The sequence below is a fragment of the Carettochelys insculpta genome, chromosome 2 (assembly GCF_033958435.1).
Source record: "Carettochelys insculpta isolate YL-2023 chromosome 2, ASM3395843v1, whole genome shotgun sequence".
In the NCBI taxonomy this organism is placed as follows: Eukaryota; Metazoa; Chordata; order Testudines; family Carettochelyidae; genus Carettochelys; species Carettochelys insculpta.
Genome location: NC_134138.1, coordinates 251,657,002 through 251,801,180, shown reverse-complemented (window position 1 = coordinate 251,801,180; position 144,179 = coordinate 251,657,002). Strand labels below are relative to the sequence as shown.

General features: G+C 44.1%; 1 protein-coding gene across 2 annotated transcripts; it reads left to right on the top strand.

Moving 5' to 3' along the window:
* The first annotated feature begins 32,013 nt into the window (after window positions 1-32,013).
* Window positions 32,014-105,349, top strand: ITGB1 (integrin subunit beta 1). 2 transcript variants are annotated; one of them, XM_074984972.1, is made up of 17 exons: window positions 32,014-32,197; window positions 60,002-60,071; window positions 60,376-60,461; window positions 61,955-62,177; window positions 68,689-68,859; window positions 69,148-69,386; window positions 70,154-70,309; window positions 75,745-75,840; window positions 83,360-83,449; window positions 84,175-84,315; window positions 84,491-84,693; window positions 89,377-89,615; window positions 90,968-91,190; window positions 93,078-93,310; window positions 95,899-96,065; window positions 98,003-98,083; window positions 104,096-105,349. In XM_074984972.1, exons 1-16 carry the CDS (start codon window positions 32,189-32,191, stop codon window positions 98,075-98,077), a joined length of 2,421 nt encoding a protein of 806 aa, XP_074841073.1. In that variant the 5' UTR covers window positions 32,014-32,188; the 3' UTR covers window positions 98,078-98,083; window positions 104,096-105,349. The 2 variants fall into 2 exon arrangements, with proteins under 2 accessions (XP_074841073.1, XP_074841074.1); XM_074984973.1 differs by lacking the exon at window positions 98,003-98,083 and having other exon boundaries at window positions 32,015-32,197.
* The last annotated feature ends 38,830 nt before the right edge of the window (window positions 105,350-144,179 follow it).

Here is a 144,179-nt window from a genome sequence, read left to right as displayed (position 1 = left end):
ATTTTACTTTGCTGCGTGATCTGCCTTTTTGGCTGTTTCTACCCCTTTTCCCACTTACATATACTTCTTCTCTAGCACCCATGCTACTTCAATGGTTGTTTTTATTTTCCTTTTCTCAACTTTTTAGTTCTGCATAACTATCAAGGAGCATGTACATTTGATAACAAATAAGTATGAAAATAATTGTTTTGTCTATAGCCATCACAATAAAACCAGAGTGGCAGCATCAGAGAGAGAAGTTAATCCAATGATAGGGTGTTGACCTAGGAGACTTGGACTCAATTCTGTATTCTACCACACACTACCTGTGTGATTGCGAACACATTTCAGGATAGTTGTATGATATCCAATAAGCTCCTCATCTCCCAAACATCTATTTAATATTTTTCAGATGCTGACATCTATACTCAGACCGTCTAGAATCATAGAATCATAGAACAATAGGACTGGAAGGGACCTCAAGAGGCCATCGAGTCCAGCCCCCTGCCCCAATGGCAGGACCGAGTACTGTCTAAACCATCCCTGATAGACATCTATCTAACCCGTTCTTAAATATCTCCAGTGATGGAGATTCCACAACCTCCCTTGGCAATTTATTCCACTGTTTGACCACCCTGACAGTTAGGAACGTTTTCCTAATGTCCAACCTAAACCTCCCTTGCTGCAAGTCCACTGCCTCTTGTTCTATCCTCAGAGGCCAAGAAGAACGAGTTTCCTCCCTCCTCCTTATGACAGCCTTTTATGACATCCTAGAAAAGAGTAATAGTCTCACACCTCAGAGTACTGGCATTTTGAGTTAATTTTATGGACAAGTTAAAAATAAATGTTGACTGCAGGTCATTTTCCTACATGAACTCTATGAAAGAAGGTTTACCAGACAAGAAAACAGCACAGTTGAGCCAGGTAAGTTATGGTGTACATTAAATAAATCCGGAGTTTCTCTCTTCCTGCTGGAAGAGCCACGGCTTGGGTATGAGTTGCATTGCTAGCTTCAGGTCCTGACCTGTGGTGAAGAAGTATGAAACACCATTAATATGAAACACCTGTGTGCTCTCCAAATCCAGGGGCCTGACTTGGAGCCCATTACAATGCAGAGCTTCCCATAGGTATTTTGAAATGAGGGCATTAGACGGATGGAACAAAGGACTGTTCTGGAGGCCACGGCGTAGGTGCTAAGGCTGGCCCTACACCATATAGCATCCTAGTTGAGGACTGTCTTGGCACCTTTCCCACCCCCAACTTCCATTTATTAAATTTTGAATACCTCATTTTTTATTCCATTTATAGCCCATTTCTGACTTTGACGTATGATTTGCATGAATAATTTATTCCTATCATATAAGACAATAACACTAGGGCCATGGCTACACTAGCCACTGCCTTTTGAAAGGGGTATGCTAATGAGCCACTTTGGTAAATGCTAATGAGGCGCTCCCATGAATATGCAACACCTCATTAGCATCATGGCAGCCATGTGCATTTTGAAAGTGCCGCTTTCAAAACGCAGGCTGCTCATGTAGACAGGGGCCTTTTGAAAGGACCCCCCCAGACTTCAAAAGCCCTTTCTTCCCAAAACCAAAAGGGAAGATGGGTATTTCGAACTCCAGGTGTCTTTTCAAAAGGCCCCTGTCTACACGAGCACCATGCATTTCTCAAGTGGCACTTTCAAAACACATGTGGCTTCCATTATGCTAATGAGACACTGCATATTCATGGAAGCCCTTCATTAGCATCTGCCAAAGTGGCTCATTAGCATACCCCTTTCGAAAGGCAGAGGCTGGTGTAGCCACAGCCTAAGAGCTATAAATCTGGTTTTATTCATGCCATATGTAAGCCAATAAATAATATGTTTCTTCTAAGATTAGAGAAACTTTTTAATTTTAGCAATAACTTGTACTAACATCACTGCCTGAAACATTTGACTTTGAACATTCCACATTCCATTTTGTTGCTGATAATGAAATCCATACTCCGAGCCCCGGGCTCCTGAAGCCTGGCACCCTAGGCTGTCACCTGGCTTGTTCGCCCTTAAACCCAGCTCTGACAGAAACCCTGACTATACTCATTGCACTGGCAGTCAACAGTGAAGTGGCAGGGGAGCCTCTGTAGTAATGCCATACCATACAAAGAATTCCTGTGCATGGGGGGAACAGAGGAAAGCTGGTTTTGTACATAGCAGGATCTGAAACAATAATCCCTGTGCCAGCCAAAATGAGCACACTATAGACAATTTTCCCTTTGCAAACTATATTTCCTAGGCAGAACACTAGATGGCACACAATAACCACTGTATTTTTTAACTTGGCTCAGAAACTGAGGCACTAAACACCATCCAGAATATGGATAAAGTACAGAGTGTAGAGAGTGGCACATACAAGAAATGCTATAGAAACTCAGTGGAAATAATGTCTTCTATAAAACCTCAGTCTCCTCTGTAGCTATTAATACAGGTTGAACCTCTCTCATCTGACACCCTCCGGACATGACCAGTGCCGGACAAGAGAATTTGCTGGACAACAGAAGGTCAGTATTTTCTAGCACATTCCCAACACTTCTACTGTTTACTGGGCTCTTAAAAGGCATTTAAGGGTAAATTACTACTAAATAACAGCACAGAACACTGAGAGCCAGGACCGGTGGCTGCAAACAAACTTCATGGGACCACAGGAAACTTGGCCACTCCATGATAAATGGTTATCTGGCTAACGAAAATCATTCAGATTATGGGATTTGCCAGACAAGAGAGTTCCGGATTAGAGAGGTTCAACCTGTATTACTGTTTGTCAAAAATTTTGCTCCTTGGGACAGCCTCATGAAGTGAATGCCTATTTTATTTTTGGGGTGCCTACAGGGGACAGAAATATCAACACAATAAAAACATAATGCAGGACACAATGTAAGGCCCCGTCTATGTGACAACATATTGAGTACAATGGGAAACGTTGGGTGTGTAGATGTCTTTGCCTGGCAGGAGCAGTGATTTGATTATTCCATTTCCTTTTCCATTGACAAGTCTTCCTAAAATAACAAACCCAAAAGCTGAGGAGGACAGATATAGTAGCTATTCCAGCTTTTTGTGGCTGTATCTGTAGTATTTTTATATCTATAAACTCTGATCTAAACAGATGCCTTTAAGTAATGGGCCTCTTTGCAATCTATACCCCATTAAAAAGCTTAAAATCTATAGCTCATAATTTTCTCATAATAATCAATAAAGAGTATTAAGTGTTTGCTCTGAATGGAATTTTCAAAAGACTGGGTAAACTTGTTCCTGGTGCTACTTCACTGTGACCATTGGCAGAGCATCAGAGATAAATTTTGCCCATTCGGTTAAATAAGAACATACAAGTTGAGTGAGTTGCACCTGGATAAGTAACTTATTTATACCTGTGTATAAAAGTGGGTGTAAGAGGGGCTGTGTCAAGCGACCTAGGGGATGACGGAGACTCCTTGCTGTCAACTGAATTTCATCCATTGTCATGGCATATGCATGTACCAATGTAAACTGTTGAGTCATATTGGAGATTCATAAGGGTGTTGGAGACCATATGTCAACAACACTACACCTGGCTCCAGTGCCTTCGTACCTCGCTTGATTTGTGGTTCTTGGGGGCTCTCGGAGGTCTGCAGGGTCAGCTAACTGCAGGTCTACACTACTGTCCAAAGAAAGCACACGCACTCGGCCAAAGTGATTAACATCAAAGGGAGCAGATTGGACAGCCGGGCACAGTTCCAGTAGAAACGCCCAACTAATACAAAGAACAGCGGCAAAAAGGATTAGGGAGGCAGTATGTACAAGCTGGCTAAAAATTAAAGGTAGACTGGTTACAAAGTATCTGAAGAGTGCAGACATCAAGAAGAAAAAAGAATTCTCTACCATGATCAAGGGAATATGCTGAAACTAAGTGTAACAGTATAAGATGGCCAAAATATGCTTTTGCTGTAAGAACCAGAGAAAAGAGCCTGAGATCTACATGACTATAACATAGTCAAGAGATGAGATAAAACTTCATCACTTGAGTCATTTACAATCCCCTTCCCCCACAAGGGCTGAGGGATGGAAGAGATGAGCTAAGACTCATGTTGCATGGTACTTTGGAAATTAATTATTATTGCTATTTTCCATTTATATGATCTGTAACTATGCATGACGTTTTACAGACCAAAAAAGGCACCACTCCTGCCCTGAAGGGATTACAGCTGCAGGCTCTGATCCTGCAATCACACCCATGTGCATGATGCTATATGACTCCACAGAAGTCCACTGAAATGTGTGAAGCAAAAGGTCTGCCCACACAAATCATATTTCAGGCTTAAGGCCTATATTAAGAGTTCAAGAGACCACTAAAATTCATGCAGTGAGTGTTCAGAGGAGCACAGCAATTGATCACACTGAGCCATAAAGTTCTTTTACTGAGATGGAAAATGTTGGCCTGGATATTAGGGCTGAAATCCTAGCCCTGCTGAAATCAAAGGCCCAATCCCAATTACTGCAATGATCCTAGGATTTCACCCCCGATTTTCCTTTCTTCCTCTTTGACAAGTAGCAGAGCTCTTATCTCTTAGCAGCACAGGTAACAGGAATCTTGGTTCACTGTCTCTACCAAGGTGTATCAGTGCCAAAATCTGTGCACAGATTATTAGTGCATGTTCAGACATTCACACTGGTTACTAGAATGGACTTGTTGCCCTGACTAACCTGATCTCTTGAGTGTGTCATTAACCTGAATAGAGGAGAAACGCCATTCCTTTTTACTGAGAAAGAGTTGGGGGGGGGATGGAAAAGCAATGACTTTGGAAGACATAGCTGTCTTGGCCTAACATTGCATTTCTGCAGTGGGGTGAGGATTAATTAAACCTGATCTCAGGGTGCTGAAAAGACACCTTTCATGTTTCCAGCTTTATCTGAAAAAGAAGGAAAAAACAGCCTAGTTGCATAGCAAATGTGATTGTAAAGAAAGCTACTGTGGGGGTGGGGAGCTTAGGGTTAGGGACTTACTTTTATTTTTTACATTAGAAAATTACTACAGATTTGACATACCCAAATAACACATTCCACTAATGCCCGAGCAGTATTGCGATTCAGATCCCATCTAATTTTTTTGTTTCAATGAATTAGTGGGATCATCCCAAATCAACATCTAAAGTAGAGAATATTTTCAAAAGTCATATAGGCTTGAAGTCTGGTACTAAATTGAGGAAGGAAGGCCACATATTCTATAATAAGCTTCCCTGGGTTACTAATGTAGGCAGAGGCTAAAAACTGATGCACAAAAATGAGCCAATAATTAAATACAAATGTTTTTGTATTTACATAACCCTAATGAACTCTGAATAATAAGATATACAAAGCATTTTGCAGCACTTTCCCTCAGTACATTGCAAGGCACTTCACCGAAAGGCTCCTATCATTACTCCCATTTTACAGATGGGGAAGCTAAGTTATGCAGACATGAAAAGACTCACATAAGGTCATTTAGTAGGTCAGTGGCTGAACCAAGAATAGAACACGAGCTTCCTGCACCCCAGTCCAGCACTCTTTCCACTAGGAGCACTGTCTCCCCCCAGCTGTAGATTACTGCACTTAAATTCACATAAGGATGAGTAAGCTATCTCCGTTTCAATGTTTATGTGTTGGTGTTTCCTTCAGCTACAGGACTCAGTCCATGTAGTGATGAACTGAGTTCAGTGGGATTTGTGAGAAGACAAATTCCACAGAATCACCCCCACATTTCAGATTTCTGTGAAGTCTCTTAGCTGAGAGACTACAGCAGAAGTATCTCTCCTCTTACTTTCTTGAAAGAAAGAAGCAGGTCAGCGGAGATATTGCTGCCCCAGAGAGACCCCTCGGCTCTCTAGGAGGTGACTACATGGGCTGTACACTGATTCCAGGCCTCTGAGGGTTCTTTTCACCCAGCTTCTAGCATTTTTATTATCGACTTGTGTGCAAAGGGAACTGACTCATTTTGATGTATTATCATTTAAAAAAAAACTTTGGGAAACATTTAATGAAACAAAACAAAAATCATAGCCTAACTACTTGAGGAGACCATCCCACATTCAGCAATGCTGCCCTGCCTGCTAGAAGTAATAAGCAGAGGAAAGGCAAACCACACCTATCATATGATTTATGGTTTGAAAGCTTGTGCCAGTACCTTCAGGCTACAGTTTTCTTTTATTGCCAATCCAAGGGAGCTCTGCAAATGCTGTTTCCTTATTTCTTTATGTGCCTAGAAAGAAAAGAGAAAACAGAAGCATAACCTCTTCCCCCGCACGCAAAAAAAAAAAAACACAAGAACTATCAGAATCAACAGTAATTCTGTCTTTTGAAATAGTTTCAGAATTGCTATATATTGTTGAGCATTTTTGTTTTCAGTTGTTTAGAACCCTTTTTTACTAAGAGAAAATAAACCCAAACAGGAACAATTTATCCAACCCCTTCCTAATTGAACTTTGGGAGGAGAAGAAATCATTATAAAATGTACTCCAGTTTGGAGCTTTTTTCAAACATTACTGAAATCTGCAAACATCAAACAAACTTCCCTTGGCTTTGATCAATTCAATATTCTGCATTGGTATTAGCAACCCATAGAAGACGTTCAAGATCCTCATTGATAGCTTACCATACTATCACTAAGATTATGTATTCTGCCTTGCATAATACAGGCCACAGAATTTCATTCTGTGATTCTGAAAGTTCTTGATAATAGGTGAAAATCATACAAATGTAAAAGAGCCTAAGAAATTTGCTCTGCATGGTAGATTTGTAGAAGGTGGATATGAAAGTCAGGTCAGGAGGAAGCCACCAGGTTACATTTGCATGGATCCCATGGTCCAAACCCTGCAGGTGACAGGAGCAGCAGAAGATATTCTACCCCACTAGCTGAAATCAGAGATGACATCCCTGCCACATGTTGAGTTCCCCTACACAACCCCTATTATTCTGGAGGTTTTGTTTGTTTTTTGTTTTCGTTTTTCTCTGGAAAGGGGCATGGTTAATTTCATTCTGTGGGCCTGTTTTAAAATCAGTTAGATGAAATGGTATACAAAACAGCATAGCCATTTTAAATAGACTAAAGAGAATGCACAGAAGCTGATTGTTTTAAAATATATCTTGTACGTTCAAATGTTTTGACAGAAATAGCACAGGGTTGACTGAATAACTGCTAAATGATCTCTTTCATGCCTTGAGAAAAGATGCTTGTGCTTCTCCAAATCAAGGGATTTCTCACTGATTAAAATTTACTGATTCCAAGCTACTTAATGTGTTACAAACCAGCGTTACAGCAAAACAAGGACACAGAGAAACGTTCAGAAGTCATGTGGGGAAAATAGCTTTAGAGGTATGACAAAATATCAGAATATCTAGGCCTTAGAGACAGGGTGGAGAGTTTCCTGTTCAGTCTCCAGATTGGATGTTGTCTCAATATCATTAAGACCAATACTAGAACAAAATACTTGTGCCCCCCAGTTATGCTTACTACGCCATTTGCTCTCTTGACTTTTTCTCACTATATAGTGCTCTAGGAGTCTATGTTTCTGCTTCTGTGCATATGTGTTGCACTCTCATACTAAGTGTCTGAACACAGAGTAACGCACTAACTGGAAAATACTGACATTTCTTTGCCTATATTGCCACAGGACCTGTTGCAGTAAGTGCTCAGATCAGGCATGTATAGACAAGCTTACACCAAAATGTCAAGGAAGCGGAGGGGAAGGAGGACCTTAATCATAACCTTTAGCCCCATTGTTACTGTTCTCAGCTAGGATGTGGAGGCCCCATATTTCCTTGGCCCAATGTTGAATCTGTTCCACAAGAAAGACAGAAGACCTGGTTCCTGTTGCCCTGCTTCAATGGTTCTTTATTTATCCACAGTGAAACAGCTTCAACAAGAGTGTCTGTGAGAGCCTCACACCAGAATATGCTATGCCTCAATGGTTATCACAATCACCTAAGACACGCAGACCTGTTTCAAATCTCTCTCCCCATGGTTGTCCCACATCCTAGTGAGCCCTATGGCAACTGGAGTAAAAGTTGAGGGTGATGGACCTCTCTCTTCTCCCCAACCTGTCCCTTGCTTCTTGCTAAATGACAACAGAACTAAACATACATGCTAAAAGCCAAGAGAGCAGCTCAGAATCCCAAGCAGAGGAAGACATCTTCTTGCATCCCAGACTTAGTGCCTATCTCCATAAGAGGAGTGGGACTTAGCACATGTCTCTTGACTTGGCATCTTTCATAGGCTACCTTAGGTGAAGACCTTCCTACTATATTGACCTTTGTGAATGCTATTCCAAAGTACTTGTCTCACCCCATTCATTCTAATGGAAGACTGGGCCACTAAACTCAGGCTTTGTGAATCTCAGCTACTTTCTAGGATAGGAGTCAGCAACCTTCCCAAGACGAAATGCCAAAAAATTGACCTAGTTGACCTCTATATATAGTCAGAGTGCCAGTGATACTTCTTAAAGTCACTAATAGTCCTACCTGCAACAGCTTCATTAATAAATAAATTAAGTGCAGAGCTTTACCATTGAGGTGATGGTTGGTAGCATCACCTGGTCTTTTGCTAATTCACAGGCAGAATGCCTTTGACCAAGCTCCCAGCTGCATCAGAGAGGAGGAGAGGAGCTGAGATGCACCTCACATGCCAATCAAAATTGGCTCACGTACCACTCCTGGCACGCATGCCGGGGGTTGCTGACTCCTGTTCTAGGAGTCTAAAAGCTTGGTGTGGTGACGAAGAGTGTCATCACATTTACATTTCCTTTTTCTTTGTGTATCTTACCTTTTGCTATTTAAAGTCAGTAAATCACTCATGGAAGCAGCTTTTTCCAGTACTCAAAAATTTAAAATGAATCCCAGAGCACAGTACAGGAGTGGACTTTCAGTGAATAATTTTACAGGTGCCAAAACAAAACACATACATTTTTAAATAAACAATAATAAAAGAAGCCTTTGAAAAGCATAAGCTTCTAATAAACTAAAAATAAGACGCCAAAAAATGACTTGTTGAATGGTCACTTAAACTAATGCATTTACTGAATACCAATCCAGAGTATATTTTAAGAAATAATATAACTTGCTTAAAAGAATACATTTGTTACCAAAAAGAAATGCTGCAATGGGTTTATTATGTGTTTATCAGTACTGTATCATTTGTTCTTCCTCTACTAACCATAAAAGATCAAAGAACAAACTGTTATTAACTACACAAAGCTCTCATAATTGTGAGTCTTAATCTCCTCCCTCTGGTGAATCAATTTCCTCTTCTCACTTTGATACAAAAGCCATTCCCAACAATAAGAAGATTGTCATTATTACTAATTTTATCTGGCCACAAAACTGGGTATCTCACAGCCTGTTCTTCTCAACTCAGAGTATAAAACAGGACACCATATATATGGATAACAGTATTTTATTTCCTGAAGAAAATTATATCTAACAATTTTCATTATATCTATAACTAGCAGATTTACCCAGCATAGCTCAGGTCCTTCATTAAGTTGTTTTTCCCCCCAAGAAAAATAAAAGGAAAATATATGCTTTATTTAAATTATTGCATTTTTCTTAAATACATTGTTATTTTATGAATTTCTTTTAGATTTCTTTTTTAAAAACAAATTGTTAAAATTCTTCCATTTTTTAGTAATTTTTTTAAATGGGAATTCTATCAAGAGTATTTTTTATTCATCTCTATAAACTCTTACCATTTGCTATGTTTTAACTAAAAAGGGCTATAGTCAGTTTGGTTTCCAGTAACATTTTCTCTAGTTTTCAAACCTTAAGCATTGATTTAGCTGTGCCAAAGCAGAGCACTACTCCAAATTTCTCCATTTTATTTATTTTTGTAAGGTTTATTGACAAGCAGTCCTATTCCAGGTTCATCTATTTGTCTGGTTTATCTTGGTTCAGTCTCTTTCAACATTTGCTCAGTTATGTCAGTGTTGAGAACTGCACTTGTTTCGGCGATTCCACTTCTCTTCTGTGTGGTTTAGGACAAGCAATCTATTGCAGGCCCATTGTTTTTCTGGCACAGCCAAACCGTTGTGTTGCATTAAGTTATAATAAGAGGAAGCTGTATATCAAATTTGGTGGTCCTAGATCTTACCCTTTAGGAGGAGTTCTTGAATAAACAGACAAACTCTAAAACATATAGTAGATAATTCTACTTCCATTAAAATAACAAGAGGAAAAATGAATGCAATCACTTGGTTACAATGAAACATTTAAGTAGAGGAAGATGAACAAGCCACTTTTAAAGCCTCAGAAATTTTCTTGTATAAGCAACTTGTGAGTCTGTCCAGATCCAGCTGAACTGTAAGCATTATCTGCCATAAATATGAGTCAGCCTGAGTCACTGCAGTGTATTTTTATGGTACATGTATACCTTTGAGCAATGCCGTACTCCTCACTCCACAGGAGGAAATCCCGTGGCTGTCTGGTTTTCGGGTACTCGCCATTAAAAATTTGCAATTGCATTAGTAGAACAAGCAAAAAGCCAGCATTTTAAACAATTCTGGCTACGTCTACACTAACATACTACGTCGAAGTAGCCTATTTCGAAGTAAGAACATCGAAATAGGCTACTTCGACGCATATCGTCTACACATCCTCCAGGGCTGGTGCCATCGACGTTCAACATCAAAGTAGCGACAGTAAACATCGAAAGGAGCCGCCCCGGAAGGAAATGTGGAGCATCCACACACACAAGTGCTCCCTGTCGAAATAAGGGGCCAGGAAAGCCTGCGGACTGGGTCACAGGCTGGACTAGCCCTTCCAGGTGAACAGCAAGCCACTCCTTTAAAGGGCCCCTCCCAGACACACCCAGCCTGCACAGCACAAGGTCTGCAGAATACTCTCCACACTCTTGCAGACCAAGTCACAGCACCTATGGACCCCCAGCAGCAGCAGCAGGAAGAGGAGGTGCTGCCCGGGAAGCTGCCCAGCGTTTCCTACCAGAGGAGCCCTCCCTTCTTCCTCCCCCGCCAGCTGCTCCTCCGCCTGTGGAGCTACCCCACCAGCTCTGAGCGGTGGGATCAGCTGGTAATGTGGGAGTGGGATGATGACCAGTGGCTGCGGAACTTCTGCATGCGCCAGCAGACCTTCCTGGAACTCTGCCAGGGGCTGTCCCCCGCCCTGAGGCAGCAGGACACCTGGATGCGGCGCGCCTCCTCCATCGAGAGGAGGGTCACAATAGCCATCTGGAAGCTGGCCACTCCAGACAGCTACCGCCCTGTGGGACACCAATTTGGAGTGGGAAAGGCCACAGCTGGGGCCGTTGTCATGGAGGTAAGGAGGCCTGGGCATGCACCCACTGGGGAGCGGTGGGGCTGGGTGTGGGGCTGAGGAGTGAGGTATGCCAGGGAAGGAGCGGTTGGGTGCGGGGGTAGCCGGGGAGGTGCCTGGAAGGGGGTCTGGGGGGGAGGGCCCTGGGGCACCCTGCACACCCTCTTGGGCATCTGCGTTCCCTCCCCACAAGTGGTCCGTGCACTCAATGCCATGCTGCTCCAGAGGGTCGTCCGACACGGGGACCTGAACACAGCCATCACTGGATTCGCCGCCATGGGGTTCTTGAACTGCTTCGGGGCCCTGAACAGGACCCACATCCCCATCCACACCCCGGACCACAGCGGAGGAAGATACATCAACGGCAGGGGCTACCACTCCGTGGTCCTGCAGGCCATGGTGGACAGTCTGGGCCACTTCCAGGACGTGTACAAGGGCTGGCCTGGCTGCACACACGACACCCATGTTTTTAGGAACTCAGGCCTGTGCTGCCAGCTGGAGGCGTGGACCTACACCCCTCAGACACCACCATGTCCCTCTGCCTCGTGGCGGATGCAGCCTACCCCCTCCAGTCCTGGCTCATGCGCCCGTACACCAGCCACCTCAATGCCAGCCCGGAGAGGTTCAACGCCCATCTGTACCACACCCACCAGGTGGTGGAGAGGACCTTTGGCCACCTGAAGGGCCGCTGGCTGTGCCTCCTTGCCCTCCTGGACATTGGCCTCCAGAACATCCCCCAGGTTGTAGGCCCATGCTGCATGCTCCACAACATTGTGGAGAGCAAGGGGGAGGCCTTCCTCCGGGGTGGGCGGTCGATGCCAGCACGGGCTTCCCCCAGCCGGTCACCGCATCCCGCTGCCAGGCCCACCATGAGGGGGTAAGGGTCTACAAGGCCCTGAGGGCCCATTTTGATCAGGGAGACCCCTGAGCACCTCCCTGGCCTTCCCCAGAGGACCCCCACACACACCGCCCGTACTGCCCGCACACCGCCCCCAACACCCGCAGGCCATCTGCCCCAACAAGCACACATCTCCGGTTCTTTGGAAAATAAAACTGTGATTTTTTGAAAACTGCTAACTTTCTTATGTTCACAACAAAAAGTACAACCAATATACAAAGGAGGAAAGCTATATACAAGGGGGACAACTATATACAAATGGGGGCCCAGCAGATGGCTCAGCTGTCAGCCCATCAGTCTGGGGTGGGGGTAGAGGGGTGCGACCCCTGGCAGGTATGGCTCGCAACTCCCCCCCTTAACCACGGTCCCTGGCGTGGATGGCTGGGGGCTGGGAGGACCAGCAAGTATGGCCAGGATGCCTCCACCAATCTGCAGCCCCAGTGGGCTCTGGTCCTGGGGGGCTGGCAGGCAGCACAGTGGGTGGGGCGGCAGGTTGGGTGGCAGGTGGGGTGGCAGGCAGCGCAGCAGGGGGGCATCAAGTGGAGCGGCAGGGAGGGCGTCAGGGGGGCAATGGGTGGTGGGAGCCGGGTCACAGCCTCCCGGATCGACCCGGCTATGTCCCAGAAGACCCCTATGAAATCCTCCCACACCGCCCAGCGCCAGGTAGACTCCTCCCTGTCAAAGCGGAGTCTCTCCTCGACCACCTCCGACTGCTGCCGGAGAGCTGCCAGGAGCTGGGGGTCCACAGGGGCCATCCCCAGGGTCCGGTGATGGCAGGACTGTCCCGCTGGCCTTGGGGGTGTCTCCAGGCGCTGGCGGTGGCTGACCTCCAGTGAGCTGTCAGGGACGACAGAGGGTGCCTGGCTGCCTGGGGCGTCAGATGGTGCAGCTGCAGAGAGGGAGAAGGGAAGGGGATGGCTGTTAGTACTGTGCCCTGGCCTGTGGCCCGTTCCCCCCTACTCCTTGGGTGCTGGGTCTCCAACCCTGTCAGTGGGTGTGATGTCCCTGTTGGGTGTCCCCATTGCATGGTCCCCCTGCCCCCAGGGTTAGGGCATGGCGCTGTCCATGGGTGCAAGAGCTGATGGGTGCTGATGGCCATGCCACCATCCTGGGACCGTGCTGTGACTGGGCAGTTGCGGATCGGGGTCTGCTGGGGGTGTGTGAGGCTCCTGGTCATGTCTGATGCCCCCGCCCCATGGCCCGGGGGTGTGTGCCCTGTGGGGTATGTACCTGACCATCCATTGCCACGGTCGGGGGAACCACAGTGGGCAGACGCCCAGCTGGTGCTCTGGGAGGAGAGGTCTATGAGGGGCCCCCCCTCCTCGCTGCTGGACCCCTCCTCCGCCATCCCAGAGGGGGTCTCCTCAGGGTGGGTCCCGGGGTGCAGGCCTGGCTCTGGGCTGGACTCTGGCTCCGAGGCCTCCTGGAGCTCGTCAGCCATGATGTCAAGGGTGGCTGCAGGGAGGAGGTGTCCCGAGGACACCCGAGGAGGTGTCCCGAGGGCCCAGGATGGCCCTGAGCAACCTGTAATAGGGGGCAAGTGGCAGGGGCAGCCCCAGACCAGCTAGCTGAGTCCCGGGCCCAAGCGTACCCCTGCCACAACTCCTTCACCTTGCTCCAGACGTGATCCAGAGTGCGGGCTGGGTGACCCCGGGCAGCCAAGCCCTTGGCCAGTCGGGCGAACGCTTGTGCATTCCACCGCTTGCTCATGTCACGTGGAGCACCTGCTCCTCACCCCAGAGCCCCAGCAGGTCTTGGAGTTTGGCCCGCCACTTGGCTGCCCCCTGCTTGGCCCCCCGCTTGCCCACCCCACTTTTTGTCCCTCCACTTTGCTGCCAGGGGTGCCTGGGTCCCCTCAGAAGGGGAGCCCTGGGGGCATTCTGGGGGCTGGCTAGACGCCATGGCTGGTGGCAGTGCAGATCGGGGCCTTTGGAAAGTGTGCAGGGCTGGCACATGCGTGTTCTGCTGCCTGCACACTCTCAGCTTCCTGTCACAGGAAATCTGGGTCTGTGGTGCTTTAAGGGCTGCTGTGCTTGGGGACCATAGAGCCCCACAGGGGCTGGACAGAGCGTCTCAACCCCTCAGCTGATGGCCACCATGGAGGACCCCGCTATTTCGAAGTAGTAGGACGCTGATCGTCTACACACGCCCTACTTCAACGTTGAACATCGAAGTAGGGCGCTACTCCCATCTTCGGATGGGAATAGCAATTTCGATGTCTCGCCGCCTAACGTCAATTTCAACGTCGAAATAGCACATGGCGCATGTAGACGCAACGTGCTATTTCGACGTTGTGCCGGCTACTTCGAAGTAGCCAGCTAGTGTAGACGCACCCTCTGTGTTCTGAATTTAGACTACAGTATTTTTAGCCCTAATTGTGAATACTAGCTCAATGGAATCTATTAGAAAGACTGTCTCCAAATCACCTGCTGTTGAGACAAATCACTTTGAAACTGTTAGTGAACTCTTCATTCCATTAAATTATATGATCACTTTGAAAGCAGTTCAAAGTAAACCAGAAGTCATAAAAACAAAGCTGCAATATATATGGAATGCTTCCAGCTACTATCTTTCCCCACTCCCACATCTATGCATAACATCCTGGCTGATACAAGTTTTATTTGTACAGAAGCATGATAAGATATTTGCATTGCAGGAAGATTTTTGATTAATCATCCCCACTGACTGGCCAGAACTCTAAGTGCAAATACTTCTGTGAGGGCTTGTCTGCACTTGCCCCCAACTTTGAAGGGGGCATGTTAATCAGGGCGTTGGAATATCAGTAATGAAGTTCTGTGGTGAATACACAGCACTTCATTAGGCTAATGCTCCCCCAAGGCAACTCTGAAGTGTCAAACTTTGAAGTGCTGGCATGTGTGTAGCCGTGGGCACTTTGAAGTGCCTGTGCTACTTCAAAGCCTCTTTACTCCCCAAAATTTTGAGGAGTAAAGGGACTTCAAAGTAGCCTGGGCACTTCAAAGTACCAGTGGGTGAGCCACAGCTACCTGCGAGCTGGCACTTCTAAGTTTAACACTTCAAAGTTGCCACAGGGGGAGAATTAGCTTGATGAAGTGCTGCACATGCACCACAGCACTTCAGTAATAATCTCCCAACACCCTACTTACCATGCTCCCTTTGAAGCTGGGAGCTAGTGTAGACACAGCCTGAGAGTGTTGGCTTAATAAGGGCTAAGTAAGAACTTGGTAGAGGCTTCAGGCCAACAGACTATTCTGTTTAATAAATTATATTATACAGAGCTTCCTCTTACACACTAAATCAAACCTACCCTCATTTCTTGTTACTCAGAAACTTGCTGAATAACACTTTAAACATGTTTAAACATTGGCAATTGCTAATATAAGTGGAGCACAGTCTGAGTGCTCAACAACTGACAAAGCATACAGGAAACATAAGGGGACAGATCCACAGCTGGTGTAAATTGTCATTGCTTCTTTGGCTATTCACTCCAGTGAAGCAATGCCAACTTGTGAACAGCTCAAGAGTTTCCCCTGCGTTCAGCCCAGTTTATATCTGTTGTCCTCACTCTTGCCCATGAACAATCCTGGTAGATCAAAAGTGTTAATTTTATACAGCATGAAAAGTCATAATCTCTGACAGAAAGATGGATTTGTCGTGTAAGCCATTTATATGGATTTTGTTTTAACAGGTAATGAAAGCAATGAGGTTCACGTTTTACTTTAAATTTATAAGTTTTATTTACTCTTTAATACAAATAAGAAAAAATTGAAGGGAACCATCAAGACAAATAATAACAAACTTTTAAAAAATACTTGTTACCAATAGTACCTTAAATACCAAAATAGAAAGAATATTGCAATTTATTTTTAAGATTTTTAGAGCATGTTTTTAATGTGTATTTTACCCAGCTCAAACAGTGAAACTAAACTCATCAGTTCCCACCTTTTGTTTCTCATCAATTAGTATAATATTATGATACTTAGGTGCCTTGTATTGCAGGGGAATAAGTATATTAATTAAAAATTTGTATTTTTAACAGTCATAACCATTTCTGTTAGTAATTTGGAGATGGGGTAAAGTAGTAAAATAATCCACAGTCTACCTATTTAAATCTATTTAAATCTTCCAAAATGGTATTATAGGCTAGTACTGCCTGTAGTTAATGTACCTTAATACTTCTAATTATAAACCCTGGTGTACACTACACAGGTAGGGATAAAGCAGATTTTGTTGACCTAATTATGTCAATGTCTACACTACAGCCTTCCTCTCACTGGTGAAAGTGCCCTACTATATTGACATAACAACTTCACCTCCATGAGAGCCATAAGGCCTGTATTAGTGTTGTCAGAGTGACACAGTGTATATGCAGACCAGGTGCTGGCAAGATACAAGCCCACAGGCCATATCCAGCCCACCAGACTTTTTACTCCAGTCTGTGACCAGCCCCTACAACTATGAGACAAGAAAGCTTCCAGTGCTGCCCCTACCCCCAGCAAAATCTCTCAGCTCCTATGGGCCAGAAAGAGCCCAACGGGAGCTGAGAAATTGTGCTGTCCTGCCTCTCCTCCCAGCAAAACCTCTCAGCTCCCATTGGCTAGTTCCCATGCTGCCCCCACCCCCAACAAATCTCTGAGCTCCTATTTGCCAGAAACCGTCCAATGGGAGCTCAGAGATTTTGCTGAGGGTGGAAGCAGCGCAGCACAATTTTGCTCTCTATAGAAAAGCATGGTCTTTCCCAACTTACCAATGAGGACAATGTAGATGAGGAAGAAGAGGAAGAGAAGAGTGCTCAGCAGGCAAGTGGAACATCTGATCTCACCAAGACCTTTTCTTAACTTTAGAACCAGTCCCCTCCTCCCAGAGTGTATTGCTGCTGAGCCCTAATGGTGGGGAGGGCACATCTGGTGAGGTCATCATGCTGTAATTGAGAACAACAAGAAGTCCTGTGGCACCTTATAGACACTCTGCTAGTCTATAAGGTGCCACAGGACTTCTTGTTGTTCTCGAGGATTACTCAGACTAACACAGCTACCTCTCTGATACATGCTGTAATTGGCTCTGCCAATCAAGGATTGGTTTAGTCCTTCACCAATGGCATCATGAAAGATGAGATCCATCGATCAACAGCTCAGTCGAAGAAGCAGATAACTACAGTGGGGAAATGTAACTGAATTTTATCTGTCTGACCTGCTCTGAGCCGTATGGTGGTGGCCACTCTGCCTACACAGTGGAGCTCCCTAGAACTGTTTATTAACATGTTTGGAGATGGAACAGAAATTCTCCCTGCACATCTGAACAAGGTTTCTGGGAGGTCTTCTTTATTCCATTCTCCAAAGTGAGGACACCTTTCCATGCCAAGCTGGCAGTAAGTGATCTGGCATCATAGCAGCACAAAGTATTGCAGCATAAGCTCCAGGTTTCTGACCACATTTAGTCAGCATCTGTTCCCTACCATTCTGTGTGAGTCCGAGAAGACTGATATTGTACATGGCAACCTGGATTCAGCAAGGGAAGCTGTGTAATTGATGCTACAGAGGCAGCACACCTCTGTTTGCTCAACCTCAACAAAGCCTGATCCTGTATTGGCTGATTGCATGAGCCCCTGCAAGCATGCACAGCCTCCCCCTCATGCTAGCAGGACTCTGTGGGAAGGGAAAGTTGCACTCTCCTAGCAAACAGGGGGTGGCAAATGCGCAGTGACTGCTGAACCCTGCAGGAACACCAGCCCATCTCCCCAACAGAGACCCTTATGACAGCCAGCCCCCCTTTGCAAATTCAGATGCATGCCTAACCTTCACCACTGCAATTTGCAGCCACTGTGTCGCACGTCCCTTCAAAGTGGAAGCAAAAGTGCAGGAGCCTAACCTGTTGCTTGCCATGCTTGCCATCAAACTGAGTCCAGCACTCCATGCAGAGCCATGTGTTGTACCTGCCTAGCAGGCACTTAAAAACAAACCTTTGGCCTTGTACATAACACACGCTTATCGTGAAGGAGAGATGTTCTTTCACAGTAAAAAATTAAATATTTTGTTCTGCAATGTCTCTTCTCTAATGTCTGCTCTTACCTTTTTTCATTACAGTGGGTGCAACAAGTCTGTTGTCCATTCTCCCAGCCAATGCTTCAGCTATCACAGATCAGAAGGCAAAAAAGAAACGCCCTTTGGATGATATGTTTAATGAGCACATGCAATCTGACCCATCAACAAGGTGCAACTAAATGTGTGGAAGAGAATGATATTGCAAGTTATATGAATGGAACACGAAGGAGACCAGGCAGGGAACATGAACACAAGACGCAGGATGAGGTCTTCAGGCACATGGGGTAGCAAACTGAGTGTCAACAGGATCAGCTGCTGCCAGCGTATGCCAATTGCTCCAATCAATGGTTTCATGCACATCTGTATTCATGGCCTCCTCGCATTCTTCCTTACTTTAGTGGCTCCTCGTTAGGTTCCGGACATACCACAGCATAATGCACAAGGTGTTAGCAATACTTGGCAAAGCAGTTTGAAGCTGAACAGGGTCCATACTTGTTCTGTTGCAGTGTCAGCTGGGATAGCTAGAGGAAAAGAGTGTGAAAAGATCATTTGCTGTTGCTTTCAAGGGAGGGAGAGGGGAGAATATAAGTGCATTAGGAGGGACTGACAACATATACCCAGAACCACCCACTGCAATAGTTTTGTTACATCAGGCACTGCATCTCTAACCCAGAATGCAAATGGGGTGGCAAGAACTATGGGATGATTAATTCCATAGTGCATCACTGTCAGAGTTGAAGGTGGTGGGGATGCACTCTGTCGAACTCGTGCCCAGTGAGGACATGCACCTTCGACATCACAAAATCAGGTGCTAAAAAATCTACCATAATAAATTAAACCTAATCTCATAGTGTAGATATGGCCTTAATTTTGTAGTGTACATATCCCTTATTTTCAGATGCTTGTATCTTTGCCAACCTTAACCATTCAGGATGAAATTTTCCACTTGTGTCCATCTGAGATTCTCTTATTAATGAAAGTTTCAGCCTATATCATTTTGACATTTCCAAGAAGATGATTAGGACAAAAATACAGTTTTGCGCTTGTTAAAACATTTTATACAATGGTTTCACTGAGAAGCTGTATGACCTCCATGCTTTGGGGTAGGGCTTGAAATTTAGTGGGAGGCCTGTCTTTGTGACAGGGGTGTGATTTGTGTTGTTCCCACTAAAATGTGCCCATATTTGGCCAAGTGCTAAGATTTTGAAAAAAAATCTCTGTCCTAACACATTTACTAGAGACCTACTAGAATTTGGCAGCAAAATTTTCCAGGTTCCATCAGCACTGAGCTTGCTCCAGATCTGAGTTGCAGGAGCTAAGTAGGATTTTCTCCTTCATATTCTGTTTCCATTTACTGCAGGTTACCATGGAAACAGTCACAGGAACTGAGGCCTGCTCCACACTTAAGTTAGGTTGATACAGTTTTCAGCCAAGTGCATAAAAAAACATATCCTTGACCCAGCTGTACACACCAATGTTGAAAAAATGAATGTGTCTATCAACGTAGTTAACATTTTTTAATATTCCTGCACCAAAGGAAAAGTCTGTCCCATCATTATAGGCTACATCTACAATATAACAGCAAAATTGTATCACCATATCTATGCCAGTACAGTCTCCATAGTGTAAACTTACTGTGAGAAATAGGTACCAGGTTCATAAAAATTCTGAGGCAGCCCAGGTGTTAGGGCATAAATCTCCCATCATAGTGTAGGGTATGGAGTCCCTTAAACTTGAGATTATGAGAGGCAGCCAGGTTTAGAGAAAAATACCTGGAATGCCTCCATCATATTAAGACATGGAGTCACAATACCACTCAAATTTGTGGAGATTGGGCAGGTAATTTAGGCTCTCTTCTCTGGTTGTACCCCAGCCCTAACATTGGTCTTGGCAATCTGTGCAGACTACTGATGGAGCTCCACTCTCATGGACCCATATAACCTAGCACCTATGACCCTGATTTTAAGGAGACTGCATTTCTTGTGCTTTCAGGGCTTCTCCTGCTGGAACTCAAGCAGCACGAAGGAGGACGAACAGCCCAGCTTGGAAGGTGGAGGGCTACAAGAAATAGTATGGTCGAGGAACCAGAGATTAGAAGCCAGGGTAAGGGGAATACTTGGACTAACTGGGTAAGGAGGCTGGAGCCAGGGGAGAAAACCGGGACTGGGGAAGGTCTGGGACTGAGAGGAAATGGGGGTGAAGGAATTGGTATGGAAGAAAAATTGGGACTGGCTGGCCAAGGAGAAACAGAACTTTCATTTACTTCAGTATGCCTTTATGTCAGCACTGACTATGAACTACTACCATACTTTCAGCTAATCCTCAGGTCCGGCATAAAAGCAAAGATACGATAAAGTGTGTGGTTATGCAAAATAGCCATAGACCTTGAAAAAGTTGCAAGCCAAAAGGCTGAAAGTCAAGTGTTTTCCACCGTCTGAGAAATACGGATATCTAGTTTGGTTATCCTACTTAAAGTAAGCTTCTGCTTTTAGAACAAGCATTTTCACTACATTTTGCTAACAAAAGACTATCCCGAATCCCTTCACAGCTGGAACATTTTTGAACAAATCAGCCTCCTGCTTTCCTGGTTACTGGGGAAATTATTTCTGAACATGTTAATTATTAGTTCACCACCAACAATTCTTTTTGTCCTTGTCTATTCATTCAACCTATATGGAATCAAAATGAAGTTTTCAATCTTGATAAATAAAATAAATTGGACAATAAAAGTTGTTTGTGCAAAATGTAAACTAATTTTTTTTAAGATATCAAATATTTATTTTGGGTGGTTCTGTAAGACGTGTAAGCAAAGCTGCCAACTAAAGAGATGCCATTATCAAATGATGCATGTTGGCATGGAGAGGAAAAGATACTAGGGCTAGGTCTAGACTACGGAGAGCTTTCAAAATAAGCACTTTCAAAAGAGTTCATCCACACACAAAAAAGCAGATCAAAGGAGCGATCTACTTTTTCGAAAGATAGTGTCCACACAGCCCCCGCTCTTTTGAAAGAACGAGCCAGGGATCAGAAAATCAAGCCCCATGAGAACTGCTCTTTCAGAGAAAAGGGCCTGTGAAGTGTCTACATTTTCTGTAGAAAGAAGCTTTCGAAAGGGGATGCTCTTCCTGAAACAGGAAAAGAAGAGTGATTTCGAAAGGAGTGTCACATTCTTTCTATTTACTTTTGAAAGAACACCTTTTGTCTGTAGACACTACATGGGATCTTTCGAAAGAGCTCCCTTCTTTTGAAACATCTTTTGAAAGAGCTTGCTTGTGTAGATGCAGCCCAATTGTAAAGTACAGAATTCAGTCAGAGTAACTGTACAGAGAGTTGCCATGGAAGAGCCTCTTATGGAAATGAGATGAAAAGACAATGGAACAAATCCATACTCAGTCAAAACTCCCATTAACTTCACGATTTTGACCCCAGTGAACCAAAAAAAAAAAATTATGAGAACTGTGTTACTAGGTGGAAATTCTGTAACAGACCTTTGAAAGGAGGAGAGAAGTGGCTGTGAATCATTGGAATCCTAGTACAATCTTCTTCCTCAGTTAAGAGCAAAGCTGCCAAAAGTTTTTATGTAATAGTCTAGAAAAAGAAATTCAAACAATGGAATTGATCCTTTTCTAGAAATGGATGATAATGGATGAAATGGGTCTTTGCCTATGAAAGGTTATGCTCCAAAGTATCTGTTAGTCTATAAGGTTCTGCAGCACATCCTTCTATTTGCTTGGGATCAAGCCACGTGATGTGTCTGGGCGCTGGAAAGTTCCAGACTGTGTGGGGACCCCCGAGGGGAGAAGGAGGGGATGTGGGGGTCAGGACAAAATGTGTCTGTAAAGAAATTTCTCATCCAAGCACGACCCAAACCCACAGACTAGCTGCCACACGATGCGGGTGAGGGAAAGTTCCAGAATGCGTGGCGCCTCTTGGGGAAGGAAGGAAGGCAATGCAAGGGGCAGGACAACGTGTAAATGGCTGAAAAGAAGTTTCTTGTGCTATCATACAAGCATGACCCCCACCCACAGCCTAGCTGCCACATGGTGCCTGAAGGGGGCATAGGGGGGTGCAGCAGCTTGTGCCAGGCAGCACAGAAAAAAAAGACAGTTAGCAAAGGTAGACACTGAACCACAGACCTCACAGCAGTGCTAGCAGCAAAGAAAAACCAAGACGATTTTTCAGACTCTCATGACCCTGCAGCCACGGGCTTCCAGGTGCCAAATTGAAATGGTCTTCTTATTGCCTAATTCCTCCACACCTGACAGCAGTGGAGATGGAAGAGGACAGAGCGGAGAAATGTGGGGCGCATACAGGACATCTCTGGAGGCTAATGAATTCAATTTAAAGACATGGTGCTTCTGCACTACCCTTCATTTGGAATTTTGCTCCAAACTGAATGCTACACTTGTCAGGTTACTATGATATTATATCGATATTATGTCCGCATCTGATGAAGTGAATCTTTGCTCACGAAAACTCATGCTCAAAACTTTTCTGTTAGTCTATAAGGTGCCACAGGACCCTTTGATGCTGTTACAGATCCAGACTAACACAGCTACCTCTCCGATACATGTCAATTTTAGTGCACCATAAATCAAGCTAATGGAATTGGCAGTGAAGATAGGCACTTGGTAAAATCGGGCTAAATGACTTAAAATCGATATTATCTCGTAGTGTAGAAATAGCCTTAAAGTGTTGGAGTGTGGAGAGTGGCAATAGGTATGTAAAAAGGGAGGAATCCTGAGTAACACTGGGTAGAGCTATTTCAGCAATATGTCAAAGCAGACAGTATCTCACCCATGACAAAACAAGAATTACTGTATTAAAAGTGATGCACTGTTTTTACCAGTGTAGTCATTTTCATATTTAGGTCAGGTGATTGGGCCCTCTCCAAACGCATCTTCTGATTCCAAATAACTAAGTCCGTTCTTTTGGTGGTGGGGCTTCTTATCCATCACTGACACAAAGTAGTTCAGTAAACTCTACCATATCTGGCAGCTGGGACTGGGAGGTTGCCGGATATTCAAATATTTTGGTTAATAGAGAGGTACACCTAGCAGTGCACAACACTAAAGTAAAACAAGGTTAGATAGTAAGAAACAAACAAAAATGTATGCAGAGCACTTTATTTACCAACAACAGTAGTACTGTCCACTGTAATCTTACACTCTATTTGCTGTGTTTCTCTGTATTTACTTTCACTATACTAATGGAAAGCATAACTAAAATTTACTTATGGTTAAAATGTCAGTTGAGAGATCTGGATTATAGAATGCTGGTTAAGACAGAGTTTACTGCACATATTTCCTTCAGACTCTCCCCTTCCTGTTCTCTTTGACTATGTCTTGATTACAGGGATGTGCTGACACAAGTTAAAACTTCTCTCAACAGATCATGGCCAAACTGCCAAACAGATCTCAAGAGCGATCCACAGTGTCAACAGAGAGCAGCCACACTGCCCAACCACTCTATTGTCAAAACACCCAAACACAGCAGACAGGGCTGCCTCATGTCCTGGAAGCCCTGTGTGTCCAGACCAACTTTCTTTTGACAGATCTCTGTCGACAGAGGCATTATTCCTCATAGGGAGTGGGGTACAGCTGTCAAAAAGTTCTGCATTCTGTTGACTTAATGTCAACGGAACACCTTGGGAATCTGGATGCTCCGTGGGTTTTGCTGGCAAAACAGACATTTTGCTGACAAAATCCTCTGGTGTAGTTATAGGCTTCTTGCCTGTGACCACCTTATCTGTATATACCGCTGGCCCCACCCTAGTGTGCAAAGAACTGGTTAGCATAAAATTGTCCTTTGCCCTGTTTGGTCTGAGATAGTTTCCTATTTCCTTCATATTCTGCAGCAGGTCATATAAAACCCCTTCCCCCTCACAAATCCATGCCCCCCAACCCCCGCACAAAAGAAAAAAACAGTTTAACTTTTTTCTCTACACCGTAATAAATAATCTTAAAGTTTAAGACCTGGAAGCCCTCTCAATGGTAAAAGCCAGAAGAAAAGAATCCGTAGAAGGAAAACTCTGTGGAAAGATGAAATTTACCTGCTATTCACATGACCTTAGGATCCAGTTCCCAAGCCCCATCAATTCCCTAATGTGCAAGGCAGCCTATACATAGGCCTCAGTGTTCTGTGACTTTCAGGGCCCACCCCTCCCAGGGCGTCTGACAGAATTGCTGGGCCCCTGGGCAAGGTGTGGGGGGACCCAGCATCACAGTCCCAGAAGGGGCATGACATCAGGCAGAAGAGGCGGAGCCAGGTGCAGTCAGCTCCCAGTGACACACAAAGCATGTCAGTCCCCTCCCACACTCAGCAGCCCTGAGAGCCACCTGGAGGATATAACAGTGGGCTCCAGCAGCTATTTAAAGGTCCTGGGCCTCCACACACCAGAAGCCCTGGGCCCTTTTGAATTGTTGGGCCAAGGGCAGTTGCCCTCTTTGCCTCCCCCTATTAGCAGGCCTGATCCCTTCTATATAAAGAATCAATGTATCACATGCTAAATGGATTAAAAACTGACCGATAGATCTCAATTGCAAATGCAGAATCATCATCCGTTGGGGATATTTTTTAGTAAAATCCCACAGGGCAATGCTCTTGGCTCAATGTGATTTACTAAGCTTAATGGGAACAATTCACTAAGCAGACAGGCAACTACATTCTGCTTTGCCTGAGGGGACAGAACCTGGCATGCCATAAGCACAGTGTGTTTTGTTCTCACACACTTATGACTGCCATGACTTCACATCTCTACTGGCTGTTCTGGGCACCCAAACCAACCTGCTTGCACTACTGGGAAAAGACACATGACCACTCTTGTGCCTTCCCTTTATTTCCTCATCAGACATTTTTCTGCAGGGAAGCAAAAGAAATCTGCAGCAGCCCATGAATTCTGCACATACACAGTGATGCAGAAAGCCCCCAGAAGTATTTAATATAGGATAAGCAAATATAGTGGCAAGTATTTTGGTACAGAAAATATAGGTCATATAGCTGGGAAGAGATTATCCTGGAAAACAATTACTCTAAAAAAGATCTGGAATATTTTAAACACAAAATGTCAATATGATCATCTGTTTTAGAGAACTAAAGTGAGCCAGGAAAATATTGAGCAGAACTGGGGAGATATGACCTCACTATGCCACATTAGTGAGACCATTACTAGAATACTGTGTGCAGTTTTGGGCCCACACTTTCAAAAGGATATTGGCAAACTGGAAAGGGTTTAGATAAGAATGATTTGAAGGAGAAGATCTCTGATAGTAGAAGGCTCTTTAATTTTGCAGGCAAAGGCATAACAAGAGATAATGACCAGAACCTGAAACTAGACAAGTTCAGGCTAGAAATATCCTGTTTAACAGTGAGAATAATAAACCATTGGCTCTTCTGCTTATGGATGCTATGGATCTCTGTCACTTGAAGTCTCCCAAATCACGATTGGATACCTTCCAAAAACACACTCTATTTCAACCAGAATTTTTTGGCCTTCATGTAGGATGAAATTCTGTGACCTATTTTAAACAGGTCAGACAAAGCTAATCATAGTGCTGTCTTTTAGACTTAAATTCAATGAATATGAATCTTTATGCAGTTCTTTTAGCTTTATAGTCTGAATTTTCTTCTTATATTAAGACAAAGTGGCTAGAAATAGCTAAGCTGTTTGAAACCTCAAAAAAAATTCATTCATACATATTCACTCATTTACTGTGACTGAAAAAATATATAAATAAAACTGAATTCTATATTAAAACTAGCATGCCACTGAAAAAAATCATCACCCTACTCAACAAGAAATGATAAATATAATGAAAAACTGTAAGGAATTAAGTTGTGTTAAGCGTTATAAAACAACACCTTCATCAATGTATGGAATCCTTGTCTTGAAGTTCTAGAGGTTTGTGATTATCAGATGCTACTGTATATTGCAGAGTAGAGCTAAAACCAGTCTGTCTCCACAGACTACCCCTTTTTAATTTCAGACAAAACATTGTTTACAATAATGCTGTAAGCCAGGGATACTGGCTAGTGCCTGAGAATCTGATTTACAGTTGTTCTAATTTATTTGGGAGGAATTCTATGTCATTTTCAATGGAGAAAAAAAGCCAATAAATATTTTCCTCTCTGACCAATAAGATAGGGGAGTTGCAAGTACTTAGGTTTTGGTTAGATGCTGAATGCTGTCTGTCTGTTTGGTTCGATCATTGTTCATCCCACTCCTGCATGACAACAGCAGCTACAGAACTTTGGGATGTGCAAATCAACCTTCCTGGAGTTGTGTGCTGAGTTGCGACCCCCTCCCCCTGCCCCACTCTCCCTCTCCGCTCTGACCTGCAGTGCAAGGACACCAGAATGAGAGCTGGTCTCAATAGAGAATCATATGGCAATTGCTTTTTGGAAGCTGGCAACCCAATTGCTACCATTCAGTTGCAACTCATTTTGGAGTGGGGAAGTCTACCACTAGGGCAGTGTTTCTGCAAGTGTGCAGGGCAATAAATCACATTTTGCTGTGTAGGACTGTAACTTTTGGGAAATGTGGAAGACGTGGTTGGCTTTGCAGAAATGCGCTCTTACCTGTGGAAGGGCAGTTGGTGGCACACGTATTCCAGTTACAGCCCTCCCCACCTTGTCACAGAGTACGTCAGTTGGAAAGAGTACTTCTCGATGGTGCTTCAGGCACCCATGGACCACCATGTGCATTTCACAGATATAATGCAAGGTGGTCTGAAAAATGCACATTGCATGCATCTTCAGGAACAGTGACCTATACAGAAAGCTGCAGGCAGAGACTTTCTTTCCATATCGCAAAATTACAATGGAGCACATGGAACATCTGATCCTGATTCTCGGTGACCCTGTTTACTCCTCACAGCCCTAGCTCATGAAGGCTTATACAAGGCATCTGGATAGCAGTAAGGAAAGGATCACCAACGGAATAAGCCAATGCTGCATGGCTGTTGAATGTGTCTTTGTCAGATAGAAGGGCAGGTGGGGGTGTCTTTGTGGGAGGCTGGACTTTATGGAGGATCACATCACCATGGTTTTGGCTATGCACTGATGCTGCCACAATTTATGTGACAGGAAGGGGGAAGTGTCAGCTCCCCCTTTTTATTGCCAGTTGTTAAACTCCATTTAAAAACCAGCTTAAAAACATTAACCACTTTCCTAAAATTACTCTTCATGTAAGCTATTACTGAAGTTACCATTTGACTGTTGTGTAGTGACACATAGGAGAAAATGTTCTGCACAACCATCTGTGAGAGCATGGGTAGACTATAAAACAGTTCCTGTATTAAAATGGCGTCCATGAATGAAAATTTTCACAACTCCTGGGTTAGATTAGAGTGGATTGTTTGATGGAGTTGTCTCTCTCTAATGACTAACAAAACCAGATGTGCCAACTGAGCAACCCCATACAAAAAGATGCCACAAATATTTTAAAAGGAGTATCTAAGATACTAACCCATGGGTTAGCAAACTTTTTAGGTCATGCCCCCTTTTTGGCCCTGCAATTAGCCAGGGCCCCCCAACCTGTGGGAGGACCACAGGAAGGAATACCAGGGACACTCAGAAAGGGGTTGCTGGGAGGCTCCAGGAGGTGCCCCAAAGGGGGAGGAGTTCTCAGGGACAGGATGCCAGGGGGGTACCTCATCAAGCTTGGAACTCACAGTCTGCCCCTGCTGCTTGTCTCAGGGCCTCAGAACATTCTGATTGGCCCAGTGGCAGTGGGGGAGGGGCATGTTCTTTTAGCAACAGCGGTGGTGGAGGCCACAGGAAAGTAGAGGGCTGGGGAGGCAGCAGAGGGTGCCAGGTGGTGTGGGGAGGAATCGATCACACGGTGTGCCCCTTACAAAATATTGTGTCCCCTCTGGGGAGCATGCCCTCACGTTGCACACCCCTGTACTAACCTATACCTTCTCTTCACATATGGTTATTGACTAAATGGGAACTCTATAGCACCTAATCAAAAAAATTAAATATTACTAAGTGAAAAATTTAGAAGAGATTAGAAATATATCCTGGAATATATTAAAAATATTTTATTGAAGTGAATGTTTCAAAGATAGTTATATAAAGGTACTAGTTAAGAACAAAGGAACTGTAAATCTGGCATCAGGTTTGGGCTGTCAGGGAATACAAGCTTAGCTTAGTTAACAAGACATATAAGACGAGCATAACCTGCATTGTCCTGGACTGAGGTGGGTGGGTGTTTCAAGTCAGTGAATAAGTGTCCCACAACATGTAGAAAGTCACAGTCTGTGGTGGTGAAGCACACAGGGGAAGTGAGTCCTTAGATGAAGTGTATCCCTACGTCTGTCAGTGTCTTCTGGGTCTTCTGTGAAGAACAGAGTCTGTTAGGAAAAGAAGCAGATGATGTCCATGATTGTGTCCTTCCTCAGTGGGGATTCTTTTATGTTTCTTGTTGGAAAGTACATAATCTGCTGGGGAAGGAAGCATGTAGTTCTTCAGTCTCATCTCGTCAGCAGTCTTGCACATCTCCTGTGAAAGGACATGTAGGCTGTTAAGCAGACGAAGTGAGTGGTTCTTTGGTCATACTTTTCATCGGCAGTCTCAGTCGTGCATCCTGGTACTATCAATGGCCTGTGATATGCTCTGTTCAGAAGTCCTGGAACCATCAATTGGCATCAGACATATTTGCCTCGTAGGGCAGCTGAGGGTAGCACCGACGAATGCTGCACACTTCCAGAACTGGCTTCTTGTGAGAGTCCCATGCGCTCAGAACCCTCACCAGCAGGGTGTGGATCTCAACTTTGTAGCCACAAGCCCGCAGGATGTCCACTAGCGGGGTTCATTTCTCAATCTTTCCTGCTGGGGCCTTGTGGAAGGCCAGGGTCCAATTCTCAAAAGGCACCATGTTGCCCACCATGATGACATTCCTCATCTGCTTCTTGGTTACCACAATGTCAGGATACAGCAGGCTGTCCAGACAAGTTAAGAACTGTTTAGAAAAGCTTGACACACATAAATGTATTAAATGCAACAGAGGGCACTGGAGGAGATGGTTGATATGCTCACAGAGCCAGTGGCAATTATCTCTGAAAACCTCTTGTAATTGGGAGAGATCCCGGGTGATGGAAAAAGGCAAATGTAGTGCCCATCTTTAAAAAAGGGAAGAAGGAGGAGTCGAAGAACTACAGATCTGTCAGCCCCACCTTAGTCCCTGGAAAAATCATGGAGGGGATCCTCAAGGAATCCATTTCCACTGGGAGAAGAGGAAAGTGATCAGGACCAGTCTACACGGACGCACCAAGGGCATGGCATGCCTGAACATCCTGATTGCCTTCCATGATGAAGTAACTGACTCTGTGGATATGGGAAAGACAATGGATGTAATATATGTTGACTTTAACTACACTTTTGATACAGTCTCCCACAATATTTTTGCTAGCAAGAACACTGGATTGGATAAACGGACTGCAAGGTATAGAATCACAGAACACTAGAACTGGAAGGGACCTCAAGAGGTCATAGAGTCCAGTTCCCTGCCCTCTTGGCAGGACCAGACACCATCTATATCATCCCCGGTAGGTGTCCCTCTAACCTGCTCTTACATATCTCCAGCAATGGAGATTCCACAGCCTCCTTAGGTAACTTATTCCAGTGTTTAACCTCTGACAGTTAGGAAGTTTTTCCTAATGTCTAATCTAAACTTCCCATTGCTCCGTGTCCTATCCTCAGAGGCTAAGGAGAAAAATTTTCTCCCTCCTCCTTATAACCCTCTTTGAGGTACTTGAAAACTACTATCACGTCCCCTCTAAGTTTTCTCTTTTCTAAACTAAACAAGCCCAGGAGTAAAGGAGTTGCCCCAGCACTTCGAAGTACCGGCAGGTGAGCTGTGGCTAGACACATGCCAGTACTTCGAAGTTTAAAACTTCGAAGTTGCCGTCGGAGGGGTGGGGGGAATTTGCTTAATGAAGTGCTGCGCATGCACTGCAGCACTTCATTAGTAAACTCCCAACACCCTAATTACCATCCTTCCTTTGAAGGAAGGTGATAGTGTAGACAAGCCCTGTAAGTGTGCTGTTGAGAATGATGGAGTTGACAGCAATGCTGCTCAGGTTTGGATGGAGAGCTCTGACTTGCCAGTCCTGGTTAGTGTTTTGGCAGAGCTCCAGACTGCTCTGGCAACCTCAAAGGATTTGGGGCAAAGTCTTGTCACAGCTGCATGTCCTGAAGTGCTTGTCAAAATCTGCGTGTCTGACAGCCAACATTGAGGGGGACAAAGTTGAGCCAGGCCCATACACAAACCACCAGTCTGGGAAGTGGCTGAAACTTCCCTAGGGAGAAAGTGGTTGCTGCCATCCCATTTGCTGGTCATCTCAAATACTTTGGCCTTGTCCATCTTCCATTTGATGTTCTCCATTTAGGGACAGCAGATAGCTCCTTTCAGGACCCTCTCTAAGCACAGTTCCGGACGGCAGGTGATAATGGTCTGTCCTGAAGTCTTGATGATTGGTAACAGGAACCCCAGCTCCTGGTTCTCCTCACGCCACGTCCAGCAGCAGCCACTCCTTTTTCCCAAGCATCTCAAGGTGTTGCAAGTACAGGACTACAGCCAGGACACATGATCTCCATCTCTCCAGAACCTGGCCACCCAATGAGTCACTGAGGTAGGAGGAAACATCCATCGCAGACAGGGTCTTAACGAAACACATCCCACGTGGTGCTTTCAGTAATGTTCCTTACTGGCAGATCTGGGCATGTCAGGAGCCAGCAGGCATGGGTGATTACTGCCAGGTTGCCCATCCAGGATACAGTGGTGCAGCCTGCCTGTAGCAGATATAAATTATGACCATGCTGCCCTCTGGGGGAGGTAAAGCCATTTCTTTACTAGCTGCCAGATAGTGCCATCCACCCTGGTAAAGAGCACCTGAGCCACGGCCAAGCCCCTGAGAAAGAAGAAGATATAGGAGATCAGGAACATGTTCCGCACATTGATCTTTGGCCAGGGCGTGAGCACAGAGTTATCGATGTGATCCACATCCCACAGGATCTCCGTGATAAAGTCCTCAGGGGTCTGCTGGATATGGACTCCTGTGGGGGTCCCCTAGTGCTGGTTAAATTAACCTTCCACAAGGGAGATCATGTGCTCTCCCTAGATGAGGAACCGCATCAGTCTCACGTGTCACTGACATGGAGCGAAAGGCACTTCTAGCATTGAAGTGGAGATGCGACCACTCAGTGGCACAGCTGACAATGTAGAGCATCTGCTAGAGGTCCTCAAAACTGCTGGCTGAGGCGATCAGGTCATCTGCATAGTCCAGGACTCATCAAGCACTACACTCACACAAGCTCCTCCAAGCTGCTGCTCAGGAAATCCAGCCTATGGAGTTGCCTGGTGGGGTGTGTTGGGAGCTAGAGCATGGGCCTGGTAAACCCAGGGTTGTGAACTCCGCTCTGGAGGGGCCTTTCAAGGTTCTGGGGCAGGCTAAGAAAAACCCGTGAGGGATGGAGCTCGATCCTGCTGTGAGCACAGGAGACCCACTCCATGACCTCTCACGGTCCCTTCCAGCTCTACGTGACACGTACGTATCTGTCACCACCCCGCCTCTCTCCCTACGGCGGCAGCTGCCTCAGCGGGCCCCTGTCCCAGCTCCCTTATAGCCTGCAGCCGGCGGCAAAGAAACAGCGCGCCGCTTGCTCCCGCGGGGCAGGCGAGGCCCCGGCCTTGCCCAGCCCAGCCGAGCCGAGCCGCTCCCGCCCAGGGGCCGGGCTGACAGCAGCGCGGAGGAATGCGCTTCCGGAGGCGGAGCGGAGGCGGCCGGGCCCAGACCCAAGTCCCACCCCTTGCGGCCCGCACACGGGGCTCCCAGCGAGCGGCGCCGGGCACGGAGACACCCAGGGAACGGTGCCCGGGCTCCCGCCGCGGCCAGAGCCGCTCCCCGGGGCACACGCCGGAGGTAGCCCGGCTCCGAGCGCGCTTCTGCTGCCGCCTTCTCACGCCGAGCCGCGGCTATGGCCAAGGTACGGGGTGGGGGCCGCGCTCGCTGCCTGCGTGGGGCGGGTTTCCGCCCGTGTCAGCCGCCGGCGGGGGTCGGGGGGTGCGGTAGCCGCTGCCTGGGACCCCGCTGTGCGCGGAGCTGGGCCTGGGCCCAGGGCCAGCGGCCGGTGTTTCGCGGGCACGGGCTCAGCCGGAGGGCTACAATACGCGGGGCAGCGGGGAGCCAGGCCGGGCCGGCTCGGGGCTCGCTGCAGGGCGGGGCTGCCCCCACCGTCCGCCTGGTGTCAACCCGGCCCAGGCCTCCCGGCCCTCGAGCCAGACAGGGCCATGCCTCGGCCCTTTGTCCGCCTACCGCCCAGCCCGTCAACGCCCGGGGGCCCTGTCGGCCAGCCGCGGCCTGCCCCGTGGCGCTAACCCGAGCGCACGGCTAGATGCTGGTGCCTCGCTAAGGGGGCGGGGCCCTCAGCTCCCGGCTCCGTCCTGGCGGGGGGTGGGTTGTACGCGCCCACTGGGGCTGCTTGTCTGTGGGATGCAGGGGGAGTCGTGAGGCTGGAGGGAGATGCTTTGTGGGGGTGCAGTGATAATTCGTGTTCAGGCCCCTCGTAACTTCTAGGAACATGGAGTCTAGTACCCAAGTGTGCTAAGAGAGAGACAGCTAAAAACACCAGCTCTTTCCCCCAGCCCCGCAAAGGGTTCAGACGGGAAGGGGAGAGGCGACAGGAAGGGAAGGAGTGAGCAAGGACAGCGCTACAGTCACCCAGTGACTCAGTTGAGGAATGGGCAGAACCAGGAGGGTCCCCATCAGGTTTTTAAAAATTGTAAAGTAAATCAATGAAAACAAGTTCGTGTAATGTTTACGTTTTAATTCATTGTGCTTGATGATGTGACGGTGAGTACTTGATAGTTCAGGGCTTGTGGCTTCTCCCCTAATAGTGTGTGTTTCAGGATTTGTAACTGCCATATAAACTTGCTTCAGGCTGAAAGAGAGCAGGGATCTTATGGTAGGTCTATAATCTGTTGAATACAGACTTTTGTGAAAAATACTCTTGCTACAGTAGCATGGAAGTAATATAGCCTTTGTGCTATGAATTCCTTTGTCTCTATAGTCTGATTCTGGAGAAAAAAAGGGGAGCCAGGGGAGTTCTCTCTGTCCCTGTAAAGCTACTTTATGTCAGACTTTGGACCAACTTACTTGATGGGAAATGTCCAACAAAAAAATCCACAAAGTGCTCATTGAAAAATCTGAATGGCTTCTTTTATCTGCTGTATCCATCATTAGTATGCCAGTAAAGCCTTACTCCTGTCACTAAAGTGCATGAGTAATTCATTATGTTGACTGGACTGCTCATATGCTCAAAATTAAGCAACAATTTGGCCGCGTCTACACGTGCACGCTACTTCGAAGTAGCGGCACCAACTTCGAAATAGCGCCCGTCACGGCTACACGTGTTGGGCGCTATTTCGAAGTTGAAATCGACGTTAGGCGGCAAGACATCGAAGTCACTAACCCCATGAGGGGATGGGAATAGCACCCTACTTCGAAGTTGAACATCGCAGTAGGGCACGTGTCGACGATCCGCGTCCCGCAACATCAAAATAGCGGGGTACGCCATGGCGGCCATCAGCTGAGGGTTGAGAGACGCTCTCTCTCCAGCCCCTGCGGGGCTCTATGGTCACCGTGTGCAGCAGCCCTTAGCCCAGGGCTTCTGGCTGCTGCTGCGGCAGCTGGAGATCCATGCTGCATGCACAGGGTCTGCAACCAGTTGTCAGCTTTGTGGATCTTGTGTTGTTTAGTGCAACTGTGTCTGGGAGGGGCCCTTTAAGGGAGCGGCTTGCTGTTGAATCCGCCCTGTGACCCTGTCTGCAGCTGTTCCTGGCACCCTTATTTCGATGTGTGCTACTTTGGCGTGTAGATGTTCCCTCGCAGCGCCTATTTCGATGTGGTGCTGCCCAAAGTCGAAGTTGAACGTTGACGTTGCCAGCCCTGGAGGACGTGTAGACGTTATTCATTGAAATAGACTATTTCGATGTAGCGTGCACGTGTAGATGTAGCCTTTATGTGTTGGTGTGAGTAGTGATTTACTGGTATACAAATAGGCCCAGGCCATCTCTGATTTTGGTGCATTCAAAAGTAAAAAGGAGATGTAGTCACATGGGAGAGGAAATTATTCCATTATATTTTAAAAAAAAAGAAACTTGAGGGATTCAGACTTGGGTTTTTTTGATTTTCTTTAAGTAACTTGAATAATAACACTGCCCAGTAAATTGAGAAATACCTGACTTGAAATAAGCCTCTTAAAATCATGAAGACATAGTAACAAAGACAGTTTATATATCTACCCTGTGGATGATAAAGCTGATGATTCACTCTTCTGTCACACACACAAAAATTACTTACTTCAGGCAAGTGGTTAAGTAGCATTATGAAACATTGCCTAAAGCTGTGTGTATAAAGCCTTTGCAATCAGTGAGTAGGCAAGGCCAGGTGAGTTAAGGATGAGACATTGTTAACTTGTCCTTTTTAAATTATGGCTGTCAAGCAATTAAAAAGTTGTGATTGACTGCATTTTTAAACAATAGAATGCAATTTATTTAAATATTTTGGATCTTTTCTGTATGTTCATATTGGCTTCATTTAGAACAAAATGTACAGTGCACAGTTCTCACTTTATATACATTTTTGATTACAAATACTTGCATTGTAAAATAAACAGTATTCTTTAATTCACTAAATACAAGTATTGTAGTGCGGTCTCTTTATCAAGGAAATTACAAATGTAGACTTATTTCCAAATATATCTTCTATTATAAAACTTTAGAGCCTACTTCTTGGTCAGCAAAGCACTCAGGCCAACAAGGTTGGCTATAGTTTGCAGGAGAGAGTGCTGTCTTTTTGTTTACATCACTTGAAAATGAGAACAGGTGTCTCTATGGCACTGTTGTAGCCAGCATCACAAGATATTTGTGCCAGATAAGTTAGATTCACATGTCCCTTCATGCTTCAGCCACCTTTCTAGAGAGCATGCATCCATGCTGATGACAGCTTCTGCTCAACAATGGTCTAAAGCAGAGGTGATCAGTGCTGAGTCAGATGCCACCAACAGGAGGTTGCTTGCTTTTTTTTTTTTTTTTTTTTTTCCGGTGATTGGGTACTATAGTTTCTGCTGTGATTTTAAGACTGGTGGAAGCATGCTGTGCCCCTCATCCCTTTCAGATTTTTTGGAAGGCAGTTCAGATTCTTAAACCTAGAGTGGAGTTCTGTAGCTATATTTAGAAATCTCAGATTAGTACCTTCTTAGTATTTTGTCCAGTGCTTTTTTTTTTTTAAATAAAAATAGAGGAGTTGGTACTCAGCCAGATTTCCTCCACCCCATCCCCTTGCTGAGATTGCTGACAGGGCTCTGCACCCCAGCTGGCCGGTGATCCCATGACAGGGTCGGCAGAGGTGCCAGTACTCAGTACTGGTCCAAAAAAAAAAACAAACCTCAATTAGTTTTGTCAGATCTGTTGTGAAAGTGTTCTTAAAACAAACATTTGCTGGGTCATCATCCAAGGCTGCTGTTACATGAAATTACAGCAGTATGTGGGTAAAACAGAGAAGACAGACTGTTCTCCGCAAGAAGTTCAGTCACTTTTAAGCATGCTTTTTTTTAATGAGCATCTTCAATTTGGAAGCCATGTCCTTTGGAAGGGTGGCTGGTGTACAAAGGGTCATCTGAACATTTAATGTATCTGGCATGTAAATACCTTGGAATGCCAGCTATAAGAGTGCCATGCAAATCTCTGTTCTCACTTTCAGGTGACATTCAACAAGAAGCAGGTAGTATTAGCTCCCTTAAATGTAAACAAATTTGTCTGTCTTAGCAATAGGCTGAACAAGAAGTAGGACTAGCTAGACTTAAGGCTTTGAAGTTTCACATTCTTTTGTTTGAGAGAAGTTCTGCAATAAGACATTTATATGTTTATACTTTCACATGAAAAATTTCTCTCTACAGTTCCTCCATGAAATGAATTGAAATACTGCCATCATTTTTATGGCACATATATTTGTAATCAAATATTAATTGCACTGTACACTTTGTAATCTGTGTTCTAATAAAAATCCATATATTTGAAAATGTAGAACAATATGACACTTAATACATTTCAATTTCTATTCTGTTTAACTGCAATTAATATTTGAGCTAATCACTTGAGTGAACCATTTTTAATCAATAGGCCAACATTAAATACATAGAGAAGTACATGACTGACAGCCAGGGAGACTGGAGTCCTGTCTTAATAAAATCTAGGTGTAGAAAATACCTCTTAAGTTTGTTAGCATTTCAGTATCGGAGCTCTGGTCTGATGGATTGAGTAGTCGACTGGTAGTTAGACTTGGGATCTTTTCATAGAATCGTAGGACTGGAAGGGACTTCAAAGGTCATTTATTAGTCTGTAGCATTTGTGGCAGAACTATTTATGTAGACCAGGGATGTCAAAATTCATTGCACAGTGACCCCATTCTGACAACAAAAATTACAAAACTCCAGAAGAGGACCCTGAAGTCTGAGCTCCAGGCACTTGCGAGTCTAGTACTAGTTCCATTAAAACAAGATCGCCACCTACTTTATGGTGCTGTCCCACAGTTTGAAAACTGCTGATCTAAGCCATCCTTGACAGGTATATGTCTAACCTGCTTTTTAAAATGTCCAGTAATGGGGATTCCACAAGCTCCCTTAGAAATTTATTTGGGTGCTTAACTAAGATGACACTAAATTTTTCGTAATGTCCGATCTAAGCCTCCTTCCCTGCAGTTTCACCCATGTGTCTTGTCCTATGATGAAAGATTAAGGATAATTTTTAGTATTTATATCCTTTTTCTTCAGAATATTGCCCTTACTTAGCTATCCTGTTCTTTTGAAAAAAAATTCCTAGTTCCTTTACTTCATAGAGCCAGTGTCATGAAGTGAAAATACTAAATTCTACAAAAAGATGAGGTCTGAGGCTGAAAACTGAGGAACTACTACAGTGATTCAGAACTGGATAGAACTTTTTATAGCCATCTCCTAACTACTTAGGGTTGCCAGTAGCTTGCAACTTTTCTCTGGCTTCCTGCTTGCCGCAAAGAAGAATGGGGTGTATTTGTTATTCTGAGAGTAGTTTCATTCTTTCGATTGGTTGCTGCTCATTTTAAGAGCAGCAGCGATACATTTGCTTTCTTCTCCAAACTTTCTGTAACCAAACTTTCCATGAGCAATGTATCTGAATACTTGATTGCTAATATTCAAACAGTTCTAAATTTTCACACCTATTTCTCAGTTATTGGTGATTTACCAGATACTTTAGGGAGTTCGTGGGTATTTCTGTCTGTGTGTCTGTCCATCCATGAGTCTAGTTGCTTAAGAACTAGATGGTAAGAGCTAGGACTGCCAAATTTGCTATGCAGCTTCCTCATATCTTAACTTAAAGCGAGGCCGAGTTTGGTTGTGCCGCAACAATGGGATGTGCACAGTATGCGACCGTATTATCAGATAGAATGGGAGGGGTATGTAGCAGGGACAAAAATGTTCAAAAATTACCACAGGACCCCTGTCATCCCAAGCTGGCCCTGGGGAGTAGCTGCCACCTGGGCCCCACTGCTTGTCTCAGAGAGCAGAGTGCCCCATTGAGCCCCCCAAGACCTCCCAGCCACCTGCCCTGACTCTTGCACCCCCAACCCCACCTTTGAGCCCCATAAGGGTCTGAGTAATGCCAGGTAAATCTTGTAATGTACTACACACCTCTTAAGACATTTTGCTTAAACTTTCCTTTTGTAAATAATATGGGCACAACTCCCTGAAGTCCACAGTCTTTGTCTCAACCTGTGTACTATGTACTTTTTAAAAAAAAAATACAGTGAAACCCCAAGTTACGCGGGGGTTGCGTTCCTCACAACCGCCGCATAACGCAAATTTCACGTAAGTTAAGGGAGGGGGGACCCTTCCCTCCTCTGAGCCCCTGGAGCCAGGTGTATCAGCGCCTGGTCAATTTTCCAGCTCCCCGCTGAGGAGCCAGGGAACTGACAAGATGCTACTGCTTCTGGCTCCCCAGGGGCTCAGAGGAGAAGGGAGGTGGGGTCGAGGAAGATCCGCAGTCCTGGGGATCTGGGAGCCAGGTGTAGCAGCACCTGGCTCTTGGCTCCCTGGGGCTGAGGGGCTTCCTGCCCCCAGCAGCAGCAGCATCCCCTTAGCTCTCCCTGGATTGGGGAAGACATCCCCTTCCCACACTCCAGCTGCCCGCTTCTCCCCAGCTGTGGGAGTCGGGCAGTGGGAGCCCAGGATTTCGACATGCACATTACTCGTATTAACGCAAATATCGAAATCGCATAAAGCAGGGGTTTACTGTAGCTTCAATAAAGTTTTTAAAGCTGTTGTGCTTTTTTTACTATGTCATAAGATTCTCACTAGCAAAAGTGAAATTGATCAGCATCTTAATTTTGTGCTGCTGGTGGTAGGGAAAGCTGCCAAGATGTGCAAGCATGAGAGCTGTGCAAACCAAGGCAAACTACATCAGTATAGAAGTTGATGTCCTAGTCATTCCGTTTAAGGATAGCCTCCTGCTTGTCCCTTGTCAGCAAGTGGAGTTTTTCAGATCCTGCCAATAACCAAATAAGCTTTCACTCTGTCTGCGTCTGCACTGGCAAGTTCTTTCCAAAGCTTTTTGGAAGGAAGGGGGCTCTTTCAAAAGAGCCTGGAGAGCATTTACACACACAAAGCATTCTTTCGAAAGTAAATTGAAAGAATGTGGAACTCCTTTCAAAATGACTCTTTTCTATTTCAGGAAGAACGCCCCCTTTCAAAAGCTTCTTTCAAAAGACAACGTGTGTAGACGCTCCACAGGGCTCTTTTTTTGAAAGAAGAGTCTTCACTTTCAATCCCTGGCCCGTTCTTTCAAAAGAGCAGGGGCTGTGTGGACACTCCCTTTCGAAAGAGCAGATCACTCTTTTGATCCGCTTTTTTGTGTGTGGATGCACCATTTCGAAAGAAGTTCCTTTGGAAGAGATCTTCCAGAAGAGATTCTTTCAAAAATTTTCCGTAGCTTAGATATAGCCTCTAAGTTTTAATTCTTAATATGTGGTGATACCTGACATGGTTAACTTGTAGCCCTCTTTTTTTAAAAAAAAAAAAAAAAAAAAAGATGCTCCACCTTTTTGTAAACTGAATCATGATCCTTATGCAGTGCCAGCACTTTCCAAAATAGCAGGTGAGGAGGAGAAGGACCAGGGGGCTACTTTGAGTTCATGCCTTCCTGCTGATTCATGTTTGTTGCACGTTGCTTTGTGGTTCACTTACTTGATTTAAAATTAGTAGCTGTGACATCTGCTGGGGACAAAACTTCATAATTTCCTGCACAGAGCATTGAGGAAGACTGCCAGTGTACCAGATTAGCTTAGGGTAAAGTAACAGGCAGACAGAGATTATCTGTCAACTAAAGAGACAACTTTTTTTTTCTTTTAACTCTGCAGAAGTTACTTTTTAATTTTGAGACTGTCTTTCGGGTAGGTCAGCCATCGTCTTTGAAGTTCTTACTATAGGAGCACAATCCAGTTAAAATTTTGAATGAAAGAGAGATTGAACATATTTGCAAGGGTTAGCTTTACACTAGTTTGATTTGGTGCTATCTAAAGTGCTTTATTCCTGAAGTTGGTTCAAGGTTGTCCTAGTCCTGAGATGCATGTTGTATAATGCATGTTAAATCTATTACATTAGTGATGGTAGGCAAGGAGCTCATGAGATCCATGCATTAGGTGGAAATTTAGACTAGATTTATTAAAAATATGTTAAATATCTATCTTGGTTATTGTGGAAGGATGTAGTTTGTGTGCATGAACAAAATGTTGGCATATGCAGGATGTCTTGAGCACAGGACGTTTACATACTTGACCAATTGATTTTACTAAATAGTTCTGAAGCTGGTGTCTGGTCATTTTAACAGTAGCTTCCAAATGATTCATAATGCACTCATTAAATTGCACAAAGGCTAAACTACCACTGTGGGACTATCTCTAATCAGTTTAAAAATCAGAAATGACAACAGTTTTTTTTTTTTTTAAATTTTAAAGAGCACACTAAAAATGTTATTTGATGCAGATCGTTTAACTTGTGGCCGAAAGCAGTATGCTTCATAAACATAGCACTGCCAGTGCAGAGGGTATTTTCTCTTACACAAAAATGTTGTGGGCAGGCAATAAATTTGCATCTGTAGATGTAGTTGCTTGCATAGCTTTTTAGAAACCAAACCAAAACAGGCCCCAGCCATCTTGGCTTACTTAGTGTTTTGGGATATATTGATGCTAGCAATTTTTGTGGCATATTCCCATCCTTGCTCTGGCATTACTGAGGATTTGTATAAGCCAAGCACAGGCATATTTATATTATTAGTTTGAGGTAAAATGGCTTACATTAGCACTTTCTGTTGCTATCACTGGGGAACATGCACTGTTTGTTTATCAATAAGAACTGACTTAATTTCTAGTATAAAATAGGCCAGAATTATTTGAGTCTGCATGTATTTTGGAATTTGCTTCTCAGGAGATGTCTGTTACAGCTGTCTATCTTGAAGCAGCTTTTAATTGCAAAGGGTGTTTGCGTCCACTTGGTCATGTAATGTCCTGTCTACATAGGGGGTTTCAGCTGAGGGAACCTCCAACTTATCCATGGTTAAAATTTGGTTGTGCTGTATCAAGTTCTGTTTGTCTGGCCAGCAAAGATGGAACCAACCAGAGTTTTAAAAAACACCCAAAAAAAAAAAAAAAGCTACATCCCGGGCAATGTTGCAGCTGTAGTGAGGCCAGGGGGCAGGAGCTGAGTCAAAGGGTTAACTTTCAATGTTCTTGTTTAATAGGTTAACCGTTTTAACATCCTTAATTCTTGGCTCCAGCTACTGGCCCTCATTGCCTGCCTCATCCCCTGTCTGTACACTCTCTCCCCACCCCCATAGCTGTTCCCAGAGGCTAAAGGTGGAGAAGATGTGGTAAAAATACGGGGATCACTGCTTTATCCACAAGCTTGAAGTGGGTTGCTTACTGCATCTTGTTTAGAGTGACTGTCATTTTAGATTTTGTAAAGCACCTAGCATACTAAGACCCCAGTCTTGATATGGGCATTTGGATGTTGTCATAGTCCAAGTGAAAAACCTAATCAAAGGTTAAAATTAGTTGTCTGCCAGTTCAGGTTATATTTTTGTAAACATAATACAATTGTGGTATTACATGTTTGTAGGAATCTAGGGTACAAGAGTCCTGATGCATAAAACTACACCGGTGTCTCCACCATGATGAATAGGTAACTGATGTTATAATGTGTGTATTTTAGACCTTAGCCCATAGGGTGCTGCAACCAGTGTAACTGATATCAGGAAGCAGAATTTCATTTGCTGTCTGGCGTTTTAAGTCTATACATTGGGGATAGGGTGGTCTGCAAGCATTCTGTTACATAGTGCTCAAATTGCTGAGCATTTACCCAATAGTATGTGTGCATATTCTCAGTGTATCCTGCAAATGCAATTCTAAATCATTTTAGAATAGGGAATGATTAAGTTTGCAGTTGAAATCTGGGAAGCAAACCGCTAACTTTAGGCTTAAGCCTGAAGAGGAACTGGAGATAAATAATGTCAGTCTTGCATTCTGTTCAGTCTCTGAGCTAGATGGTGTCTTGAACCTTTGTCCAAACAGAGGTAAACCTTGTCTGACAAATAACTAAGTAGTTTGTTAATAACAAGTAGTTAAATACTCTTGAAGAGGATTTGGTTATTACATAGTGCCTGGATCCCCAAGCAGGATCAGAGCCTAGATGCTGTGCAAACATGCTAGAAGCACTGGTGCTAATTTTGATGCACACATTGTTCAGGAAATTCATTGCTAATGATAACCTACTTCTGGTCAGCTCAACCATTGCTGGGAAACAATTCTACAAATAGTGTTTTGTGGTTACTATTGTTGCTGCTTCATTTTGCAAGTTCTGTAAAAAGATGATTAAAGTTGCAAATTAAGATTGTGCAGGTATATTTTTAAAGTAAGTGTGGTCTTTAAGTCTCTCTCGGCCATTGGTCACCAATCAATGGATGTAGCATACCAGTCCGTCATGGCAGGGGGAGTCTCATAGTCGATCACAATCCACACTCAGTAGGCTCCCTGCTTTTCCCATTCCCGTACCACCATCCAGTTCCTGAGACCTGCCAGCAGTTGTGTTTGGGGGTGGGAGCAGAGAGAGATAAGAGTCTCTGGACGCTGCCCCTGCCTCCAGGAGCCCCCAGCTCCCATTGGCTGTGAATGGGAAACTGGCCAGTGGGAGCAGTGCCAGCAGAGAGGAGCAGCATGCAGAGCAATGTGTCCCCCGTACCCCCAGGGCCACAGGGGTTCCTTGGCCCCTTCCAGGAGCAGTGAAGCATAGAGCACTGCACAGATAGACACTTGTAGCTGTTGATTCTCAGGACTCTGCTCCCACAAAATACTGCAGTCAAAGGAGAGAAGTGTGGTGCACCACCCTTACTCTCTCCCAGAGCCAGCATGCATACCCCCTGTTGTACGCCAAGTACCTGCCACAGCACTGACCTCCTCACTCCCAGAGCCAGCACCCCATACCCCTTCCTGCACCACTGCCAGAGTCCTGAATCCTTCTCAGAGTGAGAGCTCAAACCTCCTCCTGCATCCCAACCTCTTGCTGCAGCCCAGAAAAAGTTAGTGAGGGTTGGAGAGAGAAAGCAGTAGGGGTATTTGGAGTGACACGGGTGGGGCTTTGGGGAAGAAGCAGGGCCTTAAGGAAAGGGAGAGGGTAGGTCTTGGGTTGTCCTTAAATTTCACAAATGATCTTAAGCATAAAAAGGTTGGGGACCACTGCTCTAGGCAATCCCACAAAAGTAGGATGCTTCATTGTTTCAAGGTTTGTCTTATAGCAGAAGAAACATAGTGAACATCACTGTAATTGAAGAGCCGTTTCTGTTAACTGCTGCTGCTTAAACCCCTGGTTTAATCTGTGGCTATGGATTGTGCCTAAAATTGTAGTTAAATGTAAAATTAGTTCAAATCTGGTATGTTTATATCAAATAGAAGAAAACAAGTCATATGATCCTGTGTTTGCACCAGTGGCAGAAGTGAATGCTGATATATAAAACAAGATTTCCATTTACTCTGTGGTCTGCCGACTGATCACTTTCATTAAAATATCGCAGTGATAATGTACAGTGAAATGTTTCCAGAACTTTTTGTAAGAAATGAGTAGCTAATAAACCTGGCTTGCTTAGGGGTTGCGGTTTTTTAAAAAATACATACATGTTCCCTTTTTGTTTACAATGATGGTAGGCTGGCTTGCCTTTGTGAAGGTCAAGGTATATTTTAAAGGCAAAACTAAGACATGAGTGCTAGTTATGGTCAGCTGTTTAAAAACTATTTATACACTGAACTAAATATTGCGTGTGGATAAAATTCAGCCCGCAAGGTGCACAAACTGAAATAGCCGGTAATGGGAGGATTGGAGGCTTGAAAACATAAGATTATTTAACATTGATACAAAGGACACATGTATTCTACTAGAAAAGCATAAATTGCAATGTGGGATTTTTATCTTCTGTCCAGCTGAAGTGGAATATTAAGAGGAAATGTGTCCTATAGGCTCATAAGGTCTCTACAGGCAAGATTTAAAGTGTTAAATACCCAACACAAGAGTCTGCAGAAAGTTAAGGGGCTGAATTGAAAACTCAGGCTTGAATTTCACATTCCTGGGCCACTTAAATAGAAGGATGGGTGGCATTGTTATTGATCATGATTTAATCATATAGCAGGTTACCTTCCACAAACTGTATTGGATCATTAGCTTGTGGTTAAGAGACTAGAGAAAAGACTAATACAAAGGTAAAGTGATTTAAGTTTTTACAGTGAGACAAGCTGGGAGAAATATCTTATTGGATCGGTTTTCTATTGGTAAAGGACAGGCTTTCAAGCTTCTTAGAATTTATCTTCACGTCTATGAACATTTCAAACACAGTAAAACCCCAGCTTACACACAGGTTGCATTTCTGGGCAACCACATGTAAGTCAAATTTCATGTATGTTGGGACAGAGAAGGAGGAGGGGCAAAGAGCTAGCTCAGGGAGTGGGGCGCCCTGCTGCCTTCATGTTCCCCCAGGCCAGGGCTGCGAGTAGCAGAGGGGCTCTGCAGCCATGGTGAAGGTGGTGGTGGCTCTGTGTGCTCACTGGCTGGTGCGGCAGCACTGCTCGCAGCAGGCACCATGCTGCTTTCGCCGTCCCAGTCTGCAGCTTCATGGCTCCATGTACCCTCTGACTGGTGCATTGGCGTTGCTTGTGCTGTTCACCCTGCTGCTCTCACCGCCCTGGTCTGTGACTTCGCAACTCCGCGCACTCCCGCGGACCGGGCTGGCGAAAGCAGCAGGGTGAGCTCTGCCACACCAGCTGGTGGGGAGGTGAGGGAAGTGGTGCACAGAGCTACCACCATTTGCCACGTAGCTGCCAAGCCCCTGAAATTTTCAGATGGGCAGCAGTGAGTGGAGGAGAGCCTGGGGTGGCAGCAGGAACCGGCAAGAGGGGTGATCAGGGCAAGCTGTAGGCAGCAGGGTTGCAGCAGGCCCCGGCGGGAGGGCACAGCAGCCAGGCAGTAGTCGTTGATTACAAGTCACGTTATTTCAAAAACCTGCAAGTCGAAATCGTGGGTCTACTGTATTAGGAAATAAGGGAAGAGTAGTTTTTTTTCAGGGTTATACAAACAGCTGTGACTTACATACATTTCAGGGTTTAGATAAAATATCCTAGTGATTGTCACTGTACAATAGTTCCCAACAAAGTGTGATGGAAATGCCAAACTTTGAGCCATTTAAAACTGTAATGAAGAGATCAACCCTTGAACTGTAGGAACTAGTTCTCTGTTAGCAAGAGGTTAGATGATTTCTTAGGCATTTTTAATCTGTATTAGCACATGTGATTTTTATTTTGAGGAGGAAATTTCAGCATTATAGTTACAAGAAGACAGAAGGATCTCATGTATGTATGTATGTATGGCTTCAGAAAGATCTCATTATGTAAAACAAAGTTATTGAATGTACTTTATTCAAGAAGGCTTTCACGTGTACTAATGAGAGAACCATTTGTGTTTGGAGCTACAGTTTTGGTACTTGTTTTACTAGTTCTGAATAGTGGGCTTCGTGTTGTATTTACTTTAAGTAGTTTGCCAAATGGTTTTTAAGGACTGACACTGTTCTTATAATAATCCAAAGCCCAAACACATTGCAGAATAACAACAGTCAGGACACACTGGAGGAAGATAAGAGAAGCTCACTTCTGTTGTTTTCTCTCTAATGATTCAGCTGATCATAGGATAGCAAGGAAAGTTACAAAGGAGGTTTTGCTGCAAAGGATGCAGGTGCTATACTTGAGATTATTTTACTTGTGGGTTATGCTGAATCAGTCAGTCAATTTATATTTATAGAATTTTAATTAGATATAATTGGTGATCTCTGCCTGCCATGCTTTTGAACTGCATGGGCTATTAAAATAGTTTTCTGTTCACAAACATCTATCTACAGTACCTAAAAAATCAGCTTTAAAATGTTTATATAGTCAGATTTTGATTTAGAACACAAACTCAGAGTTTATCAAAGGAGAACTATAAGAGTTAATAGAATCACTACAGAAAATGGCCCTAGTTAAGTTACTTGAGTAAGAGTAGAAGAAAGTGTTAATCTCAGCAGGAATTAAGTCTCAATGAGGCTCTATTTAATTAATTTCCTATATTCAATACTCATGAATAGTTTATTTAGATAAGCTGTAAAAATCCCCCGTGTGTGAGTAGTACTGGTCTTTCTAACATTGATATGCTTGCCAGAATAATTTCTTAAGACTGTGGAATCTTGGCTTGAACATACATTTAAAATAAAACAAATGATAGTATAAATAAGGCTGTGTCCGCATTAGGGCAAAACTAAACTGCATAAATCTGCACGTCAAGAGTTAAGTAACAGAACTGGTGTAAGTAAATTAAATTATAACTGGTATTTCAGCAGCTTGTAAGAGCCCTGGTAATGAAGCATCTTCCCATTGTGCTGGACGCTGTGCAACCACTGAAGACTGGGAAAAGGTTGTAAGGTGCTGAAGGACGAAGAGTTTAATCCATATTACTCTTTCTAGGAGGCCATTGTAGCACACTTAATGATGGAACATGTATTGGGTTGCAGCGAATGTTTCCTGAGCCAAGACATAAATTGGCCTTTGCCAGTTGCAGCCTCCCCTGCATTATCCTGTGTGGCCTGGTTCCTTCTAAGAACTGTTGTTCCCAGCTTGTCTGGTCCATTTGAAGTTTTTCCCCTAAGCTTGTTTCTTCCCTTCTCCCTCCCATGTTTGGATTTCTCATCTTTCATACTGTTCTAATTTTGCTCAGCATTTTCCATGCCCTCCTTTCCTGTCGCTCCATCCACCCTACTTCTTTCTTCTTCTCTTGCACAACTTTCTGCCTGTCATGTCCCAGTGGTGTTAATTTTTTTCTGACATGAAATATCTAACAGCAACACATGATTTCTGTCAATAAAAGGGATTTATTTATGCTTCAGCAAGAATCATGGCGATAGCGTATGCATGTCCTTCAAAGCTTTCTAGTAATTATAGCCTTTGAATTATGAGATTATTTCTTTGTATTCTAAATTAGGTGAAGTTTAGTGTCTTTATCAGAGATGTAGCTGTGTTAGTCTGTAGCTTCGAGAACAACAAGAAGTCTTGTGGCACCTTATAGGCTAACAGATATTTTGGAGCATAAGCTTTTGTGGGCAAAGACCCGCTTCATCAGATGCATCCGATGAAGCGGGTCTTTGCCCACAAAAGCTTATGCTCCAAAATATCTGTTAGCCTATAAGATGCCACAAGACTTCTTGTTGTTCTTTAGTGCCTTTTGGTTCCATTAGTCGGTACATTCCATAGCTTTGGGGAACAGTGGGTTTTCTGGGTGAGAGATATATGGAAATAAATAGAAACAAAGTGCCCTGAAGCTAAGTTTATGGTAAAAAATATATATATATTCTGACCACAATATTCAGCTGGAAAAACTGACTGCCCATATGTATTCAAAGATCTTGAATTTGTTTAGAACTACTTTGAAATCAATGGCAGCAAGCCTACAGAGGCTTTAACAGCACTAGGATGATTAAGACATTATAGTCTGTAAAGTGATCTGTTCTATTTTAAAGGATTACACAGGGTGTGTGTGTGTGTGTGTATATATATATATATATATCTCTACAGACTTCATTTATGAGTAGTTCCAACTAAGTTTTATTGAGCCTTGGTCTCTGCTGATGATGCTGTAGACTGATATTTATTTGGATATAATTTTCAGTTGTGACACCTGGGAATCAACATTTAGAAATCATCTTAGTCCCACTTATTTTACCTAAATCATTCAGAAAATTTAAAAAAACTTTACCCCCACACTGCTATGTTCTAAGATATAGCAGTACATGACAGAACTGACAACATCGCTATCTGTTCAGAAGTGCAGATTCACTTCCAGTAATCTGTGCTTTTGATTAAGACTTTGTCTACACTTCAGAGTTTGAAACATAGTGGTAAGAAACCTGCTTGAGAGTTTTGTGAAAAATCTTAAGTCCATTTCAGCTAGAGTCTTGAACAAAGCAAGACTTTCTCCTTTGAGTAGAAGATGTAAGGGAAGGAAGTAGATGGTGTTCTAGTGCTATGGAACATATGCTGTTGGTTCCAGAACACATGTAATTTAAGGACGTCCATAGTTAGTGCTTTAGGGCAGAGGACATTGCAATAGTATTGTACATACTCTGGGCAAAAAGTCTTGAACATCCATCCTCCCTCCCCCTCCCCCAAAAAATCCCTCAGGAAAATGAATCAATAAAACAAAAATCCTCTTCTAGGAATTGCCCTGCGTCATGTTCCAAATTTCCCTGTCTGGTTATTTAGCAAACAAAAATGTCTAGTTTTCTCTTTCTTTTGGAAAGTCAAATAAACTTAAACCAAGCTTCAGAACAAATTCACTTATTTTAGCTGAATCCTCTTTAAAGGTGAGCAGTCAGTTTCACTCCCTGTAGCTCTTCAGCTTTTCTGGTGGCATCAGCTTCTAACTTAAGGTCTCCACCTGCTTCTGATGTCTGCCCATTATCCTGAAGCTTCCTGATCCATGTTCCCAAAAGGCAGTTTACCATCTCACACATACATCGTGTGTTTAAACACGATATTAAACCCTTAATATCTGTTAAGGCTACAGTGCCTCCAATAAGCTGAATGTACAGGAAGGGATGTGGTGGTTTAGAAAAGTTCATATTTCTATTACTCTTGTCTTTTATATCAAGCACATTTGTGCAACCACTAAAGAAATTACAGCTGTTTATGTAGTAGAGTTAAAGGGGAGAACCTTGGAACCTAAATATCACAGTAACTTGCACATTATTTAATGTGCATGTTCCATTCTCTGTTCAAAAATATTCACATTACAAAGTATCTTTGATCCTTTTTATGTTCTTAGACAACTGGAGCGGTCTTTATGAGTAATTTTTGTGATTAGAAATTCGTAGCCTCAGACTTTTTCAGTGTTATTTTAAAAAGCCTTCCAAGTAAATATAATACAGATAAGTATAAATAGCAAAGGAACTTACCCAGTCACATGTCCAAAGGCCCAAGATTTATGTACAAATCTTCCTCTACAAAATCGGTACATTCATACTCTGTTAAAATACCATTTAAAACGTTGTTAATAAACGTGCAGACATATGTTGTCAACTTTTCATGAGGACCTAGTTCAAATTGTTTTTGCAGAAGAACAGAACTGGATAATTTGATGGCTGGAAAAATGTTCTGTAAATGGTAGTGAGGATTCAGCCCTTTTCAGGCTTGGTCCTTTTAAACTAAAAATGGTTAATTCAGAAAAAAATATCATTTTGCATATTTTTAAAGTGGTTTATTTCAATACCTAAACACTGCCCCCATGCATTTGCTGCAGCAATCAATTATATTCTGGTACAGCACTGTGTGGTTTAGTACTGTGAGGTGTCTGGCACTTGAGAGTGCTTGTGACTTTGCTTGGAGTTTGGATCCATAATTGGCAGAGATACAAATCTTTGTTGAAATGTTTTAACAGCCCAGATGGAAAAAAACTGTTAAGCAATACAGTTAAAGGAAGTGAACTAGTATGTATAGGATGAGTAGGGCTTTTGTTTCAGGAGAGGCATTGACCTGCCCATATATGGAAAAAGACATTTTAGTTGTTAACTTTATGAGGAATCTATGCCCAGGCCTACATTCATCACAGTGTTACATTTCCTCAGGAATGTTTCTGTTCCAAGCTGCCTTAGTCATAGCTTCAACAGCGTGTCACATCTTTGTAGACTTATTTATATCATGTGCATGGATTTGCTGAGCATCCACAGTTAAGCTGCCCTAAAAAGGTGATCTGTTTGTAATTTCTCATTTCCCGTAATATTAAAGTCCAGCAACTTAATTCTATTTATTGAATATAATACAATGAGAAGAAGCAGTACATAGTATATTTAAACAGAAGCTTGTTGTAAATTAATACGCAAAAATGCTTAGTTGCAAAATAGGATTGCCACATTCCCAATTTAATTTAATTTAATGGTAGTCCATCGATCCGATGATGACAAATCAAAACAAATGTGTGCAGATCATCTGTTATTGGTCTCATGGCGTGCCCTCTGGTGACTGTGTATAAGCCAATTCTAGAGGTGCACATTTTGCTGTAGGTGGTTCATGGGAAGTTTGCAATCTGTGGGTTGTGCATTGCTGATGCTCTGTGATGTCATTCGTGTGCCTCTTGTAGACTCTGGCAGCGGTCTTCCTCAAAGGCAATGTAGGTATTTCTGACTGTTGCACGCCACTGTGTTCTGTCACTGGCGGCGTCCTCAAAGTCTCCAGGTTTGACACTGCTGTACTGCAGATTGGCTTTGATGGTATCCTTGTAGTGTTTCTGTGGACGACCTATATGCTGGATGCCCTGGGAGAGTTCACCATACAGAAGCTGGCGAGGGATTCTGTTGACATCCATGCAGCTGACGTGACCGATCCAACGTAGTTGTGGCTTCATAATCATCATTTCGATGCTTGTCATCTGGGCTCTCTCAAGAACCTCAAGACTGGGCACTTTGTCTTGCCAGCGGATCTTCATGATGTTATGGAGGCAGCGCATGTGGAATGCTTCAAGCTGCTTGATGTGATGCCTATATATTGTCCATGTTTCACACCTATACAAAAGAGATGAGAGAACAACAGCTCTGTACACAAGCAGTTTTGTTGACATCTGGATGTTATGGTGGTTTAGAACTTTGACACGCAAACAGCCAAGTGCCTGGCTCACTTTGGATATTCTCATGTTGATCTCATTATCCAGTGATCCATCACTGGATACAACACTACCCAGGCATTTAAAGTTCTCCACTACTTTAAGCTGAGTGCTGTCAATAGAGATACTCGGGACAGGAGCATTTGATCCAGGTGCAGGTTGATGGAGAACTTCTGTCTTTCCGAGGCTGATAGTTAGTCTGAAAAGTTGCGAGGCCCCAGCAAACTTGTTGACAATGTGCTGAAGATCGTTTTCAGTGTGAGCCGTAAGGGCACAGTGGTCGGCAAAGAGTGCTTCAGAAAGGAGTTTCTGCACTGTCTTAGTCTTTGCATTCAGGCGACAGAGGTCAAAAAGTGAACCATCATGCCAGTATTTCATGTATATACCTCGGTCCAGATCTTTCATTACATGGTTAAGGACGCATGCAAACAACAGGTTAAATAAGACAGGAGCGAGAACACATCCTTGTTTCACGCCACTGGTGATGTTGAAGGGGGCTGATGTGGCTCCATCAGACAGTACTTCGCCTGTCATGTCGTCACGGAAAAGGCATATAATCTGGATAAATTTTCTTGGGCAGCCAAGTCGTATTAGAATGGTCCAAAGGGCTTCCCTGTTGACGGTATGAAACGCCTTTGTCAGATCTATGAAGACAGCATACAGGTGCATGTTCTGTTCAATGCACTTCTCTTGTATTTGTCTGTCTGACAGCAAACACCATATTGGCTGTGCTCCGGCCAGGTCAAAAACCACATTGACTTTCGGGTAGATTTGCCTCGGAAATATTGGCTGTTAGGTGGTTCAAGATGATGCAGGCAATGATCTTCCCTCCAACAGAGAGGAGGGATATTCTTCTGTAGTTTCCACATTCTGCTTTGCTGCCTTTATTCTTGAAAAGGGAGACAATAATAGCATCGCGGAGGTCCTGTGGTATGTTTTCATCCTCCCAGATGCTGATGATCACACTATGGAATGCTGCTAGTGCTGCTGGACTTGCCGCTTTATATCTCTCTGCTGGTATCCCATCTCTTCCAGGAGCTTTTCCTGAACTCATCTGTCTAGCAGCTTTCTTAATCTCATCTATAGTGGGCGGAAAGTCAAGATCTGTCAGGACGGGTTGTTGTGGAATTTCATTGAGGATGTTGTTATTCACGGTCAGTGATCTGTTAAGGAGGTTGCTAAAGTGTTTTCGCCATCTTTCATTGATGCCCTCTTTCTTTGGCCAGCATTGTGTTGTCTGAGAGCAATGGGGTAGTCCTTGGTTTAGAAGGTCCATAGACAGTCTTAATAGCACTAAAGAACATCTTTGAGTTGTGGGCCTCAGCATAGGGCTCAATTTCTTTGGCTTTGCTCTCCCACCAGCTGTCTTGTATCTGACAGCGGTCTTTCTGTGTTTTGCTCTGAAGGTGCTTGAAATGGTCCCATTTGGAGGCTGAGGGGGGTGGGGGGGGTCATTCTGCCATTCAATAAAGGCTTTTCTCTTTACTTCCAGTGCTGAACATATTTCTTCTTGGTTTTCATCGAACCAATCCTGATGTATTCTTTTCTTTGGTCCAAGTGGTGTTATTGCTGTGTCAGTCACTATCTGCTTGAACTGATCCCACTTTTCGGTTACAGTACCAATCAGTTGACCATGGGATGTTAATTTGTCATCGAGACTCTTCTGAAAATTGTTGGAACATTGGGCATCCTTCAGTTTGCTTGTGTTAAAAGCAGGTCGCACATGCTTAAGGCATTTGTGCCGAAAGGGAGCGATGTAAAGTTGAAGAGACATCCTGACTAATCTATGATCTGTCCAGCACTGTGTGCCTCGCATTACTCTGGTGATCAGTACGTCTCGGATGTCTTGCCTTCTGACAATGGCATAATCTATCAGATGCCACTGTTTTTAGACCTAGAGTGCATCCACGTCGTTTTGTATTTATCTGCTTGTTGGAACAGAGTGTAGGTAATAGTCAGGTCATTTTCAGAACAAGGGCTCAAAAGGAGTAGTCCATTCCTGTTCACTTTGCTTACACCATGTGGCCCAGTTACTCCTTTCCAGTTCTTGTTGTCAGCCCCAACTCGGGCATTGAAATCTCCAAGTAAGAGTAGTTTGTCTGTTGCAGGTGTGGCCTTGATCAGTCTGTCGAGATGTTCCTTTGATTTGTCAGGGCATGTTAGAGTGGGTGCATGTGCACTGATGATGGTGGCATGACGTTTGGCATTTAGTGGGAAGCACAGTTTCAGCAATCTTTCATTGATACCCACTGGAAGGTCTGGGAGTTGATGCATCAATGAGGCTTTTATTGCCAGACTGACTCCATGTATTCTATCCTCTGTCTCAGTCTTACCCGTCCAGAAGGAGGTATAACCACTTCCTGGTTCACTCAAGAAACCTTCCCCAGTCAGTCTTGTTTCACTTAATGCTGCTATATCGATGTTATAGTGGGCTAGGTCACGAACAATGAGAGCTGTCCTTCTCTCAGGTCTTGCAACAGCTTCTCGATCCATGAGAGTACGAACATTCCATACCCCAGTGGTAAGTTTTCTCAAATTTTTGTTTTGGTTTCGACCGCAGGTAGGGTGGAACTGCCAGCCGCGGCTTGCTAGCCAGTTATTGTTGTAGGGCAGGCAATTTTTAGGCCACCTTTTCTGGGCCCCTCCCTTACTAGGGTGAGCAGTGCTGTCCTAAAGAGGACTGCTTAGACACCTGGGATGCTGCTGGGCAACTCTGCTGCCCCAGGTACAGAGCTGGATGACCACTTGTCCACAGGGCACCTACCTGCGGGATTGGGACTACGACTCCCAGTGGTAACCTTCACCTATGGTTTTGCCCCTCCCCCATCGCCGCAGGACTTGGGTGATGTGGTGATATGATGATTTGCACAGGACCTGTGCATGAAAGCTTTTTAAGTGGTAGAGCCATTGCACGAGACCAATCCCACTCTCTTGACCTTGGAAGCCAGGCACCCCTGGTACGTAGAATCGTCACAACTGGTAACTTCTTTGGTTGCAGTGGATGGCCTTGACGTCTTTCGTGCCTTGTCACGCCCTTCACTTTCCACAGAGCATTGCAGAACCGCCTTCTTGGCCGTTGGATCTAAATGATCTCTTCCACCCAGTCCGTTGGAACTGACTTCACATGCTGGGTAGGCACATCCGAAAATTCACCGAAGGTTTGAGCCCCATCGGTTACGCTCACATGGTCTGGCCGGCTTGTCGAAGCTGTTGGCCGGGATGTGGCTGCTGCGCATGCTGCAGCTACTTGGAGCCACAAGTGAGAGCTGAATGACAGGTGGGGACCAAAGTGGACAGGCTACCCCTGAAGGGGTACGACAAGTCCCTCCAACAGAGGTACTACCCCTCCCTGTACACCCCATACACCCTTGTCTGACGGATACACTCATTACAGTAATTGTGGTATCAGTACACTACAGACCACACACTGCAGCGTTAATTTTATCCCTCTTTTATCCTCCTCTGCACGGACTCCTTTGTCCAATTATTTTCCCCAAATACTAATAGTTGTGGATGTTGAGTGTGGTAGTCTTGGTTTTGGAAATGCTAATTTGACAATTTGCACATGGGGAAAGGAAGGCTCACAACCCTATAATGGGGCACAGTTCAAGATGCAGGGCATGGTCTCCTGTGTACAGTAGTGAGCTATTGGTCAGGTGTGTGGCAAAGTTCCCTCTACATTGCATGGCTTTGTGGCCCTGGAGCAGCCTTCTGCCGAGAAACCAGCATGGGAGACCAAGGGTACAGACTCTGCGCATCCCTCTACCTCGGTCGGCACTCTGTTCACCACAGTGGGCCCTCCTCTGGCACATTCCTGGCCTCTGGTGTAGCCATGGTAGGCCTTGCCAGTTGAAAAGACTGTAGCAATATCCCTGGCACCGTCAAAGCCAGCACCACTGAAGCAGGCACACTCTGAGCTGAGCCACCAACATTTGTCTGCCTTTTGACACCTCTACCCCTGGGCATAAGAGATCCTCAAAAACCAAGCATGAGGACAAGGGGATCCTGTGGGTATAGTATACATAGATTTTTCAGAAAGCCTTTGACAAGGTCCCTCGCGAAAGGCTGTTAAGCAAAGTTAACTGTCTTGGGATAAGAGGGAAGGCCGTTTCTTGGATTGGTAACTGGTTAAAAAATCAGAAACAAAGGGTAGAAATAAATGGACGGTTTTCAGAATGGAGAGAGGTAAATGGGACCATTCCTATTCAACATATTTATAAATAATCTGGTAAAAGGGATAAACAGTGAGGTGGCAAAATTTTCATATGACACAAAACTACTCAAAATAGTTAAGCCCCAATCAGACTGTGAAGAGCTACAAAAGGACCTTAATAAATTGGGTGATTGGGCAACAAAATGGCAGATGAAATTCAATGATGATCAGTTCAAAGTAATGCACATTGGCAAATATATAATCCCAACTATAGCTATAAATTGATCGGGTCTGACTTAAATGTTACCACTCAAGAAGGAGATCTTGGAGTTATTGTGGATAGTTCTCTGAAAACATCCACTCAATGTGCAGCGGCAGTCAAAAAAACTAACAAAATGTTGGGAATCATTGAGAAAGAAATAGATAGTAAGACAGAAAATGTCATATTCTCTCTATATAAATCCATGGTACGTCCACATCTAGAATATTGTGTGCAAATATGTTTGCCCAATCTCAGAAAAGATATATTGGAATTGGAAAAGGTTCAGAAAAGGGCAAAAAAATAATTAAGGGTATGGACCGTCTGCCATATGAGGAGAGATTAATAAGACTGGGACTTTTTTTAGCTTGGAAAAAAGATGATGAAGGAGGGGATATGATAGAGGTATATAAAATCGTAACTGGTGTGGAGAAAGTAAATAAGGAAAAGTTGTTTACTCCTTCTCACAACACAAGAACTAGGGGTCACCAAATGAAATTAATAGTCAGCAGGTTTAAAACAAACAATAGGAAATATTTTTTCACACAACATACAGTTAACCTGTGGAACTCCTTGCCAGAGGATGTTGTGAAGGCCAAGATTATAATAGAGTTTAAAAAAGAACTAGATAAATTCATGGAGGATAGGTCCATCAATGGCTATTAGCCAGGATGAGCATGGAGGGTGTTCCTAGCTTCTGTTTGCCAGAGGCTGGAAGTGAGTGGCAGGGAACTGATCACATGATGATTACCTGTTCTGTTCATTCCCTCTGGGGCACTTGGCATTGGCCACTGTCGTAAGACAGGATACTAGGCTTGATGGACCTATGGTCTGACCCAGTGTGGCTGTACTTGTGTTCTTATGATTGGCACTCAGCTCTTGACCTACAAAATGCCTATTTCCACATCACAATCTTCCTGGCAAACAGGTGTTTCCTTCGATTTATGGTGGTCCCACCATTATCAGTACAAGGTCCTCCCGTTTGGACTCTCTCATGAAGGGTGTTTTCCAAGAATCTGGCTGTCGTGGACACCCACCTGTGTTGGCATGAGATCATCATCTTCCCCTGTCTGGACAATTGTCTCATGAAAGGGCTGTTGTTTCCGTAGGCCCTTTGCATGGTGTGGGTCAGCACAAAGCTTCTGCTAAGCCTCGGCTTCCACATAAATTATGAGAACTTGACTCTTCAACACACACGGTCCCTTGAGTTTATGGGGCCTCACATAAACACTACCACCTCCAGGGCACCTCTTTCACTCCCACAGTTCCAGGCCCTGCGTGATCACCTCCTGGTGATGTGACTCTCTCCCATTGTCAGGGTGCAGGTTTTCCTCAAGCTGTTGGGTTACATGGCCACTACCATGTACATGGTCAAGCTGGCCAGTCTTCACATGCAGTGCCTTCAGTCATGGCTGGCCATGTGCTATGCCCCTAGCAGGGACCCACTGTCCAAAACTGTGGCCATATGGCCACGCATTTTCGCTTCCCTCCAGTGGTAGACAGTGTTCTCGTTAGGTGTCGTTCCATCAGCTTCCCCCATCTATTCCCCTCACTACGGATGCCTCCCTTGTGGGATGGGGGCCCATTTGGGTTCTCATATGGTCCAGGGCAATTGATCTTTCACTGAGCAAATGCTCTACATAAACCTCCTGGAACTCAGAGCAGTCCACTGCTCCTGCTAGCATTTTCAGTGGCGCCTTGCACGCAGGTCAGTCAATATCCTCACAGACAGTGCCACCTGTATGTATTACATCAACTGTCATGGCGGGGTTCGGTGTCTGTCCCTATGCACAGAGGGCACAAAACTGGACTTGGTGCCTTCAGCACCACATCACTCTGGTGGCCACATATCTCTTTGGGGTACTGACATGATCTTGGATGCCCTCAGCTGCTCCTTCAGTGATCACCACAAATTGGAATCGAAATGGGGGCCCTCAGTCCAGCTTTAGGGCCAGCCATGCATAGACCTGTTTGCAGCTCAAGTCAACAAAGTGTCACCAGTATTGCTCCAGAGCAGGTCTGAGGAGATGCTCCTTCAGGGACACTTTATCCATCAAGTGGGGCATGTCTCTTCTCTAAGCCTTTCCTCCCCTTCCCTTGGTTCACAAGCTTCTGGTCAAAGTTAGACTGCATCGGCTTCACCTCATCCTGATAGCCTGTGTGCGGCCAAGACAAACCTGGTATCCTTATCTGTGCTGGCTGTCAGTGGCGACTCTATATCCCTTCTTTCCTTGCCACAACCTTCTGTCTCAAGACTTTGGCCACACCCTTCACCCTGATCCATTTCAGCTGTGCCTCCATATGTGACTACTTCATGGTTCCAGAATGCTGAAATCGCATGATCTTAAGGGGTAAAGAGGGTTCCTGTTAACAGCAGATGGGAGTCCACCCACAAATCGTATCTCTACAAGTGGACATGGTTCTCTCAGTGGTTCATTCCATGCCTTCTCACACCATGGCCCTTCCTTGACTATCTGCTACATCTACACAAGTCAGACCTCGCTCTGAATACATCCATGTGCATGCTGCAGCATTGACAGCAAGCGATTTCCTTCCTTGCTCATTCCATCACCAAATGTTTTCTGCGGGTCTGAAAAACACCTTTCTGTCAGTACAGCTTTAATCATGTATTCAACTGCATCATGAAACCACCCTTTGAACTGCTGGTGATGTACTCCCGGCTTAATCTGTTGATGAAGTTACCATCACATCAGCCGGGGGGGATTGGGGAGCTTGCCACTCTGGCTGAACCTCCTTATACTGTGTATACCAAGAATAAAGCAACCCTTCACCCTCACCCTAAGTTTCTTCCTAAAGTTCCCTCTTCTTTTCACATCAGCTAACCTATCTACTTACCTGCATTCTTCCCAAAGCCACATGTGGCATCACACACTCTGGATGTTCGTCGGGCATTGGCCTTCCACATTGATTGATTGCGCAAGGCCTTAGCGCAAGTCTCCTAGGCTCTTCCTATACTTCTTGGAGTGATCTAAGGGCCTGGCTGTCTGAGTGGATCTCCACCTGTATTCAAACTTCTTATGCACTTAATTGAAGGGAGCTTTCAGGTGCTGTTACTGCCCATTCCACCCAGACTCTGTCTTCCACTACTGCCTTTCTCAAGAACGTACCCCTTATGTACCTACTATACAAGGCAGCAACTTAGTCTTCCAGCAACATGTTTGCCAGCACGTCATTCTCTTGTCCTCCATTGCTTTCTCCATTCAAGTGGTCAAGCAATTCTGTCAACTGTAATTGTTACTGGGCTCCAAATCCACCTCCAAAGTACGACTGCTGCTTTTATAGTCACCTCATGTGGCACACCCACAGGGACACTACTCGAAGAAGAGGAAGTTACTCACCTTATGCAATAACGATGGTTCTTAGAGATGTGTACAAATATTATACCAGAAGATGGGAAGAGTAGGTATCATTCTTATAATAAGAAAAAAAGACTTGGTGGGGAAGAGATCTAAAGAATTATAGACAAATAAGCTTTACAGATGTGTTTATTAAATTTGTAGGAACAGTTAAAAACAGGAAGGAAAAAAGCCTGTAAGATCATGGTATGCTCAAAAGAATGCAGTTTCTGCAAAGAAAAATCATGACTCACAAATCTGTTAGGCTTCCTGACACTTTGAATTCTGTGCCTAGAATGCAGGCTTTAGTTGGGAGGCTGGAGGTCTCCCGACAGAAGCCTGCTGCTCTGAGAGCATTCTGCTGACATCCTGGTCATCCTTATTCCACAAGGAGGAAGGGATGTGTCAGCAGAGGGGGGCCAAATGTCGGGAAAGCTTTCCGACAGAACTATCAGCAGGAGGTAAAATGCGTTGTGCTATTTGTTTATCTTTTGTCAACGGATCTCTTCAATCTAGACATAGCTTAATATATAAAGAAGAACCAATTAACATTATTCATACTCTTTGGAAAATTGGTGCAGGATCTCTAACTAGAAGCCATCAAACTAATGAGGCTAATGTGGCATGAGAGGCAAAGTATTATCATGGATCTAAACTTGACCAAGGGACAGAAAACAAGGAGTAAGGAATAAATTAGATCACAGCAAAACTTTAACAGGAAGATGCTTCCAAGGTATGTACTAGGTGCAGTGTTTAATATACCTATTAACAGCCTGATGGTAAGGTGAGCAGTGAGGTAGCAAATTTCTCAGATGACAGCATTGATTAGGTTAGTCAAGTTCAGAGAGGAATGTGAAGAAGTCAGAGGGAGTTAACCAAACAAAATGAATGGGTATCACAATAGTAGGTGAAATTCAGTGTTGATAAATGCAAAGAAATACACACTGCCAGGAAAAATTAGTGCTACTTAAGGTTTGTCTATGTGAACATTGAGTTTGTGGAAAGCTAGAATGTGAGTCTCTGTAGCCATTTACTTACTGTCCATATAGACTCAGATGACTTGCACTAATGGGTGGTATGCTTTGATCTTCTGGCTCAAAGCAGAGTAGGTCATAGCACATTGATGAGTTGTTGCTGTGCATTAGAATGGAGAGTTAGTCTGCAGCAGGCTAGGGAGGGGCAGATTCACACCATAGATTTCTGCAAACTGAATATTCTTGTAGGCAAGACCTCATATTCCTTACAGGTCCTAACTTCACTTTAACAAGTCAAGAGAGTTTAAAAAAAATGCTCACAACAGTGCTCCCTCTTCTCCCCCGACATCTATGTACAGAATAAATTTTGTTGAGTGCACCAAGGCATATATAAATGTGCACCACTAATAGAAACATATGCTGCCCACTGTGGGTGGCTGTGGGCATTCTGCTTATCAGCTGGGCAGCATCTGAATCTCTCCTGGATAGCCACCTCAGTGATCACCTTGCACGAAACACTGGTTCACAGTGATACCTTTCTAGTATAATGTCCAGTCTGCATATATGAGAAGTAAAATAATATTTTGTTTAGCCAGGTCATAAAATACTCATGTAATCTATTTGACAAGATTAGAGGCATATCACAATAACGTTTACATGTCCATATTACCATGTTGCCCAGCTGCGTTTGGTATATAAGTAGCTCAACTGCTTACGTAGCTCAACTGCTTACATTTTATTTTTCAGACAAATTTCTGTTTGCTCATCTGGGTTGTACTACTATTTTCCTCGGCACAGCATGGATTTGCCCAACCAGGTACATCTAAATTTTGTAAAATCCTTGAATTCTTTGGTAGTTTAATTTAAAAAAGAGTGGAACTATATATTTTACCATGGTTTCATTTAATATAGATAGCATGCTTTTGCTTTCATGTACTTCATGATAACTTGTCAGAGAAGCAGTAATAATAATAAAATCACTCATATATTTGCTTTTACTTGGTTAGCTATTTGAACTGGATTAACCTTGATTTAGATGGATAGTTGCAAAGAATTTATTTAACAATAAGTATGAGATTACCAGCATATTTTAAAATGAAATACTTTATGTTGCCTGGCAGGTGGAAGTGATTGCATAAAAGCTAATGCAAAATCATGTGGGGAATGTATACAAGCAGGACCCAACTGTGGCTGGTGCAAAGAGCCTGTGAGTATATTTGTGAACTGCTTTCTCTCCTATGTTGTCTTGGACAGTTTTTAGGGCCCTTAAATTCCTATCTATTCTTATCTATTTCATGGATTTCTGTAGCAGACATTTACTTCCGTGTATTTTTGTGTCTAAAGCAAAATTAAAGAATAATTCAAGTATCTCGTGCTAAATAATTGGGACAAAATCTGGATTGGATAGATCTGCCCACCAAAAAGTTTCAGAGAGTTTGATTTCTCTTTCATTGCCAAATGCTAAAAGGCACGTAGATCTTGTAAGGTTTGTCTCACAGTTATTTAAAATCATTCCAGCCTGGAGTCTGTCTGGATGTGTTTAATTATATTCTCTCAGTGACATTAGAGGATTGGTAATTTTAGATATAGACAACTTGGAAGAGAGAAGCTCAGGGAGAGATTTGAAGTGTTTAGATATGTTTTAAACCTAAAACGTTGAAGTTTCAGTGTTTTGATTCTTAGGTTGAATTGATATGTTTGTTTTATATTTCATACCCTGAAAAAGCAAGGTTACGTAATTAAGCACTCAAGTGAGGAAGTGCAAAATTTAAGATTAAATGTACAGGGTCTGATCTTATGTATCAAGTAATACAAGGTAATATCATATAGTTTATTCCGTAGTCTTAGTCATGCATGTTGTATTGTTATTTCCAACTGGGACAGGACACGGGGAGAAAACGAGTCCTGAATAGGAACTAAGCATGGAAAATCTCAAGCTGAAATATGAATGTTTCAGAAAACTATAAAAAAGCTGAAAACAAGAATTTTAATGGATAGTGTTTTATAATACTAACTGCCAAATGCAAGTTTTGACATAAGATTCCTGATTTTTAGTAATAAGATTTTATGCATAAGATGGTAAGTCTTACCTGTTTACTGCTCCATGCACAACACCATCCACCCCCTTGTGCATATTAGACTATATTTAGTATAGCTAGTTAGCTTTCACTTTGTCCTTTTTTGCAGCAGATTCATGTAGTTCCTGTCCAGTTTCACATAAATAAATATGACTGACACATTTTAGGATCATGCATAAAAATCTTCATTTTTGTTTACGTATTGTAAAAACTTCCCTTTTCTTTCAGTGATTAACAAGTCCTCATATTAGAAGCCATATAAGTGATGTTGGTTTTAGAGCCTTTGAGTAGCCAGTATAATAATAACTTCATGTTTCTGTTGGCAGAGTTACTTTGTCTAATTTTGTTTACCTTGCCTCAGTCAGATTGATTAATAAAGTTATTCATAAACTGCTGCACTGGATAATTTTCCCTATAGACGTTAATTAATAAATGTAATAGAACTATATATTTTGAGTTTTATATTTTTACAGTTTAAAATGCTCTTAAAATTGCTTGTGTCTCTAGAGGGTTTTGGTGTATAAGAATAATGGAGTAAATACAAAAAGTAGTTTTATATGTTCAAGCCATGTGTTACACATTGTAAATTACTCAGTTTAATATTGTTTACCGCATTTTCTAGACATTTTTACAAGATGGAGAGCCAACTTCTGCCCGATGTGATGATTTGGCAGCACTAAAGAGTAAGGGATGTTCTGCAAGTGAAATAGAAAATCCTAGAGGTACCAAAGAAGTTCACAAAAATAAAGAGGTAACAAATCGTAGCAAAGGTACTGCAGAAAAGCTCAAACCGGAGGACATTACCCAGATCCAGCCACAGCAGTTAGTATTAAAGTTGCGAACAGGTATGGAGATATTAATTGTGATCTTCATATAATTTGTTCAGGCTTTCAGTATTGTCTATGAATATATATTTCTGCAAAAGTGATGAATGTTAGTAGGGAGCACAGAGATTTGAAGAAAAATCCAATCTCCGTAATGCCCGTTACTCAGATAACCTAGCGAATGAGAATAAAGTTTAGTTAGATGGTGTAATTTACATAGAACATGCCTGATACAAAAACAAAAATAAATTCAAAACATTTGGGCTACAGCAATCTTTCAAAAGAAGTCCTTCTGGAAGATCTCTTCCAAAAGGATTTCTTTCGAAAGAGTGCATTCACATGCAAAAAAGCAGATCAAAAGAGTGATCTGCTCTTTTGAAAGAGAGCTTCCACACAGTCCCTGCTCTTTTGAAAGAGCAGGCCAAGGGTGAAAAAATCAGGCAGCATGAGGACTGCCTTTTTGTTTGTTTTTTTTTAAAAGGCAGGGGCCGGGGTCCTCAGAGCATCTATACACATTTCCCCTTACCCCCCAAAAAAAGAAGCTGAAATGGGAGTGGAAGAGCACTTTCAAAAGCAGTGCCGCATTCTTTCAATTTAATTTCGAAAGAGTGTCTTTTGTGTGTAGACATTCCGCTATATATTTTGAAAGAGCCTCTTTCAAAAAAATATTTTGAAAAGACTTGCAAGTGTAGATGCGGCCATAGGGGTCTTGTATGCGCAAATGTGGTCCTATGACAGAGTAATTTACAGGTTAAGACAAAATTATCCAATTTTCTAGTGCTTTTGATTTTTCATCCTGGAATGTGACATTCTGAAAAATGTAGTAGACCAATACGCTTGAATCTCTTTAAGATAATGACATTGGGAAATAGGCTATGCCAGATTATGGAATTTTCCAGATCATGAGTATTCATGTATACTTTCTGTTTTGAAGGTGAAAATAAAAATTTCTGCAAAGCACTTCACATGTGGCATAGACTTGGTCTACTGTAGGAGATTAGGTCAAATTTAGGTGACCTAGGTCCAATTTCTAAGGGATCATTTCACATTACAGGGTCCATTCCATCAACTTTAAGGGATCCTAAGGTCAACTTGTGTATTCCTACTTTTCATGGGGAATAATGCCGAATTTGACCTTGCATGGTTGAGGTTAGGGTTGTACAGATTGAATGTTGTAGAATTCAACGTTCTTGGTCACCTGGATGTATCCCACAGTGCCCCAATGTGACTGCTCTGGCCACTACTTTCAGCTGAACTGCTCTCCAGGTGAGCAGGAAACAGCCCAGGAAAATTTTAAATTTAATTTCCTGTTCGGCCAGCATGGCGAGCAGAGCAGGCCGCACACCTCAGCAGCACATCTGGCCATGAATTCCCAGGGTTGCAGATGAGCTCCCAGGATATCCCTTGCTCCCAGGACATTTCAGAGCTGGACCCTGATGGTGGGGAGGGCACCTCTGGTTAATTTTCATTTTTAATCCTGCTACAAGCAGGCTAAGGCAATTGGGTGTGATCTGTGGTGGTTACTGTACGTACACAGCCCCGGACCCCTGGAACAACTAGTTAATGTGCCTGGGGATGGAGTGCCAATCCTCCTTGCACATGTCCATAAGGCTCTCACAAAGGTACTCTTTAATTCTTCTCACAACGTTTTTGGTGAAGCCTGCTTTATTTGGACCTCCTCAGTAAGACAATTTTCCATGCCAAGCCAGCAGTAAGTAGTCTGGTGCCTTGGCACCAGAGAGCAGTGCAGTCTACTGACCAGCCTTGTGCCCACATTCAGTCCAGCATCCATTCCTTATCAATGTTTGTGACTCTAAGGAGGCTAATATCTCTTTTGCAACCCAGAGGAAACAGGGGAAACAGCATTAAGCTACAGTCTGATAGCACAAGCTGCTCTGCCATGCCTGGAGCAGCCCCCTCTCTCTGGGCTGCTGGGGAAGGGGAACTTACATTTTACCAGCTGAGAGAGCAAAGGGGAGACCACATGGTGACTGACCGAGCCAGGCATACGGCCACAGGGAGGAAAATGCAAGCTGCTCCACCATACCTGGACCAACTTCCTCGCCACTTTTTCTTGGCTGATGGGGGCAGGAAAACTTTCAGCGTCGCAACAAAGTGGGGAGTAGAAGCATATGGTGAATGCGAGAGACAAAAAGCTGTGATAGCACAACTGCACTGTCATTCTTCTCCCTCCCCTCCCCTCCCCTTTTTCTGTCCCTAGGCCCCTGGAGGAAGAGAGAGGTTCAATGCTCCAGCAAAGCCAGCCCCTAGGTGCCCCCTTAAATCTGCTTGCAGCGTACACAGCTTCTTTTGCAATCAGAGGCTTGAAAGCGTGCTCAATCTATGCCTTACCATGGTTGGAAGCAAACTGAGTCAAGCAGGTCCCTTTAGATCTCTATGTACTACATGCCATATAGAGTGTGCTTAAAAGCCAAAATTTGTCCTTGCATAGAATACTTCCCTATTGCTTTCACAGAGGTTCATTCGTGAAGTTCCTTTGTGTGTTGTTAAACTTACATTTACTGTAGCTATCTCTTACTGGCCTTCACTTTTGTGCAGTTTGTTCAGCAACAGGCTGTTTCACCACTGATTTGTCCTCACCCCCCATCTGTGAGACTGGCACAGGTATGCAGGAGAAAACAAACCTGGGAAGATAAGCTCATAGACCACATGGAAACTGCCCACATGGACAGGACACAGTTAAATGTGTGTAGGATGACCACCTTGGAGGAGAGGCAGACTGATGGAGAAGGAAGGAGAGTAGATCACGAGGCAAAGAAAGCAGTCGGACAGTGTGAATTGGAGACCCAGAAGGAGGTGTTGCAGCAAACTGAGCTCTTGTGGTGCCTGATACAAGAGTACAGAGCCCCACTGTAGTCAGTGCCAAGCCACATGCCCTCCTCGCCATGGTCCCTAACCTCCTTCATCGGCACTTCAGAATGCAGCAGGGGACAGAATCAAGGGCAGCCTTCCATTCCATTCCCAGGGACACTTCTTAAACCAGAAAGCTGACATTCCCCCATCTGAGATGGTAAAATGCCCTTGCTTACCCTTCCCTGAAGCCCCTGCCATGAAATCTTTATTGTCCCCTGAATTAAAAAACAGTGCCTTTATTGACTGTGTTGCACCAAAGGGGAGGAAGGGTTTACAAGCAAGCACACATCATTCAGGAAGGACCACCTTACGAGTAACAGACATGACTGTGACGTTGCTGTCTGGTCATTCATAAAGCTGTTTTTCAAAGCTTCCTTGACGAGCAGTGCCTCCCCTCTGCTGTGCTCTCTTGGTTGCCTTTATGTCTAGCTGCTCATGATTAGTGGCCAGGTGATCTGCCCCAGCCCTGGTAAGAAATTTCCCCCTGGTTCTCAAATAAACTGTGTACCAGACAGCAGGCTGCCACCACGAGGTTGCCTTCACTGAGATCTAATCAAGTCAGGAGGCTCCTGGACCTGGCTTTTAAAGAGTTAAAGGCATGTTCTACTACCATTCTGCACTTGCTCATCATGTAGTTGAACTGCTCCTGACTGTGGTCCAGGCTAACTGTGTATGGCTTCATGAGCCAAAGGAGCAAGGGGTAAGCTGGACCACCATTTTTACCATGAAATAGAGGAATTGGCTCCTTGAAAACAGAATTCTACAAAAGAAAACTATTACACAGATTGAATCTCTCTAATCCAGAACTCTCTCATTTGGCAACATCGATAATTTGGCATGATTTTAGTCAGCTGGATAATGACTTCTCTTGTGTGTGGCCACATTTCCCATGGTCCCAAATAGTTTGTTTCCTGCCATCATTTGTGGCACTCAGTGTTCTGTGTTGTTTATCTTTAATTTACCCCAAATGTCTGAGCCCAGTTAGCAGTAGAAGTGTTGGTAATGCTGCCAGGCAATATTGACCTCTCATAGTTGGCAAATTCGTCTGGCACCAATCGGGTCCCAAAGGTGCCAGATTGGAGGGGTTCAACCTGTAGTATGCCAGAGATCTAGGAATGTGGTAGGCTCAATGGAAAGTCTCACTTGCCACTTTGGGGATAAAATGGAGAATTCATTTAGAGATCAGCTAGTCCAAGCACTGCTTTATCTAGAGAGAATGAAAGTTAAGATTCTAGTTGAGACAGCTGCAAACTAAGAAACTGTGCAAGATAGTGATGGCTACCAAACTGAGACTTTAAGAAGCAAGTAGAGGAGAAGACCTTTGTGAAGGGTTTGAAAGGTGGCTTTATGGGGGTTTGTGAAACTTAAGTGACATACCATCGCAGGCGGTATTTTGATTTGAAGCTTCACACTGGCAATAAGTTTTCAGGAAGTATAAAGGAAGACTTCTCGTGAGCTTCAGAGCCTCACAGACATGACCTTGACTTGTAGGTTATCTAAAATAGTCAAGAAGAAACTAGAACAGATTTCTGTGGCTCATGAAATGGAACTAGATTTCATTCTGACCACCATTTGTTTAAAAAAAAAAAATCTTCCTAATCATTCTGTAGCATCTTTTCAAGACTTCAGAATACCAGTAGGGTCCTGAGTGGAGCCCTAAGTTGCAAGTGTCAGTTTGTGCACTTCTGGGTGGAAACGTTTATATTGGTGGGAAATGAGTGTACAGGGCCCTAATGAAGACTATCGAGATCTGAGGTTGTCAAGCTGCTATCTTTAATAGTCTTGGAAGCCACTGTTTCATTGGGCCAGAGCTGGCAATGGCATTCTAAGGCGTTCAGTTGACTATAGTCTTCAGTATTTCTGCAATAAAGAAAGAACATCGAAATAGGTTATTCATCCTTGATTTTTTTTTTCCATTTTAAGGGATCTATATTTTTTGAATTTTTTGTTATTACAGGTTGAACGTCTCTAATCTGGAACTCTGTCATCTGGCAACATCCATAATCTGGCATGGTTTTAGTTATCTGGATAACCACTTATTGTGGGTGTGGCCATGTTTCCTGTGGTTCCATAAAGTTTGTTTATAGCCTCCAGTCCTGGTTCCCAGTGTTCTGTGCTGTTATTTAGCTGCAATTTACTTCCAAATGTCTTCTAAGAGACCAGTAATCAGGGAAATGTTGGTGAGGTGCTAAACCATATTGACCTCTCGTGGTCCGGTAAATGCTTTCATCTGGCACTGGTCAGGTCTCAAGGGTGCCAGATGAGAGAGGCTCAGCCAGTACATGTTAAGTTCAACCCCATGTCTTAAGACTCTGTAACAAATATTCACAAGAAGGTGAGAGAAGGATGAAAGGTAAACTAATGCAATTTACTTCAAGGTGTTTTTACTGCCTCAATTTACATATGCATAGTATTTTGTGTTCAATAGTAACAGAGAGGAAGCCGTGCTCATCTATACACTATCAAAACAAAAAGCAGTCAAGCAGCACTTTAAAGACTAGCAAAATAGTTTATTATTTTGCTAGTCTTGAGAGTGCTGGTTGACTGCTTTTTGTTTTTATTTTGTGTTTGTGTGCTTTAGTGGTGTAAAAAGAGAAGTGGGGAGATCTCCTACTTGTCTTGCAGGAACATTACAATAAACCCTTAATTTAGTGAGCTGAGGAGGAGTGTCTGTTAAACCTGAAAATCTGTTAAATATGGGGGTTTACTGCCCACCCACTGCACTAGGCTCCCCCAGCCCTTCACCCCCCCGCCCCACAAAATGCCCACGACTCACCAGCACCATTCATGCTGAACCAGAACCGCTGCCACCAGAGGAGCCGCTGGAGCCCTCCACCATAGCTGGAACTGCTGGACCCATGGCTCAGCTGTCATCCCCATCATGCTGCTGAAGGGACCACGCTGCGCATCTGGAGCTGTGTGGAGCTGCCCTGCCATGCAGTCTGGAGGAGCCACTGCCAGAGCTGCCATGTACTCCTCCCACCAGGCGTGTGGCGCATGTGCAAGTGCCATCTGTCCACATACGTGCCCCACCCTGGCTGGGAGGAGCACATGATGGAGGGTTCAGCCATGGCGGACTGCGACGGCTCAAAGCCATGACCCCTTCCAGCCCCAGCAGCAGTGATTCCAGAGGCTCTGATAAGTTGTCTTACTTTCCCAGGGTGTGGGGGGCAGGATTTAGGATTTCTAAGCAGACTTTGGGAACAAGGGTGTGGGGGAGGGACTGGCGGATGTCCGTTGTTCCCAAAGTCTGCTAAATCGGGGTCTGTAAAATTGGGGGTGTGCTGTATGTGTTGAAATTAACATGTAGGCCAAGATTTTGAAAGTGGCTAGTTGTTTTTGGTGTCATGGCTTTTCAAATACCCAACATTAGAAAATCTGCAGAGGCCTGATTTCAAGATAATTGGCCTTCAGACCTTTCTGAAAGTCGGCCTTCTTTAAGGTGTTTCAAATGCAAGGTGAATTGTTGGTCTCTCTTAAAATTCTGGACATATTAATTTGCATGTAATCACTCTCAGCTTTAGAAATAACCTAATTCATGGTTGGTGTGACCTTTTTTAGGATATTGGTGAATGACATTCAATAAAGAATGTATATTTGTTGTCAGTTCAGTTATTCTGCATTTGTAATGAAGAGGGTTTATTTTTTGTTGGTTTAGGTGAACCACAGACATTTTCATTAAAATTTAAGAGAGCTGAAGATTACCCCATTGATCTTTATTACCTTATGGATCTCTCTTACTCTATGAAGGATGATTTAGAGAATGTAAAGAGTCTTGGAACTGCTCTAATGACAGAAATGGAGAAAATAACGTCAGATTTTCGAATTGGTAAGAAAGGATTCATTATTTATGGGTGTGGGAAGGGTAAATTCCCATTTGTAGATTTTTTTTTTTTCCCGAGTTGAATTTATTGATGTGTTTTTGATTGGAAAATAGAGTAGTATTTGTATTATTGCTGTTCTTCTAGTAAATATAGTTTAGGAACTGTTCCACAAGAAACAGAAGAATACTTGGAATGTTGAGGGGGCAAAATGAAAATGTTTGAACTGTGCACTATTCCACCATGAATATATGTTCTAGGAGTACACTCTGAGATATTTTGTTGTTCTGTTTTAGGATTTGGCTCCTTTGTGGAGAAAACTGTGATGCCTTATATAAGTACCACCCCGGCCAAACTTAGGAACCCTTGTACAGGTGACCAAAACTGCACGAGTCCATTTAGTTACAAAAATGTGCTCAACCTTACCAGTGAGGGAAAGCTGTTCAATGAACTTGTAGGTAAACAGCACATTTCTGGCAATTTGGATTCTCCTGAAGGTGGATTTGATGCAATAATGCAAGTTGCAGTTTGTGGAGTAAGTGTATATCAATTTTCTTTACTACTCTGTTAGATCAAACTTATACACTATGTACATTCCACTCACTTAAAGCATCTTATTGGGAAATTTGAAATTATGACTATCATCCCTCTTTGAAGGGGAGGCCATATCTTTTACAGTAACTTCTGGGAAGAGAATGTCCCTGAAGAGTCAAAATACTAAAATCTTGGCTACTTTTGAGTCATATTTTTAACAAGATCAAACAAGTGTTCTCAAAGGATTTTTACATGTGATGTATCCTTCATAATTTTCTTTTAAAATATGTAGTGGTAAAATATATGGTTCTTACCTCAGTGTCCTATGTGCAGTGAGGTCAGCGGGGTCTGCTCTCCTGTCGATGCCAGCTATTCTTCTTGTCCTGGTGGAGTACAGGCGTCAACAGGAAAGTACTCAAGGATAAATTTATTGCACCTAAGCAGATAAAATAAATGAATGGCGGGAGGATCAATCACTGCAGCATCAATTCCTCATGTAATAGAGACAAACCCTGAGAACGGACAAGAATCTATATCAGTAAGGGGTTTCTTGTCCTCTGATGCAACGTGTTATACAAGTGCTGCTGCTGTTGATCATATTGCAGAACAGACTTGAGCAAAATATATGCACAGTTTTAGAATATTTGTTATGGCTGCCTTGTATTTAAAATTGAGTGTACCTTGCATTGTTTTAAACATGTTAGTATGTGGGGAGGATTTGTTTTTAAAAAGTAAGGTAAAAATCATTAAACTTTTTTTTCCCTGAAGACACAAATTGGATGGAGAAATGTGACACGATTGTTGGTGTTTTCTACGGATGCTGGATTCCACTTTGCTGGAGATGGTAAACTTGGTGGAATTGTTTTACCGAACGATGGAAGGTGTCATCTGGAAAATAATGTGTATACAATGAGTCATTACTATGTAAGTCTTCGTGCCTAAACCAAAGTTAATTTAACAAAGTTTAAGGCCAAAAAAGGGATCATTAGATCATCTACCTTGGCTGCCTGTCTGTTACAAGCCATGAAATTTTACATCACTGTCCCTGTAATGAGGCTGCTAACTTCTTTGGCTAAAGCATATCTTTCAGAAAGCCATCCAGTTGCAACTTGAAAAGGTCAAGAGATAGTGAATTCTCGATCTTCCTTGACTATTTGTTTCAATGGTTAATCACAGTTACAGGGTTAAAAAAATTGTCATTTCTAATTTGAATTTATCTGGCCATTGGTTCTTATTTTACCTTTCTCCACTAGATTTAAGAGCCTTTTATTATCTGGTATTTTCTCCCTGTGAAACTAGTATGACACTGTAATCAAACCACCTCTTTTTCTCCTTTTTAATAAGCTCAATATATTGAGCTCTTTATGTCTCACTGGTAGTACATTTTCTTCTGCCTTCAGATCTTTTTTTTTTTTATGGTTCTTTTCTTTATCTCCAATTTTTTTTCAAAATCCCTTTAAAATGTGAGCACCATAATTGACTACGGTATTCTGTTATCTGTCTCTCAGGCGCTATATACAATAGTAGACTTATTTTCCTAGCCATTTTTTCCTTGTTTATGCATCCAAACCATAACACTGGGAGCCGTGTTCAGTTAGTTGTTGAGTATAAACCCTAAATCTTTTTAGGCTCTGTTTTCTAAGATATAGTTGCTGGCCTGCGTTCTGTGTTCTTAGATGGGTAAGGTTTGCCTTTTGCTATATCAAAACGTGTTTTGTTTAAATGGACCAATGACTGCCCTGTCCTCATCACTACTTACTGTTCTTCTTCATGTGATTGCACATATGCCCAGCACTTCAGGTGTGCATGCACCCAGTTCACCAACATCAAAGATTTTTCCCTTTAGCAGTACCTCCCCAGGTGGCACATGCATCCTCTGCTGCCTTGTGGTGCTCTTCAATGTTATAAAGGATGGAGCCGATCCTGAGTCCTCTTCGATTCCTTGTTAGTGCCCATAGTTGGTAGTTGGCATGTGCTAGCTTACTTTGGTAAGTGTTTTCCCTTTCAGAAAAACTATTTCTAGAGTATATAGCTGGTACATTTTTTTAAATAAAGTTTTATAATTAATTTAGTATGTGTTTTTTCAATTTTTTCATGGGTTTAGTAAATCTGTCGAGTTCCCTTTTTTCTGAGTATGGACACCTGATACTGTGGAATGAAACTGGAAACAGCTTCTGTAGTTTTTCTAGTTTTAGCTTTTCTAGCTATACATGGTAACTTGTAGAGCTGTAATTTGGTCATTAATCCATACCCATGCCTCTCCGTAGTCTAGAGACTATTCCTGGGTTGGATGTGTAGTCCTTAAATTGTGGCAAAGTAGAATCTGATCCCACCTCCAGACTGAAGTCGTCCTGAACCTGATGGAATGGGACACGTGTGCAGTCACTCACTGAAGAAGAAAACCTGTTATTAACGTGTTCTATAACTGATGTCCTTGGAGTAGTGTTGCATGTGTGCCGTGTGCAATCCATGGGGTTTCTCTTCTATACCGGTGTTTGTCTGGTGAGAAGGAACTGATGATGGCAGTTGGGGTTATTCTGCCCTCCCTTATACCACCATGCAGCAGCACAAGGCAGCTGAGGGCACACGTGCATCACCAGCAGGTACCACTAAGGGAAGAATCTCCAGTGCTGGTGCCCTGGGCATGCACACACCTTGAAGGGGAATGGACACGTGCAACATACCTTGAAGAACAGCAGTTACAGAACAGGGTAGTAACTTCTTATGCCAATCTCTGTCGTGTTATGTTTACTTCCATCCTCAATGAAAATATTGACTAGCATCGGTCCTGGTATCGGACCTCACAGAGCCCACTAGAAACTCTCTCATTAAGTTGATTGTTCCTCATCTGCAGCTGCTTGTTTTGAGATGTGTCAGCTAGCCAAGTTTTGGTCCATTTAACGGGAATTTTATTGATATTGTGTAGTAATCTTTTTAAAATAAGAATGTCATTTGGTACCCAGTCAAATCTCTGAAAAAATCTGTTTTATCAACACAACTACCTTTGTCAGCCAAACTTGTAGTCTTGTAAAACAATAAAAGGAGATTTATTTGACAAAAAAACTTGTTTTCCATAAAACCGTGTTGACTGGAATTAGTTGTGTTCCAGTACTTTAATCCTATGTTAATTAAATCTCATATCAGTTTTCTGTTGTTTAGTGTAAGGACAGATGTTCAGTTAACTGGCCTACCATTACCCCAGTCATCCCATTTGCCTTTTTTAATATTGGCACATTAGTACTCTTCCAGTCTTCCTCATTATTCCAGGATTTATTACAAGTTAACATCAGAGGGTCAGAGATCACTTCAGCCACCTCTTGTAGGACTTTCAGGTGCAAGTTATTGTGGCCTGATGATATGTTAAATGTAGTACTTTTAAGATAAGTATGCGGTTAATAACTAGGCTTTTATGGCGTTTTTGTAAGCAGATAGAATAAAATGTACGTGGTTAAAAATATACTGGATTGGCTAAAGGCAAACGTTCATGCACAAACACATTTTTACATAGTACAAAAGTACAAAAATTCTGTTTCACAGTTTTTCACCTTTAAATGGATAAAACCCTACATAATATTCATGTTTTTGATTAACTCAAAAGTATTACAGAATAGGATTAGAGATTTGTTGAAAATGTTAGAAATTAAATTAGAGACTTCATAGGAAGTGATGGGGAAGATGAAGTTTTGATTTATATTTGTTTTAAATTATAGTCTCTCGTAAAACATGCTCATTACAATGTTCACCTAATCAAACACAGTGACACACAGACTGTCCAATGAGTTCTTGGACTGCATTGGAGACAATTTTTTATTTCAGAAGGTTGAAAAACCTACCGGGGAAAGCTGTCCGAGGTTTGATTTTAACAAATAGGGAGGAACTGATTGAGAATCTGAAAGCAGAAGGCAGCTTGGGTGAAAGTGATCATGAAATCAGAGTTCACAATTTTAAGGAAGGGTAGAAGAGAGAACAGCAAAATAGAGGCAATGGATTTCAGGAATGTGGATTTTGGTAAACTCAGAGAGCTGGTAGGTAGGGTCCTGTGGGAAGCAAGACTGAGGGGGAAAAACAATGGAGGAGAGTTGGCAGTTTTTCAAAGGGACATTATTAAGGGCCCTAAAGCAAGCAATTCGGCTGCGTGGGAGATGTAGAAAATATGGCAAAAGACTGCCTTGGCTTACCCAGGAGATCATGTGTGATCTCAAAATAAAAAAGGAATCATATAAAAAATGGAAACTAGGACAAATTACGAAGGATGAATATAGGCAAACAACACAGGAATGCAGAGGCAAGATTAGAAAGGCAAAGGTACAAAATGAGCTCAAATTAGCTACAGGCATAAAGGAAAACAGGAAGTCTTTTTATAAATACATTAAAAGCAAGAGGAAGACCAAGGATAAGGTAGGCCCATTGCTCAGGGAGAAACAGTAATGGGAAGCTTGGAAATGGCAGAGATGCTTAATGATTTCTTTGTTTTGGTCTTCACTGAGAAGTCTGAGGAAGGAATGCCTAACATAGTGAATGCTAGTGGGAAAGGGGTAGGTTTAGAAGATAAAATAAAAAAAAGAATAAGTTAAAAATCACTTAGGAAGGTTAGATGTCTGCAAGTCACCAGGGCCTGATAAAATGCATCCTAGAATACTCAAGGAGTTGATGGAGGAGATATCTGAGCCACTGGCTATCATCTTTGGAAAATCATGGGAGACAGGATTGATTCCAGAAGACTGGAAAAAGGCAGTTGAGTGCCCATCTATAGAAAGGGGAATAAGAACAACACGGGAAGCTACAGACCGGTCAGTTTAACTTCTGTGCCAGGAAAAATAATGAAACAAGTAATCAAGGAAATCATCTGCAAACACTTGGAAGGTGGTAAGCTGATAGGGAACAGCCAGCATGGATTTGCGAAGAACAAATCATGTCAAACCAGTCTGATAGCTTTCTTTGATAGGATAATGAGCCTTGTGGATAAGGGAGAAGCAGTGGATGTAGTGTACATAGATTTTAGTAAGGCATTTGATATGGTCTCGCACGATATTCTTAGCAATAAACTAGGCAAATACAACTTAGATGGGGTACTATAAGGTGGGTGCAAAACTGGCTGGATAACCATACTCAGAGGGTAGTTATTAATCATTCTCAATCCTGCTGGAAAGGTATAATGAGTGGGGTTCCTCAGGGGTCTGTGTTGGGACTGGTTCTGTTCAATATCTTCAGCGATTTAGATGTTGGCATAGATAGTACGCTTATTAAGTTTGCAGATGATAGCAAGCTAGGAGGGGTTGCAACTGCTTTGGAGGATAGGGTCAAAATTCAAAATGATCTGGACAAATTGGAGAAATGGTCTGAAGTAAGCAGGATGAAGTTTAATAAAGCCGAATGCAAAGTGCTCCACTTAGGAAGGAACAATCAGTTTCACACATACAGAATGGGAAGCGACTGTCTAGGAAGGAGTATGGCAGAAAGGGATCTAGGGGTTATAGTGAACCACAAGTTATATATGAGTCAACAGTGTGATGCTGTTGCAAAAAAAGCAAACATGATTCTGGGATGCATTAACAGGTGTGTTGTGAGCAAGACACGAGAAGTCATTCTTCCGCTCTACTCTGCGCTGGTTAGGTCCCAGTTGGAGTATTGTGTCCAGTTCTGGGTGCTGCATTTCAAGAAAGATAGGGAGAAATTGGAAAGGGTCCAGAAAAGAGCAACAAAAATGATCAAAGGTCTAGAGAACATGACTTATGAAGAAAGGCTGAAAGAGTTGGGCTTGTTTAGTTTGGAAAAAAGAAGATTAAGGGGTGACATGATAGTGGTTTTCAGGTTTCTAAAAGGGTGTCATAAGGAAGAGGGAATAAAACTTGTTCTTCTTGGCCTCTGAGGATAGAACAAGAGGCAATGGGCTTAAACTGCAGCAAGGGAGGTTTAGGTTGGATGTTAGGAAAAAGTTCCTAACTGTCAGGGTGTTCAAACACTGGAATAAATTGCCTAGGGAGGCTGTGGAATCTCCATCGCTGGAGATATTTAAAAACAGGTTAGATAAGTGTCTATGAGGGATGGTCTAGACTGTACTTGATCCTGCCATGAGGGCAGGGGGCTGGACACGATGACCTCTCAAGGTCCCTTCCACTCCTAGCATTCTATAATTCTATGGAAGACACAGTCCTGCCTTGAAGGGTTTTGTGGATTTTTTGATTTGGGGGAGTCTTTTACTTGTGTTTTAAACTTTAACTTCTGAATGAGTATTGTCTGGTTGTAAAGTCTATGCTTTTTAAAGTAAAAAAACAATTTAATATTATGTGAAATTTAAAAAAATCAGACATTTTTCTGCATCTTCTAAATTTGAATTAAGTTTATATTTAATTTTACAGGATTATCCCTCTATTGCTCATCTGGTACAGAAGCTTAGTGAGAACAACATTCAGACAATTTTTGCTGTTACAGAGGAGTTTCAAGCAGTTTACAAGGTGAGATAAAAAGTGATATAAGCTTCTCTTGCTTATATTTCTCCACACAGTTGAGAGACTGATTTTAATGATCCAATATGCAATCATCAAAACTAATTTGATTGGAAATTAAAGTGTGTATGAAAACAGGAGACTGTGAAAGTGATTTTTGCTATGCCTGCTAATTAACAAGTGTTGTTCTTGAGCAGTTGCCTGTACCAATATCAAACCTACCAGTCTGCTTTTATTTTCCAAGCAGAAAGTGATTCATCTTTCTTACATTTATGTTATAAATAATAGTGCAGGACTTACTTTTCTAAGGATAAAGTGGATGTGCAGGACTACCATTTTATACACATTCGTTTTCAAAATACCTGACGGGCATGAGGAGGCTGACCCAAAAGAGACTGGGGGAAGAGGGTGCAGAGCTGAGCTTAAGGGAAAGGAGTTTTGGAAAAGCACAAAACTCATAAGCATTTATTCTTCTTCGTGCGCATTCCAAGTTGGGTGTGCGCTGGCATATGCCCAGTTGCTAGAACCTATTTTGCCCTAGCCAGTAGCCATAGGGTCGGTGACGAATATATGCACCCCGCCCAACCTGCCTCCCACTCAGTTACTTCCCACTGCTCTGTCGGGTTGCTGGAGCTCTTTCTAGTCTTCTCTTTTTGTTCGGCTTGTAGCCATTACGTATAGATTAGTTAGTAACAGTTAGGCTGTGGCCACACTTGGCCAAAACTTCGAAGCTTACTAAGGAGGTCCTGAATTGAATATTCAGCACCTCATTAGCATTAGGATGCTTCCAGCCGCGGCGCTTTGAAAGCTCCGCTTTCGAATGCTCGTGGCTCAGTGCAGCTACACGGGGGGTCCTTTTTGAAAGGATCCTGCACCTTTCAAAATCCCATTATTCCCCTCGGCTGAGAGGAATAAGGGGATTTCGAAAGGTGCAGGGTCCTTTTGTAAAGGAACCCATGTAGCTACGCTGAGCCGCGAGCGTTCAAAAGCGGTGCTTTTGAAGCTCCACGGCCAGAAGTGTCCTATTGTTAACGAAGCGCTGAATATTCAATTCAGCGCCTCGTTAGTAGTCTTCAAAATGGCCATTTGCATGGCCATTTCAAAGTTTTGGCCAAGTGTGACCACAGCCTTAGTGTTAATCGTTATAAATATCTTAAATAATGTTAATCACCTGTAAATAGTCATCACGTAGCTGTTAGAGAGCCAGAGCAGGACTTTAACCCCTCTTGACGCTTTGGCGCCAGGGGATGCCTGGCTCTCCAGGTTTCAAGACCTGTTCAAAATGTGGCAAACAAGTGCTCAAGAGTGACCCGCACAGACTTGTTTTAGTTGCCTCGGTGAGGCACACCTTCATGAACCTTGCTCCATCTCTGTAAGGCATTCAAGTCTAGGACTCTAAAAGACAGAGCACAACATTTAAATGTCCTACTAATGGAGGCGGACTTGGGCCCGGACATTTGCCCTATGGGAGCTCAGAGTGGTGCATCCTCGGTGCTGAGTGCTCCGGCACCGTTGGTGCCATCAGAAAGCTCCCAGTGTCAGGACCAGGTGCTGTCATCTAGCTCTACAAGGCAACACAGCAGTCAATCCCTGGTGCCTCGCAAGAAGAGGAGGCATGAACTGGGCTGGTCCCCAGAGAGAGGAAAGTACCAAGAACCCTCCAAAGCATCTGCCAGATCACACCATGAGTTGGGTCATGAAGTGCGGGCATCGATGCCAGCACGAGACAGGAGCCCATGCTCTCCGAGGCTGCCCTCAACACTGGAGGCTTTCAGCATGGTGCAGCACCTCGTGTTCAGGCAAGGGTTGGCAGACGTCTTCCCAAGGCACACCTCAGTAGCCCTTTTGGACCCAGTGGGCATTTCACGAAACACAGGGGCAAGCCATAGGACTTCCATCCAGGGCACCTGGCACTCCGCAGGTGCAGCGGGTGGCGCCATGGGCGTCTTTGAGGCCACCTCTTCCAGAACAGTCGAAGGGACTGACCGTGTCAGAGGCCCCTTCTGTGGGGTTGGCACCGATGTTGGCAATGTCCCAGATGGCACTAGCCCAACTCTGGGTGCTGGCAATGCAGGCACCAGGACCCGTGGCACTGGTGATATCTGCACCGGCAAGCCTAGTGCCTTCCCAGATGCTGAGTTACCAGGACATGCCCCTAATGCAGCCTGCCCTATTCTCAGGCACACTACCCCAGGCGCTGAGCACAGCACCGCAGTTCCCAGTGCCAGGGACTAAAATGGGGGAGTTAGGCTTACTGTTCTTGCCAGTAAGCATGGAAGGGGCAGGTGCATGTGCATCATCCTCATCCTCCCCAGACAAAGCCCTGGCGGGTCCTTGGTATGCCTGGTCATGGAGGATGGTAGGGCATACCAGCAGCTGCTGCACCGGGTAGCCCAGGGCCTGGGTGTACTAGCTGAGGAGGTCAGGGACTAAATGGACCCAGTGACAGATATACTCTCTGCGTTGGGGCCCATAAGAGCAACACTTCCCATTATTAAAACAATTGCCAGCACAACGAAGGCAGTGTGGCAGACCCCAGCCTCCACCCTACCCACGGCCAGAAGGACCAAGTGTCTGCACTTTTTTCTTGCCCAAGGCAGTGAGCACCTTTTCACTCACCCTCCCTCTGATTTCCTTGTTGTCAATGTGTCAAATCATAGGGAGAGATGAGGGTTTCAGGGGCCATCCCCAGAAAACAGAGGCCAAACGTCTGGACCTGTCCAGTAGAAAGGTTTATTTAATGGGAGGCCTACAGTTAAGGATTGCTTACCAGCAGGCTCTGGTTAGCAGGTATGCATACAACACAGCCAGGTCCTCCAGAGCGGGTCCTGCAGTAGAGTGAGCCTGATTTTAAGTCTGTGGTGGAAGAACATAAATACATATCCAGGGCTGTGCTACAGGCAGAGCTGGACGCAGCAGATGCTGCCACCAGGGTCATGGCCTCGGGGGTAGCCATTAATAGAGGGGCATGATTACAGGTTTCTGGACTCCCCTGTGAGGTCCAGCAAACCATCCAGGACCTACCCTTTGAGGGGCCATCCCTATTTTTGGAAGACTGACAAAAGACTTCACAGCCTAAAAGGCTCGAGGGCCTCCTTACACCCTCTCAGCCTGCATACCCTGTGACCCAACATCGACACTTTACTCTTAGGCTTCCATTCAGACAATTCCCTCAACAACAGAGGGATGCTAGTAGGAAAAGGGGTCATACAAACAGAAGGTGCCATGGCCAGCAGACCCAGGGCCAGGCTCATCAAAAATCCCCACTGGTGCCTAAATGACAGTTTTGATGGTGCAGTCGGGAGTAACACACCAATCACTGTCCTAGTTCCAGCTCAGCTTTTGTTTTCGTCTCGTCTATCCCCCTTCTGCCATTCTTCGTGCAACATAATTTTAGACCAGTGGGTCCTACGCAAGGTGGAAAGGGGATATGCTATCCAATTTTCTTCATATGCCGCTTCCCACCCATCCTTCCCCTCTCTCTTCAGGGACCTCTCTCACAAGACTCTGCTCAGGCAGGAAAGACAATCCCTTCTTCAACAGGGGGTTATAAAGGAGGTTTCCCACCAGTTTCGGGGCCAGGGGTTTATTCCCATTATTTCCTAATCCTGAAGGCAAAAGAGGGGCTAAGGCCCATTCTGGACCTACGAAACCTAAACAGGCTTGTAAAAAAGATGAGGGTTCATTTGATATCCCTGGGCCTAATCATCGCGATGCTGGAACAGGGGGATTGTTTTGCCACTCTCGATTTACAAGACATGTATTTCCACATAGCAATTTACTCGCCCCACAGGAGGTTCCTGCAGTTTCGGATGGGAGGGGACCATTATCAGTGGCCTGTCCTCTGCCCCAAGGATCTATACCAAATACATGGCAGTGGTGGCAGCTTTCCTGTGCAGGCATGCTTGTTCACAGTCCAGCACACCAGCTGTGAATGCATCCATTCCAGCTGTGACTCGCCTCAGTGTACCAGCCTGTCAGAGACAACATAGCTGGTGATGGTTCCACCACACGTTCTGTTAACCCTGTACTGGTGGCTGGGTGCCCAGTCAGTCTTCATGGGAGTGCCCTTCAACGCCCACAACACTCCTCCTCCTTGGTCACAGATGCCTCAAACTTGGGCTGGGGGATGCATTTGGGAGCACATCAGACTCAGGCCCTGTGGAGCACGGAGGAGGTCTGACTCCATATAAATGTTCAGAAACTCAGGGCTATCAGGCTTGTCTATGAGGTGTTTCAGGACAGCTTGACAGGTCATTGTGTGGCTGTGAGCACAGACAATACCACAGCAATGTACTATATAAACAACCAAGTTCCTCTCCCCTATCTCACAAGGCCCTCAGGCTCTGGGAGTTCTGTATTCAACACCAAATTCTCCTGAAAGTGCATTATTTACCGGGGTCCCCAACTCCCTGGCAGATCATCTCAGCAGGTCATTTGTAGACCACGAGTGGTTCTTACACCCGGACATGCTGCATTTAATTTTCCAGAAGTGGGGGTGTCCCCAAGTAGACCTATTCACCTCCCATCTCGATGTGAAGTGCCAGATGCTCTGCTCTTACCAGAATCAGAGCCTGGGCTCCTGGGCAGATGCGTTCAGCATTCGCTGGTCAGGCCCTCTGCTTTACGCCTTCTCTCCAGTGCCTCTCATCCACAGGACCCTACTCAGAATTCATTCAGACCGGACATTGGTCATCCTATTGGCCCCAGCATGGGCTCTGCAGCACTGGTACTCGACCCTCCTGAAGCTGTCCATCTGCAATCTAATGACACTCCCACCACACCTGGACCTATTGACACAGAAGGAAGGGAGACTGCAGAACCTCAACATTCAAGCGCTACATCTCACAGCGTGGAAGGTCCATGGCTGAAAGTGGCGGAGTTCTTGTACTCAGAACCTGTGAAGGACATGCTGTTGAACAGCAGGAAGCCCTCCACAAGGGCAGCATATGTAACCAACTGGAAAAGATTTTCTCTCTGGGCAGCTCCAAAGGGGTTATCCCCAGATCAGACTCCGATACTGGTTATTTGGACGACTTGCTGTTCTTGAGTCACGAAGGGTTGTCACCATCCTCCATCAGGGTGCACTTAGCAATTAACTTGGCCTTTCACCCCGGGCCAGGTATTTTGTTGGTCTTCTCAGTGGTAAAAAGGGTCTCAAAAGGGTTAGACTGCAGGTGTGATCCCCTTTGCCAGTGAGGAACCTCGGTCTGGTATTTTCAAGACTCATGGGGGCTCCTTTCAAACCTCTTGCTTCCTGCCCCCTCCTATTTCTTAGTTACAAAACAGCATTCTTGGTGGCCATTACCTCAGCCAGGAAGGTGTCTGAACTAAGGGCTATGACAGTGGACCCACTCTACATGGTGTTCCACAAGGATGAAGTCAGGCTAAGACCCCATCTGGCATTCCTGCCGAAGGTGGTCTCCCCCTTCCATATCAACCAGGACATTTCCCTTCCAGTCTTTTACCCAAAACCTCATGCTTCCCCTAGGGAGCAGAGCTCACACACTTCGGATGTTCAGAGGGTGCTGGCCTTTTATATGGACAGGACCAAACCTTTTAGGAAGTTTCAGCAGTTGTTTGTGGTGGTGGGGGACAGGATGAAGGGCCTCCCAGTCGATCTCCTCCTGGATGGTGGCCTGTATTAAGGAATGCTGTAAGCTGGTGGGGTCTCCCCACCCACCTATCACGGCTCACTCTGCCAGAGTGCAGGCTTCCTCAGCAGCATATGTGGCCCAGGTTCCTATCCAGGACATCTGCAGGGTGGCCTCCTGGTCCTCCATACATACATTTATGGCCCATTACACACTGACTCAGCACGCTAGAGGTGACACCACAGTTTCCATCCAGGGCTCAGACCCTGCCTCCTAGGCATTGGCTTGTATTCAACCAACTTGGAATGCACATGAACAATCATTCGAAGAAGAAAAGACAGTTATCTGATTCATAACGTGTTCTTCGAGATGTGTTGCTCATGTCCATTCCAAAATCTTGCAGCCTTCCCCACTGTTGGAATAGCCGGCAAGAAGGAGCTGAGCAGTGGGGTGGGTCGGCAGTGCACGTATTGGTCACCATATCGGTGCCACTCCCGGGGGTGCTGCACCGACCCTATGGCTGCTGGCTAGGGCAAAAAAAGCTTCCAGCAGTTTGGAATGGACATGAGCAACACATCTCGAAAAACACCAGTTATGAATCAGATAACTGTCTTTTAAACTAATCCTGTCACTGCCTGGTTTAGAGAGATTGAAAAGGTGGTTTTGCCATTATTTGCATGTTATGCTTTTTTCAATAGAACTGTTAATAGCCTGTTCTCATCTTCATTTGATGCCAGTTGATCTTTTCCTCCCGGTCTGTTTTAATGCATCAGAGGAAAATATGGCTTATGGCTCTAAAAACTTTTTATAATTACAGAAATATCTTTTTGATTGAATATTGTCTGAATCTTTTTAACTTTAACTAGAGCATTTTTTTAAAAATTCCTTGTTTATTCAACCAAAAGATGTATGAGAAGAATTTTAAATGACTAGTGTTTTGTTTCCAATAGTCCAGTCATTGTTTTCATTCCTTCACAAGTTACTGTAAATTCTCAAGTTACGTGGTGGTTGCATTCCCCCCACCCCCACAGAACTCAAATTTTTGCCCAAGTTGCTGGAGCCTGGTTCCTGGCTCTCCTGGGCTTGCAGGATCCGGGAAACTTGCCAGCCCACCTGGGCCGGTCAGCTTCCTGACTCCCACAATGGCAGGGAGCCGGGAAGTGGGAGGCTGCCCCCTGGTTCCTGGCCCCCTGCTGCTTGCGGGACCTGTGAGACTGAGCAGCCTGGCTGCCAGCTCTGCAAATGGAGGAGAGCCAGGCTACTTCCTGGTTCCCAACTCCCTGCCGTTCCCGGGACCAGGAAACCATTCCTGTCAGGGGCAGCAGCCAAGAGTCAGGGTGCTGCCCCTGACTGAACAGTTTCCCTGTTCCTGTCAGGGTGGCTGCCACCTGACTCTCACTGCCACTCCTGACAGTAACAGTTTCCCGCTCCTGTCGGGGTGGCAGTCATGTTAACCTGAGACATGTGCAGCTGTGTACTGAAACTTGGTAACATTTTTGTCTTAGTCTTGGGAATTGTTGCTGTCAGTATACAGCAGGATCCGAGTTATGAACACCCTGAAAATAGAGATTATTTGAAATCTGAACAGAATGTTATGATTGTTCTTTCAGAAGTTCACAACTAAACGTTAACTTAATGGAGCTTTAAAACTTTACCATGCAGAACAAAAATGCTGCCCCCAAGCTCCACCCTTTTTTTTTTCCTGAAGTAGTGTGTACTTAACACAATACTTAAACTGTGTTTGTTTGGTTCTGCTGCTGTCTGATTGTGTATTTCGGATTCCAAATGAGGTGCATGATTAGCTGGTCAGTTTGTAACTCTAGTGCTCATAACTCTGTTCTGCTATATCTCAGTGTACATAGTAAAGAAGCTTATAGAGTGGGATTTATGTTTGTCTAAAAAGAATTTACACTTTCTACTTTTAATATTAAAAGGAACTGAAAAATCTGATCCCAAAGTCAGCAGTTGGAACTCTGTCTGCGAATTCCAGCAATGTGATTCAACTTATTATTGATGCCTACAATGTAAGTTTTTAATTCATAGTTTTTATTCTTATTCCTCTTAAACAATAATGACAATAGTTTGAGGTACACTTAAACAAAATTGTGAAGGGAGCAGAAAATAGAAAGTCAACAAATACATAATCCTGTCAAATCCTGATGAAAAGGGCAAGGCAGTATTTAAAGATTCTGCATAATCTTAGTATCAAATTTGTTATCTTCTCTTTTCAAACCCCTTTAACATTACCTGTGTTTTCTTGCTTCTGATGTGATCAATAGGATGTGGCTTATTTTTACCTGCATGAATTTTTCTCATTTGTAAGTAGAGGAAAGAAGTCTTGCTTTTCTAAACTGCAGCAAACTTTGCTTACTGATCTTTGAGCCAAGTGTTCACTTCTGGAGAATAGCTACATCTGGTCCTTGAATGATGATGGTGGTAATTCAAGGAATAGTGAAAATGTGAATAGTTAAGACATCAGTAGTGAATCTTTGCAGAATGGTTAAGAAAATACCCCAGGCTGAGAAAGTACTGTTAGAACCTATGTACCTTCCACAGAATGTTCTAAATATGTGAGCGTGAACGTGCAATTTTATTCAATAATTTCTTCTCCTTTATTGTACTTCAGGGTGGTCTGTGAAGAACATATGTTTGTGAAAGTCTCTGTTCAGGAAATGCCTATTTAATAGGGCCCACTTTGGCTTGTCTGCTCTTTTAAAGCTAGAGGGTAGTTAACTATTTTTTGTTTTAGTCTTTGTCTTCAGAAGTTATATTGGAAAACAGCAAACTACCAAAAGGAGTTACAATCAATTATAAATCTTACTGCAAGAATGGAGTGAATGGCACGGGAGAAAATGGCAGAAAGTGTTCCAATATATCAATTGGAGATGAGGTAATTTTCTGTTCAGTTGAAGTATATAATATGTATTAGACTTAACACATGTTTTTAATATCTAAAGAACTGAGCAAGGCTGCAGTCCTTTTGAAAATCTCTGAATTGCTTTTTTAATAATTTAGATAGAATGCCTTTTAGTGCTGATATAAAAATTAATTTGTGTTGCTTACAGGTTAAATTTGAGATCAGTGTAACTGCTAATGAGTGTCCAAAGAAAGGACAAAATGAAACCATTAAAATTAAACCATTGGGTTTCACTGAAGAAGTGGAAATTAATCTTCAGTTCATCTGTGAATGTCAGTGTCAAAATGAGGGAATTCCTAATAGTTCACTGTGCCATGAGGGAAGTGGAACTTTTGAGTGTGGTGCTTGCAGGTAAATAAATGGACTTTTTATTCTTTTGGGCAAAAGGGAAATATGAGTACGTAGTTTCTTCAATAAGGCCTTTTTTAATTTTAGGCAGGTTAGCTGGAAGAAACTGCTGTTCTTGGCTATTTTAGAGCCTTACCCATGTTGAATACTAACTTATGTTCACAAGTAGTCCCACTGAAACAAGAGAGCCTATTCATGTAGTACAGCACTGCCAAGCTTGAGTCTAAGTATCGGTATCGGGCACACCATGAGTTGGTCCTTCAAAGAATATGGAGGCCTTAGTATTTGTCGTCTTTCCTTATTTAAATGTAAAAATCCTTTTCATAGAAGAAATACGTCAAAGGATGAAATGAAAATGATGAGTAAGTTATAATATTCTTGGGAGCTTTAAGATTGACCTAATTTTTACCTTTGTGAATTTGGATTTTTCTTGGAGCCAAGCAGTTGTATAATTTTATTTTGTAGCTTCATGGCAGCGTGCCTGGCAGGCTAGAACCAGCTGTTCAAGACCAGGGGTGAATAAACATTCAGGCCAATCAGTGTTTTACAGAAAAGGTTTTAAAGTAGTGTGATTTTCCTCATCTGTTTTCTTTACGTTACTTATTCTTAATGTTTGGGGCTCTAATTATGTAGCTATTTTAAATGTGTACGTGTTTTAAAATTCCTTAGGCTATGTAGAACTATGTGTCTATATGTATATTTGAAATTCCATGACACTAATTATATTTTAGCATTTGATACAAGCTACAGAAAGTAAATTAGAAACCTAATTCTGCTCTTGAGTCTATTGGCTTTCACATAATTGTACTGCATTTTAAGAGAAGAATTTGATCCTAGAACTAGACTCCAAAAGAATAATTCCATTTTGGGCTCTTAATTTTCAAAGAAATCTATAGCTACAATAAAGATTATTGCTTCTAGAAAATGAAGACTGTGTCACTCAGCTCCTAAGAACTTCTTCTGTGTGGAAGCAGGATCCAAACTCTTGAGTCATGAACACTGTGTTGCCTATAAGTTGAGTGCTTGGTTGGCCCCTAGGGGAGATTCAGGTGCAGCCCCACCGAGTAGCAGAGCACTCAACAGCCACCCACCATGGACAGCATGGGTTTCTGTTAGTCGTGTACATCCACACGTGCCTTGGTGCATATGACAAAATTTATTGTGGCCATGGATGGAAAAAAATAAGCGGAAGCACCACTGGTTTCCAGTCAACACATTCCAAACATTATTTGTTTGCGGTTATTATTCTAACCAGGCTGGTCCCAGAATATTAGAGACACAGAGAGGTGAAGTAATATATTATTTTATTGAACCATCTTCTGTGGGGCTGCATGTACACTAACAAGTTCTTTTGAAAGATTTTTCGAAAGAAGGGGGCTTTTTCGAAAGAGCCTGGGGAGTGTCTACACACACACAGCATTCTTTCAAAAATAAATGAAAGGACCGTGACACTCCTTTTGAAATCGCTCTTCCTTTCCCATTTTAGGAAGAGCACCCCCTCTCGAAAGCTTCTTTCGAAAGAAAACGTGTAGAGGCGCTGCAGGCGCAGTTTATTTATTTATTTATTTTAAAGACCAGTCCAGATGGGGCCTGATTTTTCGATCCTTGGCCCATTCTTTCAAAAGGGGGGGGGCTGTGTGGATGTTCTCTTTTGACAGAGCAGATCACTCTTTTAACCCACCTTTTTTTGTGTGTGGATGCACTCTTGTGAGAGAAGCTCTTTTGGAAGAGATCTTCCGGAAGGGCTTCTTTTGAAAGATCTCTGTAGTGTAGATGTAGCTTTAGAGAGAGAGAGAAGATTTCAAGCTTAAACAGAGCGTTCCTTTGGGTCTGTAAAATTACTCAGGGGGTATGTCTACACAACTAAGAAAAATCGATGGCTGTAGGCTGCCAGTCAACTTGGACTCATGTGTCTCAGGTTGCAGGGCTGTTTCATTCTTAGGTGGGTGCGGGAGCCAGGCTCTATGCTTGTACCTGGCAGAGTCCCTGAGCCCAGAAGTACATTCCACGATGAAATAGCCCTACAATCTGATTCCCGTGCACCTGAGTTGGATGGCAAGGAAAGCCACTGATATATATATATATATATATACACACACACATACTCAGAGTATTTCAGCAAAATACAAAGTGCAACAAATTTGTTTAGTGTAAGTAGTTAATTCATATTGAAAGTGAAATGGATCATTAACATCTATCCTGTCATGGATTATGGGGCTGGGGAAGTAGAATCACCATTTATGTTAAACAATCTGTTTTCCCCCAGAAAATCTGTTTTTCCTTGTATTTAACATGATGTTCTGAGGGCTGATCTATACCAGAAAATGAGGTCAGTTTAACTGCACCATTCAGGGGCATGAAAAATGCACATCCCAGGTCAGCATTGTTAAACTGTTTTATTAAATTATTTTGTTAGTCTTTAAAGTGCTTCTTTACTGCTTTTTTTGTTTTGATAGTATATAGACTAGCAAGGGTTTCTCTCGGTTACTGACCTGTGTAGACAGTGCTAGTGCCAACAATGCATTTTAAGTATAGACATACATATCTGAGGGATGACCACTAACACTGTAAGGTGACTTAAGTTACATGATTTTGGTTACATATGTTCTATAACTGAAGTCGGTATATGTTAGGTTGACTTATAGCAGTGTATACATCATACTACGTAGATGGGAGATGCTGTCCCAGTGATTTACCTTCTACCTCTTGGGGAGATGGAGTACAGATGTCAATGGGAGAGGAGTACTCTGCCATTAAAATAGGTTTCACCAGGCCTGCTGAATCAACACAACTTCACTGATTGCAGCAATGCCAATTTAGCCAGAAGTATAGACAAGCCCTGAGACCTGAGTAAGAGCTTAAGTTTAAAAGCATGTATGTCTAACAATAGAAGTTGAATAGTAATAGGGGGTTAGCTGTGTTAGTCTGTACTCCAACAAAACAAAGCAGCAGAAATGTAGCAGTTTAAAGTCTGTTCCACGAAAGCTCATCAGCTGAGTAAATCATTTTGTTAGTCTTTAAAGTGCTACATTTCTGCTGTGTTTGTTTTTGTTTTTGTTTTAATAGAAACTGGTTCAATAAAAGATTGCTTCACTCACCTTGTATCTCTAAACATTATTTTTTGGTTAAAAAGTTTTCAATTCCTTTCTCAGCTTCCTCATATGCAGTTTTTTGTTAAACACAAACAGCTGTACATATTGATTTAATGGAAAGATTTCAGGACTCTATTCATTATAGGTCCTGATTTTGCCAGGATACTTTTTATGGGATTTCCTTTAAAGTCAGTGGAAGTGGTGTGTACGCTAAATGCTTGCAGATTTGGGTTGTGTTCTTGAACTTCGAAGCCGGAGTCAGCAATCCCTGTCATGAGCGCCAGGTCTGCCAACCAATTTTCATTGGCATGCGAGGCTGGAGCTCAGGCCTGTCCCTCCTCCCCTATGCGGCTGGGAGCTTGCTCAAAGCTATGCCACCTGTGAATTAACAAAAGACCAGCTGCCAAGCACCACCTCAACAGTAAAGCTCTGCATCTTTATTTATTAACAGAACTGTTGTAAATAGGACTGTTAGTGACTTTAAAAAATACCACTGGCATTCGGACTGTATATAGAGCTCAAAAGGTCAAATTTGAGCACTCCATCTTGAAAAGGTTGCTGACCCCTATTCTAAGCACTTGGTATGGGAGAGTTATCAAGTGTTACCTGCCTGAAGTACTACCAGCTTCCTTTTCAAGAGATGTATCAGAGAAGTAGCCATGTTCGACTGTAGCTTTGAGAACAACAGGAAGTCTTTTGGCACCTTATAGACTAACAGATATTTTGGAACATAAGCTTTCATGGGCAAAGACCCGCATTTTCTCCACATTCCCTTTGGACAGACAAAGCAAAGTTTCTATGTTTGCCAGCTGAGGGAAGGGGTTAGTTTTACACAACACTGCCACTGACATCTCTGTGACTTATACACAAAGACTAAAAGGATAATGGATTCATTATTAAGAATAGTTCCTTGCTGTTTCCTGCACTTGAATGATTTCCTGATGAAAGCTTCGTTTCTGGTTTAAATGGCTCTTAGGTTGTTCTGATAACCGTAAGAAATATTCTTATATCCATAAGCACTTGCTTCGGATTTTCTGAAGTGCTGAAGTCCCAGCACCACAATTAAAGTCACTGGAAGCCTCAGGTGTGCTGTGCCTCTGAGAATCCCATTTTACAAAAATAATGCTAATAGCTAGTAGGGATGTTAACAGTTAACCAGTAAGCCCCTTGGAACCTGCCACAGGCAGGGGCACTCCAGCATGGCTGGAGCATCCCTCATCTGTGGTGGAGAAACCCGCCCCCCATTTAATGGGTTAACTGGTTAAACTTAACATTTAACCAATTAAATGAGATTTTTAGATCCTTCTAATGGCTTTACAGTGTTGTTGTCATAGATTGCAGCTCTCTCAGCTTTTCACCTGGAACAGGTGAACAGCTCAAACTGTTTAATGTCACAATTACATTCCAAGGATGGTTACACTTAAGTCGCAGCTGGTATATCTAATCTGAAACTCAAAATGTTCCCTGCAGAAACAGGAACTGTGACTACAGCCTTCTATCCTGTTGAATCTTACATATTAGTGTATGTAAGCATTTTCAGTTCCCATGAGTTTTACTCAATTTGAAATCTTTAAGCATGTATTTTTCCTCCTAGGTGTAATGAAGGACGTATTGGAAAAGTGTGTGAATGCAGCACAGATGAAGTAAATAGTGAAGATATGGATGCTTATTGTAGAAGAGAGAACAGTACAGAAATATGCAGTAACAATGGGGAATGTATTTGCGGACAGTGTGTGTGCAAGAAAAGGGAAAACACCAATGAAGTCTATTCTGGCAAATACTGTGAATGTGATAACTTCAACTGTGATCGATCTAATGGCTTAATTTGTGGAGGTGAGAAATGTATTTCTGCAAAACTTTGCAAGTATGTTACAGGGTGAGGCTGACATCTGAACAAGAATAGGTGACTTAGAGGACATACTAAGTTAATACACAGTCATTTGAATCTGGCCTGAGTGTTTGAAAGTAGTTTCCTAATAATATAATGGCCATTGGTCTGTAGCCAAGGGTATGATATGGATTAATACAAATGCTAGCACTTCAGATTAAGTATCTTCCCTGCCATCGTAGCTCCAATATGTGATGTAAAATGAATTTGACAAAAGCTATAAATGCTATGAGAACTGAAATACTTTTGCCCTTGAGAATGAAACCAGAATTAATTTTATATCTCCTAAATCTGTCATTAGGCAAATATTTACAATACATATTAATATAAAATAATAAAATAAATAAATTATACATGATTAAAGGAGCTGAAGTCCTAAATCAAGTTTATTATATGAAAATACTCAGTGTGATATTTGACCTAGAAGTTTGAATTGGTTTTTATTACACGCCCCATAAAAAACCAAGAGTGGACCTGACAAAAGCGAGTGCGATAAATACGGTATCAAGTGTCTTGCAACTGTGCTACTACACTCCCTGTCCGAAATGAGTTGGTAGTGTAAGCCCAGACACTAATGGATATTGTTTGCTATGTATCAACCTAAACTTGAATGTTTACACTGTATAAACCTGGAATTTACTTACCCTGCTAGGGGTGGTAGAACTTCATGGCTGGGAGAAGCTGCCATTGGGGGGGCACTGGCTCTTGGGATTAGCAGCAATTTTCTTCTCCTTTGGCTGCTGCACTTCCTGGGATTAGAGCCTTGTAGTTCCTCATATACCTGTTTCTTTCTGTGGATAGACATTTGTTTGACTGAATGCAAAGCTCTACTCTTGTCCTAAGACTAAGCTCTTCTAGGGAAAGGTTGAGGTGCAAATTATGTTTACCATATGTTTATATAGTGCCCAGCAAAGTGGGGCCCGACCTGCTTGAGGCATCTAAGCCACTAGCACAATAAGGTAAATGTTCAATTTATTGTTAAAGGGAGGTTGTACTGACATTGCCAGTATGCTGATTACCTATTGTGGGGAGAGAGTTTCATATTATAATGGTTGTCATAATTGGCCTTCAGCTTTTCCAGTTCTTTTATTGTGGCTTTGTGACGAAAGAAGTATCATTAACTAAAAATCTCTCAAAGGAGGGAGAAAGATTAAAAGTGTGTTAATTAGTTCTTATCTTTTTATCTTTGCATATGTCAGTTTATATTTCTTGTATTCCCTGTTGGCATATGTTAGTCAAAGTATATTTTTCATTGCCACATAACGTATATTTACTAAAATATCTTTTTAACATGCAGGACACGGTCAGTGCAAATGTAGAGTATGTGAGTGTTTCCCCAATTTCACTGGTAGTGCATGCGACTGCTCTTTGGATACATCTTCATGTGAGGCTTCCAATGGGCAAATCTGCAATGGAAGAGGAATCTGTGAGTGTGGAATCTGTAACTGCACAGATGCCAAATTCCAAGGCCCCACATGTGAGATGTGTCAGACCTGCCTTGGTGTGTGTGCAGAGCACAAGTAAGTGTCAGTACAATAGTGGCAAGGCTTTTGGAGATGCTGTGCCTTTTTGGTATTTACATAGTCTCAGTTTTGAAAGTGAGGTCCTTGATATTCATTCTCCTTTCATTCTCCTTCTCCAGTCTTAAATATAAAGACATAATCCTTTGGGGCAGGAGAAGGAGAAGATGGAATAAATATCAAAGTCACAGCTTGTTTCTGTGTAAAGTGAGAGATACCCTGGGTTGTATCTAGGAGACAGAGTTAAAATCTCTTCATCCAGTGACTGCTGTTAACATTCTGTGTATTTCGCCACCCTTGTTATTGACTAAGGACTAGTATGAGGAAATTCCATGGCCTGTGGTATACAGAATTTCGGACTATATCGGGGTGGGCACTCCTCCTCTGCACTTCCCCCTTGTGTTTCTTCCCGCATCTCACTTCTCCTAATCTCCAATTTAGCTGATTGTCTTTCAGGCCTACATGCTGCTGATCTCTGTAAACATTTCTTCCAAGATTATGAATGAGCAGATGGACTTGCAAATGAGAAAAAAAATTCTGATATGGCATTTTCCAGAAGTGGGAATTTTTTTGCTGCTTTCACCACCAAAAGAAATGGGAAGCCATTTTGCTTGAAAGGGGTTGAGGTTTCTTACTCCAGGAGACTCTTTCCTTGTTCTGTGGATGAGAGGCCTTCTTTATGCATTCTGTCCAATGTCTTTGATCATGACAATGATAAAAAAAAATCAAGCAAGACAAAGCCTAGATAAAAGAGCATTACGCTTCCTTACACTTGATATATTAATTAAGATGGGATATGTAGGCCATAACCTAGTTCCTGGCCAACATGAAATATCTTTTAAACAAGGTTTGGAGTTTGGTGTGGAGAAACCTCGGCCTGCTTAGTACCATGGCCAACCCTTTAAAATCTTTTATTAAAGATACAGAAGAGAAAGGAAAACCAGGTAAAGTATTTTCAGTGTAAACTGTTAAAAATGAAAGTCATTTTAACAACATTCCTTGATCTCTTTCCCTGTAGAGGGAAGCAAGTTTTTAAAGGAAAAGAAATCCTAGTGTGATAGTCATTTAGATGGTATTAAAGAGGGTAATAACTTTTTTTTGCTTTGAGGAAAAGAGAATAAATTAGTTAAGATGGGCTGAAACTGTCATTGTTGCTGTTTTCTTAAAAATGGATCCTTTTTCCTAGAAGACAAGAACAAGACACACACACAAAATCAAAGAGGAAAGAATATCAGATATTGAAAACGTAGTTTTTATCTCTGGTTTTGACTCTGTCTTTGTCTACACTACACAGCTTTTAGTTACGGAGCTATACCACTACAGCTGTATTGCTACATGTCATGCAGTGTAACCTCTGTTTAGCAGACATAATACTTCCAGCCCCAAAGAGCAGCATTAACTTTGTTGACTGGAGAACATTTTGTGTACACTGGTGTTTGCTGTCATCAGCATTTTTGTTTTCCTGGAAATGTCATTTTAACACCTCTGAATGACAATAATTTTGTTGTTCCATTGCCAGTGCTGACACAGCCTCACTTGTAATTTCATTGCTGGAGAAACACAGGCATGGCACACAGGTTTACCAGGACTCAGAAGCTTAGCAAACTTGTACCAGTGTCAGGCTGTTTAGAACATGGGTTTTAGTTTGCAGCATTGTTGCAAAATATACGATCTTGGCCACATTCCTAGGAGACAGAAATAAAAAGGAGAGTGATAGGAAAATAGAATAAGATGAGGAAGGGTGGCCCAGAGGGGAAGAGATGACAGTCTAATTATTTCTGCCTTCTTTGGGAGCAGATTTGTCAGTGAGATGGAAATTGCTGTACTAGAAAATCTCCCTTTTATGAGCATGTTTAAAAGTGATGTTACTAATTTATATTTTAACAGGGACTGTGTTCAATGCAGCGCTTTCAAAAAGGGAGAAAAGAAGGACACGTGTTCTGACATGTGTTCACATTTGAACGTGACGCTAGTGGATAGTCGGGACAAGTTACCACAGCCTGGCCAGCCTGACCCACTGTCTCACTGTAAAGAGAAGGATGTTGATGATTGCTGGTTCTATTTCACATATTCTGTCAATGCAAACAATGAAGCCATTGTCCATGTGGTGAAGACACCAGGTACAAACTCTTTAATGCATATTTCCTTCTGCTTTGTGACCACCACCTCAGCATTCAACACAGTTACATTGGCTGACACTTAGGAGCCTTCAGACCATATCCAGAAATAGTAGCCCCACTCCCTGCGTTGAAACTAAGAATGCTTGAGACTGGTGTTTCTGCCTCTCAGATATTGACACTTTCCTACATTGACTGAAACAGATTTTTCTCACATTAGTTGCCATATATATTGTGACATGGTGCAGTCACAGAAGACCTTTTGGGATGTTCCTCAATATGTTGATGATGTCACTGACACCCATCTTCTTGCTCTCTGAGGCTCCGCACCTCCCTAAGACAAATCCTCTGGTCTCCTACAGCCAAGGCACAGGGTTGGAGTTACTGTCCCCCTTCAGAACAATGCAGAAACTGATTGGCTACGTCTACACTAGAAGCATCTTTCGACCGAGAAATCTCAACAAAACCTCTGTCAACAGATTGTTGCTACACACAGCTTGCTCTGTCAACAGAAAACTGTCAGACTGCACTGCCCTCTGGTGACAGAAAGCGGATGGCAGCTCTGCAAACAAGGCTGCCCAGCAACCCAAAGCCTTCTCTGTCGACAGAAGTGTCTATGCTGCACTTCGTTGATAGAGTGTTAGCCCTCAAATTTTTGAGGGAAAACTCTGTCAAGGCAAAAGCAGAATTCTGTCAACAGAAGGCTTTATGAGTGTTGACAGTCTCTGAGTTATGTTGACAGAAGGCCATTAAGCACAGCTCTGGGAAGATACCATTCTAGGGCACAGCACCTGTGAAATCAACCATCCAGAAGGGATCCAAACCCCACATAAATCCATCTCTGTGCAAAAGATTTGCACAGGGAATGCTCATTACGTAAGCACTCTGTCAATGAAAGGGAGATATACAAAGTGGTATACCCTCTCATCCTGTAATAACAATTTACACTGGGCTTAATTATAAACAAAAGAGTTTTTATTAAGCAAAACAGGAAGATTTAAGTGGTTCTAAAAAAAACAGAACAAAATGTTATAAAATCAAATAAAACATAAAGTGTCTAGCTAATTCTATTCTTGTGAGTTCCTGCCTTAAACAGCTTCCTCTATATCAGCTGCAAGCTTCAAGCCAGGCATGATCTTTCCCTGACTTGGGTCTCCAATAAACTGTACAGCAATTTCTGTTTATCCTTCGGGTGTGATAGGCAATTTCCTAGGCAGACTGAAGACAAAAAATGGGGGAACCCCAGAGTTCCCTGTGGAGGGAATTCCATTGCTCTTTTTGGGTAAAAGAGTTTCCACCTTGGAGAATAATCACATGAGTGAAATCACATGCCTCTGTCCTTTTCAGGCAATCTGCCACTGCCTATTCACTGGTCTGAAGTGACAGTAAAGTTCTTTGGATGTGGATTGATACCCATTAAAGGGCCTTTGTTGGCTATGTATCCCCTAAGTAACCTCCTAAGTACTGCTATTCTCTCACAGTAGAAATAGTAACAGAGAGATAGCCGTATTAGTCTGTAGCCTAACAAAGGAAAACAGCAGTCATGTAGCACTTTAAAGACTAACAAAAAGATTTATTAGGTGATGAGCTGTTTTGGGACAGGCCCACTTCTTAGGATCTGTAGAAATTCCAGTCCAGATTCAGTTATATAGCACAGAGGTCCCCAAAAAAATGCAGTAAAAATTGACAAATCGAATACGTAGAACTGAAGGGGGGGATGTTAAGTGTTTTACCTGAGATAATTGTGAACATCAAAGGAAGGGAAGCAGTCCTTGTAACGCGTGAGATAATTGCTGTCCTTGTTCATGCCAAGTGTTTTAATGTGTTGAATTCGAGTATGTACTGGGGTTCACTTGGCATGTTTGATTTAAAAAGAAAATACCAAATGACATGTCTCTATTGAACATGTTATTTGAAATGACATGGAAGAGTGGCCATGCACTGCCTATAGCTGTTAGTTCCCCAAATGAGTTCCCCTCACCTAGATGATGAATAGAAAGGGTCAGGGGAGCAGGAGAGAACAGGGAAAGATTAAGGGCAGAGGAGAGGCAGTCTCTCACTCTGAAGCTTTCAAACTGCTTTCAGCTCATTAGTAAGGCTATGTTTTAGTCCCAGCTATTTCTCGTAAAAGTCACAGTCAGTAAGCAAAAATTCACAGGCTGTGACCTGTCCGTGACTTATACTGTATACCTCTGACTTCAACTTAGGGGGAGGGAGATGGTGCCCTGCTGCAGGGGGAGAGGGGCATGCAGCACCCTGCAGACCTGGACCCCTGCTGGTGCTGGGGGAGGGGAGGGAGGATGTGAGATTGGCAGGTGCCCAATCTGGTTACCTGCAGCTCCCTGCCTGCTGGGGAAAGGGGACACAGAAGCCAGAGACTCCCACAACAGTGGCCAGAGGCTGACCAACGGCTGCCTGAGCTGCTCCTATGGTTCCCAAGCAAGCCACACCAGCCACTGCAGAAGTCTCAGAGGTACTAGGAAGTCGTGGAATCCATGACTTCCATGAACCTCTGTGACAAACTGACAGTTCTTCAGTGATTGTGTTTTTTACATTGTGCTAAAAATGTACTGTAATTATTATATTCCCAGAATGCCCCAGTGGCCCTGACATCATTCCCATTGTAGCTGGTGTGGTTGCTGGAATTGTTCTGATTGGTCTTGCTTTATTACTGATTTGGAAACTGCTTATGATCATTCATGACAGAAGAGAATTTGCTAAATTCGAGAAGGAGAAGTTGAATGCAAAGTGGGATGCGGTGAGTCAGAGCACTTAAATTCAAATCTACTATTTCAGAAAGTACAAAAGTTTTGTTTGTGTGCCCCAATATTTGAAGTTGCTTCACTGTAGGATAAAAACTGGAATACAAAAAAACCTTCGTTTAGAGTTGGTCTTGAACATGTCATGTACATACTGTCAATAATGATGAATTGGTTTAAAAAAAAAAACCCAAAACCTTTCACTGAGGATATATAGCCTGAGCAGCTAAATTAGCACATACTCGGAGGTTTAGCTTTTGAATTTTGATTACTTAAATAATTTGGGCCAAGCTTATAGAACAGAAAGGAGACTAAAGTGATAGTTCTAGACTAGCCTAACTTTGTTACAGTGACGTCAGAGTATAATACCCTATTTGCTGACCAAATTGTTACCACTGATATTCAGAGGGCTTTCATTAAAAGTTTGTATGAGTTTCATTTATATGCTGTAGAAGAGCAAAAATCCTCTTTGTTTTGAGTTCTTACACATGTCCATTCCATTGAATACAGTCACCAGAAACTTTTCCCTCCATGGAACTAGTCAGGACAGCTGAGGCATCTTCTGGCACTGTGCACTCATAGTTCTGTCCAGTCTGCTCTGCACACCCTCAGTTCCTTCTTACCACCCATGATGATCTCTGGAACCTTGTCCTTGCTATGGCAAGTTTTCTAAGCACAGTCATCTTTAGGGTTAAGGTGCAGTTATGCCCTCACTCTAGCTTGTTCCCACATGTGTTTTCCTAAGAGCAATCAGACCATCTTCTTACTAGTTTGTACTCCAGAATCCATGCAAATGAGGAGTAACAGCAGCTTCACTTACTGGACATAAGACATGTCCTACCGTTGTATGTAGATAGGACCAAATCATTTTGTAACTCTACCCAGTTGTTCATAGCAGTAGCTGACAGGATGAACAGTCTCTCTGTCAACTCATTGAATTTCTTCTTGGATCACATTACACATTTGCACATGTTGAAAGCAGGTGGTTGTTCCTCCACCAGCTATCTTGACTGCCTGCTCCAAGAGAGCACAAGCATCTTCAGCGGCATTCCTAGCACAGATTCCTATTCAGGACTTCTGCAGAGCACCAACTTGGTCGTCCATACATATGTTCTCTGCCCATTACGCCATCACTTAACAGTCTAGTCATGATTCCAGATTTTTTTCAAGCTGTTTTACAGTCAGCATGTCACTGAGTTCTAATCCAGGCATCTACCTCCTGTGGAACTCTTGGGAGCCAACTACAGTGGAATGGACATGTGCAAGTATTAGAAGGAGAAGAAACAGTTACGTTTTTGGTACTGTTGTTCCTCAGGATGTGTTGTACACATCCATTCAACAAACTGCCTTCCTGCCCCTCTATATCAGAGTTGGTCAGAAAGAAGAAACTGAGGAGTTATAGGGTTGGCTGGGCCCTTTCTGAGCTGACACTGCATGGTAGCAGAAGTGCTAAAGTCATCCTGATGGGTACCACTAAGGAAAGGATTTCCAGTGAGTATGTTCTGGGCATGCACACAACTACAATGGAATGACATGTGCAACACATCTTGAATAAGAGGTTATGGAAAGGTAAATAGTTGGTTTTGGTTGGTTAGGAGACCTTAAATATCCATTAAGAGCTGTGGTCAGTAATTGTTGGACATCAAACCACAGTGTTGATGTACTGAAATCCTGTGGGAGTCGACATCCAAACAAATATGTAAGCAAAGTTCTGCTTTTCAGTTATTCCCTGAGGAAGAATTTATCTTTTTTTATTGATCTGCCAAGGTTTTTAAAGCTTTCTATTCATGTTCATTTGCTAAACAATTTTAAAAGAAAACTACTAACATAATTTTCCTTTACAATACAGCATGACCGTTCCTTTTTTTATGGTAATAGAAAACATTGTCTCTTTAACTGTTGAAGTATTCGACATTCACCATTTCTTTTACTTTAGCAAGAAAATCCAATATACAAGAGTCCTATTAATAATTTCAAGAATCCAAACTATGGACGTAAAGCTGGTCTCTAAGTCTCAGTTTGTATTTTCTTTTCAATTTCTTTTTCTTTGCATGTCACTTTAACTCTCTTTAGATTGAATATGAATGTCAGTTAATCACAATTTGAGCTTTAGTCTATTGATCTGCTTCTTCAGCTCTGAAATGTATAGAGTGGCACTTGAAGATCTTTAATCTGTATTAACAACGTTGCTTATTTATTAATATCAATAATACTTGCTTGAGAACTGAATTTATACATGAAGTTTAAGAGTATTTTCTATAAAGGAAAATAGAACAACAATTTAGATTGGTAGTGGAGAAAGAATCTTTTTGGGCTTTTCTATAATAGGGGCTTTTTGATGGTTAGTTAACTCAAGGTAGTTAACATTTTTTTAGGGAACACGTTTTTTAGGGAATTAGCCTTTAGTGTTTATCTGGGATACACGTATGTGTGTCTTCACTTGAATAAACTTTTGGAGAGCAGCCAGACTAGTATTTACAAATGTATTGATTACCTCAATCAATGGGCAGTCTGTTAACTGAAGATAAAAGGAAAAAAAAATCTTTCTAAGCATACCCCTTAAATGCAAATTATGTTCATTAATAATTTGATGATTAGATAAGCAGTTTACCCCATCCTCCTAATTTTTCTGTTATAACTGGCAATATCACAATCTTTGTGTCTCGAGTGTCATTTATGGGACAAACACTTTGGAAATGAGGAAAAGGCATTTTCTTCCATTTGAAGCCACTGGTTAGTGTCTTTTTGCCACCTTTTCCCTCCTGAAACTCTGGCTAAGCACACCAACTTCCTGTCCAAAACTGACTGCAGCTCTTTACTGCTGACTTACTCTGCTGTTATAATAGCCACCAGCCATGAGGCATGGAGGCAGGAATTGCATGCTTGCATTTGACTCATCCTTAAGCCCTATCATAAGGAAACTGGATTGTGAGATTTCATGGCTGGTAGAAGTTTAGCTCTTCTCTCCTCCTGTGTCACATACTGAGGAGAAAAGCAGAAGGTGGTAAAGGGCATCAACCCAGAGAACCTATTTGTTCAGCCCTCAAGCACAGAAGGCAGGGACAGTGATGGACAAATGCTGATGCACAGGTCAGGAAGATTGTTCTCCTTCCCCAGGGTCTTCAGAGCAGGGAATGAGAGTAGAGATGTTGGGTAGGGGAACAATGACAGCAGAAGGTTGGGTGGGGGTGGGAAGTGAGAAAGGTGGCAAATATTGCTGAGGTCTGGGGGAGAAAGACTGAAGAGAGGCTAATAGTGAAAATGGAAAAGGAAGAATTTCTCCATCATAATAGAATCTAAGTGCTGCAACTATTATTTCAAAGTGGGTTTGTTTTATTTTTTGTCAGGCAAGGCCCCAGACCCACAACTTGATTCTCTTTTACCTAGTTGCATCTCATTTTCATGTGGAGGTTGTACCCTGATATTATCATCTTCTTCCCCCAGCTTCCTTTCTCTCTCCCAAATACTTCCATTCCAACCATAAAAAACCTTTACCAAGTCCTGATTTCTTCTTCTCCGCTATTGTAGTCATGCTGTCTCTCTCCCTCCTTCCCTTCTCCCACCAAACTCTCTCCTCATGAAACATACTTCTTCAATCTATCCAAAATCTAGCTATAAACATTTTACCTTACCCCAACTCTGAGCCACATCCAGCTCATTTTCCAGTCGCTTCACAGGTCTCCAGACATTATGTGAGTGTTATAAATTCCTTGTCCTCCTTCCCAAGATTACATAGCCCTGTTTCTGCCTACTACTTTATCATCCCTTGCATCTTTAATTTTGCAAAAGTGAAACACCTAACTACCCATTGCTATATTTTTTTCCCACTCTGTTCCCTGTCTCATTCCTTGCATCGCTGTACGGTTGAATTCCTCTTGGCTCATTCTTTCTTATTTCTTTCAAAAGACTTTACTTTCCTCCTCAGAGAGGTGGTAATAACCAAGAAGAAAGTGCCTTCACTCTGTTTTTTTTTAAGTAAATTAAATCTCAGGTGGCAGATCTCAGATGGTACTAACTGTCATCATGCAGTCATGAGGTTTGGATCATTTTTCTGCATTGTCCCTCCTTTGTTGATAGGTGTCCTTGTATATTTTAATTCTCTGAGGCGGAAGCTTTGTATTTCATCTTGCACAGTGCTGGGCTAAACGGATGCTTAGAGGGAGGTAGCAGTGTGCATAAACAAGAAATGTAAGCACCCAGTGCAACTTTAACCTGAAAAACTTTGGTGCTGAGAGAATTTAGGCACCTATAAGATTTAGTTGGAGTTTTATAGGTTTCAGTGAAGCTGAAACTGGAATTTAGACACCTAAGTCTGAAATGTAGGTACCCAAGTATCTTCATTGATCCTTCCCAATGTGTTAAGAGTTTTAATAAGAATATTTTTAGCATAATTTGACTTGAACATAGGGAGTGTGCTAATGGTAAAAAGTTCTATTTTAGCTAGCCAGCCAGCCAGAATAGGTGTGGGAGCTAGACTATGCAGTGTTAAATTTGTAATGTTTCTTAACTTTTTAATCCTAACATATTAAAAATCCTATAATTTAACAAACTTGAGCTAATGGGGCATATATGACTCTGGATTAGTTATTTTTTACAATATTTGCAAACAGAAAGAGCAATTGACTTCAGTTAATCCTTTTATAAAAGTTAACATTATTGATATGATAGTAAGCCTAGTGTTTAAACTGGTTTCCTGGGTAACAGACACTGTATTAAACCAAAGCCCCATTCTTGCATGGAAACATGATCAGATCCCTACATCTTTCTGTGTCCCTTTTGAAGCTCATGGGGCTCCACTACATCAAAGAGTTGTGCCAGTGGAAACCTGTTTAACATGTATCAGAGAGGTAGCCATGTTAGTCTATAGCCGCAAAAACAGTGAGAAGTCCTGTGGCACCTTATACATTAATAGCTATATTGGAACGTAAGCTTTCATGGGCAAAGACAAAATGGTCTATAAGGTGCCACAGGACTTCCTGTTTAACATGGGACTACATCGTCACGAGGGAACTTTTAATGTATTCCAGGAAAGTTGATGTTGGCAAGTTAGTACATGACTCTCTAGTGTGCTCTAGAATTTACACCCCGGTAGCTGCACACTTATCACCATGTAGACAAACCCAAGAGTAATTAGTTCTATTTGAATACGGTGAGAACAGCTAGGCTGTGTCTACACGGGCACAAATCTTCGAAATACCCGTATTTTGAAGATTACTAATGAGGCGCTGAATTGAATATTCAGCGTCTCATTAGCATTAGGATGCTTCTGGCCGCAGTGCTTCGAAATCATCGCTTTCGAAAGGGTGCGGCTCGGTGTGGCTACATGGGGCTCCTTTTCAAAAGGACCCCACACCTTTCAAAATCCCCTCATTCCGATCAGTGATCAGACTAAGGGGATTTCGAAAGGTGCAGGGTCCTTTCGAAAAGAAGCCCATGTAGCCATGCTGAGCCATGAGCTTTTGAAAGCAGCGCTTTCGAAGCACCGCGACTGGAAGTGTCCCAATGCTAATGAGGCACTGAATATTCAATTCAGCGCCTCATTAGTAATCTTCGAAATACGGCTATTTTGAAGATTTGTGCCCATGTAGACACAGCCCTAGTGTTTTTAGAATAATTTCACAGTACACTGTCACAGCTTGCAATTTCATATTCCTATTCTTTAAATATTCTTGGGTGGAGACTATCTTAGCCCCCTGATTCAGTCCCATTAAACTGTTTGAGTTTGACTTTCATCTACAGTGTAGTAATTTTTACTGCCATATCCTTGTTGCCATTAGCCACCCAGCTATAAGCTCTTAATTAGCCTCAGTGAAAACTGAGGCAAAATATTTGTTTAGGTAGAATATTTTACTATTTGTTTTAATTCCCTTTGCAGTATCTTCTTGGCTTTAAGTTCTGACTTTCTCTCTGTACTTTCTGACCTCCAAGAGAGACCTTTCTTTGCAGATCCCTCCCATCTTCCATTCCCTGTAAGCTTTCTGCTTTCTTTTAATCGCTTGTTTGAGATGCTTGCTCATCCAGCTTGGTCTGCAACATTTCCCTGTGATTTTTTTATTCACCCCTTTGTTTGGGATGCAAGCTTTAGTTAGCTTCTGCCACTTGAATTAAAGAAATCCCAAGTTTCCTCCACATTCAGATCCTTCAGTTCTATGGTCCGGTCCACTGCTGTAATTTTCTTAATTTTTAAGATTATCTCTTTTTAAAATCAGACTTGCTGCAGATCTACTTTTGTTTATCCTTTCATTTACTTTAAACTGAATCAACGTTAACGTTTACAACCAGTTTTTTGACAAGATCCTCACTACTCACCACTATCAAATCTAAAATGGCATCACCTCTTTTTGGTTCAACAACTCTTTGGTGAAGAAATCTGTTAGCTATCACACCCCAGAACATCTAGTCTTCACTGTGATTAGTAGCACTTGCCCTCCAATCTGTGTATGGGAAGATCAGATCCTGGTGGTCTGTAATGCCCCAGAAACGCTATGTCAGGGATCTCTGGTAGCTCTCCTCACCAAGGTGATTTTGGTTTAAACAGACTCTGCCTTATGCATTCAATTACTTCTAATTTCTTTACAGACTATCTCATGATAAATATGCAGTGCTACTCCACCACCTTTGCTTTTTTTTTCTGTTTTTCCTGAGCAGCACATATCCTTCCATACTTGTACTCCATCATGACATCTATTTCATCACGTTTGTTTTCCCTGTAATATCTGGTTTCAGTCCCTGCTCCAGTAGTTCTAGTTCTTTTATTTTGTTACCCAAGGTCCTTGCATTTGTGTCCAAACAGTTATGTGCTGTTGCTGCTGCTGCTGCTGGGCTTTACCCACAATTCTCACTTGATTGGGTACAGTTATTTGACTGCCAGTATTACTTGATTGGTGTTAGGGCTATCTTTCATTTCTCCACTGCTGTATCCTGTCTAGATTTGCCTCCCTCCCAGTGTTAAAATCAGGCATAGAGAGTACACGTGCCTCTCCCAACTCTCCACTGAGTTGCTAGTTTAAAGCTCCTTTAATGAGATGTACCAACCTCCAACCCAAAAGTCTGTTTCCCTCCCTACTCAGGTGTAGTTCTTCCCTTGAAAACTGTTTTCTCCCCATGAATGCATCCTAACATTCATACATCCCATAACACCGCTGCCTAAACCACTGGTTGATTGCCGAAATCTTGTGTGTCTGTTGTTCTCCTCCTCTAGAAACAGGCAGACTCGCATTGAAAGTCACCTGAGGCTCCATTCCTTTAAGCAGCTTCTGCAGCCTGGCATTGTCTCCCATAATGTGTACCAGTGAGAATCTAGCTGTGTCATTCGTTCCCACATCAAAGATAAACAGTGGATTCTTTCCTGTGTGCATGATAATTCTTTCAGCCTCATGTCTCCATCCCATATCTTGTCTCCTGGTAGACAGTGGACACATCTGTTCACTGAGTTTTGTCATCTGGGCCCAAAGTCAGTCAGAACTACAAATGCTCAGTAACCCTGAAATTTAGGCAGCTTTTTTAAAAGCCTAACTTCAGTCATTCCACTTAAAAATATTGAGTGACATATTCCCCACTTCACAAATATGCCATAAGATTGAAGATGTACAATATTTGGCTGACCATTCAGTCTTCAGAAGAGCATGTGTGAACTGTAAACTATAAGGGGGCCATGTGGTATATCCTAACATAAGAACAGCCATATTGGGTCAAACCAATGGCCTGTCTAGCCCACTATTCTGTCTTCTGATATTAGACCATGCCAGGTGCTTCAGAAGGAGAGACCAGAACAGATAATTCTTGAGTGATCCTAAAATAGAGCTCTGTCCTAACACGTTAGTGTTTCTAAGCTAAGCATGCCCTTTACGAAAGTTGATGGAGAATATCTTGCTCTGTTTAGATGATTTAAGCTAGTATTTACTTACAGCATCTGGAAACACGATTGAGCAATGGGCGATGTCTTAATATGTTTTTGTGATTACAGTTTTCACAAACGCAATGCTCCTCATGTGTACTTTAATACTCATGTTACATTTCTCTTTTCCAGGGTGAAAATCCTATTTACAAGAGTGCAGTGACAACTGTGGTCAATCCTAAATATGAGGGAAAATGAACACTGCCTGTATTACTTCACAATACTTTATGCAATGTAGCAGGTTTTATAGTCACAGTAAGATAGAATTAGGGCAATTCTGCAGTGATTTTACTAACTCATTACATGTAGTTTGTTTCCTATGCAGGTTTTGAAAATGTACAGTATGTAATTTTTTTTAAAAGAAAATAATCAGTGCCAGAGGACTGACAGAAAACTTGAGACTGCATAGCCTAGTCAGCTAAGGTCACATGGTGCCTTTTTGACATGTTCCCTACTGTACTGTTCAAATGTAGGTCTTCTGGGGGAAGTGTAACATACTGCTGTGATGTGACTTGCGGGAAAACAGTGAAATCAATCAGTATGAGTACTCTGCCTAGCCCCTGAGTATTAAAAATTCTTAGCTTTACAGGATTTTCAGGGCTTGAATTTGCAAACATTGTTAACATTTAAATGGTGTAGTTTCTTTCAGAGGCTCACGGGGCGGTTGGTTTTTTTTGTTTTTTGTTTTTTGTTTTTTGTTTTTTTTTTTGGAACTTGGTCACTGACAGGTCTCTGTTATGTGTCTGATTAGAAACAGTAAGATGATAGGCTGGAAAGGGTGCAAAAGGCCATGAAAAGTGTATGCATACTAATTATTAAATTGTCAAGTGTCAGGTTATGGACATATTGAAGGGGTTAGGAAGAAAATGTTAGAAAGGAAAAGCTTTAAAATATGTGCCATTTTTCTAGAAGTTGCTGCTTACTAACTTGCATATCTTTCCTTTGTAAATTCAAGCCCTGGCTATCCTGCAATACCATAAAGCGCTCATCAGGATATCTCTATAATTACATGACGGCCTTAATTCACATAGTGTACTTTTTGGTAATATTTCCTTGCTTTAAAGCCTGGTGCCTTGTCACCCTTTCTAATATTTTAATGTATTTGGTTGCAATTTTTGTAATATTTTTATATCAGCACATTTTTTGCAGTCTTGGCTGTACATTTGCCTTTCCCCTGTAGCTGAGATTGCATAATTTGTACCGTGACATGACTGTCACTGTCAGGTTTCATTTTTGACATGTGCCATGTATATTTGCCTTTGAACATTCAGACTGCATCTGTTCCAAATTGGTTAGTTGTTTTAAGTGCCTTTTTATTTTAACAGATGTTCACTTTTTACAATGCTATTACTGAAGTTATTTATTAATTAAAAATACCTAAAACCACTTAAACCTTGTCATGTTTTTCTATAGTGTGGATGTTCTGTACTGTTCAAGCACCTATATAATATTTTAATATTCAAAATTGTACCAAAAGTAGGGTTCTCCAATTAGGCTATGTCTACATGAGTGGGTTTTTCCAGCAAAACTGGGCTTTTGTCAGAAAAACCTGCAGAGCATCTCCACGTAAAATGTGCTTTGTTGACAGTCTGTGGACAAAACTTGACACATCTGCCAGCAGTGTGTTATACCTGAACACAGAGAGGTATATGCCTTTCTCAACACTTTCCTGGGGACAGAACAGCCATGTAGATGCTCAAGGGCCCTTCTGTCGACAGACAGGCCTTCTGGTTCACCAGGCAGCCCTGTTTGCGGAGATTCTGGTCAGCTGTTCTGTCAAGAGAGGGCCGGGCAGTCTGGCTGCTCTCTGTCGACAGAGCGGATTGCTCTTTCGAGCCACTTTTATGTGTAGATGCAGTCTGTTGACAGAAGTTTTGCTGTGAAATCCCTTCTGACAGTCACTTCTGTCTACAGATGCTTCTCATGTAGACATAACATAACTGTATACAATAGTCAATTTTAGAGTTGAGGGAGAAGGAATATAAGTTGTATTAATGCATATATGCTCTTTGGACCAAGTATCAAGAAAGTGAGTTAATTATACATAACTAAACTCAATTACTTGTCCAAATGTAAAAATAAAAGTTCTTAACACTGTCTGCAAAATGAAGGTTAGTTACATGTAACTGGAGTTGGTTAAGGTGACTTTGCATATTCCCACTACCAGGATTAGAGCCTTCTAACGGCATAAGCTTCTGTGAGCTATGCCCATTACAATGAGCATTTGCCCCCTCTCCTCAGTGTTTCTGAACTTAAGGGATAGACGGCTGCCTCCATTCCTTCCATTGTTGTCCCAGAGAAGCCACACCAGATGCTGAAAAAGAAAATATGGCTGGGAAGCATGACTATGCGGAGTCATTTTGAGGAACTCCAGTTACAGATAAAGCAAGTAACCTTCACAACCTCTTTCAGAGGATCTGCATAGTCCCACTTCTGAGTATTTTGATAAACAGTGCAGAAGATTCAGGTGGGGAAGAGCACTAAGACAGATAAATGATTCAAGCATAGCTCTGCCTAATTTGACATCTGGTTTGAAGCCAACTCAGCAACACGATGAGTGAGTGAATCTACGGGCTCCCAAGTAAAAGTCTTGTAAATTTCTAAAATAGGAACATATTTAAGAAAATCCGGAAGGAGGTGCTACATCTCTAGTACTGTGGTCTCCAGCCTTTTTAAGCACAAGATCACAAGTGCAGTCCAGGATCTGCCTCAGACCCACACACCCTTGCCACACCTTCCATCACACCTCTTCTTCGCAGACCTGCCTAGCTAACTCTATTCTTCCTCCCTCCCTATTCTCACTCAGTTTCACCAGGCTGGGGTATAGGGGTACAGGCTCTGGTTGACAGGTTTGGAGTATGGGAGGTGCTCTGGGTTGAGTGTGGGGCAGGAAATTGTGGGTGGGGAGGGGGCTCAGGATGCTGGTTTCAGCTGGATACCGCTTGTCTCAGGCAGCTAGAGGTGCTTGGCCCACTGGGGCTAAGGCAAGCTCTCCCCAGCTTTGGCCTTGTACCACTCCCAAGAGCAGACACCTTGTCCAGCAGCAACTCTAGGGGGAAGAGGAATGTGACTCTGCATGCTGCCCCACAGACACTAATGCCCATTGGCCGTGATTCTGCATTCCTGGCCAATAGGAGCTGTGAGGGCAGTGTCTGCACGTAAGGATAACATATGGAGACTTTCTTCCCCCAGGGGCCCCAGGGATGTGCCAGTCATTTCCAGGAGCAGTGCAGGGCCAGGATGGGGGAGTCTGCCTTAGCTGCTGGACTATTAACAGCTGATCTCCCGTTTTTGGGACACATCTGAAGTGACTATGATTGATGGTGAAAGGAGAATTGAATAGGATGTCTCTGAGAACATTTGGTATGTCTATCATTTCAACAACTTTGACAGCTCTTATCTGGAGCAATGTGTTCTTCTGCAAGTAGACCAACTAACACCATGAGAAGTTCCCCTGATTAAGGAACCCTGGGGTGGAGTGGGGGGGGGTTTGAAAGAGGGCTTTTTTTTTTTTTTTTGACTGACATGCATAGCCCTACTCTTTAATTTCAAGGCCCCAAAAATCCAATATAATCAGCCTCCATTTATTGATGACTTGCGCTAGCCTGTTTTCAAATAAGCAAAGGGTTTGGTGTTCACTAATTCGCCTGAGATACTTTCCTTGATCCACACAAGGTATATGCTCTACATTCTTTCTTCTCCTTGGAATTCATAAAGCATGGTGGCAGTTCCAACTATGGCGAGTTCAGCCAGAGGTGTGAGTTTTGGCTCACAGGCATGAGTATAGGTGGATCGAGCAGTTGAACTGAATACTGGCACTATTTTCCACAGGCAGTGACGATCTTACTTGATACCTCACACTTGAGGAAAAACAGAGGCTGAAGTGGAACTGCTATTGCATGCAACCATCTACAGACCAGGTTCTGCTGCTGGTCTGTAAGCTGCAGTGGTGCTTGCTGAAGTAATTGTTTTGTGATTTGGGAAAGTGTCCAGCCTTGGCAGAAGAAATTAGGCAGCACTCCTCAGAAACTTTCAGCAGAGGATTGCAGACAACCTTGAGGCAAATTTATCTGAGATCACTGTGGAGGAGTCATGGGAATGTCTGGTGCACATAAACACACTGTGCTGCAGGACCCCCTCCCTGCCTAACCCCAACATGGACTGAGAAGTAGACAGTTAATCTACCTCTACTGGTTATTTCACTATCTCTTCTAGCATGATTAAAAATAGTAAATGAACACATCCCAGCAATATCCAAGGAAACTGCATACTTACCAGAGGTTCTGGCTCCTGTATCAGTCTTAGAATCTTAGAATCATAGAAGAGTAGGACTGGAAGGGACCTCGAGAGGCCATCGAGTCCAGCCCCTTGCCCTCATGGCAGGACCAAGCACTTTCTAGACCATCCCTGAAAGCCATCTATCTAGCCTCTTCTTAAATATCTCCAGTGATGGAGATTCTACCACCTCCCTTGGCAATTTATTCCAGTGTTTGATCACCCTGACAGTTAGGAACTTTTTCCTAATGTCTCACCTGAACCTTCCCTGCTGCAATTTAAGTCCATTGCCTCTTGTTCTATCCTCAGAGGCAAGGAAGAACAAGTTCTTCTTTGAGTGGTCCCCGTGGGTGCTCCACAATAGGTGTCGGGCTCGCCCAGCGCCGCAGATTGGAAATCTTCCAGCAGTTTCTCCTGGATCGCGCATGCGCCGGCACGCACCGCCCCCCTGCGCGCCCCCGGCCGCGTGCGCGATCCGGTCCCTGCCAGTTCCTTCTCAACCGCCATCGGCTGCAGACAGAATCTACTCAGGCTAAGGCCAGAGTCAGATTAAATAGTGGTTTTTTTCTACGTGTCATTTGTTGTTTTTGGTTATTTAAAAAAAGAAAAAAGAGAGGAGCGGAGAAGAGAAGAGCGGAAGTGAAGGCCATTTAGGCTGCCCGCAGGCCGGTGATCACTATTTGGGGTGGAAAGGCACGGATTAAGTGCTAAGTACCCTATTAACAGTAAAGGACTCACTGCAATGGCCTCTTCAGGTTTTACAAAGCGGGAGTCATGCCGTGAAGCTATGCCGGCCTCCGTGGGGCATAGCGAAGGCATCCGATGCCTGGGGGAATCACAGGCTACCCAGAAGTGTTCTCACTGTGCTAAGCTCACAGCCAGGGCCAGGAAGGACAGAGCCATGAGGTGTAAAATGCTCTTGTTGATAAGGCTCTCCAGCCGGACTTGCCGGAGAAGCCTCACCCAGAAGGGCCCTCTGGGTTGCATAAGAGGAGGGCAGCTTTCTCTGACCCCCTCGGTGCAGAAACGGAGGAAACTCTCCCTGGCTCGATCCTTGCCAGCGTTTGCAGCGAGCAGGACGAGCGGAGCACACAGCCCCCAGCCGCATACTCAGGCAAGCAGCATCACGGCAGCACACATGGCAGAGGCTGAGCCTCCGGTTATACAGCAGCCAGCACGCGCAGCGCCTAGAGCGTCAGCCAGGCAAGCGCCGGACCCAGCGGCACCGGCCCCCGCAGCACCAACGGTGCAGGGGCGCCAGGCACGGAGCCTGCAGGCACCAGAGGAGGATACCCACGCGGCACCACAGCTGACGGTGCTGAGCGCGGCGCTGACAGCGGGTCCGAGATCCCCGGCACGGAAGGGGGCGGTGCCGGCCCCGCAGGGGAGGGGCAAGGCAAAATCAAAAGCCCAGCACCGCAGTCCATCTCTGGACAGGGCTGCGCTGCTGTTAGCACCAAGCCCTCCCCCGGTGATACACATGCCACACCGAAGGCCTGTGTATCCACCAGCCCATCTGGAACCTCCTTCTCCGTTCCTCCAACCAATGTCACCATGGCTTGGGCCACCTTCACCATTTCTGGCATTGGATCCCCTGGAGTACTATCACAAGCCAGTTTCACCTCTATCTGTGTCGTCGCGGAGGTCTCGCTCTCCCAGACATAGGGGGTACACACCCCGTGAGTGGTCTAGGTCTCCATCCCCGGACCCTTGCCCATGCTGCCATGGTCATCCTTATCATGCTGGACACAGACACCACAGGCCTATGCCCAGGGGCAGGTCCCCCCCGGCCGCTCAGTACCCCCGTGGGCACTCCCGATCGGGGATGGAAAAACAGTTGTCTCAAGGGGAGTTAATTTTAGAACCCCAAGACTTTCCTTCACAATCCTCCAGCGAGCAAGTGTATCATCGACCGCAGGAGCCCAAGGGTTCGAGGGAGGTTTACCCTAGTGGTTCCTCCTCATCCTCCCCAGATGAGGCCATGGCCCCCAGAGATGTCTCTCCCCCGGATGACCTTAAACAGTTTCAGGAGCTGTTTAAAAGGGTTGCTTTCATGCAAGACATTCAAACGGCAGAGATGCAGGAGAAACATCACAAACTCCTGGAAAATTTGAGACCCCCGGCTTCGTCCAAAATTGCTATTCTGCTGGACGAAGCCATTCTGGAGTCAGCCATTACTATATGGCAGACTCCGGCCTCTGTTCCGCCTACGAACAAGAGAGCGGATAAGAAATACTTCGTCCCGGCAAAGGGCATGGAGTTTCTCTTCAGTCACCCACAACCAAATTCTTTGGTGGTCGAGCTGTCCCAGCAGAGGTCAAAGTCTTCTCAGTACAAATCGGGGGGATCGGACAAAGATGCTAAGAAGCTAGAGCTGTTTGACAGGAAGGTATACTCCTCTTCTACCCTGCTATTGACAATGGCAAATTATGGGCACACCTAGCAAACCATAATTTTGATAATTACTCTGGGCTTACTCCCCTCATGGATTCGCTTCCGGAAGACAAAACGCCGGTGTTAAAGGCGATTGTTCAAGAGGGCTACGCAGCATCGCGGACGGGAGTCCAGATTGCCCTGGACGTGGCGGACATGGCGGCACGTTCAACAGCTACAGCAGTGGTCATGCGTAGAGAATCCTGGCCCCAGACGTCGGGTATCCCGAGGGACCTACAGGCAAAGATCGTGGACCTTCCCTTTGATGCACAAAAGCTGTTTGCAGAGTCAACCGACTCGGTCCCTCACTCAAGTAATGACTTGAGAGCTACACTTAGAACCTTGGGCATTTATACTCCCCCATACAGGAGGGAAAAATTTTATCCCCAGCAAAGATGCTACGCTTACAACCACAGCGTGCTCAATATCAATGGGGCTACAGCCAAGGACGCTATCAACAGCAGCAACAGTACAGAACTCCTAGGTGATGTTCTCAACAAAGCCGTACGCCCTCGGGTCAGGCCCAAAGGCAACAAGTTTGACGGGTATGTTGGGGGCTGCACTATCAATACCCTCGCTCAATGCCACTCTCATCTCATGTTGCATCATCTCCTCAGACCGTTCCACTCCCAATGGCAAAAGATCACCACAGACAAATGGGTGCTGGAGCTCATAGCCACGGGTTACGTGATCCCCTTCCAGTCGCTTCCACTGACGAAGCCTCCCACCAGGCCTCACCTCAGGGATGCTGCCACGAGGCGAGGCTCAAGCAGAAGGTGAATCACCTTATGTTCATAGGGGAGGTGGAAAGAGTGCAGGAATAATTCCAGGGGAAGGTTTTTATTCATGCCACTTCCTACCAGAGAAGAAAACAGGAGACTGGAGGCCCATCTTAGATCTTCGGGGCCTCAACCATTACTTGCGCAAGCAACGGTTTCAGATGATCACAGTTGCCTTGATACTCACGGCACTGGATGATGGAGACTGGGTTGCAGCACTCGAGTTACGAGATGCTTACTTTCATATAACAATCCACCTGGCACACAGATGCTTCCTCCGCTTCATGGTCGGCCAGGAGCGCTTCCAGCACAGGGTTCTTCCATTCGGCCTCTCCTCGGCCCCCAGAGTCTTTATCAAAACCCTGGCAGTGGTGTCAGCCTACCTGCATAGACAGGGTTGTTTATTTTTCCCATATCTGGGCGACTGCCTGCTAAAAGTGACCTCGAAGGCAGAGGTCTCACGCATGATACGCGTCACAGCAGACACGTTTTTCTTCGCTGGGTCTAGTCATCAACCTCGCAAAGTCAAAGTCCGAACCCACACAACATATAGAGTTCATAGGGGCACGCATAAACTCTATCACAGCAAGGGTGTACCTACCCGATGCTCGCTTCTGCACCATCAGTTCGCTGGTGCAAGTCATCACATACAGCCCCCATGGTGCCGGTCTTAACGTGCTTACAGCTGCTGGGCCACATGGCGGCAACGACGTTTGGGGTACAGAATGCCAGGTTGCACATGTGAAGCCTGCAGCATTGGCTGGCGAGCGTTTACAAACCGGCATCCCATACTGTCCACAGGGTGGTGTTGCCCACAACAGAGGTGCGCAGATCCCTGGCATGGTGGGAAAACCCCGAGAATCTGCTAGTGGAGGTGCCTTTTCACCAACCACAAATTTCTATTTTTTCTTACTACCGACGCCTCCCACATAGGATGGGGAGCGCACATCGGCGACAAGGTAACGCAAGGGCTATGCTCCCCTGCAGAACAGACACTGCACATAACCATGCTGGAGCTCAAAGCAATGTTCAACGCCTGCAAACATTTTTGAGATTACCTACATGGCAAAGTAGTCGGGATTCAATACCGACAATACCTCCACTATGTTTTACATCAATTGACAAGGAGGAGCACTATCCCATGCCCTATGTGCGGAAGCAGTCCAATTGTAGAATTGGTGCATCGCCAACAACATAACATTGAAAGCCTCGTACTTGCCGGGCGCTCACAACGTGAAAGCAGATCAGCTGAGCAGGCGCTTTGCAATCACGCACGAATGGCAGATCCGCTCCTATCTGCTACGCCGCATTTTTCATACATGGAGGTTTCCCCAGATCGATCTGTTTGCCACAAGGTCTTGCACAAAGCCAGAAGGGAGAGAGCTCTCATGATACTCATAGTCCCGCTTGGGATCGGCAGCAATGGCTTCCCTTGCTTTTGCGCATGTCAGACCGCCCACCGCTCCCTCTACCGGTGGCGCCGGACTTACTCACACAGGCTCAGGGGTCCATAGTGCACCCGCACCCTCCGGGTCTGCACCTACAAGCATGGCTAATCCATGGCTCAGCTCTTTAAAGAGCTCAGGGAGTACAACAAGTGTACGGAGGGAGTACAACAAGTCCTGGAATGTAGCCGAAAGACCTCCACCAGGAGGACGTACAAGCAGAAATGGACTCGATTCACAGCCTGGTGTTCCGCCAAGCAGTTAGCTCCCCTTGACGTTCCTATACCTGTAATACTAGAATGCTTATTGGACCTCAAGAAAGGTGGGCTTTCTCTATCCTCGCTAAAGGTCCACCTCGCCGCTATATCAGCCTTTCGGCATACAGAGGAAGGGCCCACGGTATTCACCCATCCTATCGTTACCAGGTTCTTGAAGGGGCTGGTAAACCTGTACCCCCCTCGGAAACCGCTTCCACCATCGTGGAATTTGGACTTGGTGCTCAGCACGCTATCGGGTCCACCTTTTGAACCATTAGCCACAGTTCCCATATGTCTCCTTACTATAAAAAAAAACAAAAACAAAAAACAAAAAAAAACCCAAACCTTCCTCCTTGCAACTACATCAGCCTGCAGGGTGAGTGAGCTCGCAGCAGTGATGGCAACGCCGCACTGCACAGTATTCTCAAAGGAGGCGGTAACCTTAAGGCTGTACCCAGCCTTTGTTCCAAAAGTCTCTTCGGAGTCCAATCTTAATGAGCCAATAGTTTTACCCTCGTTTTACCTGAAGCGTCACAGCTCCGGCGAGGAGGCATGCCTGCATCTCCTGGATGTGAGGAGGGCGTTGGCCTTCTACATAGACAGAACTAAGTCCTTCCGGAAAACGGACAGGCTCCTAGTCTCGCTCCCAGGTCAAAGGAGAAGGTCTCTCTTCACAGAGAATCTCTAAGCACATTGTGTCCTGTATAAATATGTGTTACGAGCTTCAACATGCTCCTTTGCTGGCCCCTCCCAGGGCTCACTCCACCAGGGCAGTGGCGGTGTCAACAGCCTTCTTCAAGGCCATCGCGTTAAAAAACATCTGTAGAGCGGCGACCTGGTCATCCTACGACATCTTCGCCGAGCATTATACCCTGCCTCGGGTATTCGAAGAGGATACCCGTCTGTCGACAGCAGTCCTCTCGGGGGCAAGCTGCACATAAACCGATTACCCACCTCCTTACTTGGGTTACTGCTGGGTAGTCACCTATTGTGGAGCACCCACGGGGACCACTCGAAGAAGAAAGAGAAGTTACTCACCTGTAGTAACGATGGTTCTTCGAGATGTGTCCCTGTGGGTGCTCCACCACCCGCCCATCCTCCCCGCTTCAGATCTTTGTCTAGTGTTTTTCAGGAGCATCCGAGGCGGTTGGTCAAGGAACTGGCGGGGACTGGATCGCGCACGCGGCTGGGGGCGCGCAGGGGGGCGGCGCGCGCTGGCCCATGCGCGATCCAGGAGAAACTGCTGGAAGATTTCTGATCTGCGGCGCCGGGCGAGCCCGACACCTATTGTGGAGCACCCACGGGGACACATCTCGAAGAACCATCGTTACTACAGGTGAGTAACTTCTCTTTCCCTCCCTCTGCCTTATGACACCCTTTTAGATACCTGAAAACTGCTATCATGTCCCCCCTCAATGTTCTCTTTCCCAAACTAAACAAGCCCAATTCTTTCATCCTTTCTTCATAGGTCATGTTCTCTAGACCTTTGATCATTCTCGTTGCTCTCCTTTGGACCCTCTCCAATTTCTCCACATCCTTCCTGAACTGCAGTGCCCAGAACTGGACACAATACTCCAGCTGAAGCCTAACCAGCACAGAGTAGAGCGGGAGAATGACTTCTCGTGTCTTGTTCACAACACACCTGTTAATGCATCCTAGAATCATGTTTGCTTTTTTCGCAACCGCATCACACTGTTGACTCGTATTTAGCTTGTGGTCCACTATAACCCCCAGATCCCTTTCTGCTGTACTCATTCCTAGGCAGTCCTTTCCCATTCTGTATGTGTGACACTGATTGTTCCTTCCTAAGTGGAACACTTTGCATTTGTCCTTATTAAACTTCATCCTGTTTACCTCAGCCCGTTTATCCAGATCCTTTTGAATTATGACCCTATCCTCCAAAGAAGTTGCAACCCCTCCCAGCTTGGTATCATCTGCAAACTTAGTAAGTGTACTTTCTATGTCAATATCTAAATCGTTAATGAAGATATTGATAAGAACCAGTCCTAAAACAGACCCCTGTGGAACCCCTCTAGTTATACTTTTCCAGCAGGATTGAAAACCATTAATAACTACTCTCTGGGTATGGTTATCCAGCCAGTTGTTCACCCACCTTATAGTAGCCCCATCTAAGTTGTATTTGCGTAGTTTATTGATAAGTATATTATGTGAGTCCGTGTCAAATGCTTTACTGAAGTCTAGGTATACCAGACCCACCGCTTCTCCCTTATCCACAAAGCTTGTTATTCCATCAAAGAAAGCTACTAGATTGGTTTGACATGATCTGTTTTTAACAAAACCATGCTGGCTGTTCCCTATCACCTTACCACCTTCCAATTGCTTGCAGATGATTTCTTTAATTACCTGCTCTATTATCTTTCCTGGCACAGAAGTTAAGCTGATTGGCCTGTAATTTCCTGGGTTATTCTTGTTCCCCTTTTTATAAATGGGTATTATATTTGCCCTTTTCCAGTCTTCTGGAATCTCTCCCATCTCCCACGATTTTCCAAAAATGATTGCTAAAGGCTCAGATACCTCTTCTATCAGCTCCTTGAGGATTCTAGGATGCATTTCATCAGGCCCTGGTGATTTGCAGACATCTAATTTTTCTAGGTACATTTTAATTTGTTCTTTTCTTATTTCAACTTCTAAACCTACCCCTTTTTCACTAGCATTCTCTATGTCAGGCATTCCTTCAGATTTCTAGTGAAGACCAAAACAAAGAAATCATTAAACATCTCTGCCATTTCCAAATTCCCTGTTACTGTTTCTACCTCATTACTGACCAATGGCCCTACCCTCTCCGTGGTCTTCCTCTTGTTACCAATGTATTTGTAAAAAGCCTTCTTGTTTCCCTTTATGCTTGTAGCTAGTTTGAGCTCATTGTTTGGGATGTCTTGTTTGGGATGAACTGTCCACTGCTCTGAAGTAAAACACAGGTTCTAGTTCACTGCACCTCTGGATCCTCCAGTCACCTGGTCTGCATACCACCACAGTCTGGGAACCCCATTGCTGCAAACTAGCCACAATGGCCTTCACACTACCCAGAATCATAGGCCATCATAGAAGGAAACAATTAATAACCCTGCACACTTGCATCACAGCAATTCCCAGGTGGCTTTCCCAATGCCAGATTAACTCCCTACAGATTGCTCACAACCTTGTGCTTGCCACACGCTTCTCCACTGTCAGTGAAGCGCTGCTTTTGGTTTTGCTGTGCCTCCTCTTCCTCAGCCGACAGCTGCACCTTGAGGGTCACTCAAGAAACCCATGACTTCAGCTCCCCCAGAGTTCTCATTGAGCTCTGGGTGGTGAAATCACCACTACAGAAGGCCTGCAGCTAGCTGTAAAATCAGCTCATCCACATCTCAACTATTAAACCTCCCCTGCCTTCTGATAAGCCTGCTTGCAGCAACTTTTACGTGGTACTGCTGTGGGTCCCAATTGTAACTCTCTTCCCCTGTACCCTCAGCACTATGATCCTAGATAATGACATTTCTACAGCAGGAGCGGAACTGTGCCTTCTTGGCATCTCCCCACAGGCCCAGGATGTCCACCACAAGTCAACAGAGAACTGCTGGAAACTTAGGAGCACATCCTATCCCTTGGAACTCATCTTTCTGCTAAAGTCAACATTGATGCAGAAATATAGCATTGCCTGAGCCCTGAAAGCTCTGTTTTTGCAACAACGGGTCTTTGAGAACTGGGACAGATATCCCAAGACAACACTCCTTCTAATGCTGTGCAATGGTTGTTTCAACGCTACTGTATGCTTGTGAAACCTGGCTAACAGACAAGCATCATTTGAAGGCACTTGAACAATATCATCAATGGTGCCTCAGGAGAATCCTAAATAGTTCTTGGGGAGGATAGGTGCACCAACATGAGTGTCTTGGACATGTCGAACATGAATGATAATGCCTTCAATGCTAGTCATCATCAACTTTGTTGGTCTGGTCACATGGTTTGGATGTCTGATCAGTGCCTCACAAAACAGTTTCTGAGCGGTGGTGCAATTTGAGAGGTTCCTACCACAGTGCAGACAAGGAGAAGACAAAAACAGCAGCAAAAACTGCCCCGTGCCCCTCCAGCAGCTACCAACACCTGCCCCTTCTGTGATAAGAGCTGCAGCTCCAGAATTGGGTTGATCAGCCAGCAATGGACTCACAAATAGGAGGGTGACATGAAGACCTCCTACTCATTATTGATTGACCACCAAGAAGAACTCTAGGCAGTAGTGAGTCTGCAGCAAGGAGCCGGCATGTTCATTTGGGAAGTTGCCAAGTGAGCTCTCCACACTAAACAAAGTGAAAAGGGAATTCAAAAAATTTGCAGGACTTTAAGGAAGGTGCTAGGCTGTCAGGTAAGGGCATTCCAAATGATGACCCGAGTTGCCATAGCCAAAGTAGCAAGTGAGTTATATTGACAGGAGCTATATTTCAGCTGTTTAGAGTTAGGATGAGAGTGTTGTGTCAACTTAACTCCTTAGCGTGGTCCAGCCCTATGTCTGTAATTGGCTGTAGCCACAGACAGGGAATTAGGCACAGGATAAAATATGAAAGTAAGAAAACCCTTCAGTGGGTATCTCACACTTTTGAATTATGAGATATACATCATAGGGAACTGGAAGGGCCTTCAAGCAGTCATTGATTACAGTCCCCTGCCCTCTTGGCAGGACCAAGCACCATCCCCCCCTCCCACAATGGCCCCTGCAAGGATTGAGCTCACAACCCTGGGTTTAGCAGGCCAATGCTTAAACCACTGAGCTATCCCTTCTACCTTAGAAAAAGCAGGAGCTGACCTGTCATAGCAGGCTGCAAAATCCCATTCAGAATCAGGAGCTACATCTCATTTGTGGGGAGTTTTCATCATAGCTACTGAATTAAGTTCAGTGTGGATGCCATAGTGTCCACCAAGGCATAGAAGTGGAGTAGTGATTGATTCAGAGGGGGTCAAGTTATATTTAGTATAGACTCAGTAAATCAACTGCTGCTTGCTCTCACATTGCCTCTGGTATCATAGAATCATAGACTCATCAGGTTGGAAGAGACCTCAGGAGGTCATCCAATCCAATCCCCTTCTAAAAGTAGAAGCAGTCCCAACTAAATCATCCGAGGCAGGCTTTTGTCAAGCCAAGACTTAAAAACCTTGAGGAATGAAGATTCCACCACCTCCCATTAAAGTGCTTCACCAAGCTCCTGGTGAAAGTTTTTTCTCCCCTAATATCCAATTTAGATCTCCTGAACTACTATGTGAATTCATTGTTCCTCCTTCTGTCATCTGTCACCACTGAGAACAGCCTGGCTCCATCCTCTTTAGAGTTCCCTGTCAGTTAGTTGAAGGCTGCAATCAAATGCCTCTTCAATCTTCTCTTCTGTAGACTAAATAAAGCCAATCTCTCAGCCTCTCCTTATAAATCATGTGCCCCAGTCCCCTAATCCTTTTGTTGCCCTCCACGGGACTCTTTCCAATGCATCCACATTCTTTCTGTAATAAAAGGCCCAGAATTGGACCCAATGCACCATATGTAGCCTCACCAGTGTCAATTAAAGGGAAATACTCACTTCCCTAGATTTACTAGCAATGTGCCTACTAATGCATCCCAATATACCAGTAGACTTCGTGGCTACAAGGACACACAGTTGACTCCTATCCAGCTTCCTAGCCACTGCAATTCCCCAGTCCTTTTCTTTAGAACTGTAGCTTAGCCAGTCAGGTCCCCAGCCTGTAGCAGTTCTTAGGATTCTTCCATCCCAAGTGCCGAACACTGCACTTATCCTCAGCCAATTTTTCTAGGTCACTCTGGACCCTATCCCTATCCTCCAGTGGATTTCCCCCCCGCTTAATGTTATCATTGGTGAGGCTGGCCAATCTGTAGTACTCCAGATTCTCCTCCTTCCCTCATAAAGGTAGGCACTATATTTGCTTTTTCCCAATTCTCCAGGACCTCCCGCAACAGCCATGAGTTTTCAGAGCTAATGGCCAATGGCTCTGCAATCACATCAGTCAACTCCCTCAGCAGAGCCTAGGATCTGGAAGGGTCTGTTAGTGATCTGAAGAAAGCCTATTCTACCTCACCCATCTGATCTGGTGGTCTATAGCAGCCACCTACACAACATCACCCTTGTTGTTCCCCCTTCTAAACTTAACCCAAAGACAGGCTTTTCTCATGTTTTACACTGGAGCCCTGAGCAACCATACTGCTTGCTTACACAGAGGGCCGCTCCACCACCTTTTCTCTTCTGTTGGTCCTTCCTGAATAGTTTATACCCTTCCATGACAGTGCTCCAGTCATGTGAGTCATTCCACCAAGTCTTGGGCATTCCAATAAAAGCATAGGTCTTTGACTGTGCCAGGAAGTCCAATTCTTCCTGCTTGTTCCCCAGGCATCTTTTGTTTGTGTACAGACACCTTAGATAATTAGCTTGCATGCCCTACTTTCCGAGTATGACTCTAGAGTCCTGCTGTGTTGCACCTTCCTCCTCATGTTTCTTTCTGGTATTCCATTTGCCCTCTTACCACAGGGCTGAGGTCACCATCCCTCAACAAACCTAGTTTAAAGCCCTCCTCACTAGGTTTGCAAGCCTGCCTGTGAAGATTCTCTTCCCTCTCTTCATTAGGTGAATCCTATATCTCTTCCTAGCAATCCTTATGCCTGGAACAGCATGGTCAAAGAAGCCAAAGCCCTCTCTCTGACAACACCTGTGCAGCCACGCTTTTACTTCCAAAATGCGATGATCCCTACCTGAGCCTTTTTGTTCAACATTCCACCAGAATGAGAAGAGTAAGTGGAGCCTACAGGAGAGTTTTTTTCTGTCTAACTCAGTCTGGTGTGGACCCCATGGTAAGTACACTTGAGTTACGCCACTGACATAACTCAAATAGCATAGTTCAGATTGACTTTTTCCTGTAGTGTACATTCCTCTCAAATTAAAAAGCATTCTGGGATCCTGCATTATTTTCAGGGATCACATGCATACAATCAGTAGATATCCAGTTGAGAATACAGTCACTGCACACGTGTTGGCAATGTAATATGTGTGGAAACCAAAAATTCTTCCTCCTAATTTTGAGTGTCTTTGCATTATTTCCACGGGTCTACATATTTTCAGGGATCAGGAGGGGAATAGTGAAAATGTAATGGGGAAAGATGATATCAAGACCAGCAAGCATAACCAGAAAGCTATGGGGATGAGGGAACTGTGGGAATGCACTACTGCAACAGTTGATGGTAGCCAATGTGTGTTTGGCAGCAATGACTTGACTTTGTGGGGAGCATTGTGGAAGTGAGGATGGTCAAAATCGAACTTATAAATTCCAGAATTAGAAAACTGATATAAATAAATTCGAATTTATCTCAGAGTATAGACGTAACCTTAGTTTTTGTTTTCCAATGACCTTCTGGAACAACATTGCTTAAGAGTGCAATCTGCTCTGCCTCTCCTTGTGCACTTTAAGCATGAAACTTAGAACATTCATTAGGAGAATAACCTTTCTTCTTCGAGTGTCCCCGTGGGTGCTCCACAATAGGTGTCGGGCTCGCCCGGCACCGCAGATCGGATCTTCCAAGCAGTTTCTGCCGGACCGCGCATGCGCCGGCGCGCGCCGCTCCCTTGCGCGCTCCTGGCCACGTGCGCGATCCGGTCCCCGCCAGTTCCTCTTAACCGCCGTCGGCTGCAGACGGAATCTGAACTAGGCTAAGGCCAAGTTAGCGTATTCAATGGTTTTCACTGTTTTTTCTTTAACGTTTTCAAGTTCTTAGGCTACTGCAAGTTAGCCAGTTTTTTTTTTTTTTTTTTTTTAAATAACAACAAGCGGGATGGCATTCAGTCCAGTCCCAGTAACAAGCGGAACACCGGAGGCCAGGAGCCTAGGGCCATCAGCCCTCCTGCTGTGGCAGGCCATCGGAGAAGGGGAAAAACAGCACAGAGAAGGTGCTAAGTACCCGTTAACAACTGAAAGACTCACCAACAATGTCCTCTTCAGGATTTAAGAAATGTGAGTCCTGCCGAGAGGCAATGCCAGCGTCTGATGGGCACAGTCTATGCATAAGGTGCCTGGGGGAGTCCCATGTCACGCAGAAATGCTCCTTCTGTGCAAAACTAACAGCCAGAGCAAGGAAAGACAGGGAGATGCGGCTTAAAATGCTGCTCTTCGACAAGGCCCTCCAGCCAGACGTGCTGGAGCGGCCGCAGCAGGAGGGACCCTCCGGGGCCCATAAAAGGAAAGCCGCCTCCCTCACCCCATCAGCGCAAAAACGGAGGAAAGCCTCCCCAGCCCGATCCCTGCCGGCAGCAACAGCGAGCGGGACGGGAGGAGCACGCAGCCCCCAGCCGCAGCAACAGCTGATCAGCGGCGGCACGGAGAACCACGTGGAAGCGGCTCAGCCTCCGATAATCAAACAGCCGCCCCGCACCGCAGGCAGGGCGGCGGCTAAACAAGCGCTGGTACCGGCGGCACCGCAAGCAGCGGCACCTACCCCCGGGGAACCGGCGGTGCAGAGCGCGCAGGCACGCAGCCTGCAGGCACCGGAGGACACCGCCCGTGCGGCACCGCCCATGAGCATGCCGAGCATGGCGCGGATGGGGCAGAGATCCACTACACGCCAGGGGGCGGAGTTACCTCCTCAAGGGAGGGGGAAGGCTGCACACAAAACGAGGCACCGCAGCCCCTCTCCAGACAGGGCTGCGGAGTTGCTTTCTTTCAGCCCTCCGCTTATGCTGCAGACTCCAACCAGAAGGCAGGGGTCCCCCCTAGCCTACCCGGAGCCCCCGTCTCCATTTTTACAGCCAGCCTTGCCCTGGCTGGGACCACCTTCACCCTTCCTGGGGTTTGAGCCACTGGAATGCTATCCAAAATCGCTCTCTCCAGTGTCCCAGATCTCTCGACGATCTCGCTCCCCCAGACGCAGAGGGTATGCACCAAGGGAGTGGTCTAGGTCACCTTCCCAAGAACAGTGCCTGTACTGCCATGGTCGCCCCTATCACGTGGGGCATAGACACCACCGGCATTCTACCAGGGAAAGATCCCCACAGACGATCTCGTATCCCTGAGGGCAATCGCGAACGGGGACAGAGACTCAAGTATCTCAGGGGGGACTGGTTATGGAACCCCGAGATTTTCCCTCGCAAGCCTCTAGCGAGAGGGTGTACCATCACCAACAGGAACCAGAAGGGTCCAGAGAGGCGTACCCCAGTGGTTCCTCGCTCTCCTCCCCGGACAAGGCTACGGCCCCGGGGGACGTCCATCCTCTGGACGATCTCAAACAGTTTCAAGAGCTGTTTAAGAGGGTGGCCTTCACACAAGGCATCCAAACAGCAGGGGTGCAAGAGAAACACCATAAGCTCCTCAAAAATCTGAGACCTCCGGCCTCCTCCAAAATAGCAATACCGCTTGATGAAGCAATTTTGGAGTCCGCCACTATGATATGGCAGACCCCTGCGACTATTCCGCCTGTCCACAAGAGAGCGGATAAGAAATACTTCGTGCCGGCGAAGGGCATGGAGTTCCTGTTCAGCCACTCACAACCAAATTCCTTGGTGGTGGAGTCGTCACAACAAAGATCAAAGACATCTCAATTCAGGACAGGGGGAACAGACAAAGATGCCAAGAAGCTAGAGCTGTTCGGCAGAAAGGTCTACTCCTCCTCCACCCTACTGTTGCGAATGGCAAATTACACAGCGCATCTAGCGAACCATAATTTCGACAACTACACTAGGTTAACCTCCCTCATGGACTCGCTTCCAGAGGACAAGAAACCGGTGCTCAAGGCCATTGTGCAAGAAGGCTACGCGGCCTTGAGGACGGGAGTTCAGATCGCCCTGGATGTTGCGGACACAGCAGCACGTTCCACAGGTACGGCAGTGGTGATGCGAAGGGAGTCCTGGCTCCAGACTTCGGGTATACCGAGGGATCTGCAGGCAAAGATAGTCGATCTTCCCTTCGACTCGCAGAAGCTGTTTGCTGAATCAACTGACTCGGTCCTTCATTCCAGTAAAGATTCAAGAGCCACACTTAGGACCCTGGGGATTTACACCCCTCCATACAGAAAGAAAAAGTACTACCCTCAAAAAAGACGGTACCAGTACCAGCAACAGCGTCCCCAGTACCACAGGGGTTACGAGCAAGGGCGACATCAACAGCACCAGCAGTACAGAACTCCCAGGCGACGTTCACAACAGAGCCGTGCGTCCTCGGGGCAGGGCCAAAGGCCACAAGTTTGACACACAGATCCAGGGCTGCGCCATCACTACCATCGCACAAGGTCATCCGAAGCGGCTATTCCACCATCGCCTCCGACCATTCTACGACCAGTGGCAAAGGATCACCACAGACAAATGGGTGCTAGAGATCATAGCCACGGGGTACGCCATCCCCTTCCAGTCGCTCCCACTGCCACAACCTCCACCCAGGCCCCACCTCCAGGAGGCCTCCCATGTAGCGAGGCTCAAGCAGGAGGTAGACCATCTCATGCTCATAGGGGCAGTGGAAAGAGTGCCGGAGCAAATGCAAGGAAAAGGGTTCTACTCGAGGTACTTCCTCACGGAGAAAAAGACAGGAGGCTGGAGGCCCATCTTAGATCTTTGAGGCCTCAACCGGTACCTGCGCAAGCAATGCTTTCGGATGATCACAATCACCTCCATCCTTACGGCACTGGACGATGGAGATTGGTTCGCAGCCCTCGACTTACAAGACGCGTATTTTCACATAACTATCCATCCGGCTCACTGGCGATTCCTCCGGTTCATGGTAGGCAAAGAACATTTTCAATACAAGGTCCTACCGTTTGGCCTCTCCTCGGCCCACAGAGTCTTCACCAAGACCTTGGCAGTGGTGTCAGCCTACCTGCACAGACAGGGGGTATTCATATTCCCGTATCTGGACAACTGCCTACTCAAAGGGGCCTCGAAGGAGGAGGTACTACGCATGATACGCGTCACAGCAGGCACGTTCTCTTCGCTCGGCCTGGTTATCAATCTGGCGAAATCAAAGATAGACCCCACACAGGACATAGAGTTCATAGGGGCACGCATAAATTCTATTACAGCGAGAGTATATCTACCAGAGACTCGCTTTCGGGCCATCGGCTCCCTCGTGCAGGTCATCACCTTCAGCCCTATGGTGCCGGTCCTGACGTGCTTACAGCTGCTGGGCCACATGGCAGCGGCGACGTTCGTAGTACAGAATGCCAGGTTACACATGCGCAGCATGCAGCACTGGCTGGCGAGCGTATACAAACCGGCAGCACACACTGTTCACAGGGTGGTGTCGCCCACAGCAGAGGTGCACAAATCCCTGCAATGGTGGGTAAACCCCAAGAACTTGCTAACAGGGGTACCCTTCCACCAACCACAAATATCGGTTTTTCTTACTACAGATGCCTCCCTCATAGGGTGGGGAGCACACATGGGCGAAGAGGTGACTCAAGGGCTGTGGTCCTCCACGGAGCAGTCACTGCACATAAATATACTGGAGCTCAGAGCAGTGTTCAACACCTGCAGACACTTTCGAGACCATATACAAGGCAAAGTCGTCGAGATCAGTACAGACAATACCTCCACCATGTTTTATATAAACCGGCAAGGAGGAGCTCGGTCCCGTGCCTTATGTGCGGAAGCAGTCCGGTTATGGAACTGGTGCATCGCCAACAATATAATCTTGAAAGCTTCGTACTTACCAGGCGCTCACAATGTGAAGGCAGACCAGCTGAGCAGGCATTTTGCACTCACGCACGAGTGGCAGATCTGTCCTGATCTGCTACGACCGATTTTCCACGCATGGGGTTTTCCCCAGATAGACCTATTTGCCACTCAACACAACAAGAAGTGCCCACGATTCTGCTCCAGGGCAGGAGTGGGATGGGGGTCCCTGGGGGACGCGTTCGCGATCTTGTGGAGGGGCCCCCTGCTTTACGCTTTTCCTCCCACAGTGCTGATCCACAAAGTCTTGCAGAAAGCCAGGAGGGAAGGAGCCCGAATGATCCTGATAGTCCCAACGTGGGATCGACAGCAATGGTTCCCCCTACTCCTGCGCATGTCGGACCGTCCACCGATGCCTCTTCCAGTGGCGCCGGATCTGCTCACGCAAGCCCAGGGGTCCATAGTGCATCCGCACCCCCAAGGCCTGCGACTACAAGCGTGGTTAATCCATGGCTCAGCTCCCTAGAGAGCACATGCACAGAGGAAGTGCAGCAAGTCCTAGAAAGTAGCAGGAGGACTTCCACCAGGAAGACCTACAAGCAGAAATGGACTCGCTTCACGGCTTGGTGTTCTACCAAACAGCTGGCCCCCCTTTCGGTGCCTATACCTGTAATATTAGAGTATTTACTGGACCTCAAGAGAGGAGGACTCTCACTATCCTCGTTAAAGGTCCACCTTGCCGCCCTTTCGACGTTCAGACACAAGGAGGAAGGGCACACGGTGTTCGCCCATCCCAACGGTACCAGGTTCCTCAAAGGGTTGGTAAACCTATACCCCCCTCGGAAACCGCTTCCACCTTCGTGGAACTTGGACCTGGTGCTTAACGCGCTAACGGGACCACCGTTTGAGCCCTTGGCCAGGGTTTCCCTCCGCTTCCTTACGATAAAGACGACCTTTCTTCTCACAATTACGTCAGCTCGCAGGGTGAGCGAGCTTACAGCAGTTATGGCAACGCCACCCTGCACTGTTTTTTCCAAGGAGGCGGTAACCATACGGCTGCATCCAGCCTTTGTTCCCAAGGTTTCTTCTGAGTTTCACATTAACGAACCTATTGTTTTACCCTCGTTTCATCCAAAGCCTCACAACTCTAACAAAGAGGCGCGCCTACACCTCCTGGACGTGAGGAGGGCGCTAGCCTTCTATGTAGACAGGACCAAGTCCTTCCAGAAAACGGATAGACTCCTAGTCTCTTTCGCTCCCAAATCAAAAGAAGAAGGTCTCTCTTCGGAGAGAATCTCGAAGCACATCGTATCCTGCATAAAAATGTGCTACGAACTCAAAAAGACTCCTTTATTGGCCACTCCCAGGGCTCATTCCACTAGGGCGGTGGCGGCATCAACAGCCTTTTTCAAGGGCGTTGCGCTAAAACACATTTGCAGAGCGGCGACCTGGTCATCCTATGACACCTTCGCCAAACATTACGCCCTTCACAGGGTATTCCAAGAGGATACCCGTCTCTCGACAGCGGTCCTCTCGGGGACAAGCTGCACATAATCCGATATACCCACCTCCTACCTTGGGTTACTGCTGGGTAGTCACCTATTATGGAGCACCCACGGGGACACTCGAAGAAGAAAGACAGGTTACTCACCGTAGTAACGGTGGTTCTTCGAGATGTGTCCCCGAGGGTGCTCCACTACCCGCCCATCCTCCCCGCTTCGGATCTCTGTTAGTGTTTTGCAGGAGCATCCCAGGCGGTTGGTCAAGGATCTGGCGGGGACCGGATCACGCACGTGGCCAGGAGTGCGCAAGGGAGCGGCGCGCGCCGGCGCATGTGCGGTCCGGCAGAAACTGCTTGGAAGATCCGATCTGCGGCGCCGGGCGAGCCCGACACCTATTGTGGAGCACCCACGGGGACACATCTCGAAGAACCACCGTTACTACGGTGAGTAACCTGTCTTTCCCCAAGACACACAAAACACCTAGTGTGGGAGTCCACGGGAAGTAACACAAATGGGTATGAAACAGGTCTCTTAAAGCCTGGTTTCTTCTTCTATTCTTGTTCGGCCATCAGGTGGAACTGACTTTACAAGCTATATACTAATCTATCTTATACTAAAAATTATACTAAAAAGAAAGAACCACCACCATGAATGGTGCAAATACATTGAGGGAAACACTTGATGCATATAGGTCACTTCCATCTGATGCAGGGATTAGATGGAATTAAGGCCGCTGCAGTGCTCGTTGGATAGCCTTGCCCACAGAACGTTCAGATATTTTGAGGAGACGGATGGGAGGGACTGCATAAACACACCAACAGGCACTACTTGGAAAGTTTTACTGTGTAGTGCCCCCATGAGATGCAGTGCCTGTACACTGAAATATGCAGTGCCACTTGACAATGATGATTAGAATCAAACACCACAGTGTTTTTGCTATATTTTATAATAATAATGTGAACATCCTGTATTTCATTTACTTCAACGTTAAGTAAAGTCTATTCTAGTAATTAACCACTGTTTGTGATGTGACACTTTTGATTTATAGAAACAAAAAGCAGTCAAGTAGCACTTTAAAGACTAACAACGTAATTTATTAGGTGAGCTTTGGTGGGACAGACCCACTTCTTCAGACCATAGCCATACCAGAAGAGACGCAATATTTAAGGCACAGCAAACCAAAAACAGTAATCAAGGAGGACAAATCAGGAAAAAATGATCAAGGTGAGCAAATCAGAGAGTAGAGGAGGTTGAAGGGTGGGGGGGAAGGTCAAGAATTAGATTAAGCCAAGTATGCAAACAAGCCCCTATAGTGACAGAAAATTCCCATCCCAGTTCAAACCACATGTTAATGTGCTGAATTTGAATATAAAAGACAGCTCAGCTGTCTCCCTTTGAATAGTGCTGCGAAAATTTTTCTTCAGTAACACGAAAACTCTTAAGTCACTAACAGAATGGCCCACTCCATTAAAATGTTGATACATGAATTATAGGTGTGATTAAAATAGAATAAGGCAATGTGACTATTATTTTGTACTAAAATGTGATGCCTTCATTGAAAATAATTTTGTATCCAGTATTGTACTGAAAGGCCTTGCATCTCCAATTTGTGCTATATACAAACCCAGATTTTTCTAAAGGATAGATAATACTGAGAACACCTCATAATCCCTGAAAGTGAGATTCATGTAATCCCTTCTGTGAATTTATTCAGCAGTAATAGTTGGCATCTGAAAAGTAGCATGCAAGTTCCTCTAGTGTAATTGTTCATGTTGGTCCCATTTCTGGTGTGCATACGCCCCAGGTGTATGAGATCAGATTGTTTTCTCCAGCAGTGTCCACTGCTTATCACATCCTTCTTTCCCTGACAAGACCCTCTGCCTGCAGTGGTAAAATGAACTCCTTGGCAGCATCCACGTCTTCTCGACCACCTTGTAACTTAAATCTCTTTGATTATATACTTAGTATATTAGTCCAGAGCAATGGTTCTCAGCTGGGGGGCGGGGCTGGGCCCACTTTGAGTTCTGCAATCAGGCTTCAGGGGGCCTGCTGAGCAGGGCTGGCATTAGATTTCCTGATACCCAGCCCTCCCCGCATCCCTGCAAGCTGAAGCCAAAACCTTAGCAACCTTCATAGGTGTGGGGCCCCAGGCAACTGCCCTGTTTGCTACCCCTTAATGCTGGTCCCAGCTTTTATATGCAGAAGAGCAGTTGTGGCAGAGGCAGAATATGGATTTTTCAGCATATTGGGTGGAGGTGGGGGCGGGGTCACAGAAAGAAAAAAGTGGGAAACCTCTGTCTACATAATACATAATATAGTTGTTCATTTTTGGTTATTTTAATGGCTGTTGCCTTCAAAAATAAATGATTTGTTAGTTAGAGGCTTCCATGGTACCAGGACCCATAGGATCCACAGTAATCTCCACTGCTGAGTCTCAGTTCCTAGGGTTCAAAATTAGCCTCTTTTCTGATTTTGCTAGTCCAATGAACAACTCTCATGCAGTACCTTTAGCCATTACCTCAATTAGTATTCATTTGTCATTCTTTTTCAAAAAGAACTCAGAAGATGAGAGAGCTTGCCTTAACTTTATTATGCCTGGAGTGTTCTATCAGAACCTCTTCAGATCCAGCGGAAAAAGGCTTTAACAGGCTTCAAAGAGCCTACGAGTTACAGCTCAGTTTTGAACTCTCAAGCTCATTTGTCAAAGAAGAGCTTGTGAGAGTGGCAGAACACCTTCTACTCCAGACCTAAGATTTATGTCACCTCCTCTGATGTTTATGAAAGCAAGCCAAAAAGGTATCATATGTTGCACAAATGACAGGTTCCACTATCAAAGAAGTAGCCAATGGTCTAGGCTGGGTCCTTTGGGTGCCTTGGTACAGTCTATGAAACAAGCACCTGTGCTTTTAGCTAACTCTGTTTGTCCTGACACCAACTTCCCATTATCACAGTAGTACTGAATGAAAAAACTATGACACTGCTCAATCCATTTGAGCTGGGCCAGTCACTTGAGGATTGGTTATGAACTCTCGGTGTGGTATTTGCCCAACTTTATACCAATTGAATTTTCTGCGTCTTTTATTAAAAGGTTATTTTCTACACAGATTCTGTGCTTGCGGGTGGGGAAGCATTGCCTCTTGGAGGCGCCCAGGGGTGTGTGAATTTCCCAGGCCACTGGTGGGGGCGGTTGGGGCACTTCTGTGTGAGATGGATGAAAAGGAACCCCTAGATGTTGAACCCAGCCCTGGTTGCTGCCAACTCCTTTGAGCAGAAGGGTTACATTGGGGGTGGGGGGGGGGTGGGCCTCAGCTGGGATCCTGGGCCAGTACCCCAAGCACATGTTGATGATTTGCTAAGCTTGCTGCCACACAGCTCGTCCAGATGGGGCTCCTTTTCAAAAGGACCCCAGCAACTTCAAAAGCCCCTTATTCCGATCTGCTGATAGGAATAAGGGGCTTTTGAAGTTGCTGGGGTCCTTTTGAAAAGGACCCTCCAGCTGGACGAGCTGTGCAGTGGCGAGCCATGGCAATTTCGAAGTGCCACATCTGTTGGCATTCTAATGAGGCACTGAATATGTATTTGCATGGCCATTTTGAAGTTTTGGGATAGTGCAGACACGGCCACTATGGCATATTTCTATTCCCTGTCTACACAGCCCTTGGAGTCAGGTTTACCTATTTCAAAATAAGCCAATTGCTATTTCAGAATACCAGTTGCATTGTGTAAATGCTAGCAAAGTTATTCTGAAATAAGGGTGGTTATTTTGAAAAAACTTTGCTGTGTAAACATACCCTAAAACAATCTAGTTGTGTATTGTCAAGAATGAGAAGGCTACAGTGGCAGGGCAATGTGCACAGATGTTTTGTCTGGATCTGTATTTTTTTATTTGTGCATGTTGTCTAAACAAAGAGGGATTGTTTTAAAATTCCCTTAGCAAGGCCTTTATTGTTTAGACCACCTTTTCTAGAGTGTGCTCATGTTTCTTGTACCTGGGAGTGGAGAAGGAGTCCATACCAGTCCTTGGCCTCTCAGGCTCACCAGGCCAATACTGTAAACAGCCAATCCACACACCCAAACTTTCTCTGTACCCCCACTTTAAATGCCCCACTTACAACTAGCTCCAGTCCATGCAGACCCTGACACATCACGCTGATGCACTCTCTCATTGAACCTGAGGCAACACCACCTTTGCGCTGGTCCGGTGTTCTGCTTGCTCCCTGCCACCTGCTGCCCCACCAGCTGTCTGCCCATCATACCATCTGTCCACCACCGCTCCTACCAGCTGGACACCGGTCACACTGTCCATCCACCACTGCTCCTACTGGTCACACTGTCTGCTGTGGGTTTACCCTGAGGCAAAACCCTGTGATTTTAGCACCAAAGTAGAGCCTCAAAAAAGATACAAACACTAGTATCCAGCTCTACCTTTTAATAGGTGGGACAGGCTAGTCAAACCAGGCTGGTAGCTACAGAGCCAAGGAACTCAGCTAGCTAGTTGAACCCATATCTCTCTTTGCTTTACAATGCTTTAAACCAGGGGAGCCCTGTGCAATCCATGTCTTATGTATTTATGATGACTGCCCTGTCCCCCACAACGACTTGCAATATTGATGAGATTTAACAATTCTTATACTGAGTGTTAGCATAAATTGTGATTTTACAACAATGTATTTACAATAGCTAAAATGTCATTGCTTCCTTGCTACCCATCAGGCTTTGTTTGCAAGGTATTGCAAAGGTGTGTATATGTATTCTCATGCAAATGATCTCTGGGAGACACATTCTTCCCAGCCTTCTGCAGCATTGAGTTCCTGCTGACACATTCCTTACACTTAATACAAAAAAATGTAAGTCTGATTAAGAATTAGTATAATCAAATCAATTCTGTAAACTCATTAAAATAAAAGGATGGCTTTACTCAGCTTTTGCCATTCAGGTTCTGTTTGTTATAGTGAACATTGCTGTGCAAATAGTTTCTGCCACAATTGTCAGAACAGAACTCAGGTCCAGATTACTTTGTACATCGATATGTAAAGTGATAAGGCTTCCAAACAAGAGCACAGTGACCATTGACTTTTTATTTATACTGCAGACTTGTAATCACTGGACTGTTCTGCAATGAGCAAGTAAGATGGAACTACCTCATTAACATTTTGGATCCTTTTTTAATTCTGAAGATCTTGAGCTCAGCACACTATAACCCTTTCCAGAAATACAAAGCAATTCCTGTAAACAAAACAAAGTTTTACTGTATTTTACAGAACTGTACATTATACAGAAAACCTTAATACATATTTAAAACCACACAGCTTAACGTCTAACATAAAATATTATGTTACTGCCAAGGTTAGGTTACTGTAGTGAATAATAATAACTCAGGCAGGAACTTAGCAAGGTATCTCTTACTGAGTTGTGGCCTATCTTTTCCCTGAGCAAAAAGGGCCTGAAGTCACAAAGAGGACTATCTTTATGAGGCCCCATGTAGCCCCATGTCCCCATCTCTTTTGGGACCCTGGAAATATTGGAAATTAATTCTGGGGTAACTGGCTAGATCACCCCTTAGTTGCAGGATGGACTGGTCTACCTGCCTCAGGGGCTCTCAAGAGGCACAGAAAAGTCTTTAGGGCACCCTCTTTTGCCAAAGTTGAAGCTCTCACTCATTGAATTAAATTGTCCATTTATGTTTGGAGTAGATGAGGCTTTTGACTCCCACTTCCCTAATTACTTGAGTAGGGTCTGAGATTCCCTCATCCCAAAATGGGTACGGGTAATAGTACCCAGCTGCCTCAGAGCTCACCTTTGGTTTGCCCAACCTATCTTACCCAGCCAGCATACCAGAGTCATTGTCTCCAAGGTCAAATGCCAAATGCCAGAGTCAAAAAACCTGAGATGGGATCAGAAATCAGAGGGCCAGATCACAGCCAGGACTCATCACTGAAGACTGGAAGTGTGGTGTAAAGACAGGAGGAGCGGCAAGGCTCAAGCAAGGAGCAGGACCATGGTGGAAACAATATTGAAGGCAAGGTTAATGGAGAAACTCAGAAGGCAGGCACAAGCAGGATCCAGCATAGCCACAACAGGAAACTGCTCTTTGTTTCTTAGACAAACATCCTGTTCCTTCTCCTGGCTTAAATAGTATAGCTGGAGAACTCAGTGGATCTTGGCAATCCTCCAGTCAGAGCTCCTATGGATGGTACCTTGGCTGAGATCAGTAGTAGTTTCAAAGTCAGTCCACTTTCTCTTGGGTGGAGACCAGGATGTGGCAACTACCCGGGGCTTTCCACACCCAGCTTCCTGCTCACCGTGGCACTCACAAGCTGGGTCTACACTTGGCCCCAACATCAAAGGGGGCATGTTAATCATGGCAATGGGAGATTACTCCCCAAAATTTTGTAATTTCATTAGTAAAGGCACTCCAAAGTAGTGCAGGCACTTTCAAGTGCCTGCAGCTACATGCATGCCGGCACTTTGAAGTTTGATGCTCCGAAGTTGCTGCAGGGGAGAATTAGCCTAATGAAGTGCTGTGTATTCACTGCAGCACTTCATTAGTAATCTCCCATCACCCTGATTAACATGCCCTCTTTGCAGCTGGGGGCAAATGTACACAAGCTCATAGAGAGGTACTAACTAGAAGACTAAGGTCAAGCAAAATCCTTCCTTTTAGGATTCCTGGTAGCTTGCATGGCATGCTTCTCTAGCTGTTTGAGAAGAAGTATACACAACATGGCTGAGGAATATGTCCTTCTCCTAGATAAGGGGCTGTTGGAGTGCTCATTAAGTTTGAGTGAAGCTTTGCACAAGAAGTAGGTTTTGAACCCAGGAGATTTCACTTCCACCAGCTCCTGCATCTGAGGAGAGATCTAGCCTTTAAATTAAGTATCTGACAAAGATTTTGGGGATTTACTGTTTTGAGACAATGGGCAAAAAGATTAGCATTACCAATTGTTTAATGACAGTACTCAAAGCTGTCAGTAATAAAATTACAGTGCACAAAGAAGGAAGCAACTATGGTCAGGGTTCTTTCTTGCTGTCATGAGGTAAGAAATAATCAAGAGATGGTTGAGCACATATAGGTATGAGACCATGTAAGTACAGGGATGGTCCCAAAAGACATGCATATGAAACAGTATACAAAGAAAACGAAGTTAAATATGATCCACAGAACACCCTTAATAGTCATAAACATGCATACTTTTATTATAGGGAGTAAAAGGATTTGAGACATCCCTTGCAAACCTGGAGAGCACTGTCACTTGCAAACGTGCCATCTGCAACAGATCCAAGGATAAGAGAAGAGCAATAACATGCCTGGATTTACTGGTCATTGGAGGGGCTGTCTTTCAGTTCAAGCACAGGAAGCCATTTTTAAATATGGTCACAAATTTTCCCTGGAGTGGACTTGAACTGGTCTGTTCCTGGATTCACCAGACCAATTCTAATCCCTGAAAGCCCTTAAAGATTTTTCCTCCTGGTTCACATTTTCTAGTAGGGATGGAATAAATTCAACATCTCACAGCAATCACAACTGTCTTCTTGAAAGGCATGTGACCCTCAAGCACTACAGTTTTTTGCTAGCTTTTCCCTTCCAATATAGCTGTCACAGAAGACAAGAGAAAAGCTAACGTTGGCAAAACTATGATCCTTGCATGAACTAGGATTACGGGTATACATATATGGTTTAAAACACCCAAAGCATCTTGAATAACTTGGTCTGTTCTTCAAGAATCAATAATGTTCATTTATGTAAGAATGCTGTTTGAATTAGTGCAAGTGAACTGTAATGTGTTTGTAAATAAGTTGTATCTGCTCACCTTGTCTCTGTCCTGAAGACTCATTAAGACTCCTAAAATGAAAACCAGTATTTACATTATGCTTAACACTGAAGCTTATCTGTCCCTCTCAGTATTTTATGATTTCCGATAATAAAAATAACGGTTGGTTAAAAAAACTTACATAGTACAATAGCAAATCTTACTGTAATGTAAATATCAGTATTAAATATGCTAATACACTGTAAAATTAATTCACACGTTTTTATAGACTGGCATAATTTTTTTTTCACAGAATAGATATTTTACAACATAGTCAACCCCATAGGTCCTACATCCAGAGCCCAGTGAACTCACAGGGTGGGCATGTTTTATCATCTTGCTTATTTAGCATCTCTCAGGTGCACTGTCATTTATTCTATGTTCTGACAATAAGGAGGAACCCAGTCCCAGCGAGAGTATGCACAACTGAGCATGTGCTTCAGAAACAGTTGAGGATAAGTGCTTGACTGTGTTTCCTCATGGCACTCCATGAAAGCAGTACAGGGGAATCCATCTTCTCCTCTGGTTGCATGGCAGGATTAAGTTCGGTTCCCTCTCACTCTTTTCCTTCCCAGCCCTGTAAATGGTGTGACTGACCCACACCAGGTGGCTTCAGGAATTTGGTGGAAGGCGAATATACTGGCCATTGGGTGAATAGTTTCCTATTCTCTCAGTGATTGGGCAGGGGCTGCTGCAGCAACATCAGGCAGGCAGCTGGTGCCAAATAAGAGCATATCTGAAGCAAGGGAGAAAACAGGCAACTCAAACTACCTGCAGCCCATCAAGAACCTGTTGAGACTAAGGTAAAAGGCTTCCCTTCAGAGAAGGCAGGGGGAAAAAGGACTTGGAGCAAGGAGGTGTACTGGGGAGAAGCGGGATGGACGAGGTCAGGTACCAGAAAGAAAGTACTGAGAGGGGAGATGGAGACTAAGGAGGGTTTCAGCCACTTCTGTCTCGCTCCAGACACTGCAAAGAGATGAACAGGGAGCTCCCTTCCTGCCTCAATTTCTGGGCACTGCACCTACTCCATGGAATAGGGAGGATGTGTATGTTTCCTGTCCCTGCTGCTCTGGGCCACCACCATTCCCTATTACTGGCATTTCTTCCCACCCCCACCCCAAACCCTAGGGCCCTTATTAATTTCTGTTGCTCTTTCTGCCATGCCTGGCCTCATAGAGGATGTGAAGAAAGGGCCACCTCCTCCCAAGGGCCTGGTGCCTCCTGTGCATGGAGGCAGTGGGGGAAGGGTGAAAGAGCCTTCTGTTATCTAGCCCCCTGTATTACCCCTACTGGATACAGTGCATGGGGCCCAATGACCCCAGGTAGGAGTCACATAAGAAGGAATCTCCTACGCTCCCTAAGATTTGGAAAATGGAGGTTCAACACTGAGTCCTCAAGGCCCACCTGATCCTCCTAGCCTTAAATAGGGGTGGGAAGCCTACTGGCTGTTTTGCTCCCCACTGCCCATCCTCTTTATCTTTCATCAAGCTTACAAAGGCCATGGAACAGAAAGATAACCAGAAAGTCTTATATTGCTCCTCCCTCTCACATCTCACTGTATGATCAGGGGAGGAAAGAATGGTGAGCAATAGCTTAGTGAAGGGGTGCAAGACTAAAAATGTCATTGTAGGAATCCTGGGAGGGTGAAATACTATCCTCGTTATTAATCCTGTTCTCTCCCAAAATACCCTGGAAAAATGGATTCCTTATCGTCCCAACAGCACTTCAGTCTTATTATTCTATAGTCTCTTGCATGTGTGGGGGAGGACGAGACACATCAAGACAACATCATTAAACTGGTATGTAAAAGTAGGACACGAAACAAATCATTAACACAACAGCAAAACTCTACACAGAGCACTGTCCAATGCACAGTGTAAATACACTAATATCTCTTCAGGGCTGGATGTGGCCCATGGACTAGATGCAGTTCCTCAGGGCTGGTCAGCTGCCAGACAGTTTATTTACTTGAGTGTCTGCAGGCATGGCCGCTTGCATCTCCCAGCGGGTGCATTTTGCTATTCCCAGCCAATGGGAATTGCGGGAAGTGGTATGGGCTGGTTATTGATTGCCTCTGTTTATTGCCCAATCTCTCAATGTTAGCAATTTCTGGTGCTACATATTAGAAAAGATGTGAAAATATTTTTGGACAAGTGCGATTAATATAAAAAAAAATTACCCTTCCCAAGGTCTTTATTGTGTGAAATGGAAGATTTCGTCACTGTTTTTTTGTGATGAATTTCAGTGTCTGGCAATTTCTGAGCTTCCATCCCTGTAAAATCAGATAAACAGAATACAGTACATTGCCCATTGTTTAAAATTAACATACACAAAATGAGGAAAGTCTAACTTAACTAGTCTCAAAAATATCGTGTTTCAATCCTTTTTAACTAATAGTTTGGTTTAGCAAATGAAACAGTCTATTTTTAAGAAGAGAAAATCCATACAATCCTCCAATGTCACGCACAAACTCCCATTCTCAAGTTTAACTAATTTCTAGGGCTGTCGATTTATCGCAGTTAACTCATGAGATTAACTCAAAAATTAATTGCAATTAAAACTATTGTGATTAATTGCACTATTAGCAATACTAACTGAAATGTATTAACTATTTGTGGATGTTCTTCTACATTTCCAATATTGATTTCAGTTGCAACACAGAGTAAAAAGTGTACAGTGCTAATTTTATATTTTATATTATTATTTTTGATTAAAGATGTAAGCACTGAGAAAAGAAATTATATTTTTCAATTCACTTCACACAAGTGAAGATAAAGTGCTATCTCTTTACAGTGAAACTTAAAAATATAGATTTCTTTTTGATTATATAACTGCACTCAAAGACAAAACAATGCAAGACTTAGTTGGCAGTAATTTTCACACCAGGTTTGGTACTGGTTGTGGGCTGGTTCTGAGGCCCTGGAAAGGGTGGGAGTGCTACAAAAAGATAGAAAGAGGATGTGTGAGTATGAAAGAGAAGCACTTTGTGTGTGAGAGACAAACGTGATACAGATTGAGTGCGTGCAGCAGTCTGTATGTAACGATGACTGTGAGTGGTACAGACTGGGTATGTGTAACAATGACAGAGGTCATGTCTACATTACAAAAATAACTTCACAGTTGCTTACTTCGAAGTTGAGAGTCTACACACACCCTATTTCAAAGTTAAACTTTGAAGTAGAGCACTACTCCATTCCTGGGAGTGGGATAAGGGCTTCAAAATTGGGCTCCCTTACTTCAAAGTTAACTTCAAAGTAAGGGACCTGTTTAGACTCTCTGCAGGCTACTTCGAAGTAGTGCCAAACTTTGAAATTAACTTCTAAATTAGTTCCTAGTGTAGACACACCCAGAGTGTGTTTGCCAGCTGCTGCTGGGTAAGTTTCTCAGAGAAACCACCCTCTGTCTCTTTATGGGAAATCTGTCCTGTTGTGTTGTCTCCCTTTTGTCCTGCTCTGTACTCCTGAGTGAGTCACTTATCACCCATGCTTCAGACTGGAGCAGCTCCACTGTGTGTCGCCCTCTTCCATACCCCTGCTCTGCAGAGACTGGGATACAGGGGCAGGGGAACACCCTGACTTCAGCACTACTCTCTCCTTGCTACCCCCTCCCCCTCTGCACAGCTAGGAGGAGAATCCTAGGAGCAGCTCAGCTGCAGATGGAGCATGGTGCAGGGAGGGACAGCTGAGCACATGCTGTTGGCTGTAAGTATGCATGCTCTGCTAATCAGCTGGGCAGGCTGGAAATAAATGCTTAGCTGGCCAGATCTGGCCCCTGGGACTGATTTTGCTCACCCCTGCTTTAGCGCCTACAAGTCTGCTCAACCCTAATTCTTCTCCTGCCAAATCACTAAATCGAACAAGTCTGTTTACATTGACAAGCAATAAGGCTGCGTGCTTCTTATTTACAATGTTGCCTGAAAGTGAGAACAGGAGTTTGCATGACACTTTCATAGGTGGTATTGCAAGGTATTTACTGCTAGATATGCTAAACATGTGTATACTTCTTTATGATTCTGTAGTGAACATGCTCTGGAAAAAAGACTGAGCTAATTAAATTTGTGACTGAACTCCCTGAGGGAGAATTATATGGCTTCTGATTCGTTTTACGCACTTTCTGCCATACATTTAATGTTATAGCAGTCTCAGATGATGACGCAACACATGTTCATTTGAGCAACAATTTCACAGCAGATTTGACAAAACACAAAGATGGTACCAATTTGAGTTTTCTAAAGACAGCTACAGCACTTGAACAAGGTTTAAGCATCTGAATTGCCATTCAAAATCTAAGAGAGACCAGAGCATACTTCCAGAAGTCTTAAAAGAACAACACTTTGATGTGGGGGCTCAGAACCCAAACTACCAAAAAACAATGTCAACCTTCTGCTGGTGGCATTTGATTCCTATGATGAAAATGAACATGCATCAGTCCACACTACTTGACATGGTTACCCAGCAGAATCCATCATCAGTACAGACTCATGTCTTCTGGAATGATGACTGAAACATGAAGAGACAGATAACCTTTAGCACATCTATCACGTAAGTATCTTGCAATGCCTGCTACAAGAGTGCTATATTGATTGACTGAACATAAAGTGGGACTGAATGGATGTAAGATTTGTATTGTTTTATTTTTGAATGCAAGTTATTTTTGTATATAATGATATATTTGTAAGTTGAATTTTCATGATGTAAAGATTGCACTACAGTATTTGCATGAGAGGAATTGAAAAAAACAATTTTTGTTCTTTACACTGCAAATGTTTATAATCAAAAATAAATATAATGTGAGCACTGTACACATAGTATTCTGTTTTAAATAAAATCAATGTATTTGAAAATATAGAAGATGTTCCAAAATATTAAAATGGTATTCTATTATTGTTTAACAATGAATTAATCATGCAATTAATCACAACTAATTTTTAATCATGAAATTAATCATGCTTAATTTTTATCACTTAACAGCTCTACTAATTTCCATTAAAAATAATGGGATCGTAAAATATCTTCTTCATTTTTATGACTCACTCTGCACTTGGCTAAAATGTTAGCTGAATCTATTTGTGAACTACATGGTGTATACAAGAAACTGAGGTTACTTACCTCTTAATCTCCCCCTGAAGGTGAATGCTCTACTAGCTCACTAGTCCCAACATGTATAATGTGTGCAGCTGCTGGTTCTTCCCACCCACAGGATGGATTTTGTCCATTATGAAAACCAGGAACACTTAATATACCTGGAGTTACATTTGATGTTATACAGATAACCAGTGCTTTTTTTTGTTTAAAAAAAAATCTCACAGCTGGGACTGCTGGGATCTCCTCAACCCAGGCCAGTGTTCCATGAAAAAGCTTCCAGTATACTGTACCAGCACATACTGGCACAAAAAAGCACTGCAGATAACAGATAGTGTCATCCTTTTGCAGCAGTGCTCAGTGTATTGCCCCAGGGCTGCGTCAGGAGATTTGGCACTGTGGGAAGAGGGATTGGCTAATCTATTGATTGATAATGTAGATAGGAGGACCACAGTTGTCTTGGGCAGGCTGGAGCTATTAGGATTACCGTGGCCCAATTGGATCATTTCTTGTTGATCAGGCTGGCAATGAGTGGGACAGGTGGAAATGCACAGAGCTGGGAGCCTGTCCAGCTAATGATCCCCTTGTGATCTCTTGCCCAGTCCTGCTCAGGAGCACAATCTGTGGCATTTGTGGTTGTGAGATCTTGCAAAGAGGACTATAGTTGGGAAGCTCCATTTGTGGAAGACTGAGAGGAGGATATTGGTATTGATCTCCCACTTGTGCTGATCTGAGAAATATCTGTTCAGTCTGTCAGCCCTCGCATTCTTTTGACCTGATATGTACATTGCTGTCGGGGTTATTTGATTTGTTGAGGCACCACAGAGCGTGGGAGTGAGCACCCCTCTCTCTGCCAAATGAATTAAAACACAGAAGGTGTGTTGTGTGTGAGGACACAGATAGTTCTGTCTTTTATCAAGGGAAGAAAATGGGTGCAGGCTCTGCCAATGGCCCTGAGTTCTAGGATATCAATGTGAAAGTGTCTTTCATGTTGGGCCCATGTTCCCTGTATTGAAGTTGCACCACGTTGGGCACCCCAACCCATGAGTGATGCATCAGTTGTTGTAGTCATTGAAGGATCAAGCTGGTGGAAGGGTATATCTGCGAGCAGATTGGTTGGGGAAGTCCACCATTCGAGAGACTGCAGAACTTGTGGGGGAAGCACAAGGTGTTTCTCCAGGCTGTGCCATATTGGCATGCAATTGCATGCAAACCAATGTAGGCAAATCATGTGTAGTATTGCAAGCAGGCCTATGAATGCTGTGGCAACCACGTGCCTCAATAACAGAAGACATGTCTTGGCAGTAGAGAAAGGGGCCTGCCTGACCAGGTGAATAACATCGCCTGGAATCTGGAATCTTAGAGTTGGTACATAGGCTCTTACTGTGATTGAGTTTAGGACTGACCCACTGAGTTCTATCTTTTGCATAGGTTGTACGATGGACTTCTGTATGTTGCTGGCCTAGTTGAGCAAACCATTCTCTGGTGGTAGTTGTCATGACAGTAGTTTTTTGGTAGGTAGGGACCTTGATTAAACAATTGTCGACGTAGGAGAAGATAATGACATTTTGTCTCCTGCGAGTGTCTTTGAAAATACTCACGGGGGCTGTAGAAAGGCCAAAAGGGAGGACTCTGTACTGGTTCTTGGCCCACAATGAATCTGAGAAATCTTCTGTGGGATGGGTGAATAGATACATGGAAATATGTGTCTTGAAGGTCGAGGGCTGAGAACCAGTTCCCCTTATCCAATGCTTGGTATGATGGTTGCCAAGGTTACCATTCTGAATTTCATGTTTTGAATGAACTTGTTCAGTTCCCTAAGATCTAAAATCAGTCTCCATCCCCGTTTTTTGGCAGTGAGGATTGTTGGAGTAGAAACCCTTGCCCTGGTTTTCTTTGGGGATGGTTTGTATTGCCCCTAGAGTGAGCAATTTTTGCACCTCCTCTTGTAATAGATGCTCATGAGTGGGATCTCTGAAAAGGAGGATGGGAAGGGGGCATAGATATGAAAGGGATAGCGTAACCCGATCTGATCAATTATAGGACCCATTTGTGCATAGTGATTTGGGTCCATTGTTGGTAAAAAGGTCTCAGGCAATGAAGAAACATAGCTTTGGGATGCACTGGAACTGTGGGGTGGTCACTCAGATCCCCACCCACTATCAAATTCGTTGCTTGTGAGAAGTGAAATGGCTCATACAGGAGTGATTTTGTTTTGTCCTCCTCCTATTAGATTTTGCTTGGGCCTGATATCATATGGTCTCTGATGCTGTCTGTAACAGCTATAGTTATATTCTTTAGGCCTGTAAAATGAAGTACATTTGTGTTTCTTATTGGTTGGAGTATAATTCCCAATGTATGGTGTGTCTTTCGAGAATTCTTTATAGAAAGTAGGGTCTCATAAGTATTATTAGCAAAAAGTTGTTTCCTGTCCAAGCAGAAGTCCTCCACCTTTGTTTGTAACTCTCCTGGGATACCTGACGACTGTCACCATGCAGCCCTGTGCACAACTATGTGTCAGTGACACCCCTAGCTGCCTGGAAAGCCGTTTTGGCTATTGATAGACCCTCCTTGATGATAGACTGGAGGAATGGTAATTTCTTATCAGGGAGATCCTGTATGAAGTCTTGTAATTTGGCATAATTGGCATGGTCACAATTGTTAAGGATGGCTGTATAGTTCAATATGTGGAACTGGAGTGTAGAAGAACAGTACACTCTACAGCCAGAATTGTCCAGCTGTTTCAGCTCCTTGTCACTGAGGGTAGATTTAAATTGTGGATTCTAAGTCCTGTGATTTACCAAATATATAACCAGTGAGTTGGGCTGTGGCTATGCAAAGAGAAAGTCCATATCTTTTGCAGGGACAAAATACTTTCTGGCCACTCTGCAATTCATGGGCAGGACAGCAGCAGCATTCTTCCAAAGAGCATCTGAGGGTTCAAGGAGAGCCTTGTTGATGGGTAATGCTATCTTCAAGGATGCTGTGGGTTGTAGTTTCATGAGTAATCTGTATTGTTTGTCTTGAACCTCCTGTAATGTGACACCTTTTGACTGGGTTACCCCTTTAAATAGCTCCTGAAATTGTTTCAGAAGTTGTCTGCTGGTGGAGAAGGCAAAATCTGGAATAGTGCTTCACCTGGTGAGCTTGTAAACTCATATGAGACGTACTCTTGAGTCTGAGTGAGGTAAGTCTTCACATTCATTGGAACCTACTTGGGAGATTACTGAAGGCGGGTGAGGAAGTGAGAACTTCACCGAGATAGTGGGTGAGTGCCTGGAGGCTTACTGTCATTGAGGTGTAGTATGCCTGGCATGATAGTTATGACAGAAATGTGGTCGGTAGCCCTGCCATGAGTCTCAGGGCTCCACTGTGTTGGAAAGTGTTGTGGGGGGATATAACCATGGTTGGTTGGTCCACATGGGATGTTGCTGGAGGGAATAATCCCTGTGTCAGTGCCACAAAGCATGTGATGGAGAAGAACATGAGTGACATGACAAGAGCCTGCTTTAGTGCCCACAACCATAATCAGATCTTGGGGGTAATGACGTGGGCAAATTCAGGGCACTCAGTGGCAAGCTAGTAAGCCTCTTCACTTTAGAGCATTGTGAGCAAGTTGGCGCTACTATATCAAGCTCTGCAGATTTTTGTAGGTGCCTCGTTTTGCACTGAGTTTTCTTGTGGTGCTGTGCCTGTTGTTCTGGTGCAGACGGGGAGCACATTGGGACAGCTGGTAGAGATATACGTAGCTTCTCCAAAGCCGATGCCTCAGATATGGTCACTCTGATGCCATCTAAATGGCATAGAGCCATCTGACGCAGTCATTCTGATCTCTGCCTCAGTTGTCCAATTTGAGGCTGACCTGCATTTCTCCATGGTGCCAGATACTGATGGCACTGGGGAACACTGGGCTCTGGGCAATGCTGATGACGTGTGTGACAAAGCAGCCTTAGCGACTTGATGGAGCCAGCCTGTCAGAGGGCTTTTGCGACACCCACATCTCATCTGGTTTGTCCTGGGGTGGAAGAAGAGACTTTTCCCAGAGAGTCAATTTCAGCCACATTTTGCAGTCTTTCCTGGCCCTTGCTAGTATGTTGAGGCAATGAGGGCACTTACTGGTAATTGAGCTTCCCCCAAGGACTTTACACATGAGGTGTGCCCATCAGAAGTGGGCATTGAGGCTGTACATAAATTGCATTTCTTAAAGCCAGGAGAGTCCGACATGTTGAAAGGAAAATAGTCACTGCTACGGCACCTGTTGCTTTAATTTTTTTTTCCATACTAGTAGTGATAAAATGATACTGAAATTAAAGTTCTGAGGTAAAAGTCTAAAATGACGAGTTAATTTCTATGTTTTTCAGTCAGAAATAATGGAGCTGCTCTGGGGTCTGTTTCAGCCAGGGGATGGTAGGAAAGGAACTGAGGGGATTCCTGCTGTAGGTGCACTCCACGGAGCGGTCAGAGTGCGAGACGCTCAGCGCACATAAGCAGCACAAAGGCTACTGCTCTGGAAAGACTTTTTGATCAGCAGCGCAGAGGCACCACAAGCCCTGAGTAGAGCACCCATGGGGACCACTCAAAGAAGAAAAGGATGGTTACTTACGTGACAAGTATTGTAACTTGTTCTTAAAGATGTGGGTGCACATGTGTATACCACAATGGCATGTGTAACTTTTCTTAGAGATCCTCACTGTGAGGCTACTACTATCCTCTGACCCTAAAACCTCATCCTATGGCTATATAAGTTCAGCACCACCCCATCCTCCCTCAGTTCCTTTGCACCAGAATCCAAGGCTGGAGATGCCAATTTACAAGGGATCAAGAGTGGGTCATGAAAAACATGTTCATACCACATCTTGAAGAACACTTACAGTACAGGCTTGGAGTCTACTTAGACTGCAGATTTGCCTTCACAAAGTTTGCATATGAGCTAGATACCATCATATTAGAATAATGTTTAGTAAAAAGTATGCCTGGAAGATGATGTAACAGCC

Excerpts from the sequence above, each read along its gene's own strand:
- ITGB1 (XM_074984972.1), top strand. Across the intron at positions 84,316-84,490 it reads ATATATCAATTGGAGATGAG|GTTAAATTTGAGATCAGTGT; the intron begins GTAATTTTCTGT and ends TGTTGCTTACAG. Across the intron at positions 91,191-93,077 it reads GGTGTGTGTGCAGAGCACAA|GGACTGTGTTCAATGCAGCG; the intron begins GTAAGTGTCAGT and ends ATATTTTAACAG.